The 144179-nt window shown below is 41.3% G+C and overlaps 1 protein-coding gene across 2 annotated transcripts; it reads left to right on the top strand.

Annotated features, from left to right (window-relative positions):
- Nucleotides 1-72930: 72930 nt before the first annotated feature.
- Nucleotides 72931-132244, top strand: RBPJ (recombination signal binding protein for immunoglobulin kappa J region). Of its 2 annotated transcripts, none has more exons than XM_080588873.1 (11): nucleotides 72931-73021; nucleotides 104366-104404; nucleotides 107162-107257; nucleotides 117305-117470; nucleotides 118559-118733; nucleotides 120227-120364; nucleotides 120577-120689; nucleotides 122903-123043; nucleotides 126481-126636; nucleotides 127313-127416; nucleotides 127528-132244. In XM_080588873.1, the coding sequence occupies exons 1-11, from the start codon at nucleotides 73002-73004 to the stop codon at nucleotides 127841-127843; spliced, it is 1464 nt and encodes a 487-aa protein (XP_080444999.1). In that variant the 5' UTR covers nucleotides 72931-73001; the 3' UTR covers nucleotides 127844-132244. The 2 variants fall into 2 exon arrangements, with proteins under 2 accessions (XP_080444999.1, XP_080444998.1); XM_080588872.1 differs by lacking the exon at nucleotides 72931-73021 and adding an exon at nucleotides 86666-93886.
- Nucleotides 132245-144179: the final 11935 nt, after the last annotated feature.

Genomic DNA, 144179 nt, shown 5'->3' with positions numbered 1-144179 from the left:
CATGCAGAGAAAAGCCAATGTACTGAAGAGCAGCATAGGTTTGTGGTACAAAACATGCTGCTCTGAGGGGGCAAATCTGCGGAATATAAAACTCTATGCCAAGCCACACTTGGCTAAGCTCTCACTTCCAGGTGAAAGGGGGAAACCCCTGTGCTCTTATGTCAAGACAAAAATCCATTCTTTTTGCCCTGCTTTCATTTACCCCTTTCTTACTCCGTGACTAAGGTTTTTCTCTCTATTCTGTCTCCTGCTTCCTCACACTTAGTTTCTTGCTCCCAAACATCCCACTGAGAAGAAGTGCAGTGTCTCCAAACCTTTGCCAGAAACTGCAATACTCACTGGGAGTGGATGCTGTGGGTGGAGATGGGATAGTGGAGAAAACAGCAGTCCTAAACTAGCCCTAATTTCTGTCTCTCAGGCCCGCCTGCTCTACAAGTAGCCATCTGTAAACACCATCTAACCCCGTTCCTGACTTAAATGCCTGTGCATTTGCAAAGGGCCCCATTTTCCAGAGGAGCACATCTGACTTCTGTGTCACTCGTGGGAGTTAGATGTGTGCTTACAGTCACACAGCATGGCAAGGAGACAGCCGTACTGAGAGGTGTTATTCCCAAATTAGCCTTTTACTGTTGGATCTCCAGTGGGGTGATGCCTGCTTTTCTTGTGCTGGCCCATGTGCAGCAGCCCATGGCCTCTGGGATGGCCATTTCTGACAAACCAGCTGCTCTGAAATCACTCTTGCCATCCAACCAGTTTCTAGCTAAAAGCAAAAGCTCAGCTGGCTGCAATGAAATGTACCGCTTGCATAGTAATTGCTGCACATAAGGTCATTCACATAAATAAATGAAAGCCACGCTGGTAGCTGTCGACGCTTTAGAGCAGCTCCAAGAGCTGTTCTGCTTAGCTAAAATGGTGCCAGGATGCTTTTGTTGTCTGACAGCCTGCTGGCAAGGGCCGCCCTTTTGGGTACTTTTGATGGTGGTACTGCTTAATACTGAGGGGGTGCGTGGGGACTGGCAGGCCACAGGGTCTGGGATGTGGGGGATCCCCATGGGGCAGCAGGGCATCCCACCACCCCAGCCAGGAGCAGGAACGGCCGGGGGGCAATGGGGACAGCCCCCTGGGGACAGGGACAGGACACGGCCAGGCTGGGGTGTCAGCCCACGGCTAGGCCTGGCTCAGCAGGGCCCATGGCCAGGCAGGGCTGTGGGGAGACAAAACCCAGCCCTGCTGTGGTGCTGCTGGGGCAGGGGCTGATGTCCCCAGGGGTTCTGGGCCATGGGCAGGGTGGAGACATCCGGGGGGGGTGTCAGGGACAGTTGGGGCTGGCAGGACCCTCAGGGCCCCGCCAGCAGTAGCACACATGGGCCACAGACATCCAGATGAACACACCTGCTTGCTCCATGCTGGTCCTGTTCCAAGCAGAGAACTTCCCTGAGTGCCTTCTCCAGTTCATAAACCTGAAACCTAATCAAATACCAGATTTTAATGCTTCTGCCAGAAGAAGGTGACTGCTACAGTCTGGCCTTTTTTTTTTTTTTTTTTTTCCTGGATAGCTGGAGATGCTTTACAAATGCTGATGTCTCTTGAGTGTAGCCAGACAAAATCATCATCTGGCCAGACAGTAAACAAAACCATTTGTTAAAGGTGAGCACACAACCTAAGCATCAGCTTGGTCTTTTGACTATAAACAAAGTATACATGCCTATTTGAATGAAATTCTCCCTGCAAACTGGAGTAAGTTTAAAAATCAGCAGAGTAGTTTTCAATGGAAAAGTCTGTTTCTCAGGAACATGTAAGGCAGAACCACTGGAAGTGGCTCTTGACAAGATTGCACGTGATGGCGGCCAGACTAGCTGCAGGACTCAGTGATGGTCACCCCATGTTCCTGCAGCTGGGTGGTGCCTGTAACACTGCTAGGTGAAATCAAGGAGAATTGCAAGCCCTCAGTATCTGATAAGTCAGTCCCTGACTGACATAACTCACTCCACAGAGAGGTAAACTTCTGTAAATGGGTAAAAGGATCCCAAAGTGAAGGTTAGTTTCCAACAGGTAAGTCGGAACTGAAGGTTACCTGCCATTAAGGCAAAGATGATGTGATGGGGAAAGCTTTGGTCTGATTTTTTGCCATGCTCATAGCAATATTCTTTCTTTGTGTAGCGTTTTCCACCCAAGCAACAATGCTGCTGTAGAAAAAATGATACAGTTGATGAATTATTTTGTGTTAGCTTTCCAGTCAGAAAAGTGAAAGGATATGCATTTGTCATACTTAAATGATGTCACTTTGGGAAGGGAATAATGTTTTTGGACTACAAGATAATTAACGTCTGCTGACCCTGAAGGTTTGATTAAACTATCAAATACCAAGTGACATCTTTGCCACATGACACTTCTTTGGAAACCATAAGCACCAGAACAGCATTTCAGTGTATACTTTGGCTAATGTGGAGCCACCGCTCCTCCCCAGGGCTGGATTTGTCATGACTCCTGGGCGGTGAGGAATCTTTGGTCTCTTGAAATAGATTCCTTCCTATTTTAGAGAGAAATAAGAAGACACAAGCAAGGGATTAATAAATTTTAGGTAGAATTCCTGAAGCAAGGAACTTAAATGGATATGAAAAAATGGTAGTGCTGAGACCTTTCACAATCATCACAAAGAGAGAAACTGTATTATTTTTTCTGTAGGTGTTTAAAGTGCATTAACTAATGCTGCCACCAATGAAGTTCCTTACATCAAAGGAAAGGCACTGGTAAAGAATGAGGAGTACCCATCTGAGACCAAAGGCTTGGGAGATAGTAAAGAAAGACAAAGAGAAGGGAGCAAAAGGGGAAGGAGATACAGGTGATGAAAGAAGTGACACAAATGTGGGAGAAAAGCAGACAAGGCAATTATTAGAAAATTAATTGGAAGATTATTCCAACACACTGGAAATCTGTCAGTCCCACATGAGTGTGACCTGCTCTGTCAGATAACACGATCTCATCTTCCACTACTTCACTTCTAAAAGGTCAAATCTGTCCTGATCCTCATTTGTCTTCTGCCACTGTGTCCAAGTTCTTGCAAGTGCTGTGGTTATCAATAAAAACCCAGGCATGCCAGCTTTGGCAGACCAGTGAATACAGCAGGTGAAAATATGGAAAGCTATTTAAAACTAAGTATCAGAATGTTGTTGCTGCAATTCCATCATGGGGCTTAAAGTGGAATGAATTTTAATTTAAAAATAAAGGGGGAATACTTATTTTTATATTCTAACCTTTCCCCTCCTTTAAGAGAGAGTATCACAAAATTTTATAATGTCCAGCTTTCTCTAGATACAAAGATGAGCTTTTTTCGTGCTCTGTAACTGCAAGACACCACACTCGTGATGCTTTGTTGCTCCCTAAGTGTCCCAATTGGAAGGAAGTTTGTTGAGTAAATGAAACAATAGCCATGAAAATAGTAAAGGAAGGAACATCCCCTAAACTCTACTGAACTTGTTACATTCCACAGAGGGGAGAAGAGAGGGAGAAAAACATAAGAAATTCAATTTGAAATCTTTTGTTGGATTTTGTTTTAAAATTTTCTGTGAAAAGATTCAAGTGAATTTTATTTTTTTCAGTCCTCAAACTTGTTTTGGATGAAGTTCAGTTTTTTGGATCCAGACCTTGTACTGGCAGTAATGTTTGGTTGGTGATAGAAAACTTCAGGCTTGGATTCCTCAGACTGTTCCATTCACCTGTGTTAGCTGAAATGCCAGAGAAATAATTTGGGCATGCAGGGCAGTTTCCCTAGAAGAAGTGTTTAAAATGTTGCTCCATCATTCAGAAACCGAAGATCATAATTTATTTCCTTCTTTTTCACATACTGCACCATAATTTGTCTCCAATTTCAATGATCTTGAATGAAAATCATTTTGCTGGCATGATGTGGAAAACGGAGAATATGAAATCAAAGATGTTCAGTCAAAAGCCAGTTAACTGACCGAGTTTATTACAGAATTGTCCCTAACACGCTCAACCTTCATTTAAATGTTTTATTAAATAATTATATCATTTGACATCTCTTGGTTTGTTTGTTCTAAGGATTTGTGTGTTTCTCAGTTTGCTAGCCTAGAGCATGGGATTGGAAAATACCAAGAAACCTACCATGCTTCGAGGAAGGAAGTGATTTTTTTTTCTGGAGTAAACTTCTATGCTTGATAGAAGATCTATATATTCTTTCCCTAAGTGAACTTACTTGTGTTGAAAAAGAAACATATAAACTGTTGTGGCTTGGGCTAGAGAAATGAACTCATACTGTTAGCACGAAGAACAGCAGCGAACAACAGCCATCTTTCTTCAGCTGTCCCTGTATTTTATGCCCCTGCGCCAGTCACTTTGCCACTATATTGCATTATTCTCTAGAAATCTGTTTCATATTTCTTGGAACAGCTCCCTGATGCAGCAATTTATGGCAGCTCCTGGATGACTTCAGGAAATAGGATAAAGTTCAAAGTCCCACCATTTTCTGGAGGTAAAAGGAGTATAATAACACTTCCTGAGATTTTTTTTTCCACGAAACAAAGGCTAAAACACAAGATCAGTGTTGACAGAAGAAGTTCCTCTTAAAGCTCCTGCAAGATGGCTGTGATTGACAGAAGTTTGTTTTTGCTTGGAGTGGAGACTCAGCAGCACTAGGAGGAGGTGATGACACTGCTTTGGTGGCAGTGATGCGCTATGACGTTCAAAGAACAAGGAGATACTTGTGGCACTTGTGGGAAAAGAAAACAAAAGCTCGCCTGAAGAAGCATGGCTTTTTACTTTCTCTTATGACTGATATCAGATAGGGATGAATTGTTATGGGGATTTGAAGGAGGAACTTGGATGTGAGACATCAAAAAGAGCGGGGAGGTGTTTATGTACTGGCATGGTAAGCTAGTCCTATTATTGCTGAGCCAGAAGGAGTTATCGTGGCACTTCATAAGGAAAAGAGAGCGATCATTTGTTTTTTGGAGACTGATTTCTGTTCACTGCTAAGGAGCTAAGGGGATGGCTATTTCCACCTTTGGGTATCTTGTCACAAGGAGAAACGTGTCAACGCACAAAGCTTTGCAGAAGTCTCTGTGATCATCTCCAGGCAGTGTGTCTGAGATCAATGATTCATTTAAAATTATTACAATTCTTCAAGTGTGAAGGGATTTTATGGAGTACTGATACTTCACTTTTGTACTTTCCCTACAAAATGTCTGCTTACCTTAGTAAAACTAAGTGTAAGATGTTGCCAGTATATTTAAGAGCTCAGAACTTTACCGAGTCAACCAGGTACTTGTTCTACACATATGGCAGATCCGAGGTGTATATGTATGTCTGCTTTTGCACTGTTGAAAACATTCCCAGACTTAACAAACAGAAAGAATCACCTGGTCAATAATATTCTCAGTGGAGAGCAGACAGTGGGATCTGATGCTGCACAGTCTAGTTGCTATTAACTGTTACTGCTGGCAACGGTGTATGTGGGATTTATAGGTGAATGGCCTACCCATAGCTTTGGGAATTCATTCTTCTCATGCTTTATTAATAAACGGTCTTGCTTTTGCTGAAAGAATTTATAGCAGCGTGGATTGTTATTGTTGGTACACTGAAGAGCATGCAGACATTTGAAAAGGACCTGCATCTTTTACATCTTTTATTATGTGCCAGAGAAGAGAGTGCATAGAGAGCTGGGGTGGAAGTAAGGCTACAGAGCATACCACATGTGGCTTTTTTTTTTTTTTTGAGGCTTCTTGTGCCCTTTGCTGGAACATTTCCTGCCCAACACTTGAAAGGAAGTATTCAGGTCTAAATGGATCTTGTCTCTGAGCAGACTTGGCAATTCCTATGCTAAATGTTAAGCCATTTTTAGAATATAAAAATAAAGGAGTAGATAGCAGAGTGCTATTAAAACACTATTTGTTTCTTTCCATACACCTTTAAAGGTATGGACCTGAGGATAGAGATATTCACAAAATTCATAGTTTATTTCATACTGATTGGAAAGGCAAATTACTGAGTCAGTGTTCTCCTCATTTTTTCCTTAGCTGTTGATTATTACTTGATCGTGTTGCTTTTGGAAGCTATTATTCTTTATTTTACTCTCACAATCTGGAAGTAGCTCTCAGTTTCCAAACTGGTCTGAGACTGCCTTGTTTCTGCTAACCGGTACCTTGTTTTGATTTGTTCCTCAGACTGATATGTTATGTCAAAGCTCCCCTTGCATGGCATCTCACCACTGCCCTGGTGTGCCCATATTCTTGGATCAACCACCACACTGGAATATAAGAAATGGTAGAATCATATTAAGGAAGGACTGAAGGACTTATTCTTCGCCTGTTGAAATACTAGAGAATATGCTCCAGAAAGCATTTCAGCTGCTTTTTTAAAGATCCAGGGTTCTAGTCAGCCTTGTTCCACTAGACCTAGGATCATAAGATATCATAAGACCAGATTTTCTGGGTGACTCGACGTGGTTTATGTCAGTACTTCATTTTTAAACAGTTCGGTTTAGTCTGTTTTACTTTATTGGTGTGTTGCAACAAAGTATGCTGAGTGTTCATCACAGAGCAACCAGAGACCTGGGACGGGGGGTCAGGAAGAACAGATGTGGCTTTATAGATGCAGGTTAGAAGTTCATTCAAGTGGGAGGGGAAATAGCTATGTCTGTCTCAATGGGACGCAGCAAAATAGGAACGGGGCAGCGAGTTATACATGTCTGCAGAATGCCTTGCAACTATAGGATGCCGCTTTATCTGAAGAGTGGCTTTTCTGCTCTTCTGAATTTCCAGAAGGCACAGAAAGCATTAATCTGAAACATGAAACCAGGCCCAAGGTCCTAAGCCACACTAAAATAGCAGCGTTGTTTCATTTTCCAGCTGAGTAATTACTCCTCGGAGCCAGCGAGAAGGAGGGGCTTGGAATGCCACTTGGAAATGACTTCCCCCACACACCTCCACAATTTTTTAAAGAGTTTCCACGCAATGAAGTCAGTGCTTAATTCCAAGGAGCACACAAATGGGGATTAGTGTACAGGATGCAAGAGGAGCATCTCTCCAGAACTGCTGGGGGACTGTTTTGAAGAAAATAGAAGGGAAAGGGGAGAAGCCAGTTTAGATTTCACATTGTCAAAAATATGGGCATACATACAAGGTCCACTCCAGCTGTTCTGTATTACCAGAATGGCACAAAAATGTCCCATTCAGTCTGGCCCAGATACACAATCTGTTAGTCTTGCATTTTTATTCTTAGAATGGTCCATCTTAAAAAGGATAGGGTATTATCCAATACTAGGAGACTTTAAATTTCATGATATCCACCACAAAATAGAGCAGTGTTTAGGACACTCAGCTGAGTAGCCTACATTCATAAACTTGTGCTTCACCTTTCCGTTCTGAACCATCTTCTTCCCATAAGAGTTAAAAAAAAAATAGCCTTCCTTTTCCTTCAACTTTTCAATTTTTTATCTTTCTCTTTTTTTTCCTATCACTCTGACTGCCTAGGTTCCTGTTTCTCTTCCTTCTTCCTCAACGTTGAACTCACCTACTATTTATTGTGACAGAATTTATTACTATTGCCTCTTTATGGGATTGGTATCACTGTCCATCACTACACTGTGCAAATGCTTTCTCAAAAACTTAGCTAAATGCCTATTATATTTCATGTTGTTTCTGGTACGTTGCCCATACTCATTCACACGGTGTGGGTAGAGTTCTTTGCAGGGCAGGAAGATATTTGGGGTTTATTGGAGACAAGGGCCATGATGCGGTGGAAGGCTTTGCTGCATTGTGATCGTGTTGTCCCAGAGGATAAAGCAGCTGCAGAGGCTTGTTGATCAGAATTCATTTTCATTTCTACAGTTTAGTCCATTGAATGCTTGAGAAATTAGGAGCAGATTTTCAAACCAGCTTCCGAAGCTTCTGGAAGGCCATATTCATACAGAGGTCTGAGTCGATGGGAAAGAGGACAGAGGAGGTCTGTTACCGCCTACAGGTTGTTTAGCTGCAGAAAATGAGGCTGCCTAAGGTGGGATCTGACCGAGGGGTGGGTTGATTGTCACTAAGGAGTGAAGAATAAGCTTTCCAGCAGAGCAGAGGAGGAGAGTGATGCTCTCTGGCCATCCACACCTAGCAGGGCATCAGTCAATGCCCTGATGTGCCACATGACTGTGATAGCTCAAATCTGAAGGTTTCCGCTATATTTTCAGGCAGCTCAAACCTTTTCCCCATTCTGATGAACACTGACTCAGTCTTGCCTAAGTTCAGTTTGAACCTTGCTTTATCTAAGACTTAACTTCCTGTAAATGTGCTGCCTTTTCAATAATAGTAACAGCGCTGTAGCTGTTCACACCAAGTGTCTCTTGCAGTGTTATCAGCAATACCTCTGCCACCTTGGAGCATCCACCAGTGAACCTGTGTAGCTATGAGAGAAGATGAAGGATACGCTTGGACAGAAGACACAGCCATATATCATTCTGCGCTCTGCTTCAAAGATGATATCACAGGTACCACAGTGCAGGGTCACCTCTTTCAGTATGCAGCATTTTGTGGATTATTACATCCCTGCATATGGCTGTATATGGAGTTTTCTCCATATAATCAAAGTTTTCTGCATGTTAGTGGTAGGCTGAGTGGCAGTAAAGACAGTCTCCATGCCGTGTCCTGACGTGAACCCTGACTGTGAGGCCTCCAGAAAGCTGGCAGTTGTATGCTGTTGGCACTTTCTGGTTACTGCTTTTTTTGATAGTTTTGCCCAGGAATGAGATGGCGATTGCAGAGATCTTCAGGGGATAGTGTTTCCTTCCCTAGGAGTGGAAAAACTGCTTATTTTCCAAGGAGCTCGGTAGGTGAATCTCTCTAACTGAAGTATTGGCTATTTCCACCTTTGGCAGGCAAACTTGTTCTTCACCATTACCAATACTGAAAGCCATAAAACTGTTTTGTAATTTATGGCTCTTTTTTTTCCCCACTTTTTGTGAGCTTTGCCATACATATATGGGATAGGATCATCCAGAAGTGACAAAACAGGTATCTGCTAAAAGATGGAACCACATTTCTTATGCACTTGATGTCACCAGTACCATATATTGATGGTTCTTTGCAGATTCCAGGGCCTCAGCCTACCTTCTTCATTAAAGTCCCTGGCTTGGTGAGCTGGTTTAGGTACTGAACTAACTATTGTGGTTGTAGTTGTGCTATACTTTTTAAAGAGTAATTTCTGTCTGCCTGATTTATTGGTCTTGAGCCATCTCTGAACCATGATGAACTTCCTATCAGAGTGGGCAGTTTGGCATTCACGTGTTGCTGACAACTATCATCAGATAGTTGGGCTGCTGGTTAAGGCATTAATGAAAGAGTATTTCTGTTCTTATAAGGTGAGCAAACATTCCAGATAGGAGGCTCTTTTTAGAAGTAGACCTGTTTGGTGAGAAAGCTCCGAAGCACTGAGACAGCAGTGGTGAAAAGAGGAACTTGGGCTTGATAATATCCTGATCACACCAGAAAAGTGGTATGTTGATTTCAATCCCTCAGCCACTCCTAAGTGTTCTACCCTCTGCATAAGATCTGTAGGGCACGTACCTTGTTCAATGCTTTCTGTTTGACCACTTCCAGTGCAAATCTTACAGGTATTATTTTCCCATTGGTCTCCTGTCGTTAGAAGGTTCTGGTGCCAAGTGGCTAGGCACATGCAATCCTGCCATCCTCTGTTTTCTAGTTGTTCCTTCTGTGATTTGTTCTCACAGAGAGAGTTCTGTTGACTCAAGAAACACAAGAAATTGTGTCCTGGACAAGGCTGGCTAGTCCTTACTCAACACTCAACCTGCCAACAAATCTAAGACAACTGTTAATGTAATAATAATGAATTCATCCTTGTGCTTCATATGCTACAAGTTAGCTTTAGGGTGAGGCGGGGCAGGGTGTGTGTGTGCTTTTTGTGTGTTTGTATATGTTTGTTTTTTTTTAATGTGTGTGTGTGTGTTTTGCTTTTTTTTTTATGAGAGCTGTGACTCTAGCTCTGGAATGTCTGAAACTCACTTCTGTTTCTTGTCATTCATAATCAATTCCAGTTTTATCAAATATTTTACAGACTTGTAGCTACACATTTTCTCCTACATCAGCCAATGGGACTAAAAGATAAATATGCATAATAGGGCCAGAACGTCAAGACACGTGTGACACTTTGTTATGCCTGAGAATATTGCAGTTTACAGCATCTGAAAGTTCTTGTTCTTTTCTCTTATTGTATCCTCAACTACTGTTCTATTCAAGTTTAGCCAAAACCATGTTGTTCTTGTTACAGTTCCCACTAACAAAGTACATAGCTTTTCATTTTTATTCTTATCCTCATTAATGATAATACAAAATTACAAAGCAAATACAATGAAGATTGTCAAGTTCCACAGGAGAATATATACTTCACGAGCCCCACGTAGACAGCTTATCTAACACTCAGCCAGTTCTTTTATGACCCATTTTAATCTGCTCGAAAAGGTAGTAATGAGAGGCATTTCCCAAATGATGTGAGAAAAATAATGTTTCATTCACCAAGAATCTCCAGGCACTTGTTACTCAGTACCCACAGGTAGATGAGTGCGGCCGTGCATCTGCCCCTAAAATATGTGTATCTCAGAAAGGAGTCAATGGTATTGTGGGTCAGCGAATGGTTCTGAAGACTCCGTAGGTGGGCTTTTTCGGATCTTCCAAAAGAAATTCAAGACACGCTAATTCTTAAGTCTACATCCTCTCTTCCCTTTCCTTCTTCCACCATCACCTTGTGTGTGTAAGCACGGAATGCTGATAGCACAGCTGCCAGAGACAGCTCTTGCATTACTGACGGAATGCCCAGTCCAAGCTAGTTTGCTTACCTCCAATGTAGGCTTGTAGGTGTGGGAAAAAAATATGAAAGGAAAATGCCATCCTGGCTATTACACCTGACTTTCATTGTGTTTTGGAATGTTTACGTATGGGCATTTTAAATACATAATTATTGTGAGCAATGGAGTCAGAGAGTTGTTCCTGCTTACAGCATAAATCTCTTTGTCACTACTGTGCATATTATCTTCTAAAACTTGACTTAATCTGTGGCTTGGATTTGTGGGAGCTGCTTTTTTTGGCTTTGTTATGTAACTACGCTTACAACTGTGCCAAATAGCCTGCTTGCTTCAATAGGATGATAATTTGTGAGAGCAGGAGGGAGGAGAGAGAAAGGCTGAAGTGCCACATCTGCTTGGCACCTTATATCCACAAAGCATTTGCAAACGTAAAGGTATCGGTGTAGGTGGAGGTTTTATAGAACACTTTAGAAATTATTTATTTTCAAAGACTCAGAAATCTTGTGGGATTAAAATCTTCATCAGCATACTGATGTTTAATAAGTTACCAGTTGAGATGTGGTAAATCCAGTGTGAATGCTTTTAGCCCATGGAAAATGTCAGGCAATTTGACATAGTTTTGCCTGCAGGGAAAGATGGTTAAACTAAGCCATACTACCACGTGTTTGGCCAAATTAAAAGTGTACAGCCAGGTATTTCCTGGGCCTCAGATGATTTATGACAGCTTGACCTGTGATTGTGAGTCCTTCTGCACCTTCATGTGCATCCAAATGATCCTCAGAAACTGAAATCTTGAGGGATGTCTAAATATAGCCAATTTTTAATTTGATTCAACTGCTTTGGCACCAGAAAACCTTTTAGAATTTGCTCTGGCCAGGATGCATGTAAAGATTGTTTCTCTGACTGTGTAATGTTGATTATTTTATGGATTTCCATGCTGTGGTCACTTTGGTACAGCAAGCACAAGGAAGTACTCCCTCCCTCACTGCCCCAGTCTTTCCAGTGATCTTGTGGAGAAAGGTTTTAGAGAATGACTCAAAAAAGAGGATCCATGTGTTTGCTTTTTGCTACCTACCATTGACTTCTCTCAAAAACTTGCAGGGGGGATTCCTGAGTTACGAGTGTACAGCTCATACTACACAGTGCATTACTAAGTACAGTACTGTCTTGCAGAAGGTAAGGTTTGAATATCACTCTTGTGGCTTGAATATATTATAGTGTGAAATGAACAGGAATTACCATTTAATCATGTATCAACTGACATTTCCCTTTGAAAATTCAACTTCTACTTGATTGCTGTATTTTTAAGGCTAGAAGGGACGTCATGATCACCTATGCGTGTCCTTCCACGTGACAGTTTGCAAAATTTTACAGTTCTCAGTTGAAACAAACCTAGGACCCAAGCAAGCTCAACACTAAAAGTTTGTAAAAGACCATTTTTAAGAAGAGGCAGTAGGAAACCTCAGGCTGCAGCACACTCCAACTTTAGAGGAAAGTGAATTTGATTTAGATTTGAACTTTGTGCCCTGGCCTTGACTCAATCTTTTCCAAGTAAAATTAGTATCTGGCAAAAATACCCCAAACCCCTTGCTTATTGGGTAATATACTTCATTAGTCATTTAAAGAAGTGTAAAAAGATATACTTGGGAGGCTGCGTTGCTTCGGAAGGATGTAGAGTACCTCAAAGACACAACAGCCCCTTGCTACGGTATGAAGCACAGCAGTATTATTTTGAAAAAGCAACTGATTACAAAAAGTTCTGATCAAAACCAAGATACAAATAATCCTGACCTAGTCGATCTTTGCTCAGGCAATGACCCATTTGGAAAAAAAAATAAAAGTTTGGATTTAACTTCTATTTTTTATTTAATGACTAAGTGTAGACACTAAAGAAGGGAATTGCCTGTTTTTACTAGCTGATTCCCTTTCCTTCCTCCTTGGCTCATGTGTCTCTCTGGTGAGTAATGGGGAGGTTGCTTCTCTGGAACACAAGGGGAAAGTTTCAGTAAATTGCAAAAGCATGTTTGTTACTTGGAAGTCTTTTGGCACATTTTTGAGTAAAGTTCATGGAAACCTTAAAACTATTCTGAAGAGAGACTTAGAGGCTACATTATCAAAAAATAAGCACCTACGCACAGGGACCTGCTTATGGAGAGTTCATTGCAAGATCAAGAATCTAAGCTGTTGTGCAGTCAAACAGGTGTGCATAAAATACACTGCTGCGTCTGCAGATGAGGCAGTTCCCTAACATGGAAATATACAGCTCTTGAATTTGCATGGATGTGTCTATAATTTATAAGGGTGAATTAAGTACCCAGTTTTATCTGGGAATTAAATTTGTTCCTTTCTTCTTTCCCTGACCCTTATGCTTTCCTTGTGCATAAGCTCTAAGTTCTCCCTGCAGAGCAATTTAACACTTCCAGAAGTCTTTGCTTTCAGAGACAGCACAATGTGAAGCAAGATCAGGAATACAGTCATATTGGTGACTGGTATGTTCATACAGAACTCTGATCTCAATTGGACTTCTAGGTCCTGCCACCAACAACTTGTGTTTTATTTTCTTATTTGTTAAAAAACATTAGAACTTAGGGATTTGTAGGGAAAATAAACAAATCTGCAAGATGGCAAAGGGGGTTTTGAAAGGGAGCAAAGGAGAGGATGGATGTTCTCTGGCAGGGTTTGAGATCTAGAAGAATATGCTCACACTAGTCTTTTGGCTGCCTGGATGACATCTGCAGCTGCTCATGTGCGGTTTTATATGTCTGCTTGCTGACTTTAGTAGTCATATTAAAAAAAAAAAAAAAGGAAAAAAAAGAAGAAAAATAGAAAAAAGAAAAAGGATTTTTCATTCCTTAAAATAATCTTTAAAAATGCACTTCTGAAAGGTGCTAAATAGGCATGCTGAGACACCTGAGAGATATACATAGTAAAGAAAGCTTTTTTGTGTTTCACTACTGTCTTTCCAACTCAGTCTGAAGAAAATAAATCTAATAGGAAAAGGAAGCTTCGTTTTCCATAGTCCTTTAGGTCTTGGCTTCCCCAACAAGGAAGTCATATTAACATCTTCTCTGATGATGGCTTATGTGATGCAAATGGACCTGTGCTGAGAATGGAACTGGAAAAGCACCTTAATTTCATACAACTCATATAAATAGACATGGGTTATCATTGGCAAAGTTTTAACTGGAAAAGTAGTTCATACGTCAGTACCATTTTCCCGAGCTCCTCATAGTTCTTTGAACTTGCTCATTTTTACCTGTCCTGTACCCATCTTAGAGAGGTTTGCAGTGTGTCCAACCAGCATGTGTCTGCAAATTTACAGTTGACTTAGAAATATCTTGCAGGTATGGCTCTACCTGCCTTTGTCCTTTTCTTGCACACTCACAAAACCTGCAACATTCTGGGAAGATTTGGAGGTGTGATTTAAATGTCCTTGTTGGGAGTGAATAGGAACAGAAAGCACAATCCAGCAAAACAATAAATTACATTAGCAAATGAGAGCCACAGTGAGAGCTGACATAAGCAATCTATCTGCCTAACATGTGAAACATCAATTTTCTAGAGATGCCCCATACGTGCTGACTATAACCGCCTAACCCTAAAAACATTCATACACATGATTTTAAACAACGATTCATAAGAGTAACAACTCTGACACTGGGTGTTGCCTGAGAATTAATGACCGTCTACGATTAATGGCCCTCAACTGCGTTTGAGCCATCAGCTCCTCCCAGCTAGTCATTAATCCCTACAAGCAGTTCACAAACTCCTGTTGTCCATTTGGTATCAGACAAGCTGAAAATACATTGCCTTCAAACAGTGAAAAGCTTGCAGTAATATAAACATTCAGTAACTCTACTTGCTTCAGGCTTGTGCTAGGGAAATCTCGACGTTGAGTTTGGTCCTACATTATGTCTTTTACATACCTTTTGATTCCCACAATTAATCACTGCACAGCACCATAGGGAAGGAGGACTTCCATATGCTGCAGTAATGAGAAGCCTCTAAGAAATGTGACTAATAAAGGAAATGTGCAGCTTAAGCTGTGAATTAATAATTTATGTGAATTGCAAGCAGGACTTTGCATATGGTGCATGTATGATTACAGCTGAAGCTGTACATGCAAATAAAAGGCTCTGCAAAATAGTTGCACAGCTAGGGATCCAAATCCATTCAAGGCCAGGTAATAACTCTTATGACATGGAAAATGAAGGGCTTGCTCATGCACAATATATATTTAATCTGGGGCTGTGGCTTTGTTTTTAGAGTGTGATTCTGATCTGAAGAGAGACACCTGCAAAAAATTGCATTCTTATTTCATGACATCTTCCCAGGTCTGTACTCAGAATTGTCCTTGATAAGACAACCTAATCATACCTTGGAGACATAGATCCTGAGCTGAAAGGCAGCAGTAATGTAGGAAGTGGCAGGACTGGCAATGAAGATGGGAGTGGGATGGAAGGAGTCAGACAAACACTTCCTTGCTTTAGGACAGGAATGAGTTAAAAGACAGGATTTCCATGTAATGGAAAATATTGTCACTTCACAAATTGCTCTCCTTCAGAATGAAAACAGTCTGAAACTTCCCATGGAATGGAAATTCTGTTGAAATATTCTGTAAAAAAATGTGTCACGGTACAAACAGAAGAGGTTCCAATCCATAAAATAAGAGTTTCTGCCTTCACTAACACACAGCTGTCTATATATAAAATAAAATATGAGAATCAGCTAATAGAATATTGGAGGCATTGTAAGTCATTACATGTCCTATGAGACAGAACTGCAACACAACTGCGTGAGATGTCAGTACTTTTTAAATGAGATGTCAATATTTTTTTTAAATTCCCCCAAATAAACGTATTTTCGTAACAGATTTCATTTTAAGATGCTTGTAGGCTGTCTGTTTTTGGTTTCAGGACAAGTTGAAATCTTGTCAAAATCAAGTTAATTTTGGCTTTAATTTAAAAAAGAAAGAGAAAGAAAGAAAGAAAGAAAGAAAGAAAGAAAGAAAGAAAGAAAGAAAGAAAGAAAGAAAGAAAGAAAGAAAGAAAGAAAGAAAGAAAAAAGAAAAAGAAAGAAAGAAAGAAAGAAAGAAAGAAAGAAAGAAAGAAAGAGAAAGAAAGAGAGAAAGAAAGAGAGAAAGAAAGAAAAGAAGGAGAGAGAAAGAAAGAGAGAGAGAAGGAGAGAAAGAGAGAAAGAGAGAAAGAGAGAAAGAGAGAAAGAGAGAGAGAGAGAGAGAAAGAAAGAAAGAAAAAAGAAAAAGAAAGAAAGAAAGAAAGAAAGAAAGAAAGAAAGAAAGAAAGAAAGAAAGAAAGAAAGAAAGAAAGAAAGAAAGAAAGAAAGAAAGAAAGAAAGAAAAAGAAAGAAAGAGAAAGAAAGGAAGGAAGGAAGGAAGGAAAGAAGGAAGGAAGAAAAAGAAAGAAAAACAACAACAAAAACTTTAAAAATCTCTTTAAGACCAGTGCCTTGAAAAGATAAATCCATGTCAATCTAGCTTGGAGCTGCAGTGCTAGTACCTCATCTGCACCAGGGCATCCATGCTACTGAGCACAGTACCATGTGTCTGTTTTGAATTGGCTCCCATCGTGGTGTCCATCATGGTGGTGTCTGCAAGTCTGAGAATGTAAAGCTACTTGCTCTGCGGCCAACCTCTAACTACTAATAAGGGTTAGAGAGAAAGTTTCCTTGGAGGCAGTTCATCCCCTAATTGCTTGCACAGATTTTCTAAGGCTTTTCTCAGATGAAGTTGGCATTAAGTACTGTCAGAAACAAAGGTTTAGACTACAAGGACAACAGCAGCTCCTCTGCTTCCACAACAGTGTCTGTCAGTGCCCTGGGGGCACACATTCACAGCCTGGGGGCACTGGCCAGGGCCAGAGCTGTCTGTCGAGGTGTACTTTTGGAGGGGCCAGCTGCTGGGGTAGGCAAAGCAGAGCATTAGCAGCAGCAGCAGATGTCTGGAGGTAGCAAAAAGGCTCTGCAGCCTGCTTGGCCTGTCCGAGGTCCTGCACCTTGGCTTGCCACCACGCTCCTGGGCCTGGGTGGGCTGGAGGGCAGGAGCAGGTGGGCTTGGGGCCTCTCCCAAGGGCAGGGTGGGGGGCGAGGGCTCTCCCCTCGCTCTCTGTCCTTCCTCTGCCCTTTGCCCTCCCTTCCGATGGCAGAAATAGCCTGACCTCTCATCCCCAGGGAGGAAAATGAAGTTTTGCCTGCTCTGTTGAGAATCTGTGTCCCTTCCTACACAGTAATCCGTAATGCCCTTTCCTAAAGAATGAGGCTCTGAGAACATGAGTTTCTGAACAGAGGTAGATACGGGCCTAGTACCTGTGAGAGGCAAAATTATTTCAGTGTGAGGTTTAACAGCAACCATACCTGTCTGGATTTGGGGAATGGACTGAGTATGGCCATGTATATTGGTGCTGGTGCAGACAGTAAGAGAGTCCTTGGAGCTGGCCGTGGTTACCTGTGTTGCTAATCAGATCCAGCTCCAGCTGGCTGGCTTGGAGAATGGGCGATGGGCTCCTGTGTCCTGGAGGCCAACTACAACAACAGAGCACAAGTAGAGCAGATCTTTGGGACAGCTAAACAAAAGCCCTGGGCGTGCGAGGTGGCAAGCCTGTTTTAGACTTGTTTCTAATCTTTTACCACACCTATGGTCTGGGGATTTTTTCTTTCCCTGTCACCAGGCTGTTTAGAGTTGGACCTTCTGATCTCGTAGATTCTAGATAAGAAACAATCAAACAAATGAGGCTCCTAACTTTACTCTGGGTTTTGCTAGTGTCTTTCATCCCAGAGTGTCAAGGCTTTTCACAAACATTGCAAAGAAGTTCTGCAAAGTTGTCATTGCCTGTTTCACAAAAGAAACTGAAGGACGTGAACACTTAAAGACAAGCCCAAGATAGCAGAGTGGGCACGAGTGTGAGAATACAAAAATATAGCTCTGGGGTTTGAGTCCTAACCAATGGGCCATAGGGAAATGCTGTAACTACTTCAAGCTGTGATATTAATTAATTGATGTTTGCATATCAGAAATGTTACCATCGTGATAAACACTAGGACTGGTATTAGTATTGTAATAATAACAGTAGTATTATACTTATTTAATAAAAAGGCAGAGCAGTTGAGGTCTGAATGGCAGACTTTGTACACATTTTGGTAATAGGGTGGTGGCAGTGGTTCAGAATTGGCAATGTCACGCCAAGAAAGTGACAAGGAGCTTTCAAAAAGCTGAGCGCCTGAACTGGCAGTGAGAGTACATAAGATAAACAAGAAGAAATCCCTTCACAGTGAGGGAATGTAATGATTCCCTTAAGATCTTTTTAAATACTCACTGAGAGCATAGTTAAATGAAGTATCTGGCAGCAACATTCAGCATGAAGTCATCCACTGTTTATTAACAACAGTGCTAATTAATCTAAAGTCAGCTGAATCTAAACAACAACAACAACAACAAAAAACTTGCAATCAATCTTCAGAAGTATTCTGGAGCATCTGGTAGATTCTTGCTCCCACAGTGTTCTTATCAGTCAGTCTGATCACCAGGCCAGAAGTAGTTGTGAGCTCCCCAACAAGAACAATGCTTATAAGGTGACATGTTCGATACGTGATCAATAAATCAAGGCAAATGTGAAACAGGTGCAAAAAGGGTGAAATGGGCTCTTTAAAGTCATCATGCGTGGGAAGGAGAGTGGAGGAGGTGTTGGTGGACTAGGATCGCGGTGTGAGCCGGAGGCACGACGCCATCCTGATGTAGGCTGTCCATAAGACTGAGTCAGAAGTAACTAGAAGCACTAGTGCTGGAAGCTATTTTATTCAGGTTCAACTGGCCTATGCATGGCTCTGCAATAAAGAAGCTATCTCCATGGCTGGAGAATTTCAGCCTGCAGACTGATTCCCAGTAGAGAAAGGAAGCTCTTAGCTAGGTATTGTAAAAGTGGTGGGGTGGAAAAAACTTGGACCTGAAACTACCCAACACTGATGTAGTGTCCATACACATTCCTGGCAGGCCAGTTTTAAAAAGTCATTATAAACCTTAAGTGAATGAGATTTTACATTTTTCCCAGGAGCTTATCACAGTCTTTCACATCTCTAACTGAAACCTCTGCTTAATAGCTTAGAGCCAAACGTACGAATACAGAGGAGCCACTTTGGAGATCTGAATGGAGGTGCAGCACAGGCTGCCCCACACAGGAGGGCAAATCTGGGACCTTCCTCTGCTGCTGCATGCAAGGCTGGTGCTTCATATGAAAACAAGGTCAATTTGCCAAATTAGTTTCCCAAAATCTTTGAAAGTTCAGAAAAGCTTATTTGATCACAGTGAAGTTCACTCAGCCCTGAAATAAGCTTACTTTGCCTATATGAAAGATCCCAGAGTGTGTGGAGTTGGAAGGCAAGAGACAGAGTGTTGTATGTTATAGAAAGTTATGACAGATTCTTAGACAAGACTGGTATTGGCCAATGCTTCTTTCTTGGAAAGTAAGAAATAAATACAGTCCTTCATCAACTTGGCCCATTGCAAGAGGAGATTTATTGTAAAATCTCTACTGGCAAGAGTCCAGCAAAGGGCCATGAAGATGATCAAGGGACTGAAACATATGTGGAAAAGCTGAGAGAGCTGGGGCTGTTCAGCATGGAGAAGAGAAGGTGCAGGGGAGATCTTTCCAATGTATATAAGTAGCTGAAGGGAGGGTGCGAAGATGGAGCCAGTCTCTTTTTGGTGGTGCCCAGTGCCAAGACAAGAGGCAATGAGTACACAGACGAACACAGGAGGTTCCTCTCAACATCAGGAAACATTTTCTCACTGTGAGGGTGACTGTGTGCAGGTTGCTTAGAGAGGCTGTGGAATTCCTCTCTTTGGAGATTTTCAAAAGCCACCTGGACGTGGTGCTGGGCAACATGTTCTGGGTGTTCCTGCTTGAGAGGGGATTGAACCAGTTGGCTTCCAGAGGTCCCTTCTGATCTCAACCCTTCTGTGATTCTGTGAAAATATTTTTGGTTGTTTGATGTGCTGTACTTGTTTATTCAGGCCTCCATTTACCTTAGTAATTGATCATACATACGATAAAAAACTCAAATCATTGTCATACAAGGATACATGCCATTATATCACCCTTCAGTTTAAATCAATACAAAAACAGTGGTCCTAAGGTAGTTCAGTAAGTACACTAAGAAGACCGTTCTAATAGGCGACATGGGTAGGCAATGTGCTTCTAATGTAAGGAGCAGTGCACAAAATGTTGCTACAGCTCTGTGACTATACGAAGGTGCCTTTCCTCATGCTTGTCCAGATGGAGGGGGAAAGAAAAAAAAAAAAAAGAGGCTATGCAAGCAGAAAAGACATCTCTTGTGTGGCTATTCAGAACTGAGTCAGTCTCTGCTAGATGTGGGACTGTAGCCCTGGGGAAATTGTAGAGAGGGGCTAGCATGAAGTGACATAAGGACTTTTTGGCCTGTTTTGAGATGGATCACTTTGAGGATCTCCTTTGTTTTCATTCTGTCATTTTACTGTCACCTAAAGCATTTTGTCAAATTCAAAGAGTAGCCGTGATTGTTGTAGTTCCATGTCTACTTCCCCTCCCTTTAAATAACTGGGTAGAAAGAGACCTTTAGCAAAGTTACTGCTTCTAGTTGCGTGGCTTTCTCTGTTACTTCTTTGGCACTGAAAAATCTCTCAGCCTGCCTAAATGAAATACTTTTATCATGTAGAAAGCGGAAACCCATTTTACCAGAATACTATGTTATTCCTGACAGTGACCTGTCTAGACCCATGATGCATAAGCCTACACATTTGTTTTTACTATGAATGAGGAATGAGAATGAGTCTTTTCCCTGTTTTTCTGTGCTTTCATTTTCTACAGAATCTACATTTTCTGTCACTGTACATCACTAGAGATGTTACTTCATCAGTTAGACAATAATCTACATAGAGTCTTGGATTTGGAAGCTCCTTCTTACTTAGAACAGAGAGGGGCATGAAAATTAAGGACACCGGTGTCACTAATGTATTTTTCCTTCTGTATGCTTGCTTCTTTTAAATACGTTGTATAGAAAGCTTACTGCGCTGAAAACCAACAAAAATGGTCCAGTCTATTTTTTCAGTGCTATTTTAAACATGTGGTTATGGCTGTCAGAGACACAGTTTCACCACGCACACCCTTCTCCTTTTCCCAGCTTCCTCAAACTGTTCCTCAGTGCTTGAGCAGATTCACTCCACGTGGAGCAGTTGTGCAATCTTGCATCATCCCTCACTCTTCACCTCCCTATTCCTCTTACCCTCCATGAAAAGAGTTGCTCCAATATATTCAAGACCCAACCAAAGACTTGTTTTTTAATCATAGGCCCTTCAGTAGGCATTGCTATAATCTATTTGCATGTTTTCTATCTATCAAATTAACTCCAGTTTCATTTCTAACATATATGAATTTCACATCGGAAAAATGTTCAACAATACTTTTACCACTGGCAAAAATTGTTGCAGGAAACAAAATTTTATTGTATTCTTTCCTCCCATGATTTATAATTAAGCAGAAAATTAAAAAAAAATAAATAAAATCCCATTGAAGTGTTGACATAGGCCTGCAGAATTGTAGGCTGAAGTTAGGAATAAATTATGGGTATGAATACAGAGACCTTTCACTGTTAATTTTAATTCATACTAACATTTGTCTACATGCCATTTTATATTGTTTGTGTCACAACTGTACCTGCTCATTAATACATTTGTTTTAATACACATTCCTGTGGCACATGGAAATAACTCTATTTAATGGATGAGGAGTTGAGAAACAGAGATTAAGCAATTTATACAAAGTCACACAGGAAACGTGTGGCTAAACCTACATCTCCTGAATGCCAGTGTGGTGGTGCAATTACAGCAGCAGCTCTCTGCTTGCCAGAAAAATGAGTTGTGCTAAAGCCCTATATTTGAAATTGTAAAAAAAAATATCGAGATGATTATTAATTTTAAACATTCAGAATGATGCAATGCATAGCCCTATATCTAGTAATTATTAATCCTAGTTTATTTAAGTACTACCAGTCACATTACTACAAGTGGCTGCTGCTCAGAGTGCAGGGCTTTGGAGCAAGGTCTACAACTGTTGATATACCATTATGGCAAGAAGTGAACAAATACTTCTTATTTTACTTTTCCTCTGCTGCAAGTAATAAAGATATTTCCCTCCTACTAAAGTAAAGTGCAATCCTATAGGAAACTGCTTAATTAAGAAGTTTAATAAGACAGCCTCTCCTAACTCTAGTCACCAGCTATGGCTAACATATGCTTTGCAACTGCCCACTTAAGTGCAGAGTTGAGATTACCTTACCCACAATATCTCCTGTTTCTGTAACACTGTTGAATGTTTCAGAAATATGCTGGTAGAACATAGACGGTGACTGCTGTTAAAAGTTTATTTTCATTCCTTATTTATTCTTTAGGGACAGAATGTGCTGCTAAATTCAACTGTGAATATATATAGCTGCTCACACAACTTCTTAGATGTAGCGTGTTTCTTTAATACTGTGTAAAAGTGCTCGTGTAATAAGGACATGGGCTTCTGTGCAATTCTTGTGGGTCCCTTGACTCATGTCCTCTCTGTGGCAACTGGAAGACCATGAGGCACAAGTGCATTGAGTTCACCACATGGCAGTCTCTCTTACAGCTCCTCCAAAACTTCTTGTTCAAGTTTTGGTTTCAGTTTTTCCCTTGCTTTTTTTGCTTATATGCCCCCACCCAAGATCCAGGAGGTTGTAGGAGACCTCCCCATCAGTTTCCCCTCTCACAGGCTCAGGAGGAGATACCTGAAGGGGATCCCAGGGACAGAAGCCCAAGTTCACTCTATCATCTGTCATGTCTCTCGGCAGAGTACTGCTGCACAGCAGTTACCATCTCCTTGGACCCTTAGAAGGGTTTTCTCTGTGGTGTCTCCTTCCATATTCAAATAGTGTTCTTCATTTCTAACCTGTGACCATGAACTTTATTTTTTTTCTCTCATTCGTTGCCCCCCATCACTCTTTTCTCCCCAGTTTCCTTTTCTTTTGCTCACACACTTTGCCAGGAGACTGTGGGCTAAGGGTGTTCAGCTTTCTTAGAGACTGGCTAAGGCTCATAACTTCTGGAGGAAAATCCACTAGGAAGAGCAACCAACTCCAGGCACTCTGGGAAGAGTATAAGAATAGGTCTAGAAACCAGCAATATTTCCCAGATTACTTCATGTCCCCCAATGATGTGTAGCCTTTCTGAGGTAGGTTTGGTCCTTATTCTCCTTTGAACTGGATCATTACTTAATACTACTTTCAGGTAAAGATCATTTTGAAGATATTTAGTGTGATATGGATTTGGGTATGGGTAATATTTGCAAACCTGATTCTGGACAAAATCATCAGAAAATCTCCTGGAGGGAACCTTTCTAATAGGAAATTATCACAACAATTTTTCAGAAGTTCTGGCTGTGTTAATAAACACTCAGCTGATATTCTGCATAGTCAGGTGATGGTCCACAAAAATTAGGTTTGAAGTATTTGCACAAACATCCTGGATTAGCTTTCATGCCCAAGGTGAATATTCATAGTTTTTAAAACTCCATTAATCACTCCAAATAATTTCACATCTTGGAAAAAAACGCGGAGGAACTCAGCAGTGAGGCATCCAACATGAGTGACATTAAGTGGATAGTTTCTTCCTCTGATTCATTAGCTATTTGCTTGCAGGATTCTTACTGTGGATACCTGAATATATAGGAAAAAGGGATCAGTGAAAAAAAAGGAATAAGTGCATAGAAACTTGGGAGGCTTCAAAAGTAAGGCTACCAGCAAAGAGACCTTGTGAGAGAGGCAGTCTGGAAGTATGTGGAACAAATACCAAAGGAGCAAGTAATGGTCAGTGCCTAAAGGTTTAACAGCATAATTGCATGGATGTCCAGTGTACTGGACAAGGATGGGGAAAGAGTTTTTGTCCCAGAGCAACTTTTTCATGCTGTGCTGTTGCTGAGAGGCAGTGCTGGGGGAGTCCCTGAGCCTTCCAAGCTCTGACAGAGAGCTGACTAATAAAGTGTTTGCTACACTAGCACAAGGGAAACGAAACTAGAACTTGCAAACTATCAGATTTGCATTGGAAGCTTTGGTAATAAGAAAAAAAGTGAACAATATCTCCCTGCCGCAACCTATATACTTAAGGAGGTTCTAGAAAAACATGTTGGTAAGATATGATTCAACACTGGGTAATCTGTGAGGGTGTTCCTATCAGTTGTTGATAATTAGCATCAGAAATATGTTCTTATCAGCTATCCATAAATCCCATCTTCTCTTCCTCCTCTTTTGGGTGTGGGTTCATGAGGTTTGACTAACCTTGGTAAATAATGCAAGGTAAAATCATAGTGCTTGATTTCATGACAAGAGTAGGGGAAAAGTTGTGGTTTAGCTTAGTCAGTCTGAAATAAAGTATTACCACAGCCGAAACAGTTTTCAGATGAGGTAAGTAGCCAAGCAAAGACTGATTAGCTCTTTGTGTGGAGAAAAGTTCTTTCGTCTCCGATCAGTCTACCTCTGCTTGTACAGCAATGTTCATCTTTCTGTTGTCATGTTGACAGTCCAGAATTTTTCTTCTGAGCAGCCCCATGATATCTTTTGACTTCAAGTTTTGCGTTAAGTACCTAATTTCTTATGCTGCTTGGGTACTTCCTTCATTTCTTAGACATCTCTGTTGACTCAAAGAGAAGAGAGGTTGAAGCTTGAGTTGAAGCTTGAGTTGCCTTGATGAGAGAGGACCTGACTCTAGAGTAAAACCCTTCAGCTGGATTCTGTTAGTGGCCTTGTATAGGTATATACAGATACTGAAAGAAGAGTAAATTTCTGCTAACTTCACAGGATAGATGTTCAGAGCTTCTTCTCTAGTGCAAGTGACTATATTAATGGCAGGGGGCTGGAGACCTGGGCACTGTCTCTCTGAAAAGTTCTTCTGTTGATAGTCACCTAAGGCATAAGATAGATAGAAATCAATCCTGTAGAAATGATCCTGTAGACTAAGTATGAATACTATTAGTACTATTAAAGTGGTTGGATCCATATGAAATCCCTGACTTCTCCACTGAAAATGGAAATTTGGTCGAAGCACAACCCTAGTTATTACTGAAGGACTTACAACCTGTCTTCTCAGAGTGGCTGGGTCAAACAGATTTTATATTTCATAACAGCAGCAGGACAGGACCTAATCTGGATCTGACCCATAACATTTTAAAACGTTTGCTCTAGAAGTACTGCAAGCAAGGCTGATCAACAGACCTATTAGTGGATGAATGTATGACATGATAAGTGAAGCTGAATTGTATTTACATTTTCTGCTCTAAAAAGTGAGAAAAAGAAAAAGAGGGTGGTGGTCATGGAAAACAATTCAGTATTTGCAGAAATTAGCCTTGTGAACAAAAGATGCAGCTATTATTTCAATTGGTGCTGTAATAATTGATGCTATAATAACTGATGACTTTATGTGGGGGTACATTATATTCCTCACTTCCAAATTACCTAGCTTATTCAAACAAATATTTCCAAAATATATCAATTAGATTTGCTCAGTGCATCAATCAGCAGCATTTGAGATGTGCTGACTTCAGTTTTTGTGGTGTCTTCTTTGCAGTATTTTTGCTCTTATAAAAATTGTTTCTGTGGTCCTTTCAGATTTCCAAAGTCGGCTGCATCCAAATTTTTTCTAGCAGTGGACATTTTGGGTAGTTAGGGATAACTATTTCCAAAACCACATTTAATTTATTTATTACCTCATCCCAGAACTTATTTTACCCTAGGGCACAACCAAAACATATGTAACTAATTATCTGGAGAATGTCCACAGCTCCAGTAAGTATGATTCTTTTTCCTTTTTTTTTTTTCTTTTTTTAAATTCTGCTATTTTTCATTCTTTTTGGTGTCCGTTATGTCCTACAGAAAAATTTCTGCCGGATAAATTCGGCTTTGAGTTCATTTATGTTTCAGAATATTCTGTTTCATCTTCTGCTGTTCAGATAATAACCTAGATCTCGAACCACAAACTTTCTGTCAAGCAACTCAGGGATATGAAAAAAAAAGTCACAGAATGAAGACACCAAGGCCCAGATTTAGACCGTTTAAGTTCCATTTGAGTCTCCATGCTTGGTGATTCCTCTTGGCTACAGGCAGCTAAAGGTGCAGGGCCAGCTGGGAGGAAACATTAGGCAAGAAGAAAAAAGTGGAATTTAGCCAATATAAATCACATCTTGGGTCTCTGATTTTGATTAAAAAACAAACCACAAAACCTCTGAATTCTCCAGGAAAGAAAGCTGTCTTGTGAGCCTGAAGTTTTTTTAAATGCAACTATTTTCACTGTCCTCCTTCCAAAAGAGGGAAAGAATAAATACAAAATACTTATTGAACTTCAGTGGAATCACAGGAGGAAAAAAGACAGCCCATTCTGATTAGAAATCTTTCTGCTTGAATTTGTGATGTTCGGGTAATGAAGTGAGTCCTGATTCTAGGACTGTGGTAAGAAATTTATTTATTTTTAAATAACATAATAAAGTTTGGAGAGACTTTCAAGCAGATGGATGCTAACTCTCTCTCTTAGATATACAGATTTTCTGTTCTTCAGTGCCCCAGAACAGACTCCTCTACCTTGCTCAAGGGAGTCAGGAGGGTTGCACATTTAAAGTATGCTGGCCCCACTTCAATGCAGTTAAAGAACCAAACCTGTTCAGTCTAAAAATTAGAAGCAGCTTAATTCTCATGAAGAGGAGTTCCAGATATGCTAATTTATCTTATCAAGGAAGGCTGGTAAATTAGCCTGAAGCGGCCCTCACCAGTCTAAAAATCAGATGTGCATACTGTAGAGAAGGTACTAAGCACTACAGGTCTCATTTACATTCCTGAAGACCTGGGAGCTCAACACATTTCATATTCAGGCTCTTGACTAAAGGTAAAATTCTAGCATCAGGGAAACCAATGGCAAAGCTCTCCTGAACTGCAGTAGGGCAAGATTGGCCTGATCAGGCCAATAAAGGACAGGACAAGTACTTCTTCAACACAGGAGCAGTTTCACTGCAGCATTCAGCCTACCTGCCAATACAATGTGATTCTACAGCTGAAACCTATGCAGATCCTGGTAGCATTGCTGCATGGGAGTAAGTTCTCATTGGAAGTGTTTGTTTTTAATGAGGGAATTTAATATCTGCCACTCTACATTTATAAACTCCCCTCATATTTTTTCCATGAGTATGAAAAGGAATAATTTACATTCCTGTTTTTATATTTATTTTTTTATATATATATATTTTAATTAGTCAAATGGCAACATGATGTTTTGTTCCATAAAAGACTTGTAAGTCAGTGTGCCCCAAGAAATATTAATCTTTCAGGCACACATTAAAAGCAGGTTTAATGGAAGACATAGAATAAGGATCTGCTCCAGATTTTTAGCCAACTTTCAGGCTGAGTTTCCTATGCTTTGTTACTGTGTTGGTTGGACTTTTTGGGGACAACTGTCTTTGGGAATGTGAACTACACTTGAGAAATTTTATAAAGAAACTTACCCCGCATGCTTTTGCTCTGTATGTGCGTGTCATTTGTTTTACTTGTTGTCCACTGAAGCTAATGAGTCTATCCACAAGAGTAAACATAAGATAATAAAAATTTCCCTGTTCAGACCCTATTCACTTCTCAAGATGTGTGACCAAATGTCGGACATTCCATTCAGAAGTCCAGATGAGCTCATCTAAGATAACTCACTGTGTTTCCATCTGTTTCAGATTTGAAGAAAACTATTTCGTTGGAAGAAGAAAAATACATTTTGTATCATTTTAATGCTGAACAGATTTAGTGACATACTTGCTTATTTAATCTACAGTATTGGAGAGCCTAATGAACTGAGCAAGATACATATCTTGGCTCCAATTCTGTTCTAAGATACACCAGAGAAGCTCAATTTGACTTAAATGGAATAGCATCTTTGTTAGAGTGCAAAATGTATTCTGGTGAAAAAAGTGTACAAGAATGGTATGAGCATGTACATTTCAAACCATTGGAAATTACTTAACAGTTTATCTGCATTTACATCTTGTGTGTGTGTTTTTTACAGGAACAATACTATTTTAGTCAATAAATTAGTCTGTTTTTCTCAAGCGAGGAGTTGAAGCCTGTAACTCCCACTCACAATAGCTGGAGAAATAATAGGTACGCGAGTCTTCTCAGCTCCGATGGGAGAGTGGAATCCAGCATTGTGCTGCAGCTCACACACTGCTGTTGTGTGTGCCAGACAGGTTACCCTTGACATAACACAGCCCGGGCCTGTGGGATGCCAAGCACCTCTTACAGAGTTCATGGCCATCTGCTACATTTCAGGAAAATGGGTTTTCTCAGGATGGTCCCAATATGCTTTATTTCTGTTGTACTGAAAGCACAGAGGGATAATTGATATTAAAAAGTAGGTTTCCCCATAGCCCAACTCTTCTAGAGAAATGTGCAGCTTCTGGTGACCTTGACTGGATAAACTACCAGGTTTCTCGCTCCTTTCCCAGTTCTGCCCCATTCTTTATTCCTGTCACATGTACTTGGGAGGCCTCCCAGTGAACAGTATCAAGAATCATATCCAGCTAAAGCTATCCTGTGGTTTGTCTGCAGGGGAAAGGATCATACAGACAAGGCACAAAGGTGGGAAAGAAAAGTGTTAACTGCACCAGGGGTGAGATCCAAATTTTTAGTGGCAGTCCCATTTTACCTGGTTTAAAGTAGGTCCAAGTGCACTTCAGGGCACGTTTTCAGCTGTCAGAAGTGGTCAGGCTGCTTTGCCAGTTCAGCGACAATAAGACCTCATTTTATCATCTCTGGCTCAAGGTCCATCTATAGCTCAGTTGTTTGCATTTTTATTTTTTTTTCTTTTTCATGCCAAGTAATGCATATGAGACCCTGCAAGTAATACTGCAGAAAAATACAAAAGTTCAGAAAAAAGTTAGTCTGATTTTCATTTATGTGTTCCTTTTGTCATACAGTTCTGGTTTCTTAAATCTTGTGCTTTCAAGTAGTTGTCCTCCAGTTGTTTTGTCTTCAAAGTTGTAGGATAAGACTTGATTCTTAAGCACGGAGACTGGAGTGCTGTCTTAAGTGAGACTGATGAGAGACAAAAATTAGAGGGCTGCTTCTTTTCAAAAAAACTACACAAGGTTGAATTGTGCACAGAACATCATTTGGGCACTCTACTATAAAATATAAGGAGTCTTTTGACAAATGTTGTTGTCAGAAAGTGTCATTTTATTGTAGCAATCAAACTTTGAAGTGTCAGTTCACCAAAACTTGACAAAATAGCTTCTCAAGATGAAGAATGGAAGGAAAGAGAGATCAAGCTAAGAGAAGAGCCTTGGCTTTCTCCCAGGTGTGGAAAACCAACTTTCAAGCCCACAGCGATTACTGGAAGCTCTGTACAGCCCATCTCACCATTTCCTTGGGAAGGAGAGAAAGAATTTTTTTTTCTTTCTTTCTAAAGAAAGAAAAACAGAGCTGAAAGTCTTATCAGCCACTCTGAGACCTGGCAATTTTACACTAGTGTTGGGCTGTCAAAGCCAGTGCTCATTTATCTTTCTGGTTGCCGGCTTGCAGCAGTGTTGCAAAAGAAAGTCTAGGACAGCACTAACTAAACAGATGGCAGAAATCGAGAAAGATTGACTAAACTGGAGAAGGAAGAAAAGATACAAGGGAGAGGCTGAGAACAGGAACCTGAGCCTCACATGCTGGATATCCATCAGAAGTCAACAGAAGCTAGTAAAAATGGGGTTATCTTTTGGATCCTTCCCATTGACTCTGTCTGCCCACGTCATCTTTTAGGATTAGGAGAACTGAAGTCCTGCAGTGTCATAAAGGATCCTCAAGTAGCAGCAGTCTCACACAGCACTTCATTCAGTAAGCCTGTTTTCTCTGAACATCTTTAGCCTTCTTGTCTATAACCTTTATAGACTTTATATAGTCTTCTAGATAACAGGCAGAGGGAACATTTGCTCTCTGGACAGCGATGTGTCTTTGCAGTACATCTTGTTTTGGATTAGTTGTTTTGGTCCAGTGACTAACCATAATTAGTTTCCTTTAAAAAAAATTATTATTATTTTACAAAGATTTCTTCATCGTCTTTTACAAAATCTGATATTGCCTACCATCAGAGAGGGCCACTGAACGTTGATATGCCAGCAGTCTTAGGGCTTCTGGTATAGTGGATGGCAAGTTTCTAAAGGTGTATTTCTCTCACAAATGTGCCTTGCAAATTAGCTTGAGATCATCTGATAGATATCACTGTGGAAGTGTTACTCTGCTATGTGCCTGTCTCCATAAAGATTCATAATAATCAGAAGTAAGTTAAGGATATATTCCCACAGCAGTCTCAGCACGGTCAGTTATAAGATGCTCTCCAGTGTTCACAAAAGTGATCATGAGGTAGCACTGGGTTCAGCCTGGGCACTGGGAACCTCCCGGGACCTTTGCTAAAAGTCTTGCAACTGACTCCTCAGCCTTCACTTGGTGCCTGGCTAAAAGCAAGCATGGGCACACCAAGTCTTGTAGCAATCACTTCTTCCTACTGACATCTACAAATGGAATAAGAAGCAAGAACATTATGCAAAGAACACTGCAGGGAACACTAAGCTAAAATTGTTCTGCAGTTAGAAAAATGTCATCATCAGATTTCCTCTTTTTGCTTCTGTAAATTGCAATGCTAGCAGAAGGAGGAATGGAGAAGGAGGGAAGCAGGCTTACGGCCTAATTTTTATTAGCCATTACGTGGTAGGTGGAACATAGACTAGAAAGTCTTTTGTTCAGAAGTGATACTTGTCAAAGTTGACTCAAGTTCTTCAAAGTTTAATGCTGTGTTTTATTACACTCCCTCAGTAACACTCTGAAATGGAATCAGTCACCCTCTAGTGTGTATGACCTCTTCATGGTGCAAAGGATCACCCTGTGGCAAACGGCACTTCATTATGAAAGGCAGAAAACCAGTGTTTTGCAAGCCACACTTTTTTTTTTTTTTCCCATAAATTCGTCTGGTATTCCCTGTAGTTGATGGAAAAACTACCATAAACAGTGTCCTAAAGAAAGACAAAATAAGGAGATGGATGGAAGAGCCAATAGTCTTTCATATTTAGTTTTACATACTAGAACTTTGAGCGTTTGTGGTCCTGTGACTCTGAGTCATGTCTGTGTTCTCCGAAATATGTTGGCTTCCCTTCTAGCTCCACTTCTCTGCAACATCCTCTGGTGCAGTTACTCATCTTAAATCACATTTCAAAAATCATCTCTCCTCTTTTACTGAGTGCTGCCATGCGTACCATGAATAAGACCTGATGAGTGTGGCTGCAGTGCCATGAGGGGGGCCCTGCGGCTGGAGCTGGAGTGTCTGTGGGGCAGCAGGCAGGTCGGGGCAGGGTGCAGGGTGAGAAGGTGCTGTGCACCATGCTGAAGAGGACTAGCGAGCCCAAGCCTCCCCTACGCACGCAGCCTCTATTTGAAAGAGGAACTAGTGTCTACCTTTTAGCGACTGCCCCGTTTTTTATGCAACTGGCTGGGATGCCTGTTTGGTAGCACTAAGAAGAAAAAAAATCATCTTGCGTGCCTTCAGCTTGCTTTTTCTGGGTGCCTAATGCAGAACTCTTTTAAAAGAGATTCTAAAAATAAGAACCAACTTTTAATACAGAAAGTCTTGCACCCACAAGAGGATGACTTAAAATAGGAGCTCCACCTAACAGAGGAAGAGTGCTCTATGATTTTGTTACCTTATGCAGTCAGAAGGCGGCATGAAAAAATGATTAAAGAAAAACAACGAGCCAATTCTTTAAAGCCAAAAGCAGTTTGAGGCATAGTTAATTAGGAACAGAAATTTAACATGAGAATTGTTAATTTAAATTGGGAAGTATTCAAGGACCTACTGCTGCTTTGTCCATGTACAGCATAAAGGAAAAGTAAATGGAAACAAGACTAAGTTCCAAGTCAACGTGTAGAGGTGATGAAGGGAAGTCAAAAGAATAGATGGACTGTCACTGCAAGGTGCCTGCCTGTGTATCTCACTGGCTAGATCGCTCACTGCCATAACTCAGCCAGGTGAACTTGTGCCTGGATCGTTTTGCCACCCACTTCTCATTTTAACCCAATACAGGCACAAGCCAGGGGAACAGCAAACTGGTGCAGTGAGGAAAGGACCCTTGTTTGAGGGGAGGGGAGGGATCTCTTAAATTAGGTTAATTGCTGATCTCCCCCCACAGTCCCCCCCATTCAGTTTAACCTAACTGTACGGTTCAGATAACTCGATAGTAAGGGGCCGCTCATTCATGTGCAGATGGGGTAGGTGTTAGCAAGTGAGAAGTGAGAGGTTGTCACCCTGTGTGATAGAAAAAGAAACAGGCCACTAAGAACTGGTGACAAAAGCGGAGTCAGGAAGTAGTGGGGCAGGAGGAAGAACGGGTCAAAAGATCTTTTAGGTGCATCATTTTGGTAAACATTTGACAAGTGCTGGAAAATTGGGAAATTTCCAGGGTGTCATGGGATTGCCAGTGTCATCCACTATTTCCGAAGCTTAAAGCAGGTGACCCAAGGGAGTTCATTGTTCATTTGAAATAGATTTGAAATGAATTCTTGATAAAGATAATTCAAATTTCCATCAATTAAAATTGTAAGGATAACGTTATATTTACTTCCAGTTGATGTAGTTTTGTAGTTTCCTTGAGAAAAAAAAAAAGAAATATCTATTGTGGGTTTTCTTACATGATTACATGTGTGCCAAATTGTGTTACAATGTGCTCCCATTCTGATATTTGTGCTGAGGGTATAATAAGTTTGCAAACAGAGCTAAAAAAATGACATCTGAATGGTTTAGAAGTCTTCTCACCAATTTAAGTATCTTGAGGACTCCCATGAAATACAGAATGAAATGAAGTTGTTTCCCACAGTTAGTTCGGATTTTTCAAAGATTCATTTCTCAACAGTTTCCCAGAGTTGCCTTTTAGAAACAATACCTCATTAAAATTGATTTTATGTGAACGTTTAGATAAAGACTTGGGAATATTAGTGAAGGGAAGGTGGCCAAAGGTTGTCCTGCCTAGGACTCTTCTCTGGTAGGACTCGGACACAGGAATTTGTCTCATCTGAAAGTACCAAGCCCAGCAGACAGAGAAGGAGACCTTGGAGTTTGTCATCCAAGGAAAACTTAAACCAAGTCAGAACATAAGGCCGAGGGGTTGTTAACTAGCAATATATCGATCAGACTCTGTTGACAGTGAAGTCATATTCAGTGCCACATCAGTAGCCATGAATGCAGATGTGGCCAGAACTGATGGGTATTATTCATGGAGAACTATTTTTCCAGTAGGATAACATCCTAGAGTATATCTTTTGGAAAAAGAAATAATCATTCATTAGATTTTCTTTTTAAAAGTGGAAAAGTTTCTTCCTTTCTGTTCTTTCACCAGTGAAGGTGAAATGGAAGGAGAACACAGGAAAAGAAAGCAAACCAGGAAAACGGAACCCAAAAACCAAGGCAGAAGGGACATTATTTTGACATGTTTTCTAAGAAAATATTAACATTTTTTCCCTGGCTTCAGTGAGTGCATGAAACAGACTTGCTATATTCTGGTGCTTTCTACACCATTCAGATGGCAGCCAAGCGGAAGTATGGGTGGGGTGCTTTTTTTTTTTTTTTGCGTGTGGCTTTTTGACAGGTTTGTTCAGTCTTCATCTTCTTACTTCCATTAGAACTTAACATAAAGCAAACCTTAGTATTTCCGAGCATTTCCTTAGTAACTAACACTTAAAATAGAAAAATCTCAACATTGGCCTCACCGCTTGCTCTCTGCCCTCCAAGACTCCCCATGATATGGAGGACTCTAAGAAAAGGAAGTGGGATGTGCAGGCATGGTCCAAGTGAGGGATTAGCTCTGTAAAGACCTGAATCCAGGAAAGAGGCTGAGTGAAGGGAAGATCGAGCAGAGAAGCTGTCTGTCAGCTGCTGCTGTATCCGTGCTGTTGCGAACACCACTTTTGCTCTTGTCGCAACAAAGCTCTAATAACAGTACTATCTAACTTCCACTTTTTGTGTTTTCTTTGGAGAGAAAAACTGCCAAAAGGAAATTCTTTTGCCTATGGCCAAGTAGTGTTGTTCAAAATTCCTGTGTTGGAAGGGGGTTGCTAAAATCCCATTGGAATCTCCCTTGTGCGATGTTTCTGTACAAACACGGCATGGCACTATGTTAAATCACCACAGCTGAATGATCTCTGCAATCCACGACATAAAGAAAATACATTGATCGTATGGCTTGAATCACAATAGATACAAAAGACTAATAAAGGATATATCTTCTTTAATTGGGAAATCTTTCTGTCCTAGGTACTCAAAAAGTGAAGCTAATTGATGTAAGCGTTTTACATCTGGGCAGACTTAAAAATGCATCAGCGCAGAATATCCTGAAGTTGCAGCTTCCTAGGGGAAATTCAATAATTTTTTAGGGCCAAACACTGAAGCCAATAGGATTTTCTTCTGTAGAATCAAAATAAAACAAAACAGCCCCCAACTCTCCCCTTGACTATTGACGACAGGCACCAGAGCTCTGCAAAGGAAAACAGAAAAGGAACACTAATGAATTTTGAAGTGATGTTGCCAAGTTACAATACTGTCTTAATTTAAGTCTCTTCTAAGAATTTTTCCAAGGTATTCACAGGAAATAAATAGCTTATGAAAACAGCAATATAATTTCAGTGGAACCATTGACATACCCAAGAGCCCAAGTCAAAGCTTTTTCATGTAGGCGAAAGTCTCCGTGGCCATCGGCAGAGCAACACGCAGTTCAACAGTTTGGGGCCAGTTTGACAAACAGATGTGGGTACAGTTGCTTTTTGCGTCCCTTTATGTTAAGAGAGCTGCCCCATCATGACCTCTGGGTCCCAGTTCTTTGGGTGTGCAGTGAGAGCAGTGATAGCCTCCTCCTGCCTTGCACACATGTAAAGGGGAAAACGTTAGAAGACAGAAAAGCACGTGGGTGTTTCTTGTAAAGGATACTAGACCTGCCTAGCATCTCAGGACTGCATCTCTGACAGCTTTGTGAATTATGTCAAGTGGCCATGTGATTTCGTAATTTTATCCATAGCCTTGCTTTTATCCTCTCTCCCTCCTGTCATTCACATCTATGTCTGGAGCATGCAGCAGTCCAGAGGAGTGGTGAGGAAGGGGAAAGACAGAGTTGTGCAGCTGATGCTGGGGCTGTGTGAGTTACAGAAGGCTTAAAAAGCAGCAGAAAGCTGGCTGGGTCAGAGGCTTTCCAGCCTCTTCCCTTTTCTGCTGCTGCCATAGCAGGATGTGCGATGGGAGGCACCCTATGTCAGGATCTGCCCTGAAACTTAGATGATTCTCTCTTGGCCACTGAAGTTTCTATCAGTAGGTCACATTGGCAAAGCCCCTTAAGTGCTCATACAAGACGGAAGGATGTTGTTGAGTCAATCAGAAGTTAGGATAGGCATAATGACTGCTTTTGTATATAAATAAAGAAATATACTGCAAGGTAAAGAGAAAAAATCTTTCAGATGTTGTTAAAATTGCAGAAAAAACTCCTCTCTGTATTCCCTCTCCCCTTTTGTGGGTAGGATGTCTCACACGTGATATATGTTCCACATGACTCATTTTCCTTCTCTTACTAAGATCACTTTTAAAGCAAAATTTGAGCACTAAAAGCAAGTCCCTGGCATTTTGTATTTAGTAAAAGTAAGTTACTTCTCTAAAATCTGTCTGAATTTCTCTGCAGTGGGTTTGTGAAGGTTATATCACAGATCTGACAGTCATAGTGAAAGAGGAATATAACCTGCTCCATATTCGAACCAGGAAGTCTGCTCTTTTACATAGAGTTAGTGAATTTCAGATGAAAGATCTGAAAAACTTCCCTTTTCCACTTCAAGCTAAAAACAACACAGCCCAACCAGGAGCCCTCTCTACTTGGGAGTTACAGAGGGATGGGGATAAAGCCGTAAGACCGTCAGTCCCGTGCCTCAGGACGTCGAAGCACTGCATGGACATCGCATGCTGACACTATACACTGGGCAAAATAGATGTCTTGCAAGTGCTTATTGTGTATTTAAATGTACTCTTAAACATTTCTGCGCTGTTACTCTGCCCCTGTCTTACTTTGTAGTAGCTCTTTTTTTGTATTCCTTTTCCAGAAAGGAGGACTTAATGCAAAACCTGAATTATTAATTAAATTATCTGTGCCTGGTGCTATAAAGAGGCATAACTATGTCAGTTTTCATGGAAGTCAGTTACATTTTGCCTGCCCTTCATGCCTAGCTTTGAGAGATCTCATATTGGAAGATGAGGAGACTTCTGAATCCGTATTTCAAGCTATTTTCTCTCTGAGAGCCATACGGCTGGTTTTAAGCCTTTGAGCAAAGTTTGAATGTCTCCCTGGATATACTTAAATTGTAGGGCATGTATGTGCTGTGGTTGTCTGATTTAAGCACCTGGCTGAAGTGTGTGCTGGCTCCTCCCTGCCCATGAGTCCATCCCCAGAGCTGGTGGTGAGACAGCGGGCATCTGAATCTCACCGAACTGGGACCTGGGATGTGGCTGCACGGGCTGACAGAGCCTTTGCACAGCTGGGGGACTGATGTATCATACTTGCTGGCTTTTGATAAGGATCTCAAAGATCGCTGATAATCTCGTTGACTACTCTCTGCCTCCCAGCAGGAGGGCAGAGCTAAGTGCTGGAGTCAGTAGACACAACATCAACCCAAGGAGACAAGCCAGTGAGATGGCCAAGAGCTTCTGCACTGAGCTGTTGCTTCAACAGCTTCTAGAATACCACAGCTCTTGTTTTTACCATTCAAGAGTGATCTAAATAAAAAATGGAGAGTACCCAAAGATGATCCACAACAATCGTTAAAGAACAGGAAAATGCACAGAGACAGACTGAAGGCGCTCAAGCTATGCATTAGGATGATAAATTTGGGGAAGAGAGTGCAAATCATGCTCTTTGAGGAAGAGAAAAAATTGTGATGATAAATGGCTTTCCAATCTAATGAAAAAATGTACAAAACCGAGTAAACGAGACCTGCAGCCTCCCCTGAAAGCCCAGCAGAAAATAAAGTCTTTCCCCACAAAGTCCAACAGCTCCACTTGGTCCAACTGAGATGGTAGAGGAGGGAGCTGCTATAATGGCTGTATCATTGACAGGCTGCCTGGGAGTTGTCAAGAGCTTCTCAAGAAGTGCGGATTGATTTTGGTATTACGGGTAAAGCAACCTTTTTAACATACATTAAGATTGAGCAAACAGTGGCAAAAGAAATGAGGACCAAAAAGGGAAACAAATCTCTTTTTGGCCCTTGGAGAAAGAACTTTTAAAAAATTTTTGGGGGGTTCAAATGATTGAATTTGACAACCTAGGGTTATAGGCAGAGACACTGAAATTCCATTATACAGCTTGCTCCCACAGATGTCTGACAAATTCTGGCAATAAGGAAATTATTTCTGCTCTCATCATAATTCAGAATCAGCATTTGAGGTAAAAGAGGATTAGAGCATTTCAGATCTCTATCCAAACTTACTGTAAAATGCTAAGTATTTTCTGTCACAATATACTTCAAACTGATGACAGATCCTGCCATCAGAAGTAGAATTGATCAAAACTCAGCCATCAGACTCCCAATGACTGCAGGAAGTGCTGGGCTTACAAAAGTGGCTGAAAATTTTCTTGTAAAGGAAAGGAAAAGGGCCACCTAGCTTTTAGAAGATGTTTTCTCCTTTTCTGGAAATTATTAGATTTGGTGATGAAAAACTTACATTTAACTGAGTCTAAACTGGAAAAGTTTTCTGGAATAATGAAAGAATGGAGAATGGAAAAAGCCGTCACAACATCTTCAAAGAAACTCTACTGTGGGCACTAGTAAGCCCGTGAGCAGCCCTATTCATAAATCACTGTACAGTTCTTGTGCTAATGGAGGCTAAAGCAGACTTTCAAAATTACATTCTCCGTATCAAGGAAAACTAAGCAAAGCCAATTGCAGAATCTCTACTACCATTGAATTTTCTCTATTTTTTTTTTGGCAGAGTAATATTTAACCGACCAAATTCCAGTGCATAATTAAATTCCACCTGAATTCCACCATTTGTCTAAACTGACATACGCTATCAAACTGCTTCATACCCTAGTGCTACCTGCGTTCCTTTATTGAATAGAATAATTCCAATGTACAGCTGGAATATTTTTTGTAAAGTAGTTTTGAACTCTTTAAGGAAGAAGTTGCTCAATTAAAATTACAAAGGCAGCTACCCATACAGTACACAAATTCCTCTGATTTAGTTTGACACAAAGCAATTAATAAAGTAATCACATAGAACTATTGTATCATCATGATAGCAGGGAAAAAGATCTATGGAATGAATATGTTGCTTCATAGGTTATTAGAATTGCATTAGTTTAACTGCAAGACACTTAAATTATGATGGATAAACAGCTTTAACATAAACTTAAGTTTTATGTCATTCATGACTCAGTTTTCATTAACAATAATTTACAACAATAAAGCACTTGAAACAGCACATTTTTTCCTAAAACAAAAACTTGACACTAAAGTGAAAGTGAAGCCATTTAATAAAGGAGAGTACAATGGAAAAAAAAAGGTATACATAGTCAAATGTTCATGTTACTTTGCATATCATTGGATGGGACTGTTTTGTCTCCTTTATATTGTGTTAAGAAATAATCATTTTGCATGTCCAAAATTAATAAAATATCCTTGGTCTGAATAGGATGAAGTAAAGGAGGATTCCAAAGCAATAAAGTATATTAATTATATATATTTTTTCTATTTCTATATATAAGATCAAGTGCTAAAAGTAAGGACAGAGAGGACGACAATCAATCCATTTAGCCATAATTAGAGGAAAATGTAAAATAATGTAGAAAATCCAGAAATGTTTGGTAGGTGGTTTTGATCTTTTCAGGGGAGGGGAAATAAAATACTTTATTCATTTAACCTGTTGATGAAATACTTTAGTTTTGATAACTACAGCTGTTATCAAAAGACATCTATATTTAACATGTAAAGATGGAAGCTTTTTGCTGCTCATTCATCCTACCTGTCCGGGATTCCTTTCTCAGGACGGACTAAATTACTTTCTGAAAGTGCCTGAAAGTACTTCATTACTTTCTAAAAAGAGATGAATACCATACTCTGGGTCAAACAACACGAATTTCTGTTGTTAAGTGGCCTTCCTCATCAGGGCACAACAAAAAAAGCGGAAAAGGCTCTTGTCAGGCAGAGGAACGAAGTGACCCAAATGCAAAAAGGGATAAGTAAATTCAGAATGAATCCGATGAAGGAGTTTATTTTTTTAAATAGGAAAATACTAATGTTATTCACCAAGACTATTGGTAAGATGTTATGTGGAAACTTGTTCAGTCATTTTCAAGAATTCAGACTTAAACATGGGTTATCCAGCAGGCTCCTGGATGACATGTGAAAACCTCTTCCAGAGCAGGCATGAAGGAGCTTGTCTTGTTTATCACAGCAAAAGAAAGGCTGGGATGTAATGAGATTGCTTTCTGGAAACACATCACAGGGCTAAGCACCATGAAAGGAGAAAGATGGGTGAACTAGAACGTATACAGGAGATGGAAGAGATTAGATAGATAGATAGATAGATAGATAGATAGATAGATAGATAGATAGATAGATAGATAGATAGATAAGTAGAGGGCCACTATCAAGTTTACACTGATCATTAGGGAGTCATTTAAAATCACCAGAGGTGATTTTCATGAGGAAGACCTGGGAGAAAGAGAAAAGCATGAGAGATTATTTAATGCTGGTACCTTTGTACCAGTTGCAGGACTATTTTGTCTGGCTCTGGAGTTCAGCCAGCTCAACCTTCAACCAGCATGCTGAAAAACAGAGAATACCAAGAGAGGAACCATCAACATCAGCTCAGGGGACAGACATTTTAATTCAAAGTGACTCTTTCCTGTAGCAGCCATATCACGGGCTGAAAAGGTTGGAAGCTGAAACGAGAGAAGTTCAAATCAAAACAAGATGAAAATTTTAATTCTGAAGGTAATTGTAGCAATTTGTCAGTTTGCGTTTCCTCTCAATGGAAACTTTGAAATCAAAATGGCACATTTTCCCTCAAAGATATATTTTTGTTCATTCATAGCACTGGCCTTGAATCAGGAACTGATTCATGGAAACCACGTGGCTTGTATTTTGCTGTGTGTCGTCTAGGTTATTCCCATAGTGCCTAAAATCTTGTTGCTATCATTCTACTTATTTACTTCCAAGCTCCTTTTAAATTGCATAGCGTAATTTAAGAATGGTGTAAATCAGACTTAATGGAAATGAAAATTGTGTCCTATGGTTTAGTACTTCTGTGAAACAGAAATACGTTGTTTTATGATATGTCTTTAGTCTTTCTTCTTTAATTGTTTTACTTCACACACGGTGATAGCTCACAATAATAGACTATATTGCAGTATTTTTTGTGTAGCTTCCTTTGCTGAGGAGGCCAGCCTCTAGGTTAACTTCTGGAAGTAACTTTGGAAACTAATTTTCAGGCAGTGCTCCAAGAAAAAGAGGCACATGTTAAGGAACTGACATAACTTTTTAACACCACAACCAGCATATTTCTTCAGGCAAACAGAGCCAAAACAAGTTGCCAAAACCAATATTGATCTAGTCTTTCATCCAATCAACAAATGCCATTGTTTATAAGATATAACTTTTCTTAGTAAAAGTTCAAAGCTAAACGCCAAGGATTTTAAAAACTATTAAAATGAGAGGATTTAGGTTTCCAGAAACTCTGGCTTGTTTTCAGCCTCAGCGGGTATTCTAAGCCATTAGAAAACCAGCCAAAAAAACTCCTTTATTTTTACATAGAACTTAATGGTGAAATGACAGCAAAGGGAACATGGGTGCAGGCACACAGGTATGTGTGTATGATATATGTGTACATAAAAAGTACTTTACAAATCTTGTATCCAAAAATGGCACTTCAGATTTTCTGAATCACTGAAATTCAGATTGAAATTAGGAAAAGAGAATTATGCAGTATGATCAAATGAAATTTGCAGGATCTCCTGTGTGTTGATAAACTGTCTGCTCTTCTAATCCAGCAAAATAAAAACTGTGTTGGGTTCAAAATTCCATGAGCTTGGGTTTTATAATCATAAATCCATTGTATCACTGCATAGGCATGAGATTTGGTTAACCTTTTCCTTCTTCTGTAACAGAATCAGTCAAATGTTCCTGAATTTTCCATGGTAGTAATATATCCAGAACTATGCAAGCCCAGAAGAAGAAATGCAAATGCTTATCTCCCTTAGAAAGAGATTTTTCACAATTCCAGTCAAGGATAAGTCTGGGCTTTGTTTATGAAAGGCACTATAGGAGCTTTAAATAACATGTATTCAGGTAGGCTGTATGGCAAGAAGCCAAGTTTTCAACTTATCTTCAGAAACCTCAATAAATGGCAGCTTTCCTTTTAGAAGGTTTGAGTAGCAATCTCAAGTTCCAAGTAGCATCATCAGGGTGTTCTTGAAATATTAGAATTGCTTCTAGCTTTGGCAGGACATTTAGGTAATGATGAAGCCTCCTGTTTACACGTTGAATGGTAACGGGTTTATTTTCATAGCCTTTAAATTCCTGGAGCCATAGTGTGGCTCTCTGATGGTCAAAAGGCTTATATGGTACTCTGAGGATCCTTTTTCCTGAGATTTAGGATTTTTGCTTTCCTAGCTTGAGGGTAAAGTGGTTGGAAGTGATTATGATTTTCGATGTTAGCTCCTAAGATAACCCCCTACATGCCTATTTGCTAAGAATCCTGTTTATTTATTGCACTGAGCACTGATAGTACTTCCTTCTCCTCACTTTTACTATTTCAGTAGCCCACAACAGCCTCCTGAGAGTTGTAGCACATCCTCTTTGTGCCTCTGCATGGACAGGTCTTAAAGTTCCTGCCCTGTGACACAACAGACAGTGGTTTGAATTCTCCCCTACTGAATGTGTTACATGGCAGTCCTGTATACGACAGGGGACTGTGCCATTTTCTTGATGTCTTCTTAAAATTCAGGGGTATTTTTCTGTAAACAGGAGTGCCTCCAATTATGGCAAAACAAGTGCAAATCGCTTTAGGTTAACTTAGCTTTTAGATGTCTTCTCCCTCAAAAATGTGACAGATTATGTAGTCCAGTAGATCAGGCTGAATACCAGGAAAAGGTTCTGCACCCAGAGGGCGGTCGGGCACTGGGACAGGCTCCCCAGGGCACTGGTCACAGCACCGAGCCTGCCGGAGTTCAAGAAGCATTTGGACAGTGCTCTCAGACACATGGTCTGATTTTGGGTGTTCCTTTGGGGACACAGGAGGTGGACTCAATGATCCTTGTGGGTCCCTTCCAACTCAGGATATTCTATGATTCTATGATCATGAGAATGTAAAATGAAAATCCTACCATATGGCAGGGCGGGAATTTGGTACAAAAATGGGTATTGTATTTTTAGTTATTCTGAGAGCCCTTCGGGTTTATTTGGGTCTTCTTCTATGCCAAAAAAATAAGAGTCTGTGCTGTTTACTGATGAACACTCACAGAAGATGGTTCTAGTTTTTCCAGAAATTTTGCGTTATTGGGGTCTTAAACTATGCCATGATTTAAATTTTGGGTTTAATAGTCTAGGCATAGACTCTGTGGTAATACATACATTTTGTGCAGCTAGTTTCACAGTTTATAAAAAATAATTAAAAAAAAATTCTCAAAGAAAGCCCCTTGTCTCTAGGTCCTGAGTTATTAAACTCCATCACTCTAACTTTTAAGTGTAGCTTGAAAACTAGCATCCCTCTCAGATGTTAGTAGTCAGAGAAATATTTACCCACCCCTTTACCTGCAGGTGAAACATATTTTCTGTATTAGGAATAACTTGCTTTGGTTTTACGGCTAGCAAAGATAAGGACACTGTTGTCAGTGTCACCCCTTCCTCCATCCTACCAAAGTCAGCTCTCCATCCAAGAACGTAGTAGGCCCTTTTTATCAGTCTCGTGCCAGAACTCTAACCAGTCCCACAAAATGAATAAATACTTGCCAGAAGTGGGAGTATAAGCTCCTACCCTGGGCTGGTCAGAAGGGATATTTCGCAGCAGGTGAGGGGCTTCTTGACCGGACTTGTTGACAGGGGGCAACCCGGTCTTCTGCTAGGGTGAACTACGCCGCCTTGTAGATGGAATGGCTTGCATTGTGGTGGGCTCTCCTCAGAGTTTCACATGACCTGGTCTGGGTTTCGCCTACCTGTTCTGATTGATTCAGCGTTTTTTAATGGGCTCTTACATAACTGCTTCACTGTGATGAACAATGACTGCATAGGGTTCAGTTATTTGGCATTTTAGGACCAACTGCATCTCTACAGCAAGACCTGAAAAACCCACCCTCTTTGGTCTTTGTATTATTTGAAAATCTTCCTGAATCTTGCTCAAAAGTAGGTGTTCATTTTTTTTCTCCTCTCAGATACAAAAAGCCATTCTGGAGTGGACATTCAATGACATATTTTGTTTTCAGGGAGATGTTTAAAAATATTTGAAATCTATTGCCAGTAAATATTCATAATATTCCCTGTGGAAAATCTTGTTCCCAGAAATTGCCATAGGTGACATGGAAGTTCAGGAATGATAAATGTTTCTTTTTGCTGACGATTTCACATTTGCTTCTCGCTGCTGACATTTAGACAAAGTTTTCTGCTGACATTAGAAAAAAAGTTATTTTCCCTGTCCAGACGTTCCTGGCCAAAGCATCACTTTTGTGCTTGCTTTTACATTCTTAAGTTCCCAGTTGTCCTAAACGAATTCTTTTTTATTGATCTAATGATTACTAGGTTCAAATTCTCCCTGATTATTCTTTCATTTTATGCCTTATTTCTGTAGCTGTAGTAAGAAAGCTCAGCTGTTTCATTTGAATGCTTTCAGTAATCTTCCCTTCTGTCTGTCGGGCCACACAATAACTTTCACTTGACTTTAGGTTAGTTAATGGCAGGTGGCTACACAGGTTCAAATGGAGTTTTTCCCATCTCGTTTGCAATCTGAATTAGTGATACTTTCATTCACACACATTCTCAAAAGTGCACCTACGCCACATGCTTGGCGCCTTTGTTTATGCATTGTTTAGAGGAATATGGTTGTGATTTCTTCAGTGATCTTACATTAACAGGAGCCTCTACTTCTCTGATCCCATCTAGCATTGTCTGTTCTCTTGAGTTATGGTCCTGGTTTCTCTCTTAACGTCATACATAATTTTCCTTAGTTCTGTACACAGTCAACTCAGGTCAAAACTTAATGCCAATATTGCAGTGGCCACAAATTAATATCTTTTGAAATGCCCTTTCTTTTTAGAACTAATATTCAGTGCAAGCTTGATTAGTTCCAGACATGCAGAGATTTTTAAATGCTGCTAATTCAAAACTCTTGAATTTACTTTTGTAACACTCAGACAATTAAAAGCAGGCTGGAAAACAATGAAGAAATCTGGGACTTGTTATGACACCATTGTTGTTATAACGGTTCCGGTTGTTTGTATTTTAAAGTGAGAAAATTGAAAGTGATTTTGAACAAAACCAATGCTTGTGAATGCAAGGCTTTTAAACTTAATTTCAATGCCTTTTTCTACCATGAAAAAAAAATCTTAAAAAAAAAAAAAGAAGACAAAAATAAGTTCTTGAGTATCATTATCTGGCTGCCCATCAATAAGTATGCAAGAAGGGCACAAGTCTGCAATAACACAGGAAAGGGAAAGCCAGACACACAGGCCAAATCCTAGCAGATCTGAAAAATTAAACCAGTCTTGCTGCAAAAGCCAAAACACTGGGGAGAGGCAATGAAAACAACCTGCAGAGAAGCCTACTGCACCTTTGTAAGTGGGAAAGATTTGTTCCATCTGTCGGTGCCAAGGGAGAGGGAAGAGATGACAGAGAGGGTTTTGCAGGAAATACTTGCTTGTGCAGGGCCTTTCGATGCTCTTCTTGTTGTTTATTACTTAAAATGATAGGAACCTGTACACGGCTGTTGACAGAAGCTAACCTCTTATGGTGGTAAGAGCAAGAAAAATACTTTGCTTGGTGTTAGGACCTTCATTCCCTAAAGAAAAGCCCCCACACAGACATCTGCTGGTTAGTGATTCCGGGGTTTTGGATCCTTGGATCAGCACCTGTAAAGCAGCACTTTGCCCGTGGTGCCAGGTCCCCATTTCCATGCTTCCACTTCTGGAAATTCAGTTGCAGCCTGTAGCAGTGGACTAACTTTGCAGTAGGAGGACCACATTATATTTCCTGTCCTGTTGTTACAAACACTCCCTAATAGCCTTTAATCTATGATAGAAGGGTTAGAAGGTGTAATACATAAAGAGAACACACTTGCTAAGAAAATTAAAATATTAAAGAAGCAGGGAAAATAACACAGTCTCCTGATTTTTAGCCACATAGTCTCAAAGTGCCACATACCATTCTGTTATAACACACTCTTCTGTTCTACCTTAACACACGCAAAAGAAATCATGTTCTACTCTATCTTGTTTGTAGCCTTGAAACTTCAAATATCTGCAGGGTTAAAGACCCTGTTCATGTTGGAGGTTCAGTTGGAGGCAAAATAGAGCTGAAAGCATATACAGGATGTTGTGGGTAAATTACAGAAGAGACTCTTTTCACCACTCACAGAATTCCTTTTAATATAAAAATAATGAGAACTTCTAGCAGCAAAATAGTCATCCAGAAACTTCCTCATTTTGCTTTTCTGTTCATGCCACTCCCAGCAGTGCCCATAAGAATGAAGCAGTGGAAATTAGAATTGGCTCAGCTTCTTGGAAGTACAAAACTTGATGCATTGCATTTCAGTTATAAACTTGACACCTTGCATTAGGTGACAGAGAGGACTACATGAATAACAGGAAGTTTCCTGCTAAAGCAGGAAGCTGTTTTTATTTATTTATTTTTCAGAATCACCACACAGAGATATGGTAGTTTACAAAGCACTGATGCTTTGCTCTTTTTCTTCTACTCATCTGACCCAGCACAATGGCCACAAGGGCTTCCTGGTTTCAAAACACTAGTACCCAAGAATCTAAGCTTCTAAAAATACATATATTTTAGTTGCAGAAGGCAGATAAAAGGATGTAGTAATGCCATACTACATGTTCAGGCAAATGGCAGCGTTGGAGCCTTCTAAAACTACATTTAGGCACATCCTTAAGTGACAGCGTAATCCCAAACTCAGACAGGTACCACTGGGAATGTGCTTTCCTTCTCAACACAATTCTATATTGTTCAGCTGCAGGAGCACAGGAAGTTTAAGAATTAGGAGGCCGTGGACTTTTCCTTATGCATCAGCAGTAAGTTTTTTTCATGAGCAATTAGGCACTTGTCTGACAGCCTTAAAAGGAGATATTTTACAAAACAACCTGCAAAGAAGAGCATTAAAAAGTACAGCTCCTGCCTTCCCAAAGTTATTGATGATTCTACAGCTGGGCAGAGACATTACCACAGTTGTGGAGAGAGCAAAAATGGCTTTTGTGAATTTCCATATCTTGTTCAGCATTGTCCAGTGTCTTTGTTCAGCTTAAAGAAAATGGGGGAAAAAAGTGGCTACAATCCCTTCATGGGATGAACTTTCTCAAATTTTAGTATAAAGAAGGTGGACCATGTCAGCAGAACTCTATCTTTTCATCTCCTAGGGTAACCCTGTGCAATCTGCTACATTCTGGGAGAGTCTCTCCATTTGAAACTATTATATTTTTTTTGGAATTTAAATATGAACATTTAGACTGGAAATGGACATACCCCAGAATATCTGAAGCGATGACATTTCGGCATTTTGAAATTGGTTTATGTGAAAATTAAAGTGGGGAGGGAAAGTCTGTGAAATTTCCTGCTAAGCAGGCAAAGTGAAAATAAAATTGGAAATCCAAGTATACAAAATTTCCAAACAGGAAGGTGCTCTGCGAGGAGCAGAGCAGCAGTTTTGAGAAAGTCACTGCCAGTCGGGGGTAAGCGGTAGTTCAGTCAGCAGGAATCACACCAGCATCTGCCATGGCTTCTAGACTCCAGGCGGACTTGGGGAGCCTGGTGAGCCAGCTGGACAGGGAGCCTGGAAACCCTGGGACCCTCAGCCCACGTCAGCCTGAATCAGCAGCGAACCTCCGCAGCCTCCTCCGTGGCAGGACGCCTGGCAAGCAGGCATGTTTTGGCTTCAGCTGGGGTTGCAAGCTGACTGCTGTAGAGATGGAGGCCAAAATAAAGTTAAAGCCAAGGCTTCCAAGGCTTCCTTGCTTCTGGCTCTAGTAAGATCCCAAAAAACCCCCAGCCCCAGGACTGTTCGTGTAGGAGGGCTGTTCTGGAGCTGTGGGCTCCCGGACAGAAACCTTACAGCAACGTGGCTGCAGTCCATCAGGACCGGGAGGGAGCACTTCAGGTTTGACAAATGTGTAGAAAAAAACCTGTTTATTTATTTATTTATTTATTTATTTGGAAATAAATGCTAACTGACTAGCTGACCTCCTCTTTCCATCCTGGCTGCAGGGATGTGAAGTATAAGAGGAAAGTAGAAATGACTCAGACTGAACAAAGACTGTATCACAATTTCACAGAGGTGGTAAACATATCTCTGTAATGCCAGAAGAGGCATTTGTTTTCATGCCATCAATCCTATGTCTTTTAACTCTACAAAATAGGGTTTTTCTATTGGTCTTAATTATCTCACTAAGGCCAAGACTGGGATTTTCTGTCCAATAACTGGGTCAGAGCTAACTATACATCCTGTGTCACCTGGAAGTGAATTAGTAGAAGGACAACAGCGTAAGAACTTGCCTGAAACAGAAATATCACTGGGTCATTTTGCCACTGATGTTACTACCACTATAATTCATTTTTTCAATGTCATTGCTCAAAGGATGCAATGACAGCACGTCTGCACTTTGACCCGGGAGCGGAATATAACCCGCAGTATGACTGTTCTCCTGAATCTAAACTGCAGAGTAAGGTGGCACGCCACACACCTTTACCCTTACCTGCAAAGGGTAAAAGCTGTATATCGAAAACATTAAGAAACATCACACTGAAATAAAAGGATTCAGTTTAAGACCCAGATCCGTAAATCAGTATAAATAGAAAACAGGTGCCAAAACTGCACTCGTGTGGGGCTTGGTTGAAGGTTAACCCAATACTCTTATCTCTGAAAGCAACCAATATCAGTTTCTCTTAAGATACAATACTTGGGAACTTCTAACTTCATACTTCTGTAAGAGGGAGAAATGTTGTCTTCAGCAAACTATTTGATCAGCCTGTGAAGCAGGACTGATGCTTCTGGAGGCTCTCCCTAGCTGGTAGTGTAGCAGTGGAGGCAGATGCAAAGAAATTCCTGAATGAGGCCTCCATACGTTTATTGACTCATCTTTATTCCTGGTTTTTTTTTATTATTTTTTTATTCCATGTTCTGCATATGAACAAATACGAAACACTGCCCTTACTGCTTAGCAGAACAACTAACTGGTAGGCAACAGGAAGTTCACATGCCATCACAGTTCCTTTTTTGTTCCCTTTCCACAAGATACATCACTTAAACACAGACTTATCTCACTATTTGATGCAGTGCTCTTTATTGACATGAACACCACGCTCTCTCCCTGTCTCCCCATGTGCCTACAAAACACAATCGGTGGGAAAAATACTGCGGCTGCTTCTTACTGATTGCTGTACATTTTTGTGATAAAGTGGTTTGAGAGAGTATCGCGATGAACTCCAGCTGACTGCTTTCAACCCAGCAACGTTCCACATAGCCAGGCACTAACCCTTGAAGCATTTCCTTCTTTCCTTCAGCTCTGCAGTGAGGAACGCTGACTGGTTATCTGTACATCCTGAGTGCTTCTCTGTACTTCTTTAAAGCAAGACAAAGAGGCATTCAATAGGAATTCACTTGCATTATATAGCTTCTACTCCTGTTTTTGCCATTATCACATATCAGCTCTGGTTTTGTTCCCCCGCCAAGTTCTTCTCATATTTTCCAGATCATTCAAGTGCCTGCATCCAGTGCCCCGACAAGGTTTAATGAACAAGTCACTATTACTCTGTAAGCAAGCAATTATTTTTGATTCATCTCTTTTTAGGTCTGTAAGGGAAACAGTGAAATAAAGAAACTAATGGAAACAAGTTTTTGCTGCCACTGCCATGCGCTGGCTATGAGCCAAACTGTGCCTAACATCTGCAGGAGTCATGAGCATGAAATGAAGGTGGGCAAAGGCTTTTCTGTAAAATGATTAACTGTGTTGGTCCACTTTTACTCTTCTCATGGAAAGAAGTCAGACAGTTCTTGCAGAAGAGCTAAACTCAAAAATATTCCTACTCAGCCTGCAATGGGGAACCAAGATTTCCTCAGCCAGACTTAACTCATCCAACGTTTCCCCCCTTCTCCCAAACACATAAAAAGTTCATTGACAAAGGTATGTTTGGGAGTCTGGCACAGACGATTGTTGCCATCTGAAGTAGCTCAGATCAGGATTAGGTCTTGACGAAGATTGGGGAACCTATGTCTATTCATTTCAATTTCTTTTACACTTTCATTGGCCTGGAGTACCTCCAGGTATGAAACTGCTGCATGCCGATGTCCTACCATTGTCAGCCTTCAGGAGAAAACGTTTTTGTCCTTTTGGCAAGAAAAAAAACAGCAGAAACTGGTAGTTTCCCAACAAGTTCCGAATGAATAACATCTTTTCTTTTTTCTTTTTTTTGGTTCCCTTCTCAGATAAAGCTTTTGTCATCTCTCTGACATCTCAGCCTACAAGCATTGCTTTGTTTTCCCTGTATCAACAGCTCTTGGTATTGCACTGGTGTATTGAAGCACGTGATCTAACAGCCAGTATCTCCGAAATGAAATACCCCAGTTGCCTTGGAGAGCAGAGGGAAGTAACATAGACTGTAACCTGTAGGCAGCTCCAGTATCTAATAGGTGCTCTTTGGTCTTCTCTTATCTAGGGATGACAGAGTAAAACTGGGATCCCAAGTCTCCTGAGTGTGTCTCAGTTAAATGCGAAAAGCAAATAGCATATCTTCCTCCATGTCAACAACTTCTGAAAAGACTAACATTGTTTGTTTCTTCATTTTTCTTTTTTGGTTAGAAAATTGCCTTAAAATAGTCTTTTCAAAAGGGAAATTTTTTGTTTGTTCTGTTTTCATTTCAGTAAAATATCTGTACTTGATGGGAGTGAGTAGAATTTAACAGAAACCCTGCAGTGCTCCTGTCTTTAATGGTTTTATAACTGAAAGTGGAATAAAAGTCACTTTTTTACATGCTTATGATGCCAGGAGATAATCCTTATGTTTTGGATCTGGAATCCGACACCATAATAGAACACGAAGTGAATTTATCACTGTCCTGCTTCTACAGTATTACAACCACCACTTCTACAGCATTACAACCACCATCCTTGTGCTCCTGATGACTAAGACGTCAAAAGAAATGCTGATGCATCTTCTCACACGGTATTCCTGTTAGAGCTCCTTGCCACTGTGATTACTTGCATTTGAGTTTCTTTTCCTTCTTTTTTTTTTCTTTTATTTTTTTTCCTCTCTGGCTGATGCTAACACGAATGTCTAATATTTATGCTGATGCTGAAGTTTAAATCCGAGTTTTGCTTATGTGGCATTTCTTCAGGCAAGTTTTTATTAGAAAATGAGTCAGCATTTTCAAAAATTACAGTCTTGATCCTCATATGCTTAACTTTACGGGAATAGTTTTATATCTAAAGCCAAAGACTTCTGAAGCTTGAGCCTGGATTAGCAGGGATTAGAGCACCTGAGATACCGATGTGAGTTTGCAACTTTGATTTCACCCTAACAAAGTCTCCTGTATTGTCTGTACATGTGAATGTGCTGATAACAGACAGGCTGATACAACACAAATTTAAACACATTTCTGTTGTCTGACACAATCTGAGTTGGACTTTCATTAGAACTGCATTAGTATATTCTCTCCAACATTTTAGTTTCAGAAGAGTACTGTGAGGGCTGGCTGAGCTGGTCAAAGAAATGTTCCCTCTGCTACAGGCAAATCTGAAATGCAGGCAGCTGGATTCTTAGTCCTCCAGCATGCGTCTTTTCTAGCCCTGTTGCAGAGCCTGACCTGAAGATGAGAAACATGCCTAGGTCCTAAGCTTTATCGCATTCTTCCTTCTTATTTTGGCATTGATTTCTGTTTGCATTACAAGTCTGTGATTTCATTATCATTAAGAGGCCTTTATCGCACAGAACTGTGATCACAGCTCCAAGCAGCATTGCTTGTGTTGAGCTTGTATAAACCACCGTATCTTACCGCACCTATTGGCAAGCCATGCCTTCCACTTTCTGCCTGGAAGTATCTCACGGTATCGCCTGCTTCGGGTCTGAGGACAGGAGTCAGTGCAAGTATTCCTCTGTATTGACTGTAATGGAGAAAAAATAACAGTGCAGCAACTTTCTAGGAAGGGTTTTGTGTTGTTTTTTTGTATTTTTGTTTTTTAAATGAAAACAGAGCCTATTGACTGGAAATGATCTGAATGTGATTCTAGACACTGCCAGGTCTCTTGGCAGTGTCAGCTGCCAGCTTTCCTTTCCTGTTTTCTTTTTTTTTCCCCCCTCTGATAACCTATGTAAACAATCAGTAGTACACATCAGAAGGTTTGTCTTAGGCTTACGTAGGACCTGCAGCATAAAGCACACACACGAGACGGGATGGCGAAATCTATTCCATCAAGAGATATGACTTGTTCTGTCATAGGGTAAATTCACATTTGTATGATGGTAAAACAGCATGATGGTAATGGAATGATTTGCAATTCGGGGAAAGAGATGCTGAGGACAGGGTCAGATTACAGCAAGCCTCTGCCCAAGGCACAGCGTGACATGAAGCTTGCGTGGTTCTGGCTTCTCACGGCCATCCTACAGTTCATTCCCATTTCCTCTCACAGGCTGATGGAGGCAAAGAGGCCTTGGCAATTATTCCAAAAGGCAAGGCTTTAGTGGGTTCAGTTTAATAGGGTCTTCACATTTCTCTTGTCTTGGCACACAGAGTCACTTCATAAGGTTGTCAGTGAGCCCTGAGCTACTGAACGTCTCTCTTTGAACCTCGTGATGCAGATCAGCGGTACTCACAGCTATTGTTCCAGACTGCACACTCAGGCATCAGTATTGGCATAAATATTTCTTCAGGGGGACTTATTTTGAAATGAAAACTGAGACCATGGTAAAATCAAACCTCAGGATGTTTTGGTCCAAAACTATTCAGATAACTTAAACATATACTGCCAGGTAGTTCTTTTCCACCTTCTCATCCTAAATCCTCCATCACTTCTACACACACTCTTAACTTGGTTGTAGTACTTCAATGTCTTTGTGCTTGCCAGACTATCTATTTGGAGCAGGGGAGGAATACGATATGAAATGACAGAATTGACTGCAGAACCTAACAGTGAAAAACAGAAAACAAAAAGATAAAAAGGTAAAAATACAGGCAAGAGGAGACTCCAAATCCTTTCCCTCTAAAATGAAATCTCAGGAGTTGGAGGACAGTGAAACTTAGGGGCATGAGTTGGCTATTTAGGTCTTCCACACTGGAAGCTCTGGTCTGACAGGGTCCACGACAATCCTGGATCTTTCTGGGTTTGATCACTGAACGATGTCACGGACTTTGGAGAGTATGAAAAAAAAAATACATTGTATTGCATTTTTGGTTTTCTCAACCAATGTCAATAACTGAATTATGTCTATCAGAGTAATTTGTTTAATTGCCATTCTTTCTGTCACTGAAAGTAGCACCTTTAGCACTCTCAGACTGTGAGTGTAGCATGTGCTGGCTGTGGAGCACATACCACAGCACAATAATACATGAACCAGTAGATTGTAAGATAGATAGATAAACTTAGGAACATATAAGGGATAAAATAAAAGTTTAGAGGTTTTTTTTGTTTGTTTGGTTGGTTTTTTTTTGCACTGGTACAGTTTTGGACACCGCAATATAAGAAGGACATAAAACTAGCAGAGTGTGTCCAAAGGAGGGCTACAAAGATGGTGAAGGGCCTAGAGGGGAAGACGTATGAGGAGTGGCTGAGGTCCCTTGGTTTGTTCAGCCCAGAGCAGAGCAGGCCGAGGGGAGGCCTCATGGCGGCCTGCAGCTCCCTCACGAGGGGAGCGGAGGGGCAGGCGCTGAGCTCTGCTCTCTGGGGACAGCGACAGGACCCGAGGGAACGGCATGGAGCTGGGACAGGGGAGGGTCAGGCTGGGGGTTAGGGAAAGGTTCTGCACCCAGAGGGTGATCGGGCACTGGGAGATCCCCAGGGAAGTGGTCACAGCATCAAGCCTGTTGGAGTTCAAGAAGCGTTTGAACAATGCTCTCAGACACACGGTCTGATTTTGGGATGGTCCTCTGGGGACCCAGGAGTTGGACTTGATGGTCCTTGTGAGTCCCTTTCAACTCAGGATATTCTATGATTCACATCAAAAATAAAAAGGTCATACATGTACCTAGTTTCTTAGACACACTGACCTTGTGAATATCCTTGATATTAAAGGAATTACAAATTATACTCTCAAATGAACCCCTGTCTCAAGCAGCTAATCCTTCATTATCTTGGGCATTTTTACACAGAAGTGAACAATAGCATTTTGACCCAGTCGGAAGTTCATTAGTATCCAGATAATTCTCACTTGCTGAATTATTAAGCAGAAAAATAGGTTGCATTATTGAATGTCATTTGCCAGCATACTTGACACTGTGAGGTCAGTCAGACAGCAAGGTGAGGAAATGGCAAAGTGATAAGTCACAAGACACAGACAAAATGTACTTTCCCTAGACCAAGAAAGCAGTGTGTAAGTCCTCCGCTACTTCATCCTCCCTACAGCTCTGTATTATAGACTGGAAAGCAGAGGCTTGAGCACCTAAAAGGACGTGGAAGGTGTTCTTCTATCTGAGGAGCTTTGAAAACACTTCACCCACCAGCTGCAGAGCACACCTACTTTGCAGCTGACAGTAGGCAGCAGGTCCTCATGTAAAGGTTTTGCCCACAAGGCCGTGCTGCCCCATATTCAAGTCCACATTTTCCTGTCCACTCTATCTTTGTAAGGAATTGTAAGGCCAAACTATCCACGTGCACACCTTCACTCCTATTTTAAAACCTAGCAAGTGGTAGGACTTGTACTGTTTGTTCTCGATGGCCTGCTCTGCTCGATAAGGTAAGCACAAGGAAAAGTCACTAAAAGCTGGGCTGTTTTCATTTCATTTCTTCAGACTGACTCATACTCTCCAATCCCTTGTCCTCAGGGAAGATACAAGGAAATGATGTAATTCTTTTTTTTTTTCTTTTTTTTTTTTTTTTTTCATGCTTTGGACTTTTTCTTTTGGCATCAACTGCGCTGGGCCTGTTTTCTAATGAATCTGTACAGACTGACTATGCTTCAGTAAAAGCCTGCCCCGTCTGTCTCTCTGTACTCACCTGTAGTAGGGTGCATAATGGTTGAGGATAAGAAGTACTGATTTCAGTGACTTATCAGGGCACCCATGAACAGTTGCTCAGGGGTTCTGCAAGCTTTCTTTAGAGAAAAAATTTAGAACGACTGACATTTGTTTGAGACATGGAGTTGTCATAAGTCCTGCAACTCGAAATGCGTTCCAGACCAGAGGTGGAAGGGAAGATATTTTACATTTTTGTGCTACATTGAGAGAAGAAAATCAGAAACCCCTAGGGGATGTTCAAAATCCGGATGCAGTTTTTACAAACAGGTCCTGATCTTTCATCGGACTAAACTGAGGTCTCCTATCTGGACACCCCTGTGGACCACCTCCAGTTCAGATTAAAAAAATAAATAAAAAAACTTAAAAACTAAATTTGAGGCTATCTGTAATGTCTGACTATGAGGAAAGTCCTAGCTGGTAAAAAAATGAGGTGGCATGCTTTACAACAGTGTCTTCTGATCAGGAAACAAATTCACTTTTGTTGTTCTAGGACAAGAATGAGAAATAGAGAGGAGATGTGCTGAGGTAGAGAAAGTCCAGGAGGCTGAAAATGTAGTTTTGAGTCCTCAAACTCAGAAAGGAGCTGAGTATGGGTGTCTCTGTAAGTTTCCTAAACGAGAATGACATTTCGAGGCAGAAGTGCAAAACGACATTCCAGAAGCAGGTTTTAATTAGCGTGTGGCCTGCCAGGAGTTTGGAGCCACAACTGCCTGACAACATCTTAGCTCCCCAGGAAGCAGCATCTCAGAGCTCTCTGGGTAAATTCCGCTTCTGGTCTGGGGATAGGAAAATTCCAGTTTGGGACACTATTCTCCAAATTTTATTTGCAGGAAACTGGACCAAATTGGACATTTCACAAAAATGGATGGCAGCGATTCCTACTTCTACCTTTTACAAGGGAAAAATCTTCCCTGCTGCTGTCGCTCCTACAAAAGTCGGCCCTTCTGCGAGCCCTGGTGTGGTTGCACTGGAGTTGGTGTTATCAGCTGGGCCTCGATGGCAGTGAGCAGCAAGTTAACAAATGCAGCTCTGAACGTGTGCAAATGCAAACCCACAGGTTCCAAAAGAGCCTCTGGGTTAAAATAACATAGCTGTAATTGAGATCAGACACCTCCATGGCAGCTGAGCATTTTTGCCTGGATTTACCGCAGTGCCCATGGTTTTAGGAGCCATCATTCCCTTTTGCAGCCAGCAAAGCGACCTTGAAGGCAGGAAGGCAGCCTGGGAGTATAATCAGCAGTGTAAATGTGGGTGCCCTCTATTAACAGAAGCTGAGGTGCAGCTCTAACAACACCTACATCAAACATTAGGACAGAATTGCTATTTTAAGTGGCCAAATCCCTTTATGGATCAGAACCCAGTGGAAGAAATTCAAGAGTATTAGAGCTGAGCCGATAGAGCACAATACTTGAGGAATTGTCTTTTTTTAGCAGTCAAATGCTTTTATACCATTCACTTTCTATTGGCTTTCCGGAAATGTGCTCCTGAAAATGTGCCTGATCATTACTTGAGAGCAAATGCAAATGCAAAAATCATATACACAATAATTAAGAGAAACTAGATTTTGTGCCTGTACAAGCAACCACACTAGAAATTTGCCTGAGTTACAGCAACCCAAAAAGGGAACAGAAATTACACAGATGAATGACTGCTCAAAATCAAAACAGTCAGTGCAAAAAGACAGCAGTAGTAAACAAAATTTGCATCAACGTTTTAAGAGTAAAGTAATAATGATTCCTTTAAATAAACTAGAGATTGGAAAGGCAAATTACTGTGTTAAACTCTTGCTTGTGCTTTTTGAAGCATTAGTATTCCTTTTCTTGGGTGGGAAACCTAGAATAGTAACAACCTGAGAGACATGAAAATCATTGACAAAGTCAGAATTAGCATTTGGGAGTTCTGACTTCCGATCTCATGAGCAATATGTTGATGTAGTAGATTGTGTCTGCATTTCTAATGTTACTTTTAATAACCTCTGGTAGAGAGGATTAAGAACAAATGAAAGTTAACTACTTTTTTTTCAGACTTCAGATCTGATACATTTCAGATTTTGACTGATACTTTGGGATAACTTTTTCCTTGACAAGTTTAGAAAGAGAAGACTTTGCCTTTCATGGAGCTCTAGAATGCACAGCTTGCTTTTCAAGATTAAGTATCAAAATAAATGAGTTGGAAAGCAAATGTTCTTTTTTGTTGAGACCCTGAAATATATTTATGTGCTGTACTCATTGCCCAAAATATAAGCAAAAACAGAAGTCCATGATAAAAGCAAAGATGAAACAGAAAGGTTGATCTTGGCAGAAAAATCAAGTTTTTAATGTGGGTGAGTTTTAAATACCAGGTACTTAACTATCCCAAGTACCATCATTTTAAGTTACTAGATCTGTGTCCTTTTTCATGCAGACTGCCTGAACTACAGCAACAGGGAAAGGTGGTTAGCTACGGGAAGTGATCAGTACTATTGTCTTTTTTTTTTCTACTTTTTTTTTTTCCAGTTGAGAAGACAAAAGGGACTTACTCATTTATTTTAATATCCAGTATTTGAGTGAATGAATTTTCAAGTACATTGCTCTAAATGAAACTTGCATGATTCCAGACCTTTTTTTTTTTCTTCACCCTTTCTGTGTTCTCATGAAGTTCTGTGTAGAGCAGTGCTGCCTTTGATCACAGACAGTAAGTCTCTTCTCCAGGTTTGGCAAACACATCACTTTCTCTTTTTTGGAGGTTTGGAGTAACACTTCCTCAATTTACATTGCAGTTATTTCATCACAGCTTGGAAAACAGTTTTTCATATTGCTTATGTGGGGACCACAACTATTATCACTTGATAAAATAAAATCTGCTCTTCTGAGTTGCATGTAAAGTATACATGTAAGAATTTATCTGCTTGCACAGTGATTCAGTGTAGTTGGCTTTTGTCTTGCACCATTAAACATAGAGAACTTACTAGAGGTTGCTGGCTAGAAATGTATACAAGAAGGTATACCACCATTATCATGCAAAATTATTGGGTTTATATACAGCAGAAAAATACGCAGTATCTTCCCCAAACCGCAAACTATATATATAGTTATATATACAATGGCATTTTGGTTCAGAGCAGTAGTGCAGTTTTGAAAGAAATCCCTCATCACACCCCTTTATTGCTCATTGGTTCAGTTCACAGAGCAGCTCAGGTTCCCTTCAGAGGAAGCCAACCCCGCAGCTCTGCCCAGTGCGTGGGAAATGTACTCCAAACTCCAGTGGGGATGCAAGAGTCCAAACCAGCCAGTGGGCCTTTGGACAGCTTTAAACTGCTTGTATGGTGAGAACAGCCAGTCCGAGGGATCGAGTCAAAGGTAGCCTGAAGTTCAAATCCGCAAAGGGCTTGTAACAAACATGCTGATTCTCAGCATTAACTACATCAGTATGGTGATCTGTTATGATGAATTACTCATTGATACAGACAAAGCCAGCCTATGAGACATAATCAAAAAAAAGAAAATAAGTCCTGAGAATCATAACGTAGGTTTTAGCACAATATTATAAAACTTACCTCAATATGTTTATTTTTCTGCAGCCCTTGCCATCACCTCCTCCTACAACATAAGAGGTGCAGCTAAAATTTTACAGCTGAAGCAAGATACCTTTATTTTAAATAAACTTACAGTTCAGATGGGAAACTCCTGAAATGCTAAATTCAAAAATATGATATTAATTTTGTTCTATTACGCATGAACTGAGCAGATGACATAATAAAGTAAACACTATCCCATTCTTAAACTACTACCCAATGCAGGATATCTGATGATGGACACAGGATGATGGTCTAATATTACAACTGCTAAAGCATCTGCAAGTTCTTTCAAAATTATGACACGCTAACTTGCTAGCAAAAATTTCACAGAAAAAGTCAGTTTCATTCCACACTACGTACCATTCCTACAGAGAAAGACAGCTTCATCACTGACCTAAAAATTGGGGATTGTATAGATGCCATGGGTCATGCTCAAATTAAATTTGCTTTGGAGAAACAACTATTTTTTTGACCTACTTTAGAGAGTAATTTCCCAAGACTGAAAGTAAATGCCAACTTAATAGAGCAAAAGGACGCAGTTTATTTTGAACCTGAATGATAATGGAGAAAATTTTTTAAATGTTTTGTTAACTTCAAAATCCTGTCTTCAGGGCAGGAGCCTTCCTTTGCTGAAAAAAAATAAAAAAATAAAAAAAAAACAACACTCATCTAAAATGATCACAACAGGGTGCTCACAGGCAAATGCAGGCAAATTGAGCGTACCCACTTCCAGTGTGGGCAATCAAGGATTTATCCTCTTCTCATTTCATGGCTGACATACCTTTTGAAATTTGCTATCGTCGTTTGTATTACTTGATCTCAATCTTTATGGCGCACTTCTCTGACCCTTCAGAAATTACCAGGAATTCCCAGAAAATCTGTAGACGTTAGTGCTCTCTCCCAAGCAATATTCTCTTTTGCACGTCTACCAAGTTATTCCTAACTTATTGCAGATACTTAGGGTGGAACTGTTGGTGCTGAAGACCCTGTGTTCACTCTTGTATGTGTTTCATGGATTTTACTTTAAAGCAGCTAGAGCTGGACCCGTGGACTGAAAGGCCATGAGCAATGTGGGGCATCCAGGAAGATCCTTCCAGTTTAGTTGCTTCGCAACAAAATTCAGTTCTGGTGCTCCCAGCCTACTCTTCCTTCTGGATAAGCATGGCAAATAGGGTCAGCTGGGAGATAACCAAAACACTACGACACATGCTTCCTCTGAGCTCTTGGATGCCCCTCTTAGGTGTCCCACGACAGAGCCAGGCACACCGTGATAAAACTCCAGCCACACTGCTTTGATTTGAGCTATCAGCAACACCCCGGTTTGTACACTGCCATATATTCTCTCTGCGGATTTAATGAACTACAAAGGAAAGGAGAAATGGCTTTGTTTGGGGTGGCTTTTTTTTTTTTTCTCTCCCAGTTATTCTGAGCAACTGAGAGACACGCCAGCCTCCTGACTTGCAGAGCTCTTACCTACTTCTCTCTGAAACTAAGGATGAGGATGTGAACCCCTGTTTGCAGTGCCTCTATAAGTCTGTTAGGGGACCTGATGCCTTCCAGCTTGTCTGTATTTCATAAGAACATCTGTAAAAATGGGGGACTAAAATAAGCTTGTTTCTGTCTCAGAGGGGTGGTGAGATTAACATTAGTAAAGTAATCATTTGTTTTCTCAATTCTTGCCGTCTCAGCTATATTCTTTGATAAAGCATTTTAAGAAGTGTCAAATGTGACAATTATGATCTATTTTTGCCACCACTTTTGCAGATTAGCATATTTTTCTTTTGATTTTGTCCCCCCTCCCTTTAGCCTGCTCCCCCAGTCCCATTTAATTCTCCCTCCTCCCTCTTTTCCCCCCTCTTTCTTGCTTTGTCTCTCTCAGGTTCTTTCATTGTCACATTGTGCTCCTTCAAATGCAGCACACATTTTGTCAATGGAGCCTCTGTAGTGGCTGGAAACCGAGAAGACCCTGTCCTGCAGACTGCCAGGCAGCAGGGGACCAGAGTTTTCTCAGTTTCCAGCTGCTTTTGAAGCAGCACTGATTGGTTTCTCTCGCTGCTGCAGAAAAGGCTGGCACACGGGAGCAACAAATTCAGCATGTCCTTCTGGCCTATTTTCAACAGACCCGCAAGTGCCAGAACAGAGACTGGGAGCAATCTGATGCTGCCTGCTCAGCCATCCCTCTCTACTTACTGAAGCAACAGCCTCTCCCTTTGCCTTTCCACCCCCTTTTCCCATTTTTTTTTTTCCTCCTCTCCATCTACAGTTTCGCCCTGCCACATCTCCTTGCAGTTCACTTCCCCAGCTACAGAGTTTCTATAGGGCCTTGCAGACAACGTTTTTCTCTGGTGCTACTCTTGCAGCAGCGTTTAAGCAGCTGATGGGCCGGCCGGGTTCTGCGGCTCCGTGAGGTTGTGCGCGGCCATTAACACAGCGCAGTGGCTTAAAAGGTGCAAGTGGAATGGAGTAATGTCAGCTTCTTTTGTAATCGACATAAAGGACAAAACAAAAGTTTACTAAGTTGATTAAAGCAAGACAACCCTTTCAATAGTCCTTTTCAGAAGATTTCTATAACTACGAAAAGTAAAACTATAAACAATGGGGGGAAATATATTTAAATATTAAAAGCTTTGAATATATTTTTCTCCCTCCTGAAGTTTTAAGAATCTCCAATATGCTGGGGAACTCCCTGTATTATAAGCTTTGGAAATACTGCTGCAAAGACTTATTCAATCCGTCAAATTCAAGAGGCTAAAATACAATGCTCTAAGTGGGTAGAGCAAGCAGTGAGAAGGGATGGAGGACAAAAGCACCAGAAGTCCACAGTAATCGTATGTATGCCTTAGGCCTGCTGCAAAGCACTAAAATATTGCTTTGTAAAGCTACATAATTATATTTCATGAATCCATTATTTCCTAATGGTCACTTATCTAGCCATTAGGCATTAGAAGTTTCTTGCAGACAGTATTGCAGAGGCAATCCAGAGACAAGGTTTGGAAGAAGATAGGTTAGCAGAGTTGTAAATGAGTTCAAGGCAGATATATAAGAAACACTATCTAAATCATTTGGGAGCAAAAATCAGGCCAAGGCTCCACCAGGCAGTAAATCCAAAGTTACAGGAGTTAATCCCAGATCAAAAATGTCAGCACCTCTTGGTGCAATGTACTCAACTGGTACAGCTTGCAGCACTGGATTAAATTTGTTCAAAAAGGCAAAAACTTGCCCCTGTGCAATTCAGGTTTAATCAAGCACCGCCTTTTCTCCCATAGCTGTCACTGAGGCTGCATAAAGAATAAAGCTGGCATAAACACTGCATTATGTGCCCTGGCTAACTCAGCAGACACCTCGTTGTGGCTGATCTGGATTGGGTTTACACTACCCTGCGATCTGGTAACTCACAGAACTGGTCTTTATAAAAACACTACCTGCAGCCTCGAAGATAATGGATTATGTTGATGAAATAAAGAGGCAACATAAAAAATATATATATATTTATATATATTTAAAAAATGTTATTTTGGCCTAGGTATTCCCAATAGCTTGTTTCCTAGTTAGTTATCTAAACAAAAATTTGCAACCTCTGGATGCTGTGTGGTTTCAGCATTTGACACGTAAGCTGTAGCACCTAACTGAGTACCCACCAGATCAGGCACTCTATAAATTCATTTTGTCTAGGCAATTAAGAATACACTGAACCCTCTTGTTCACACACTGACAGTTTTACAAAATAGAAGTTAAGAATATGGCTCATGCAGGGCACCATGTCTTTTGCATATGCCACAGTACGGTGGAGGAGGAAGGAGTATTTCACCAGCATCCTCATCAAAGAGCACAGTTCAGCAGGAACATGCCATAAATAAGAGTACGAATGTGATCATTCAATTGTTTGTTTGGTAAAAGCTTGATTTTTTTTTTAATATTAAAAGTTATTTCACTAGGTCAGAAGGCATCTATTCTTGTGGTTTTTCAATCTCAGTGCTGTGATTTAAAAAATCCTTCTTTTCATTCTGATCCCACCCCAAGGACTGCCTCGCTGCAGTACGAACTAGCGCGGTTTAGCTCAGTGCTGAACAGCTCGGGGTAAGTGCCCTCAAATTGCAAACACACAGCCGAGTCCCGTGACGTTTTCCAAGGGAGCACAGCAAACGCTGCTCCACGTTCCCCCGCGGGCTCCAGAACCAGCTCTGCTGCTCTGGCAGCGGGGCGTCCTGGTGCCAGGCAGGCCGAGGAGGTGGGGTTTGGAAGGCGTGTGGGTGCAGCTACCTGGAGGTCTCCGGCCCCGTGTTACGTTTCAGGCAAAGTGAGTGCATCCAAGAATGCTTTCAAATGTTACACGCACTCAAGAGGCTTAACGAAATAATGCCCAGAGTGGAGCTTACTAAAATATGAAAACAACTGAGGAGAGGACCTAACGAGATCGGGTTTGCTTGTGCCAAAACCACTAATTATCAGATGAAATGTCAAAGATTATGTATGTGGTAGCGCTGTGACAGATACTGCAGCTATGTGAGGCAGAGAGTACAGCAGTCCTTAGTGAGTTCTCGCTAGTACAGCATGGTTTCTAGTTATTTGGCAATAAGCCTCACTTAACAAATATTCTGGGTCTAGCTCCACCTGCCCTCTTCACTGCTTTCCAGGGCTGCTGCCCATGCCTCTTACCCCATGCTGGCACTGTTGCCTGCTTTAATAATACTGATGCTGAGACCAAAATCGGATGAATACTGCCGAGTTTGTCACGAGCAATGCAGACGTCTTTGCTCCGAGCTCCGTTGCTCCACCGCCTCCATTTTGATCCAGTGCAGGGACATCGGACTTAACCCTGCAGCAAACCAGCCCAGGTTGAGGAGAGAAGCTGGGCTTTGCTTCTGTGCCTCCGCACTGCGCCTCGGCGTGCAGCAAGGAGCCCCACGTCCCCTTCCAGGAACCACAGGCGTCCTGTCCCTGCTCAGCCATGGGGCCAGGAGAGCACTGAGAGAAGGGCCGGCCGCACCCCACAGTCCTTCCTGGGCAGCGTGTCGCGCTGGTGTTACTGAAGCGGCCCTTTTTAGCAGAAGAAATGAGTTACTCACTAGCTGTTGCTTGGGCTGAAGAGATGCTAAAACTCCTCGTTTGGTTTCAGCATCACAGTGGTACCGGCCCTGTTTCGAGGAGCTGCTCAGTTTCCGTCAGCTCAGGGCTCTCCGCACCTTGCCCCAGCGCGTGGCAGAACCCTGGTAAAAGGTGTGGGCAGGGGCAAGCTGGGGAAGGTGGGAGCGATCCTCTGGCCGCTGTTACAGAATAATATATCAAAGTGCTTAACGTTTACTGTCAAAGCTTTCCCCATTCAGCTATCTTTTACATAGGACTTTGTAAAAAGGGAAAGGGGAAACGTGGAGAGCCAGGCACCCTTTTAGAGCTGCTACGTCAATTACAAACACAATGATCCCTAGGTCTGAGCTTATTGGTGACAGTTTTTCTTCACTTCAATTTGTGTTACGGCCTGAAATCACAAAGCTGTGATCCCCGAGAACCCCCTTTGTAATGCATATCAACTTTCGTTGTGCCCCTTTGTTCCGAATGTGACGGAGCATTGTGGTGCCTGTGTCCGGGGAGCAGGTTCGCTTTATTGTTCTTGTAAATATGTACTGCTGGGCGCAGCGCCGGGGAAGGCATTGAGTTTGTGCATGACTGACGCCGACCCGGACAACTGCTCTGACCCCCAGCAGATGGTGGTGCAGGGACTGCAATGATCTGGAAGTAATAGCATGTGCCATTTCTTTTTGTTTGGAACAGACAGCCAGACCCGGCGTTTCCCTCCCCTGTGCAGCAACAGCTGTATATACAGTACAAACTGGCAAAACCCTAACTGTCACTCGGGTGTTCCTCCTCTGCCATTAATCGCAAAACCTTGGGTGCTGGGACTTCATCAAGGTTAAGCACTGCATGAGCACCACGTGGCTCTCCCCAGCGTTCATAAAATTGTGTGCATCGGGGCATAATTCAGCGGCTAGCCTAGGGAGAAAAAAAAAAAAAAAAAAAGGAATAATAGTTATAAACATCCACCACCCCCAGTATTGGACTTGGTAGTGGTGGATTTCCTGTTTTTTTAACCTCTACCCGGAAAAAGCCAGGGGACCGGAGTCAGTATGCACTAAGATTTTTGACTGTCAGACTACACTACTGTAGCTTTATTCAGTTTTCATTGTTGTTTGTATTTATCAGGAATCAAAATAAGTGTTTGTTTTGAAAAAAAAAAGGTATAAAATGGGTGAAAGTCCACAAGTGATGTTTTTTTCCAGGGCCAGGGGAGATTTATTGCCTCAGAATGATAGCAGGGCAGTTGGCATTTGTTTTTCTAAGTGAAAGGCCAGATTTTTTATAATTTATTGTATATGGGACATCCCACCAGAGGTCAAAAATGACAAATAAGAATAACAGCTTGTTCAAAATCGGAGTTAATAATCACTCACTGTATGTTTGGTCTGTTGTTCCGATGGCCATAAAATTGTCCCGGCAATCCGGTAGGGAATTTCCTTGGGGTAGAAAACAGACAGAATAACTGCTCCCTGCCACTCCTCTCTCAGCCCAAGCCAAGACGGCTATCAGAGAAAGGGGCTGGAACACAGCTGCTCTCTAAATATTGTATTTCTGGCTGCGCTAATGCTTCTGCGAGGCTTTCAGCAGGCAGGTCACAGACAGGCAGACTCGCAGTGCTCGAAATGAGGTACAAAAGTACGACAGAAGTACTGGGAAAGAAATGGATTTCTTTTTCCAGAAAACGTCCTCACAGTCTATTCCCCATTCTGTACCAAAATAAACATCTCTTGAAGGTTTCACACAAAAGACCCTAAACCTACAAGCCCGTGTCCTAGCTGTCAGGCCAGTCCTCTGAGATAACAGACACTTTTATGCTGTTTAATTCAAGGCAATCTCCCTCATTCTGTGTGAGCAAAACCTGTTCTGGGTTCTCCTGGTTTGCAGCATCGTGACATAGCTGTCGGGTTACAGTCAGCCTCTGCCGCTGGGCTCTTGGCCGGGACGTATATTTCTCATTACCTCTCAGTAGAAATTTCATCCTAGACTTGAGGAAAGACCTGGTAAAGTTTGCTGAAACCAGCTTCGGTTTGGACAAAACACCCTTTTCTGAAGAGAAACCAATGTTAGAAAACTTCTGTTCACCTCCAATGCAAAACCACCTTTGCATAAATTGATGAATTGTGCTGTGTCTGACAAAATAAGTATAAAAAAACTTTTTTGCAGGTCAAAACTGGGAAAGGGGAATACATAGTTGAAAGGCAGAAAAGGTAAAGAAAATTCAGAAGTGAAAACTTTTCTGTGGCAATCTGTAGCTCTGACCTTGAAGGCTAAGTACCTGGAAAGCTGCTTGAGAACAGCGGCATCTCTTGTTCATCACCTACCAGGCTTGGGTTAAGGAAAAATTGTTTGAATTTCCCTTTCTGTGACTTTTAAGGAAAAATATCGTTTGGTCTGAATTCTCTCCAGTTTCCTGATCTTGTTCCTAGTTGATCTGCCCCAAACGACAAACACTTAGGCAGAAGTAGCTTTACTTTCTTGACTAATCCCATTAGCTTTAATGAGTCTAATCGCGTGAGTAAAATTATGCATGTGCATAGCTCTTGGCAAGGTCAGTGCCAGTAATGAGCAGAAAAACAAACTGATAATGAAGCCATGAGTAATAAGAATGGCCGTCTATCTGGATTTCTAGAAACTTATGTAGCTACAACAGTAAAAACAAAATACCGTTGGTTATGATCAAAGAAGTGATAGTGACTTCTGAACCAAGACTGCCAATAAATAGCATACAGAAATCCTTTAAATAGCATCAGTGGCATGGCTGCAGTTACCTCCGTAACAGCCGTAAGCTCATTACCTTAGTTCTGACTTATGTGTTCATCCATTCATTTATACAAAGCTTATCAATATGATATCCAAGCACTAATGAACTTTAGCATTAAAAAGTCACTTTTAATCCACTAAAAGGAAAAAATAAATTCAAAAGGTTATCTTATTCACAGGTGTCAGCCACCCTGGATCTGAGCAATGAAATATCCTCAGGCAATTTGTATGGACTTTATTTTCATCACTCACTGTCAGAAATAGACTGGGGAGGAGAGGGGATTACAGAGAAAGGGCTACAGAACAGCAGAGGATCAAAACCATGTTCTGGGGGAGACTGGCATGGAAGTTAGACTACGTTCACAACAGCTAAAATTTGTGTGACTGTTCTTGACAAAAGAAATCGTCTAAATAGATCCAAGATAGCAGTATGACAAGAGAATTATTTTTTTAGGATTACATGTTCTTTGACCACATGTTTAGAATACTTTAAAGAATCTTCTGTTTCAGGAATGTCTAACTTCCTCAATGTTTTAAATAAAGAAATAGACCAAAACCAAGTATTATCTTCATAGCCCGAGGCCATAGGCATTCTCCATAAGCCACCAAACATGCAAAATTAATTTAACTTCTTCATACGGGACTCGCATAAGGCTTAGCTGCTGCTAAATTCTCAAAATAGCATGTATGTGGTACCTAGCTTTGCACTCTGTAAAGCAATTTCCTAACTCTTCTCTAGCCATTGCAAGGAAAATTCCTGTGTGCACGTTTGTATGGAGGATTACAGGTTAAGGATTTCTGCCTATGCTTCCTCCCATTCTACATAGCATGTGGTTATGACGGGGACCCAGACTTTCCTAGTACATAGTAAAACGCGCTGGATTATAATGTTAAATAGGTTTCCAGTAGTAGTTTTATCAAGGCGTTACGCGCAGTTTGTGGTTTTATTTCAGAGTAGGCTGCCGAGCTCTTATTTTAATACCTTTTTATGGTCAGTCTGAAATTCCCTTTAGCACTAAATACAGGATAAAAATGTGTGTAATCAAGAGTTTGTGTTTGTTTTTTCGCTTTTTGCCAAACCAATGAGTTTTCACTCTTTAGGGGCTTTTCCACAAACACATTTTACTTGCAGGTAAAGGTGAGGCATGTCAGAATACACTTTCTCAGAGAGCCTCATGAATGGGAGAGCGGACTATCTGAAAAAATCCTCTCTCGGTCACCGAACTGCAGGCTTGGGTGCGAGCGTGCCTCCGTCAGCGTAGCCAGTACACTAAAATATACATCACGAAAACATCAGAACTGAGACAGTGCCTCTGGTTAAGTACTTTTTCTGCACAGACATCTGTTTCCACATCGGTTCAGAACTGTAACATTGCAAACTCAATTTGTATTTATATATGAATAAAATTGATAAAACATCTGGAGCTGTGTCATAACCTTTAAATCTTCCTTTTTGTTTTGTTTGTAATAATTCATAGTCTAACTGACTAGTTCAGGCTTTCCTGTCCTCTTGATTTCAGTGGGATGCAATTAATTTACCTTTGTTGCGCTCCACTGAAACGTCAAAGGGCCGTACACAAAAGGAACAATATGTTCCCCAGCGTGTTTTGGAAGTGCGGAAGAGATTTTTGATACAGTTTATCCTGCCGTGCTCCTTTGCGGTAATCACTTGGTAATCCCGAGCGCTGCGGTTGAATCCGAGAACTGGTTGGGTGGGTACATGTGCTTACCGGCAGCACCAGGTCGCAGCAGCCCAAAGGTGGGGCCCTACGGACCTCACCTCGGCCAGCCCTTGTGGTCGTGAACGCCTGAGTGCGGGAGCCGAAGGGAATGCTGCCGGGCAGCGGGCAGGCACTGCCAGCCTCCAGGGTGCCATCGGATTCAGACTCACCTGCAGCAGGTATCTGCAGGGCAGCCTGAAGAGCAGGAGGCTGAGGGCAGCACAGAAGGAGCTGTGGCCCAGGGCGATAACCAGGTGCCACAAAATCTGTCGGACGGGCGCCCCGCACGCGCACGAGTGGAGAGGAGCGCTGCGCACGGGAGGCTCGCACATGGGCAGCTGTTTCTTTGAAAGGAGTACAGATACCCAGGGTGGTTTACAGGCAATTGGAGAAAAACTTCACCCAATGGAAAATAACTGCAGTGGGGTGAGACGCAAAATTTAATTCAATACAAAACGTGTCTTCAGAGGGTGTTTTAGAAAAATATTTAAAAATAAAAGGTTTCAGAAGTCAGTCATCAAACCCTTCACACTGTTAACCTACATAACCACATGATGTTATTACTGTTAACCTCATCTTCCCTCCCCCTCTTCCTTCCTATTGTTTGTTATACTCACTTTTTGCATCTTGCCTTTAGATTCTAGAAGTGCTCGGTGGAGGGACTGTACTTGCTTGCAAGGCACTCTCGAGAGGCACAAGCCTGACCGTAGCTTTCAGGAGCTACTGTGCTAAGGGCACGCTTATGCCCTAGCTGGCATTAAGATGCAGGTCACGACTTTTCCTTGCGCTGCTGAGATTATGACACACAAGTGAGAACTATTTAACAATGCTCCAGTTTAAGATTGCTAACTACCCTCCTCTTCATCCTTACCATCCTCAGGACAGTGTCGCAAATCCTCTGAGCTACACTGAACAATAGCTTCCATTTCGAACAGCAGAGGCACTTCTGACATCTAGTTGTCCAGCTAGCGGTTAAGGCGATCACTTGAGCTGGCATATGCACAGAAGTTCAGATGTAAGATATGCTCTGTGGGCAACTGCCTGTTTATTTTCTTTCCTAGACACGCGGTTAAACCACACTGTACATCCTGTGCTTATAAAATTCCAGAAGGGTTATATCATAGCATGCACTACTCGAATGTGTGATTTACATTACCAGATACAAACTGCAGCATCTACAGATAAACCTGTTACTTACAATGAACTGCAGATTCAGATAGCTGCGTGAATCTACTGCCTATGATGTTTTTAAGGTCAGTGTGCTTTATAAATAGCTAGGATTTTACAGGATATGCTATGAGTTATTTTTTCTGAGAAGTGAGACTCGACTGGGAAGGGGACTCACTGCTAAGCACGTAACAGACACGGGGTGCTTCTACAGAAGTGGGGGCAGTCCCTAAGAGATCTGCAGTCCCCTGAGCTGCCTCCAGGTCATCTGGATGTGGGGCAGTGGCCGAGCAGGAGGGCAGGCAGCAGTACTAGCTGTGCCGTGACCGAAGGAAAGAGCTTCAGGGCAGGACAGAGTCAGGGCTGAGTCGGAGAAAGTTTGCTCCGGACCGGTCGAGCAGGCTGTTGAAATCTTGAGGCCTCTTACTACAGCTTGCACCCAGTGCTCCCCGATCCCGCCTGCCCTCCGCTCCAGAGCTGGGCTGTTTGTGCAAGGCAACTCCTTAAATGCCACCTGACAGCCAAAACGAAGTGCCAAAAGACCACAGAGAGGGCCTGATCCCTAACAGCTTTGCTGGCTGTTGATCCCTGTCATTTCTCTTCTTTCCACCCTGAGTCCTGAGAGGATGAGGGGCCATATGAATTCCCAGGTGAAGCTGTAGGTGTCTGCACAGAGCACAGACCTGGGACAGACCACTGACAGACAGACCTATGGACCTGGCCCTGTCCACACCTGTACGTGTCAGTGAACCGAAAAAAGTAGGAGGCGGCCCTGTCCCAGGGTTTACAAAACAAGAGTAACAGCCATTTCCTTCTTTAACCTTCCCCTTCCAAAGGCAGCTAACGACTGCGGGTACCCCACTGGGCAAAGCCCCCTCCTGAAAGGAGAGGCCCCGTGCCCACTGGGAGCCCCTGTGTCCACGGTGCCTCCGAGCCAGGCGTCCCCACATCCTCCTGGAAGCCAGGGGCTCCATGCAGAGCTGTGCCACTGAATTCGGCACGGCTTGAGTCACCTTCTATTGGAAAGGCTGACTGCCGATTTACATGGCAAATAAATACAAAAATTTAAATCTTGCAAGCTTTGTAGTTATATTTGTTCCCCTACCTCAGCTCCGGAGGTGTTTACCTTCAATACAGATCAGAAAGGGGGGTCTAGTTCACTGAGGCATGAGATGCTTTCAGTTTCCACTAAAGGCAACTGAAATTGCACACACTGTACCATGTGAAATAAGAACTTTTAGCAACGAGGAGAAAATCCAATGCATGAACAATAGTAAGAAAAGAAAGAAAGAAAGAAAGAAAGAAAGAAAGAAAGAAAGAAAGAAAGAAAGAAAGAAAGAAAGAAAGAAAGAAAGAAAGAAAGAGAGAGAAAGAAGGAAGGAAGGAAGGAAGGAAGGAAGGAAGGAAGGAAGGAAGGAAGGAAGGAAGGAAAGAGAAAGAGAGAGAGAGAGAAAGAGAAAAAGAAAGAAAGAAAAAGAAAGAAAGAGAAAAAGAAAGAAAGAGAGAAAAAAAGAAAGAGAAAGGAAGGAAGGAAGGAAGGAAGGAAGGAAGGAAGGAAGGAAGGAAAGAGAAAGAGAGAGAGAGAGAAAGAGAAAAAGAAAGAAAGAAAAAGAAAGAAAGAAAAAGAAAAAGAGAAAAAGAAAGAAAGAGAGAAAAAAAGAAAGAGAAAGGAAAGAAGGAAGGAAGAAAAAGAAAGAAGGAAGGAAAGAAAGAAAGAAAGAAAGAAAGAAAGAAGGAAAGAAAGAAAGAAAGAAAGAAGGAAAGAAAGAAAGAAAGAAAGAAAGAAAGAAAGAAAGAAAGAAAGAAAGAAAGAAAGAAAGAAAGAAAGAAAGAAAGAAAGAAAGAAAGAAAAAAAGAAAGAAAGAAAGAAAGAAAGAAAGAAAGAAAGAAAGAAAGAAAGAAAGAAAGAAAGAAAGAAAGAAACTAAACACACCACTGTGGTTTTATTGTCTTTCCTTCCACCTCAAGATATTCACATAATTTCAGGCTATTGTTTTTGATGTGAACAGTATTCCTGCCCTTTTGCACTACAGATTGTTTATGACTGAAAAGAAAGGAAAAAAATCAATGTTTGTTTGTTTTATAATGTACCTCTGTCAGTGATGGAAAGGACTACAGTCATTTCTGTTATTATTCTTCAAAATAATATACCTGCTCCAGTATCCAATTAATTTGATTATTAGTCAAAATGACTTCTTTGTAAAATATTAAGAGTCTAGACATGGCATATTATTGTGTGCTGTATTTTTAGATCTTCCAGTTCAATTCAAAACACAGTAAAAGAGGGGCCCCAGAAAATGACCATCTAGAGACAGGCCATGGCAAATATCCAGGAACCATTCTTAACGGAACGGAGCTAGCATGAGCTGAGATCATTCTTTAGCCTTGGAGGGAAAAAAAAAAAAAAAGACAAGATGTTTTTAGGAAGAGATTTCCAAAGGGATTATGAGTTGCTCTTCACAAACAATACAGAGAATTTCCAGTATGCATCGTGCTTTTGACAAGAGCTGCGCCTTCATGGCTCCTTCGTGGAGCCAATCAACGTCATTTCGTAACTCCTTTCAGAAGGGGAAATCATGATGGGGAAAAGTGCCTTTGATAATAGCAAACAATAGCTGTTTGTACAGTGAGCAGAATTACAGTAAACCTGGTGGCCAAACGATCTCTTAGAGCATGCCTTTATACATCTGACACATTCATTGAATTAGTATGAGTGTACTTAGGAAAGACATCAAACTAATGGTGTTACTGAAAATGTTCTCGCTTTTCCTACCTTGGGAAACAGCAGAGGTATGGAGGTGAAGTAATAAAAATGATGCACTTTTTGGAGTCTCAGGGGATCTTTAAATCTATGTTGAATATGTATTTGAAGTTAAATTGATATGCTATACTAAAGGCATGAAGAGGTTGAATGGATAGGATAGAATCCAAGTCAGAAAGGGATTAATTTTCAGACAGTCCTCTAATGGACTTGAAATGGTCATGTTGTTAAGTGGATCCAAGATCAGGCTCCTCTCATTTTGTTATGTCAAGATGTTGGAGCACGCCCAGGTCCTTTCTTTTTGCGGATACCTTCTTGTTACATCATCCACACTGAGACTTCTGAGAGGTCAGTACAAGAGTCACTTTATTGGTCTGGGTCTTAGCAGACTCCAAAATTACCTGCTGAACAAATATATCTTGCCCGGAGAGGTTGTGGATGCCCCATCCCTGGAGGTGTTTTGAGGCCAGGTTAGATGAGACCCTGGGCAACCTGATCTGGTGGGTGGTGTCCCTGCCTATGGCACAGGGGTTGGAACTGGGTGATCTCTGAGGTCCCTTCCAACCCAGGCCATCCTATGATTTTATATTCTTATAGCTTTTTGGTTGTAGAAAACACCAAAATTAAGAAAATAGGCTTTTTATTAAAATTTATTTTTCAAAAATGTGATGATTTTATGTAAGAAATGGGAGCAGTCCTTGGAGTACCCACACCTCTGAAGCCTGATCTCCAACCCCTGGTTTGTAAAAGAATTTATTTTCTGGCTGGTTTCTGGGCTCTGTGTGAGGAGACTTTTGAACTGAAGAGTTAGGAACGAAGGAACGTTTGGTGTGCACTCCCACGGGGAGCTACGGAGGGCGAGGATACGGCCTTTTAGGCTTTGGGCGGCAGCCCGCACCGCTGAGGTGACGGACCCGGTCAGGCCCGTGGCGGACAAGCCCCGGGGGCTCCACACAGCCCCCCCGGCCGAGCCCAGCCCCTCACCACCCCCAGGGCCGGCCGAGCCCCAACATGGCGGCGGGACCCCACCGGACCCTGCCGCGGGCTCGAGGCGCGGCGCGCGCCGCCGGCCCTCACCCGGCACACGGCGGGCGGGCCCACCGCGCCTCCCGCGGGGGGGGAGCTCGGGGTAAGGGGGTGGTGAGGAGGAGGCAGCCGCCAGCCCCCCGCCTGCCGCCGCTACCGGGAGGCTCTGCTAGGCGTGCTGGCAGCCACCCGCCTGCTGCTGCCCCGCGTGGTTTGCGGGCAGTGCCGCTGTCCTCCCCCCCGCTGTCCCCGCGTTGGTTCGGCCCGCCCCGCCCCGCCCGCCGGGCAGCCAGACGCACGAGCGGGCAGAGGGAATCCCCACCACCCAGCTCTCGCGAGACTCCCCTCACTGCCCTCTACCCAGCGCAGCGCGCTCTCGCGAGACCTCGCCGGTTCCCACGCCGGGGCTGTTGTGTCTGAGGGGAGAGCCCGGGCGCTGAGTGGGCGGCGCGCGCGCGCGCGCGCGCGCGTGTGTGTGTGTCTCCCGGCCTCGGCGCATGCGCGCTGCCATCCCGGGGAGGGGAGGCGTAAGGGGAGCGGGGAAGGGGGGGGGAGGAGGCAGCTCTCGCGAGAGTAGGAGTTTTGGCGAGAGTTTGTGGAAGATGGCGCCTGTTGTGACAGGGTAAGTGCGGGGGGACGGCGGCGCCGCGCCGGGAGCGCCGCGCTCCGGGGGGCCCCCGCCCGCCGCCCGCCCGGCCCCTGCCCGCCGCCGGCCCCGCCGCCGCCTCGGGGAGCCCGGGGGCGGCCTCCGGGGGCTGTGCGGGCGGGCCCCGGCCAGCCGAGCCCCCGCCGTCGGGGTCCCCCCCGGGTGGGCGCAAAGCTCTGAGGGGCGCGGGGCGCGGGGCAGGGCCTGCGGGGCTGCCCCCGGGCTCCCTGAGGCGGCCCGGCCGCGTTCCGCCCCCCCCCCCCTCCCCGGGCTGCGCCGCCTGAGGGGCTCCGGGCTCGGGGCTCGTCCTCACGGGTCCCCGAGGGGTGGCGTGGGCCCGGCTGTGCCCCCCCGAGATGCCGCAGCCCGGCTCCGCTCGCACCCAGGCTGCTGCCCCGGCCGCAGGGTGGGAGCCGCGGTCCTGCCCTGCCTCAGCCCCCGGCCGGGCTCAGCGCCCCCGGGCCCCCGCACGGCTGCTGGGGTGCGGGCAGGCTGCGGGTCCTGCCGGCCAGGCAGCCCCTCTGTCGGGGCGCGGGGCGAAACTGCCCTTCCTCGCCTCCCCTTCGTCCCCCTTCCCCGCTCCCTGGGCTTTGCTGGGCTTTCTCAGCTCCTGATGTTGCATGGCCGAGGGGAGCAGGCTCCCCGCCCCACTAAGCCACCGTGGATCGCAATGAATGATAGCTGCCGACCCTTTCAGCCACGCTGGGTAATAGCTAATCGTGGCTAGCCCGCTGCAGTGTGTGTCACTGTAACCAGCGACACCCTCGTAGCCACCTACAGCCCGTGGATAATAACAGACACGCTGCTGGCGCACAGCGTCCGATCTCACCTGCAGTGTTACACTGAGTATTGCCACCCTTGCCACATCTTGAGTGCTCCTGCTTATTGTAAAGGCCGTGCCTGTAATTTTGGACCGTGCTGGACATGTGTAACCTCCTATATGCCGAGGGAAGGGACAGCAGGAGAAGAGCAGGCCATGTCTGCGCTCCACCTGTTTGTTCCAAATGACATTGTGAGCGGTGAAAGCACCGCCGAGCCTTTCTAAAAAGTGGACCTTATTTTGTGATTTCACAGCGTGCCTGTGACCTTCTGTCTTCCCCGTGGGATTACATTGTCTCCAGCATGGGCTATGTGGTTAGAGAGCGCAACAGCCTGCTTGGGGGTGGGGTGGAGTTGGTGGTTGATGCTTTTGTTCTCGTGGAGAAGGTAGCATTATGGTATTTTGTTGTTTTGTTTGGCTGCAGCAGTGTTTCCAATTCCTCGCTTTTGTCTGTCGAAAACTATATCGAAGCTCTTGCTTGATTTCTCTCCTGATAAAGGCATCTTGCGGCTCGTACACATTTTCCCAATTAAATGTTCTTTGGTGAAGCTGGTCTTATTTGTTATGGTTCCTGGGGTGTGCTATTTTAGAGGTTAGAGTTGAAAGAAGGAAAGAAATGCTTTTAAAGTTTGCTGCAAGTAGTAGTCTGTGTCCTAGTTAGCAATTAAGCTTTTCCATGTTTCTGTTAGTTTACTCATCTGAATATTTGGGCTCCATTTCCTTTTGTTTATTGATTATTACAGGTTTGTCAGAAATGTTCTCGTGCTTATGACGTTACAGTTAGCCTTTGTGGAAATACGTTAAAATATTGAGAATAACAGACGCTGTATTTCTTTTTTAAATGGGCGATCAAATTAAAAAAGCGTTTTAACAAGAATGCAAAAAACTGTTCTGGATTTTAACCCTGAAGTTACTGTTCAAAACCTGTAAGTTGAGTAATTCTCTGAAAAAGTTGTCTCATTTTCTTGTTGTTTATTACTTTTAACATTGATAAAAAGAAGTATGTTAAGATCGGTCAACGTTGTAGCTAGATTGCATCGAGGAGCCTGGGGTTTTTATGTATGAGTGTTTTTGGGTTACAGCTGTGATGCTGAGCTGTTTGTGTACATTAGCACACCCGACACGATTTGACGATACTCCAGTAACTGACTTTTTTCCAAGTAAGTCAGTAAAAATGGTTTTTCTTTCTCGGCTGTTCTGCAAAAGCTGGGTATTAAGCAGGAAAAAAAAAGTGCTTGAAATTAAAAAGCTGTAACTGAAGTCTGTAGTGCCCAAATAGTGCCTGGTATTTGACTGAGCAGCGTGCCTTTCTTATGGGTGCTCGAACGTTGAGATAAAGCGCATGGTTTTTCCGTAGCCAGTGCAGGCTGCGTGTGAAAACGCAGCTTTTCCTGCGAAAGCTGCACGCCTGAGCCTAAAGTGTGGTTTGTGCAGTGCTGGGTGGGATAGTGTGAATTTACTAGAGTAATTCTGGGGGGAGTCAGGGTACGATAGCAGTTTATTACCTGCAGCACGTTGCACGCTTCTCGCATCGTGAGGAACGGTGCGATCAAAACTGCTGGCGTGTACAGGATGGCTGAAAGCCCACGGTGTCAGAACTGCGGCTAATAAGGTACGCAGAAACTGGGGGCCGGTTACTGAAAATGAACTGTTTGTAAGGCGATTTTAAACAAAGTGGGTAATTTAGGGCTGCAATGGTAGGATAGTGTTTGGGGATTCTGTGGAGCATTTTTGGCTTGTGAGCAGTTTAGGGAAACTCGATGTTTTAAGATGGCAAAATTAATGAAAATGTTAGTTAACTGGAGTTGCACGTTTTGGGTGCAAAGTGCTTTGTTTAAATAGTTACTGATACTACAAAAATACCTTTAGGTCTTGATTAGCTCGAAAATTGCTGTGCTAGGCCTATTGCAACAATGTGACAGAATCTCTGCTCTTAAAAACTTATTTTTAAGTCATTTTAAAATGGCTTAAAAAGTGGAGTGGTGTCTTCTGTGGCTTGCTCTCTAGTCTGGGACAACCCCGTCTGTAAAATATCAGGAAAAAAAAGCAAGAAGCCGTTGCCAAAAACCTTTGCAAAGATTTCTGTACCAGCGAGCGAGTAAAAAAAATTGTAGAGAGTAGATAAAAATGGTAAATGCTAGCCATAAGTTTGAGTACTCAATTACCAGTGAAAACCGTTGTAATAGCAGTAAACAAGACAGTATTTGGGTTATTTTTCGAGCAGCTTTCAGATAAACCCTGAAAAAAAGACGGTAACAACCGCACAGGCTTCTCCCGGGTACAGGGTTTTCCAGAGGCTCTGTAGACAAGTGTTTTAGTAACACATTTCTAAATACCAGGCTGCTAGGTGCCTGAATTAGTCACCCCGAAGTTGGGTGGCGAAGAGGTGTTTCCTGAACACCAGGCGACTTCAGGGTGAGGGAAGACGCCGCAGATCTGTGGTGGCACAGGAGGGTGCTTGGCACCAGGTGGAAACGTGAGAGGGCGCTCGCTGAAAGCTGCCCCTTCTGCGTCCTGGTCAGCCGTGTGAGGAGGGGTTCACCAGCAAGGGTCTGGAAGTAGAGGGTGAAGCGGGTGCTGCTGGAGAGGTGGGAGGGGAGGAGGACTTGTGTGACCCGACGTCGGTCTGAAAAAGCTGCCTGGAGAGGGATGTTCAGAGTAAACAGAGCAGGGTCAGCTCTGCGTTTTGGAAGGGTGCTTTGGTAGTTGGGATGTGAGCTGTTGTGGTCACAGGATAAAATTTAACCTACTAAAGGCAGATCTTAGCGACATGGGTCTCAAAACCTGTAGGTCTGAGGACGTATAGAGAGGCACGGTTTGAGGGCTGATGCTTTAGGAATCCCGAAAGGCAGCGACTTGCCACGGTGGAAAGGAGGCTGGAGCAGGGACAGAGCCCGTCAGGCCCGTGTTTTGTCTGGGCTGGGGCTGAGCTGATAGCGAGGCATCTGGACGGAGAGACTGGTGGCGCCAGCCAAGGTGCTCGCTCGGTCAAACACTGCAGATACGGCGTAGAAAGTGCGTTTCTGATTTGTTGGCAAGCAGGCAGTAGCTTCATGTGGTGCTAGGTGAGGTGGAGGGGAATGGAAGGAAAGGGATGTGAGACAGGCTGCTAAGTAGTTCGTAAAAGAGTAAAGGTGAACGGGGATGCTCCTCCAGAAGGATGTGCTGAAAGGAAAATGAGAACGATAAGGGCTGAGTCACGAGAGGAACGGGGCCAAGGGAGTCAGGGAGAATATTTCCGGCGAAGAAGCGCTGCTGATAGTCCGGGTGATTGGCAGGGCTGGCGAGATAAGAGCTGTACCTGGATCCGGAGCCGCGTCGCAGCGGTGGCTGCAAGAGGTCTTCCTGAGAACGGTGTCCGTGGAGCTCAGGGGCTGGAGAATGGATTATGTGGACTGCAGGAGTAGGATCCAAGGAATGGGATCTTCGGGCTACACTTTTTACTGTTGCTGGAGGTTTAAACATAGCGCTTATTAAGATTTGAGTAATAGCATAACCGTGGCTATTGTGTTGTGTGCGCACACATCATGAGTGCTAAAGGTTGTTGGGAGAAACTCATTTACAATCAAATGAGTAGATGGTTTTGTGTGACTAACATTTAAATCATTATCAAGGGGCATGTCAGCGTCTTCGTTCTGGCTATTGGGAAATCTCTGTGAGCACTGTGTTCCTGAGAGAGTCTTCTGAGATGCCTACAAATGCTCTTCTCACCGCTTGTAGGCTCGGCAGGAGCGATTTTATGACGTTAAGCTCTCGATTAGGATTTTGCTCCCATTGTTTATTCGTTGTTTTAAGTAGCTCTTAGTCATTTTGGACTTATTGTAGTTGATGTATGGCACAAGGAAGCTTTGAAAGTCATCTTTTTATAGCTTGATTTCTCTAGAAATAGGCTGTAGTCTGTTTTAATAGGCATAAAATGCGTTGGCTTTTTAAACTGCTACTTAAAAGGCAGAATCCTTTACCAGTATCTCTGTGCAGAGAGAGCTCTGATTCTCTACTATGAATTACACAAACGATTTGTGAGTGGGAGAGAACACTCTTTCTTTCCTCTGACTTGCTACATTCTACTTTGCAGTAGTAATTCATTCGAGTTTTTTTTATCATTATTAGGAACTCAAACGATTTCTACATTTAAAAAGAGCGCACAAAGAAGCTAAAGTAGCCTGCAGCAGCAGTGGCTTGTGAAGGCTTTCTGCAAGACCTGCTGCACCTTCATGTGCACGGGCTTGGAAAAAAGCTTTTAGGAACTCATTCTTTGAGTTACTTAAAAGAGTACAGTTACATTATAAAGAGTATAGTTAAGGTGGGTGCACTACATAGCTATTCTGTGTTTTTTGGTAAAATTGAGCAGAGAAATTGTAGTTTTAGATGTGTAAAGTACGTGCTTAACACAAGTATTGTGTCTTACGCAATGCATGTCAACGTCTGTTGGGAATGGAGAACGTAGTTGATCCCACATACTAGCTTCACATGTGGAGAGCAAATCATGTCAGCAGAATTTTAAAGTTTGGGGCCATCCTTTCTCTGTTGGCAGTGCTGATCACCCTGAATGCTTTGGCTGTTAATTGCAAGCACATTATTAACTGACCTGAGTGGCGCTGGGATGTGCTGAATCGCTGCCTCCCAAGAGCATTTCCCAGGGAAGGCGTACTTCTAAGTGCTTTTTGTTTTATTTTTAGTTTACATTATTGCGCTATTAAAAGAAAAAAAAAAGCAACTGTAGCATCTGCCTGCATTTAAAGGGTTGCTTATTTTTTCCTGTATGCTTAGATAAAGAGGGGAAAAAGATAAACATCACTAGCTGCATTGTTGGATGAAATTAATTCTGTTAGCACAACTGCGTATGCCTTTTAAGTCTGTTATTTCAAGGCAAATTTACAGTTACAGATGCAAAATCGTATTTCTGAACTTACTGAGGTTTCATTTTTATGTAAAATGCTTATGATCTAATATTGTACAGCTGTCATATTTGTCTTGAACGTAATTGCAGAAAGAACTAAGTAAGATCATACGAGGCAAGGAAGTAATATGGTGTTATGGTCATTCCTTTCCAGCATACAAGCTCAGAAGAGGAAACAACTGATAAATTTCAAGAGAAAATTATTAATAGAAAGTAGCAATTTCCATATCATTATATCCTTACCGAGTCGTGGAAAAGTAAACGCGAAGCTCGGAGTTTGACATTATCTCATTTCCTGGGGTTCTGCTTGTGTTGTGGTGCTTTTTACTCATAATTCGCGCGCGTGCGAGTGTGTGTGTGTGTGTTTTGTGGTTGCTACCTTTTTTTTTTTTTTTTAAATGTGAAGTACCCTTCCCAACCTGAAGAAACTCTTTCATCGCCTGTTTGTGTGTGACATCACAGGCCGCTTTGCAGAGCCAGGATATAGTAAGCAATTTAAAATAATCTCATTTTCTGAAAAAATACTCGGTACTCTTCTGCTGCGGTGGTTAACCAGATAGTGATACACATCTTCATGCTTGTAAATGCGTAAACTACGTGTTTGTGGCGGTAAACTCTGTTACCAAGAAGAGAGAGAAGATAGGGGTTTCAGTATGCACCATGTGAGAAATCCCTTGATTAAGACTGAATTTCTACATCTTTACAACACGCGGAGGCTGTAGCTTTGCAAGGATAACCGTTTTCGTTTCCCGTCTCATTTTTTTCTAATTTTTGAAAAGTTTGATTTGTCTATAACATTTTACCACTAGTTATACCAGTGTTTTACTATTCCAGTTACTCAGGTGGTTCAGTGAATGACATGATGCTGCAACATGATTTATTCTTTCTAAAGCGATCTGAAAATTTCGGTCTGCAGCATGTATCTACAGTAAGTTTGTCGAGCTCTTTTTTGAACGCGTCTTTGTATGTGAGTAAGTCTTGAAAACTTTCTTGCTGAATTTGTGTATTTCTGTAATGAGTGATTTAAAGTTATTGTCGTTGCTTTACTTGGAAAACGTGAAGGCATTGAGATGGTTGTATGGGAGTATAGTTTTCCTCCTTTTTGTTGCAACTGGACGACTGACTTGTATGAAGAGGCATTTAATCAGCACGTCCAAAATCCAGAGCACGTGTGGTAAAAGGCAACGAGCTGTGTTGGCAGGTGGTCCTTTCTGACTGCTCCATGTGAGATTACACCTGTTACTTCATTTAATTGTTCTACGTCTGGTAGCGAGAGGCAAGAGTACGTATTGCAACGGGTCCTAGTCGGCGTTAATCTCGTTATTTATAGTTACTTGAATAGCAACACAAATATTTAATTTTATTTAATTTTCCATTAGGAGCACAGAAAAATGTGGGCATCTTTCAGTATGTGCCAGACAACGGTCTTTCTGCTGCTGTTCTTGATAAGATTGCTCGGTCTGTAGAACATTTATTTCATCTGCGCTTTTTTATAACTTGTACTTGTGGCATATTTCCAGTGCTTTGGGAGATTACCAGGAAGCCTGGTATCAGAAGGAAACTTGATCAGGCAGCCGTGAAATTCAGAATTCTCTAAGCCTGACAGAGAGAACTGAATTGTGTAAAATACTGGTCCCTAATTTTTGCCAGGCCATAGTAACAGCGCAGAGTAAAAAATACTCTCTAGGTAATATCCTGCTTTTCTTTTCCTGGCAGCTCTTATTTTAACTCTGTAATTCAATTTTGGCTGGGAGCAGTGGCAGAGGGTCTCGCAGGCAGTGTTGCTTTCGCAAGCTGTAGATTAGGAACTGCCTGTGTACAAAATAAGGTTAAACTTGTTTGCTCAGCAGCACAATTTGTGAAACAAAGCTTTTATCAGGTTTTGGTACAGCAGGGGGGAGTCTGCTGATGGGCTGCTGCTGTCCCCGGTGTTTTGACGGGAGGGGACCTTCACACTGGAGGTCTGGGCAATCCGAGGTGCTTGTGCTCGTTCTTGGCTCGTGCCGTTGCAGAAGGGATCTAAGGCCTGGCACAGCAGAATAAATAATAATTTAACTTACTCGGTTATCTTGTCGTTGTTGTTCCAGCCGTCTGCGTAAAAGCCCTTCGTGTCCTGAACATCAGAAAGCAAGTGCAAAAAGCCAGTGACTTGCCAAGGTCAGACGCAGGGTCGGTGGAGAGGTGGAAGCTCAGTTAGTGTCTCCCGGCCCCGTTCTCGTTGCCCCGTGTGCCTGGGGGCCCTGCCCTGGTGGGTTTGCTGCGTTTCGGCAGGTGGCATCGTGCCTTCCTCCCTGCTGCAGCTGGGTCACAGAGTGAAAGGTGCGTGGAAGGCATCGCACTTCCTTAGGTGTTCAACCTGCCTAACAAACAGATGTGGTAAAGAAGATGAAGTGTGACCGTGTCCGTAATAAATGTGTCTTGGTAGGAGTGGGGGATACTGGAACAGAGAGGTGCTGCTCTGGTGTAACTGCACCACAAGGAAGGGATGGGGCATGACCAGCGGATAAAGGCGAAGAAAGACAGAGTGGTGCTGTGGTGGGCTGGAGCCATGCCTTCATGCTCCAGAAGAAATTATTCTGTATAGGTATTTATTTTTAAAATTCAAAATCCTTTCCTGCTTTCCAATTCAGCCAGCCAACGCTGGCTTCAGTAGCGAGCGTAAGAATTCAGAAAAGAAGTTGTATTGAAAGCCTGGTATTATGCTGCGTGTGTGTTTCTTTTCACGCTCTTTTAGTTTTGTAGTAGATATACAGTGATGACTAGTAAAATCCTTAATAATGTAATATCTTCCAGAAGTGAGGGGGATATAGCAAAACTATTCTGGATGTGTCTTTTCTGTCCAAGTATTTTTCTGGCCAACCTTTTTTCTTTTGCTGTTCAGTGCTTCTTTGCCAGCACTGAGTCCTGGGGTGTTTTTATTTTCCTTTTTGCATTCCATTTTTTTTTTTTTTAAGATTGCCTGGTTGGTGTTGGTTTTGTTTTGTTTACATGTGCATTACAAATCTTTTGTCAATAAACTGTGCTGAGCAGTCAATCAAAATAAGCATTTGGGCTTAGGCTTCCTCTTTAGAAGAGGCTTGTGGCACATGGCACACTGTGACAAGCTGTGTCAGTCAGCACAGGTGATGCTGAATGAATCCTACTGATGATGTAAAAGCTAGGTTTTGAGAGATCTTTGGATAAGCACTGAACGCACAAGGGTGGCTCTTAGTTCCAGTATTAAGTGTTTTGCTGCTGGGTGTGGAGGTGAATGTGATGGTTTATGGGTAAGTGTGACAGGTGAATATTGTATAAAGAAAAAAGGGAGTTCTCCAGCTCTGAAGTGTATTTTGATTGTAAAGGTCATCAGAAATAGGAAAACTAAAGCATAAAGACTTACTTTCCTATGTTTTAATTATACCAGTGTTGGCCAAGTTAGTGTTCAGTTTTGATAACACAGTAAATAAAACCTGTGTTTGCAGTGCTTATGTTTTGGTAGTAACGCTCTCAAAATACGGAGAACTGCGTTAAAACAAACATGAGAACTGCACTAAAACAAACGTCACAACTTTCCGTATTTTTATTTGCAATGGGCAAAATACCTGTGTTTCACAATAGCTAACAGACAAAACAAAGGAATGGTTACGAAATGATGCTTAAAAAAAGGTCTTGTTGGGAAGTTTTACAGCGAGCTTGCTGAAGGGATAAGTCATACTTCGGATGATAGCAAAGGGAAGATGGATCAGGAGCTTACAGCCATGTCCAAGTGCTACAGGCTACTAGAAAGTAGAAGACAACTCGTTTTGTTGGATCCCTTGAGCTGGAAGGAAAATTGTTCTTCCTTCTGACTGGCTGCAGCATCGACATGAAGCTTTTGAGACAGCAGGAGGTGAAAGCTGACCTCGGAAGATGTGCTGAAGGTGCCTGTCGAGGCAGAGTTTGAAGCCAATGTGAGTGTGCATTGAATCTAGGCTGAATTTTCATATGGGAATAAAATGTACAAGAAGACTCTCTGGACATGCCCTGAGGATTTCCCGTGTTCATATGGATACTTTTTGGATGAATTATTTTTTTTAATACCACGCAGTACTGTACAAACGATCAAAAAAAGAAGTCTTTCTCTGCTGTTTCACCTTACTGCTGTACGGCACTTCAAGTTAGCAGGAGACTTGTTTGACTCATCAGTTTGCATAGTCATGAAGGTCAGATTGCATCAGTTCAAATTTGGAAGTTTATCTTTTTCAGTTAGAACAGTTCTCAAAAAAAAACACAACCAAAAACAAAAACCAGACCAACATTTTCCAGAAGTCATTAGGCAGTGATGAGTATTACGTCTGGAGAGATAAGAGACTTCTTCACTTACTAGAAGTCTGGTGCGTAGGGTTCAAGTTGTGGATATTGTTTCATGTACTTTCTCAATACAGATTTTACTGGTTACACCTGTGATAACATTTGTTGTCTTCAGTATTTTCCCATGTATTGTCCTGATTTCAGGTGTTTTCCTTCAGTAATGGCAGCCTTTTCCCTAAGATGAAAGTTACTATCCTAGCAGCGTCCAAATTGCTGTCCCAGCTAATACCTTCTCCTGTTTGTTTTGAAATTAGTTGAAGAATGTTTATAGGCACTGCTTGATGTTCCCTTCCTCTAATTTGAATTCAGACTTAGTCAATGTTTCCTCTTGTTTTATATACGGGATATTGAGATATCTTTTATTATTTTTACCTAGCGACTTTCAGTCTTGTTCTCTCCTGAGTTTTGTGACCAGTTCTCAATTCGTTTTGCTCCTACATACCCTTTTTTATGGATCATCACACCAGAATATTTTATCTCCCCATTTTTTTTTCTGTGAAGTTTCTGTGTAAGCCCTGTTCTCTCTGTTCCTGGGCAGTTTGTGTCCAGTTGCCTTTGTTCAGAGCAGAACTTCCAGAGGACTTCCCAACTGGACTGTTCCCTACTCTGGATCCATCATGGTCTTTATTTCCCCCCAGGTCTGTTATTACTGGCCCTATAAGACTTAGGGTGTGCTTAGAGCATCACCACCATTATCTATGCAGTGGAAAAGTCACTGTTACTACGCAACCAATATAATATGCTAACAACTGTCTGCTTTAAGTCAAGTCCAAACCCTGTTCCTTGCTTTTGGGAACGTGGAGCTTGCCCAGATTGGTGTCCTCCATCACGAGAAAAGGCGTCTCTAATGAGTGCTTGTATGCTGCTCGCCTCCCAGCTGAAGTGCCCATTGCCATCATTCACAGAACTTGGGAGGACTGGGGAGAAGACAGGTTCAAGAACCTGAAATTATCTTTTGTAGCAAGAGACAAAATATGGATATGGAGCAACGAGGAAAATTAAGTTGTAAAGGAAAAGCAATAAAAAAATGTAATGATGTGAAGGCGGGGGTAGAAATAGTGGAGGAGCACTTTATTTCAGAGTTCTTTCTTTTCACTTACCTCCTGTCTTTTGGCATATTGCAGTCCTCTTCACCACGTTCGAAGTGTTTGGGAAGCTATTACTACTACATTTTTCTGCTCCTCCAAGGATGGATAAAATATAACTGAATGAATTGAGAGTTGCTGCAATCAGTTGCTAGTGGCTTTGTAGGAAATACATTGAAAGTTGGGAAGGAATGGGACACCTTGTTCTTACTAATATGATGCATTTCTAAAGCCACAGAGCTGGGAGAAAGGATTGCTTTTGAAATGCTGAAAGTAAACAAAGTGAAGCTGAGATCAGGTTTTGAAAGCTAAATTCTGTAGCTAAGCAGTGCCCTAAATGTGGGTGCGTGCATGCGGATAAGCTTCAGTTCAGGTCGTTTGTTATACAGCTTTGTTATAAATCTTGAATTAATATTTACTGTACACAACATCTCTCCTAATTTAGGATGGCTTAAAAGAGCACGTGTAACTTTCTCAATAAAATTGCATCTTTCTTTTTGCCTGGTTCACTGGTTCAGTACATTAGTTTTGCTTTTCCTAATACCTTTTCAGAACCTTACAGAAACTGTATTAATGCAGAGTGTTCTGATACAGATTAAAAACCAACAGTTCAATTGAAATATTTCTCTTCAGCATTTGTTCTCATCAGAGAAGGAATCTTCTGTAGCTTGTAGATTTTGTGATGCACTTGTCATGAACTTGCCTACTGCTGCTGCATCACAAAATCCTCTCATTTTAGAGGCTAACATCAAGATGTCACTGAAGGTGGGGTGCAGCAATGGTCCCTGATTTTTCAGCAATGAACTTGCTGCCTGTTTACTCTCTGGTTAAGCAGCTCACGTAGCCCTTTGGCTTAAAGCATTCCTCCATTCCACTATTCATTTGGCAAGAAAATTCAAACAGGGATGTCCTGCGGACATCAGAACGGAATAATGGTTCTGACCAGCGAGCCTCGATGTGTGCAACCTTTCTCCTTCAATAAAAGGAACCTTTGAAAATTCAGTCTTGCAACACTGGATCATAATTGTAGAAACAGGAAGCAAGCGCTTAAGCTTTGTCCCAGATCTCCATTGCTCCTTGTGACTGTGGCCTCTTCCTTTTTTCAGCTGCCTTCTTAATTTCTGTCTTGGAAGCCAAAAGTAACTTCACGCTGCTCTCTGAAGAGTTGAGTCATTTATCAGGTTCTCCTTTGCCAAATATCTGTAATGGAATCCACTAAACTTTCTTCTTCCTGAGGCCGTTCAGCGCATTGTCCACTTGCTTTTTGCCTTTCCGTCTCATTCCTCTTGAATCTGTGCTATACAGCGCCTGCAGTTAGTGGTAGCTGTTAAAAACATCTTGAGGACTTTGAGTTCAAAGTGCCCCGGGTCTTGGCATGGCCTCATTCCTGTGATGAGCCTGTACTTATCTCTAGCTTCTGCACACTCCATCTGGAGGGTGGTATACGGGTTCGGCACACTTCCAGCAGTGGCCATAGTTTACTTGAAATGCTGGACTGTGTTAGTTTTTCATCCCCAAAACAACTGGGGTAACTGGAGCTCACAGGCTCTGTGTTCCTTGCGAAGAGTGGTGCGCAGGCAACGTGTCTTACTGTGTTCCCAAAGCTTAGAAGCACCTGGGGCTGTATTGCATGGGGCCAAAGCACAACTACTGGCACTCTCAGAAGCTCTCTTTTCTTACGTAATTAAATGAGCTTTCTGAAAAGCAGCTACACGGCCCGTGGAGCTTCCTTGTGCTTTCCCTTTTGGTTGCGGAGGGGTTCGTGTTACCACGTGGCACTGGCCGGCTGGCTGAGCCGTGGCATCCCAGCGCAGCGGGCAGGTCAGGAGGGAGTATCTGTGGCTCCCGAGCCGTGCAGTTTGCAGGCTTTGCAAGCGTCACTCCGATGTGACACTGGCTCTCCTGGCGTGTCAGAACTGAATTTTAGATCTGGGGTGGGGTGACCTTTCAGGGCTGATCAGGCTGATAATGCCCTGGTGCCTTGGGATTCTCCTGCACATCCCGCATAGCCCTGCGTTATAGCAGAAATCTCCCTCGGTCTCTTCTCTGCCCCACTGGTCTCCAAACACATCCTTTGCTGGCTACAGCGTGCTTGGACCATGTGAGGACACAGTTATTAATAAAGGCTGCGTTCATTCCTGGCATCAGCATTGGGTCCAGAAATCCCCTGAACTGAAAATAGTCATAGACAGGGAGAACATTTGGGGTACATACCCGTCAGGCTTGTCTGGCTCTTACTTTCCTTCAGCTGTCCGTTAAGCCTGCTGTTGGAGACCAGCACGTGGCTTGCTGGACCCTGGGCTGTACCGAATCGGTGTAACCCGTACATCCCACAGCAGTGGGAGCAGAAGGCTCTCAACGTCAGTGTCAGCTCTGCCCATCTTCCTCCTCACTGCCTCTCCTGCTTTGCAGCAGCAAAAGGGGGACCGAGGGAAACGGGGGGACAGTGGTCAGGGCTGGGGAAGGGGCTGAGCTGTGCAAGGGCGAGGTGGGTGGTGATGCACGTGTGTCTGTGGAGGCTTTCTGCTCTTTTCTCTCCTGCTTCTCTTGGATTTCCTACTACTTCCCACATGGGTTGTCTGAAGTCATTTTGGAGGTGGGAAATTAGACTTTGCTATCTCAGTTTTTGAAATTTTTGCCTCGTTCTTTTTCATTAAGGTATGGAAACATTGAAGACTTGCGACTTGACTGTTTTACATATGTTCTTGTGTTTAGCTGTAGGGAAGTTGGTCTTTCTCCTCCCCCCAAGGGAGTTTCCTGTGTATATGGAAAAAATACAAAACAGAAGTGAAAGATACCTCAGGCTTCCAAACCTGCAGCTCACATTTCACTTCTCCCACTGCCCTCCTCGTCACAGAAGCAGTCCTGTAGTTCTTCCTCTGTCTCCACAGCACTACCATCTATTTAAAGAATCAGGCACCATCCTAGCTGACATGGTAGGTGACTTGGCACACAATTGCAACAACCTGTGAACCACTGGGGAAATAAAAAATTTAAATAAGGCAGTGAAATACTTTACTGGTGTTTGTCTTCAAATTACCAGGATTTAGGCTTTCTTCAGGCTAGTAAACATAACAATTTCATACCTGTTCCAAGAGGTTTATAGTCATAAATCTAACATTCAACCCAGGGTTCTTGTTTAAAAATCTACTTAGGGCAGCGTCCCTAAAATCGTGTGCAACTCAACAGTGAAGTTACATTTCATAACTTATTGCTGCTGTTAGCATTCTGGAGACCCTCTTATAATCCGACTTTATAGCTAACTGTTGCTTTTTATATTTCTTATGCCTGACTGAACAGCACGTAGATAACAAATTTAAGACTTCTACGATGAAACACTGATAGAGTATTCTGTATGCACGAATGCTATGCTGACAATATTCAAAGTTTCCCATAACTCTATAAGACAATTAAAGCACTTCAAAATTGACGTTCTCAATGTTCTTCGTTTGTTTCGACTATATTTGCATATGCTATTGTCAAGGAACAGGGTGGGGTTTTTTGTCCTCAAGTTGTTCTGCAAACAGCAGGACTAATGAACTTACGCTTCCTCTTGTATGGTGAGGAAAGTTTACAGGCTGATACCGTGAGCTCCTTCATCCCTGATGGGCAGAGCGCGGCTTGTGGCACAGCGAAGGCATGCGCTTGTGCTCTGTCCAAAGGGCACATGCACGGTGACCAGCTGTGAAGCAGTTCGTGATTTCCAAGCTCTGGGTGTCTTTTCCAGTGACATCATTATTTTGGAAATGTCTCTCCAGCCTCCAGTTTTTGTAAAACTCATAGCAGCTTAATTCTTCTCCACTCTTTAAACTTGGTCAGAACTGAATTAGGGCTTCCGAAGTTACTGCAAGGATGGATAATCAGATTCATACATGAGGTTTATTTTTTTAGTAAGCTGGGAAACAAAAGCAACGAAGGACTATTAGCGGTTAGTAGACTAATAAGCCTGCTCTGTGGACGTGTTAGCATGGCCCTGTTTTCCAGCATGCATTAGTGGCTTGGAAGAAGGCACTGTCCTGTTACACTGCTGAATTCTGAGCCCTAACTCCCAATATAGGTCACCCTGTGATTTTGCTGAAGAGTGAGACTTCTCTGTTCATTTATCTTGGCTGCACAAGCATCTGCATTCTGGAATTCAGGAATTCGGCTTCTCTATCTGATTTCTGACCCTTAATTATTGCATTTGTCCATGATTAGCATTTTTCTTGGCGAGCCCAGTCGGCCCCGTTTGAAGCAGCAGTAGGCAGAATTGCCGAAAGGAAACCTCGCCATCGATGAGCGCGGTCCATGCTCTTCGCAATTGGCAATTCCTTGTTGGCTATCATCATTAAACCAGTCAAGATACAAGCGAGACCCTGGTAGCTGCTAAACTAAAATGTCTTCTTAAACCTGGTTGTTTAGCACTTGCACGCAGTTTTGACAATTTACTTTCCCTTCTGGCCTGAACGTACTTGAAAGGATGAGACAATGTTTTGAAAAGAGGTTGGGTTCAGAGCTCAGCAGTTGGGAGTCTTCGCAACGCTGCTTAGGCACGCTTATCATGCAGTCAAATCCTCGCACAGAAATTTGTGCCAGCACAAGCATTATTCTGGGAAACCAGGCTTGGAGCAGGCACAGGCTCGGGATCAGGCAGAATCCAAGTGCTGCTGGTACAGCTTCCTCCTGCCCTCCGAGTCCTTTAACCGCTTAGAATACCTAGCTCGAGTAAAACCGCCGTCAAAAATGCTCTTGTTTTCGAGTTGGCTTCATAGTTTATAATGTACCTCATTAAGATGCAGGGAGAAGTTTTAGCAGTAATTTGCATCTGTGTGGAGTTTAAACTTGACAAACCTGAAAGGCAAGCCTACTTGAATTAAGTATGATTCACACAATTTCCATTTAAAAAAATGGACAATAATAACTGCTTTGCATTTTGTGCTCTGCAGATTCTTTTTCTTATGAAAAATACCCCGTGAAAGCTATTTTGGCACGAGAGGAACACGTATAATTGTGTACGAGAACTGTAATGCCATAATACCAGAAGAAAGGATAATAAGGTGTTAGCCTGCTGACATCCCGGCCACACAATCTAAACTTTTCAGATGATTATTGTAAATGTACTGCGATAAGGAGTAAAACCGTGGTTCTGGAGTGTCAGTTTAATTGTCCTCTTCAGGGATCACTGATCTGTTTGCAATAACGGTTATAAAAAGTATTATTGTAGTTGATGATAAGGCATTGCAGAGATTATGTTTCTCTAGCAGTTCGGCTTTAAAAATGAATTATGAAATCAACAATAGCAGTAAGTGAAAGGCCTTTCTGGCTTGTATTATTTAAACAAATAACGTTTTTTGTTACACGTGCCCTATTTTCTCTTTTTCTTTCAAAACCCAACGATTTGTTAAATGGGAATCTGAATTTGTGTCTTTCCTTTGTGGGAACGCGTAATTAGTGCAGGGGCTGTAGCTGAAGTATAAATGAAGGACTAGTTATGTGACTTTAAAGGCGTAAGAACGCTCTGCTCATATAAAACGCTCCCTGCTTGCAGAGCGCTACCACAACCACAGGGAGAGGTTGCTGATGAAGGATGGCCTCCGAGTGATTTAGCTGTCCTCGACAGTGACAGAGAGCCTCTAATTCTCCCTCTTCTCTGGGATGTGTTTATTGCTGCTGCTGTTATATTCATGGGGCGATGTATTCACAAGCTTAATTACAAAACAATATACTTGAGATCGATTAATTCTAGGATAGTGACAGCTCCTTGTGCAACTGCACCCAGCTAATGTTGATGTAACCACATAATTCCTGGGTGATGCACCAAGAAAACGTCTGAAATCTAGGAAAACCTGTAATTTTGTAAAACAGGTTGGTGCCAAATAGGGTTTTGTTAAAAAGTGCGTGTATTCCCGGGTTTTGTGTCATCGCTTGCATCTACTGGGGAGACAAATTTTAGTTGACCATTTGGAGAACGCCACGTGCATGAAAACCTGCTTGTGAGCTGATACCTGTGCTCTGATTAAAGGCTGATAGTTGTTTTACAGATCTTGAAGCAGGGGATGAGACACAGTTGCAGAGAAGTAAGCTTACATAACTGTAGTAATTTTCTTCTAATTAATAGGAGGAGCTGCTTCCATGTTGCTTTCTGAAGGATTGCTGCAGTGGGGAAGTTGGAGGGGGGAAGGGAATGAAGGGAGAGGATACAAAAAGTAAGAATAGTATTTAAAATAAATAAAAGATTTTAAAATATAAGAAGTTGACTCAACTGATAGAGCTGCTGGAGGAAGGAGATGCTGGGGTATGGTCCCTGTTTCCCCCAAGTGTTGTTTAGAAGTATGAAAATACGGTAAACATTTTTATAAATGGCTCTTGAAACTTATCCTTTGGTGGGCTGAGCATTGCATATTTTATCCCAGTCAGAGCTTACAGGTCCTGAAACAAGATAAATTCAGCAAATGGAACGTACTAATCATATTTTATTACATAATTTAAAACACCATAAAAACGGGTCTGAAGGGAAGACGCACCAGCTTTCTAACAGCACACTGTCGACCTCTCGGCGCTCCCGTTGGCCGCATCGCGTGGTGGTTGGCACTACCCCAGTACGATTTACCTTCCTGCTGCCCCTCCGTCCCCCTCCTGCCCAGAGGTGTTTGGGCAGGGCCACTGGTTTTAGCCAGCTTGTGGGGCGGTGTGACGGGCGCTGGGTTGGGTGAGGAAGGGTAGGGGGCTGTGGCCGCGAGGAAGCCCCGGGTTGGTGTGGTGGCAGCGGGGCCTTCGGCTGCTGTGAAGCCGCAGCCCAGCTGTGAGGTGGCGTGGCTGGGACACAGCCCTGCGTCTGCTCACTCTGGCCTGGCGCCGAGGTGGGAGAGGCCTTTTGGGTGTCAGTGACTTGCGCTGTCACAGCAAGGCTTTGTCAGAGTTGGCCCTCTTAAACCTTAGAGATAGATGTAGCACACGTAGCTGGCATTTTGCATGAAGTTCTGACTGCAGCTGGGGCAACAGGCCTCTGCTTTTCTAAGGTAACCTTTACTGAGAGCGTTAGTCTACCAGTAAGATCTCTGAAGTATAATAAAGACATTTTTGCAAGTCATTTTCCTTATGCAAGAGGATTAATTTTCTTTCCTGATTTTTTTAACGAGTGATTTGAGTCACTAAAAAATATATATATAGCATATATATTTTTTTAACTTTATAGGTAACAGAATTCTCTTGTGCTTTTTCTTCCGCACAATTCTTTTCTCTGAGAGTTACAGGCTTGCTAGAATGCAAGGGAACACAAGCGTAGCTGCTGCTTCTGTGTGATCTCTTTTGGTTTCTGTTAGAGCTTGTGGAGGTGGCTGACCAGCTGTCTGCAACCAAAGGGCGCTGTGTCCCCGTCTCTCTCCCGCTTCCCAGCGTGTTGGTGGTGGGGCAGACTGGGCTGAACTGGCGCTCAGAGCAGCTCTGGGCGCTGCAGGTGGTGCAGCTGAGAGGCTGGAGTGGGGCTGCCCCTGGGGACACAGCCCCTGGGAGCCAGCTAGGTGTGCTCTTGTGGTTATGCCTAGGAAGCAGTCACTGAAGTAACGAAGCTCCGTTGCTCGTGTGGCTATAGGGTAAGGAAAGGCACACCGAAGACTTACTGCCTGTTACCCTCATAGAACAGCAGTCGGAGATTTGGGGCTGACCAGTGACTGTCCCTGTCAGGAACCTGTTGTGTCCTTACGAGCTGTTCAGAAGAAATACGGACTTGCCTTTATGGTTAGTGAGGTTAGGCTGGCTTTTTGAGGATCTTCCTCCTTTGTAAGTTCAATATGGCTCTTTACCACTTCCTTGCAAATCATTCACAATTTCTGCTTCTACTGTGTATTTTTGGCATTACAGCGAACAGTGGCGATTCAGAGAAAACCAGGAACCTTTAGGTTTTGTGCTTTTTTCACTACTATTTTTTGCAAGGTGCCCTCTGCACAGAAGATGAATGCTTATCTCCCAGCTAAGGACGGAAGGTCTGAAGAGGGGAAACTGTTCTCTGAACACAGCAGGCATTCAAACATTGAAACCAAGGTCGTGCAAAGCCTCAGGTACTGTAGTGCAGAGGAGGGCTCCTATGTTGGCAGAAACAGTCTAAAAAGTATCGTGACCTTTGTCAAGTAATGAGGCATCCGAAGCAACATTCAGTACATTTAGTAAACTTGATTCCTTATGTAATAGAAAAAAATCTTGCTTTAGACTAAATCATAATTGCAGTTATGGGCAGATAGTGGCCATAAAAAGCATTGCTTTACTACTCAATAGCTGTGTTTTTACAATATTTAGAAAGCTAGTATCTTAAAGGACAAGGGAGTCACTTGTTTTGTTGTTTGTTTTTTTAAAGGCCAGGTGATAACTTGAATTACAGTTTAGTAGGGGAGATAGAATCACTTTCTTAAGAAATAAAAACCAAGTTCATTGGTGAAATATCTATTCACAGGTGATGCGCAAGGTCAAGTCCGGGGGAAATTTATAGGGCTAGAGGGAGAAGAAGAATCCTTGTAAGTGTACACTCAGCAAAGGAGCTGTCACTGAAAGCTGTGAATGTGGGACCACGCGTCAGACTATTTTCATGCCTTAGCAGTTTACCATTATTTTAGTGGCTAATTTTGTGAACTATGTGCATTTATTTTCCTTTTTCTCAACAGTCACTTTTTTTTGAGTGAATGAAGATAACATTAATGAGTCTTATAGTGCACATTCCCCATGCAGTTACAATAGCTGAGCCAAATTATATTGTTTTAGGGACGGAGATTCTGTTGGCGTACTGATTTTTCAAGCTGATAACCCTTGCAGCTGCTAAGGTGTGTGCTGATCTCCAGTTTCCAGTGAACTTCTGAGCCAACATTTTTATGGATTCAGTCAAAAAGAATTAGTAGCATGTGAATTTAAAGGAATCTTTATAAATATAGTCATTTTTGATGATGATTCTTACATTCTGCACCATCCTACCATTTTATTTGCATGCTTTAAGTCGATTATTATCAACTATCAATTTGAGAAGTTACTTAGTGTACTTGAGATTTTTGAGTTATTGTAGCTTCTTGCAACAGGTACCTAAAGCAAAAATCAAAGCAGGGAAGATACATCTACAGAAAAAGTTTCAGTCACGTTCTTGTTCTTAAATAGGCTGCGATTACTGATTTGCTTGCCTTACTGTTGTGGCACAGTTGTGTGGGTCCTGTCTGGAGTAAAATGATGTCCATTTTGGACCAGACCTTTGATTTTTAGAAGCTATAGTAATTTACTGGATGGAGTTTTTTCTCCAAATGTGTATGACTAGTATAAACTAGGGACTTTGTTTACTTCTGTAAGCTGTTTAAAAGTCAGCGTGTTTGCTGATAGCAGTGCAAGCTGTCGACTGCAGTCGTAGCTCTGTGATTTCCTTTATCTGGGGGTTGGAAAAGAGCGAGGACAATAACGAAAGCAACGTGGGAGGATGAAAGCAGGTCAGAAGAGGGAGAGGGAGTTCCTAATTGAACCAGGGACTTCCAGTGAGAGGGCGTGACTAACCGAAGCGGAGCCTTTTCTATTGTATTTATGTCAGTATTATTTGATATGGTGCCAGAAGTGTACATAGCGCTGTACAGTACAAGGCTTGCTTCAAACACGGAACATGTTCCCGGTGCTGGAGGGCTCCGTGAGCGCAGGCCGGAGCAGCGCAGGATCATGCAGTACAGAGATGTGGTAGTGCGTGGCTGCTGGCATTCACCCTGGAGCAGGTGGGTCTTTTTTTTTGTCTTTTCCTTGAAGAGAGGGAACATTTTGTGTGTTGATCAACAGAGCGTCCTGGTTTTGTGACTTCAGGGCTGCTCCCTACTGCCAAAGGGCCAGAGTGCAGTTGGACTGCCCATCGTCCACTCGTTCCGGGGAGGAAAGGACTTTGGGAGCAGCAGGAGTGCTAGCATTGTTCACATCCCTTAAACGTCCTCAGTTGGTGGGGCTTTAATTTTATCTCCTTTTGCAGGATGGATAGGAAAGAGAGGGTACGTTGGGTCAGTAGTATTTCAAAGCAGGTTATCTGAGGTTGGCTGTTTGTACGTTATGTGTGGATGTGAAAGCCATGGTTTATTTTAAAAGTAGGTTAAACTCCTAATCTTCAGGACAAAGTCTTTATAGCAACATTTGTAATGGCAGACAGCTGATCAGGATTGGGGCCTAAGTGCTGCGGGCAGGCAAAAGCGAGAGCGAGCCGAGGGCCGGGTGCGATTCTGCGGCTGCGTGTGCTCCTCCTGAGTTGCACCTGGAGGGAGACAGATGTCACTTCAGCAGCTGCCATACCTCACGTGTGTGGTGCTATCGAAGGAGCAAGAGCTCCTGACATGCATCATTTATCTGCAGCTTAGTTAGATGTGTCTTACTACACGAGTCCAAGTACGTTCATTGCAAGAAAGAACAAGATGCACACTGCTGCGAAGTAATGGATCTGCATAACCTTCAGCGCCTGATGCACCTTGCACAGGACTGAATACCAGCCATGGCAGTATTTTTATTGAAGAAGTAGCACAGCAACAACAACTGTGGTTCTGCGAAGTCAGAGGAAATATTAGAAGACCATAAAATGTTTAGGGCGCGAGTAGCCTGAGGATTTAAAAACTCCTTTCTCGGAGATGCTGCACAGATAAAGAAGCCACAGTAGTTAGGAACGCTCCCGGTGCGGGTTGGGTCGTATTCGGCTGCATGGCTTTGAGTTGTGGCAAACTGTAAAGATCAGGGGAGGGCAAAGAAGAGACACGTGTGGGATGTTGGGGTGGGTGAGCCTGGGGAAGGGAACTCTGCTCCGAATTTGTGAATGGTTCAGGATGTGTGGAGTCATGGGCTGAAGAGGGGCTGCGAGAAGAATTTTCATCTTTTTACAATATAATTTTGTTTATTTTGATTCTTTCTTGTTAGTTTGTGCCTCTGATGTGTTGGTTGTTTAGCACTGGGTGTTACTGGTAGTACAACCTTCTCTGTTTCCCTTAGTGATCTCACCTGTGTGTAGTGAACCCATTTGTGTTTTGGAGAAGATAAAATTCTCCTTCCGGAGGTCTTTGTTGAGCCACTTGTATTTTCATTCATTCACTACCCTCATCCATGTGAAAGTTAAGTGTGAAATGTTCTATTTGAGCACGAATGTGTGTGTGTGAAACCTCCAGAGCATTCTTTTTTCAGTTGTATTTGCCACTGGCAATTCATAACAATACCCTGTTTCCAGCCTCATTACAAATAATCAGAGGGGGATGAGGTGGAGTTACAGAAATCAAATACATACGCAAATATATTAAAAATGGTGTGAATCAACAGATATATTTAATATGTATTTCACAGACCAATGATAGAAAAAACTACTGTATGAAGTTTGGTAGTCAAGCTTGTGCAGGATCACAAATGGCCGTTTTTCAATACACAGGCATTTTGTGTGTGTGAACCACCAGATGGGACGTTGTTTCCTAGACGATCTTTTCTCGGGGGAGTTGTGTTCCAACATGCTTGTGAGAAAATATGGTTGTGTAGGTGAATGTGCAGAAATATTTTCAGTATTTGCATCTTGTCTTCACAGAGGTACATGCGCCAGAAAATACATTTACATTAAGAAAAAAATCCTGTGTATTTTTCTTATAACGTATTTGCAATTTAACTTTAGTAGAGAACGTGGAAATCTGCAAATGCAGAAATCTGTAAAAAACAAGATGAGGCTGATCTAGAACAGTTGTCTTGCCATGTAGATTGCAGTGTACTGCTTAACTCGTATGAAGTGTTTTTAACCAACAGGCAACGAAGGGATGGCTCCTGAGATCTGTTCAGTATGTCCTAGACATGGACGCTGTTGTGTCTGGTGGCTCTGATAATTTTAAGCATGTTTGAAGTCTGAGTATGAACTTTCCTCTGTGCTTCTTCAGTACCTCCCTAATTTCTCTGTAAGTAAATTGAATCAAATTAGGAAGAAATTTTTTGCTAGGAAGAAATTCTTCATTGTAAGGGTGGTGAGGCACTTGCACAGGCTCCCCAGAGCAGCTGTGGATGCCCCATCCCTGGAGGTGCTCAAGGCCAGGCTGGATGGGGCCTTGGGCAGCCTGGGCTGGTGGGAGGTGTCCCTGCCCACGGCAGGGGTAGGAACTGGGTGGTTTTCAAGGTCCCTCCCAACCCAAACTGTTCCAGGATCCTCTGAAGTTGGAAATGGTCAGCAGCTGAAGGGGGGTTAAAGAAAAAGAAACAACTAATGTGTCAGTTAACTGCTGAAAATTGATACTTCTGTATTAATCCTCTATACAGACTTTAAACATAAAACTGACTGAAAACTCAGCATTTCACTTCCCCAGCTCTTAGGTAACCTCAGCAAGCTCAGTAAGCCTCGAAATAGCACCGCGAAGTGAACGATCCTGGCGAACTCTGTACACAACTTTTAATAGGCTCGTGATAACTGACCACACAGCGACTCGAAAAGAATTCTGTGAAGATTATTTTTGTTTGTTAGGGTAGAAACGGTAGGCCCTGTTGTGACTAGCTGTCCTGTGCTGAAGGCTGAACTTACATTTCAAAGATTTTCTGCCTTTCCAGATATGTTGGAGTTGTTGATTTTAAGTTGAGGGAAAACAATAAAAAAAAGCCTGCAAATTACTTGTCTTCTTTCTTCTTTCTTTCTTTAAAAGGCTTTTGTCTCGTTGTCCAGCCCCAGACTCCTCACATTCCTTCACAGATGTACGTGGCTGTACTGCAGGAGCCGGTTGCATCTGACAGCAGACTGCTTTTAGAACAGGGATCAGGGGAAGGACAGAAGTTTCCGTTTAGCACACTCCCAACTACAGCGTACCTGTAGTGGCTGAAATGTTAGTATTTCTTCACTCCCCACCCCGTCACAATGAGTGGCTTTTGGGATACCACCTATTCCCCAGAAATCGGAGATGTAGAGCTGTTGGCACGTAACTTCAACCTCTCATCAGACTTCACTGTCACTTCATGTTGTTGGAGAGCAGAGGTTGGAATTTGTTCTTTCTTTCTGACTTGGGCAGTGTATTCTGAAACGTCTCTGGAGATGCTATAAAAATCTGAAGATCTTTTCATTAGATTCCTCCTATTTCAAGCATTGTTTCCCTCAGACCTCCTCTGAGGAAATAAAACTTTCTTTAGTCACTCTATTCTGTATTTAATTTAGTGTTCTTAATCATCTCTATCCCCTAATAAGTACACTGTGCGTGTCTCAAAGCCCATTCATTTGACAGCTTTGTTTAAGGCAAGTGGGACTTGCCACTCCATCAGGCTCCGGGCCTTATGCTGTCCTGGATTAGTGATTGCCATATTTTGTGGCTGACAACATCGGGAGGTTTCTGCTTCAGGAGAAGGAGCCGGAACTGTTGCATTAAACAGCTATGGGATAACATTTTTTTTCCAGGAAAGTTCCCTTCTGAGCAGTCTTCCTTTCCCGTGCAGAAAGCACACGATTTCCCTTCAGTTATCCTATTTACTGCGGCTGGCTGGGGTGAGGTTAACATGCTTCCTAGCAGCTGTTCTGGTGCTGTGTTTTGGGTTTGTGACCAAAGCACTGCTGCTAACACCCCCCTGTTTTAGGTGTTGCTGACCAGGGTCTGCCCGGCATCGAGGCCTTTCTGCCTTGCAGTGAGTGCACTGGGGGCTTGTGAGAGGCCAGGAGGGAGCACGAGCAGGCAGATGACCTGGGCTAACCTGAGAGATGTTCCCTACCATAAAGTGTCATCCTCAGCAATAAATGGGAGAGGGGGCTTAGGGAGGTTAGCTGTCTTTTGGGGGGGAACTGGCCGAGCTTGATCCACCCGTGGGAGTTGGCGAGTGATTGCCTTGCATTGCTTGTTTTCTTTCTGTCTTCTTCCACTTCTTCATTTATTAAACATCTTTTTTTTTAATCTGAAGCCACAAGTTTTCTTGCTTTTTATTCTTCCTTTCCTCTTCCCCCATCCCACTGGGAGTGGGGGGAGATGAGCCAGCAGCTGTGTGGTGCCTAGCTGCCTACCGGGGCTAACCCCACAACACCATGAAGATCCCTTCCTGCTTGTGTAAGGCAAAAAGAGGTGCTTACTCAGATATCAACACGTGGATATCTGCTCTATGTTTTGGGATTCTTCAGGGTAGGTCAAGTATTTCACTTTTATTTTTAATCCAGCTTTTCTGGTGCCTCACTTCCCATAATGTGCTTCTCCAGCCCATTCTTCTCAGCTAGCCAGCCTTAGTCTGCCACTCATGTCTTCCAACTCTTGCTCTTCCTGGTATTCCCTGCCTGCTGGCCTCATCAGCGTACTCTTTCCACTCAGCTGTTAACTCCTACTGTCCTCAAATTCGACAGCTCCCCTTTGCTTTTTGCCTCTCAGGAGACCATTATTTACAGTAAGATCCATGATACTCATGCTATACGCCAAAAGGCCAAGGGAAGACAGAATTCTTAAGGCAAATTGCTGAAGTTTGCCTCTATTTGATTGCTGTGGATTGATTTTTTTTAAGGCTAATGAGCTCAGCAAATAAAGGTGAATGGACTTTCTCAGGGACTGTGAAAGGGTTGTTCCTGGCTAAAGGCCAGTGCCGGAAGAATGTGAAGTTCATATTCCAGGCATGAGGATGCTACAGCAGTTTAGCGACCACCAATTTTCAGTTGAAGCTGAGGATGGGACAGCCTGGGATTTCTTTTTTATAGTTCTTGCAAATGCAAAACTGCCTTGGTTTTAATTTATTTTTTCCTTCCAAAGTTGACTTGAAACACAGAGTCATTGGGGAAAAAAAATGTTCAGCCAGAACAGTTAAGTTTAGCAACAGAAAATAAGATTGTATTACAGAAAGAAGTTGGGTACTGCTAGTAGATGGTTACAGTAACTGATCAATTTTCTTTGTGCTCTTACGCAGATGTTGGCAATGATGGAACTTCCCACTCTCACAGTGATAGGAGGCTGTGGTATAATGTGTATTGTATCTGAGTGAGGCATTCCGAATAGGATTTGGCATTGTGATGTTGTCTGAAAACATTTGAGAATTACCATTGGTGTTGTCATGTTTACCTAACCTGAGAATGTTAAAAAATTGAGCAGGAGTAGTTAGTGTTCGTACAAGGTTCATGGTAGCGCATTGTTCGTGTCCAGGGTTACTTGAGAGGCAGGCAGGTACAGCATGCGAAGAGGCAGAAGCAGTACGTTTTCTTCCCATTCCGTGAACGGAGAAAAGTTTGAATAAAAGTTTGAATGGCAAACTGGGGCTTGCTAAATGAAAAGGATGGATTTGAAAAGAAGAGTGATTTGGGACATGATGTGCGAGCAGAGCTATTCCTACAGTGTGGAACGTGCAAGTGAAATTAATTTATGCAAAGTATCAGAGGAGAAGTAAAATACATAAAGTAATAGGATACAGAGCAGTGGTTGGAGAAAATATAGGACTGGGAAAAGAATTATTGGAACCGGCACAACTAGCTGCAACAGCAAGTGGTCCTGGTGAGCCTCGCGCTCGCACTGCTGTTTGCAGTGCAGTGTGTTAGTGAAATGCAGTTTGCACTGAATCAGTTTTGTGAATTGACATGGCAGCTTGGCTGTGTGTCTGGCATTGCAGTACAGTACACCTGAAGCAGTGCTTAGTCTTGGATAGTTTTTAAAAAACAAGGAAATGAGAGGGCATTCAGATACAATTATATACGACTTCTTATTAGGACTTCAAATTATATATATTTAGCTTATTTTATAACCACTAGAGGAAATGGTCTGTGATACATTTTGTTTCCTGTATATTTTTAATGCATCAATTTACATATTTTCAAGATGTATACAAAGAGGAGTAAGGGAAATGCCGAACACAAAAAGAAATCCCAGAACAGAGAAAATCCAGGAAAAGCCTACACGAGAAAAATATTGCAAGCTCTGTCAGGTAATGCTGACAAAACTGAACTGGCTTATATTTCAACATGTCAAATAGCTTGAAATAACTGCAATCATAGCTTATACACTGTCTGTCATTTAGCACAAAACTGTAAATGTTTCTTGCACTTCCAGAGTGTCTGTCTTGGCCTCACAAACATTAAAGAGCCTTCTGCATGGCAGTTACTGGTGGTCCTTGTACGCCGCGTTGGTGATACAGGTATCGACAGCAAATTGAAAACATACGGAAAGAGCAAACCAAATGAACCATTAAATGTAATACATGTGCTACTTTTAGTTTTCCTGTCTTTTTTGTGTATCTTGAGTTTTGCAATGCGACTGAAAGTGTGGTTCCCTGGATGCAACAGCTGCTGCGGAATAGTCGGGCTCGCAGGGGCGTAGATACTGGACCATGCCTGCCGGCCGTCAGCTGCAGATGACCAAGGAAAGAATCAAAGACAGCTCCAAATGTTGACTGGTTTTTATTGCTGGTGATGTCTTTGCTGCTGCTAGACCATGGTTTAGGGTTTCCTGAGAACAAGGTTGTGAAAAAAAATAGGTCGTTATGTTTAATAGAAACTAACAGAGTACTGTACCAGACTTTTGTATAAGCTTTTTTTAAGTCCTTTTTTCAGCCTCCACAGCATCCTCTAGCAGTAAATATGTTTCACAGCTTAGTCTAAAAAAACAAGTGTTGGTAGAGCAACAAAAAATCATTTTTTAGAATGAAATTGGGAGACATTAGATATAATTCCTAATTCCTGTTTGTGAGAAATAGAGAATAACCATCTTCTTTTCACATCCTGCATACCTTTTCTTTTTCTTGCAGGTTGTTGCATCCGTTTGTCACTTTTCTCTCAGGGTTTCTCTCTCACTAAAGCCTAAAGAGTTTGAGCCTATTGAGAACTATTGATCGTGCTTATTAATTTTCTTGGTATCTTTTTGTGCTCTGAGATTCCTTCTTTTCACAGTGGTTCTCAGTGGACGGCAGGCAGCATTCAATCTTTTGGGTGCGTGGCAGAACAGTGTCACGGCATAATCACGTCTGAGTTGTTAATTCTTGAATTATGACCTCTTTGACCAGTGCTGTCATTGGGCTAGAGAGGTTCTTTACTGGATGTCTAAGAATGCAGTGGTAATCAACATTATTCATGTACACATTATTTAAATAATTTATAATTGTAGCGCTTCCGTACAAGAATAACACTAACTTTTCCTAAAATATCATAGCTATCCTTGTCAAAGTTTCTATTAATTGGAGTCGTTTGTAGGTTAGATCGTAAGAGTTGTAAGTTCTGAGTAACATTCATGGGATTCTTGAAAAGATGCTGAGGTGGTGCAGGGAGGTGCTGATCGCTGATGTCAAGGATGAGGCGTGCGACCACCGGTCTTTGGTCAAGTTCTCTGCTCTCTGGGGACAGCGACAGGACCCGAGGGAACGGCACGGAGCTGGGACAGGGGAGGGTCAGGCTGGGGGTTAGGGAAAGGTTCTTCACCCAGAGGGTGGTCGGGCACTGGGACGGGCTGCCCAGGGCACTGGTCACAGCACCGAGCCTGCTGGAGCTCAGTGCTCTCAGACACATGGTCTGATTTTGGGGTGGTCCTGTACAGAGCCAGGAGTTGGACTCCATGATCCTCCTGGGTCCCTTCCAACTGGGGAGATTCTGTGATTCTGTAAGATGACGTTATTAAAGAAGCAATAGCTGTATTTAATTAGCGTGTCAAAAATTGGACTTCAGTAAATGTGAGTCTGTAACTTCCTCCTGTTTTACCTTGCCTTGTATGTGTATGTAACATCATCTCTGCAGAAGGTTCGTGTTGCTACAGGTAGCATTTGTGTGTGTTCCCAAGCCGACTCCAGCGAAGCCATGAGCTTCCTTGTGGATGGCAGAGGCTGGGGAAAGCTGCCAGGTGATTTAGGAAGGTGCTGCGCCCAGCATCAAGTCATCCGAGTTCAACTTCTGACTCAGTCAGGGGCCTGCAAGGGGACACTGCACATCTCCAGAGTGGCTCCAGGCTTTCGCTCTGCCTCTGAAGTGGCCCTGTTGGTACAGGGCCAAGAGGATGGGTTTTGTTTCCTGGAGTAATTGCACCTGTTCCGTGTAGATGCCGTGCTCGCACAGCTTTACTAGGCAGCGGTAAGCCCACCTGCAAGGGGACGGTACCTGCTGCGCCCAGAGGTAGCACCAGCACATGCTGCCTTGGAGAACGGCTGGGTTGGTCCAGGGACGTTGTGGGCTGCGTGGTTTCTGCTGTGCTTGTGGCCTCTTCTTGGGCTGGATCTGTTGGCCAAGCAGGTGTCGTGTGATGCTTCCTTCGCTCCAAGCTGGCACCTCTTCATTTTTCTCTTTGTGAATTAAAAGGTGCGGAGGGTTTGAAACAAAGAATATGGTTCTGGCAGCTAACCTTCAGGGTTTTGTTCGAATCAGAGGGCATGCCTGGGAGGTGGAGTGCCTGGGAGGCAGATCCTGAAAAGACGGGGTAGAAGAGGAAAGGTTTGGGAATATAACTTCGTCTTGGTAGGAGTGTCGGCTTGTGCAGGTGTAGACAGCCGGTACTGCTGCCCAGGTGCAAAGCTGGCGGGTTTTGTACTTACTTTCTGCCCTACGACTGTGACAACACAGCCACGTGTACCACAGAGAAAAATCCAAATAAAGTACATGTCCGATAGAGCTTGAAACTCAAAACACACAAAAACAAATCTCGCAGCCAGAATTTTATCAGGTTGCATTTTAACTTAAAATAAGGCAAAACACGAGCGATACACTAACACCACCAAAGTAAAATGGGAAAGGAACTTAAGCGTGTTCAGAAAAATAAATGTATATTTCATTGTTGAAACTGGAAGAAGACCAACCTCATTTGGCTTAATCCTCTTTATTTGATTCCTCTGTCTGGAGTGGACCACCAGCACTTCACAAGGCAAATTTCTCCAAAGTGGAATAATAACAAAACCTTGCTGAGCGATCTTGTCACTGCCCTTTCAGCAAAGTGCTGTTTTGCTCAACGCTATAAACGACATGAGCTGCGTATTTACACTTTGCACATCTGGAGCAGTACCGAAATGAAATCGAAACGCAGCGAGTAATTCCCCAAGCTGTGGTGGAGGAGCTGCGGGCAGCCTGGCTGCACAAATGGTTAAATGACGCCACCAGGAATTCCCCCGGCGGGTCCTCATTGTCCTAGGGAGCCTCCGCTGCTGCTGTAGGGAAATATTAGAGGTGGGTTTTTCCCTTATCCAGGAAGCGTGAAGGGAAAGATATGCCTGCTTATCGAAGGGCTTGGCAAGGCGCAGCGATAGTTATGAGCACTGACAGCAGCAGCGCTCTCTCTTCTGCCTCGGTTTATTTTTAGATAGAAAAGTGTTAAGCTAAGCCTGTTAGATGTTTGTCTTCGAGCCGATAAGTGCCTTTTTTCCCCCTTTTCTTTGTCCTCATTTTATTTTGTGGTTATACTTCCGTACCAGGTTGAGCAGATGTATATTGCTGTGTACAGCCGTCCTTTTTTGCTCAGGTCTTTTACTTGGCGATTTTGGTTTAATCTGAGGATGTTTTCTCTTAGTAAAAGTGTTACTGCCTTGTGTAGACTCATTTTCTGGTGTTAGTTAAGGCTTGTCTAAAGAGCGTACTGTCTCTCAAGAGCAAGCGAAAGCACTGGAGGAAATACAGCTGTCTCAAAACACTTCGACTAAACAACATTCGGTGTATACCAGGGTATTTCTGGCTTGTGCTTTGCTACAACTCACAAGAGATTTTTCGTATACTTCTGTACCAGCACACATGAAGTATGTTGTCATCCTTTTTACGCCGTAAAGAGAAACAGATTTTTGAGAAATAAGCCCAATGGGGAGAATTTGCTGTGATTTGTTAGCGCAGAGCTAAGGCTGTTAATTTCTGTTGGTAATAACTGCTTTTTTTGGCACTTCTGGTCAATGCAAAGAGCTTCTGGTTATCTGCGTAGCTGTGATATCGTAAATCTTCCAACGTAATTTGGGGGAAAAGTAGACGTGGCCCTAACAGAAAAGACAATGAAAAAGAGTGAGTTGCTGGAGGCATTTTTTATAAGCGTAAAGTAAATGAAAGACTTGTTTAGTATTAAAGTAACTAGTGTAAATGAAATACTTCGTAGATATTCAGCAAAGAAAGCTATCTAGTCTTCTGAATAAAAAATGCCTCTGCTATTGCGGGAGGAGCTGTTGCAAGATGAATGGCATTGTAATAATAATCAAGCTAGGAAACGACAAAGAAATTATCCCATCTTCCAGTACATTTTCAGAAATTGTAAAATTGGGATAGTGTTTCATTTTGAAATTATGACTAGACGTTTTTGTTTTAAATTAGCAACTTCTTCTTTTTTCAGGAAATTTGGAGAGCGACCTCAACCGAAACGGCTTACCAGGTAAGCATTAAAGAAATTCTATTTGTAGGAATATTCAGAAGTTTCCTTTTTCATCACCAGAAGGATTTCCACGTTTAAAAAGCGTGAATTGCTAATCCTAGGATTTTAAACATCAAAGCTTTTTAAAAAAATGTGATTATTGTATGCAGTTAGCATTCAGAAGAAAACTCTGAACAGCCAGTGGCTTGTTTGTTTTTAGTATGATATTCAAAATGCCTTTTAATAAATTGTATTGACTTCAGTAGGATGTGAATCTGCTTAGTTTTAGATAACCACAGGTAAGCCAGATGTCTTTTATTGCCTGAAAGTGACTGGTGAAGTCATATAAAACAGCATTCTGTACTGGCAAAATGCAGCTGTTCCGTTAGTGCTGTCACGCTGCAGGTAAGAGCAGAATTAACGTGGTGCTGTCCAGGAGTGGTCTTAACCAATTTTTGGTGAAGCCTAAGCAGTCAGTGATGACATGAAATAGTACCATCGAGTCAATTCGTTCTGGAAAATGTTTCATGTGACTGTGCAGTGCTGTGCCTCAACTGGTTCTGGGCTCTCTAGGAAAGAATTTATGCTAGAAGCTGTCAACATTTTTCAAACTGTAGTAACACAGTCAGTGCAAATATTTATTTTTCTCTGCCACAAACTGTCCCCATCAAAAGCAGCTACTGTGTTAAAATCCTCTTAAGTATACAAGATATGCAATTTTTTACAGTTTTGTGTGATGTTATTGCTGTATAAAGACATGGAAACACAGTGTTACTGAGGCCTGCTTCTGTCTTGAATTAAACTGTGTAAAGCACGGTGGGAAAAATGTCTGCATTTTGTGTTGGGGATATATCTGTCTTGTTGCATTTCTGGTTAGTTTGTCTTAAACTTCATTTCAATGCAAAATTGATCTGAAATGACTTAAGTTTTAATTGGACAGACACTGCTGTTTCCTGTTGACCTACCTCTTTTCAGGGATATTTAAAGATACTGTTTGAAGTCATGAACTGCTCTCCATCTTGAGCAGTAACACCTGTTAGTATCCCCTTGAAGTTCGTGATAGAGTTTACCTTCTGTGATTCGAAAACAACAAACTTAATGACTATTTATTCACGTATTTTAACTATGTTGTCGTTTATATAGCGACTCTAAATTTCATGTGCAGGATTTAGCTATTAGATGTGTCAGGTACTTCTTACTTTGATTATAGAGTAGGCATCTGGGAGCTGCTAGCCATCCTTCAAAGCAGGAGCTTGTAAACCTCGTCTATATGAGGGGCTAGAAGCAAGCAACCTAACTGATAGAATATTTTGATAGAATATTTCAAATTGTCAGATAAGGTTTTGAACCTACTTAAATGCAGCTAGTCTATTAAAAGGTGTAAGCATCTTATGGCTTAAAATATATTTGTAAACAAAGATTGCAAATAAAGTGTTCATGCAGTTTGAGACAGTTCTTACAATTTGTGTTGTCATGGATAAACATCAGTTTTACCAGTGTCAAATGTAAATAGATTGAGTTAATTCAAATTAAAACAGTAATTTGTCTTTTCTCTGCTCTTACATGCTGCTGTTCTCATAGAAAATCTAGCACACTGATCACTGTCTTACACAGGCATGGCAAATGCAAGAATTTAAAACACGTCATTAGCAAAGCTGGATTGTTGTCATTTCCCCCTGCCTCCACACCATCAACTTGCTTTCCTTTATGAAACTGTATGTGGGGGATTTCTTTTGGAAAAAGTGTCAACAAAATTTTGCCTTTGTCTTCCGTATTTTTTCACTGGAAATGTTTTTACAGAGAAGCCAAGATGTCAGTTTATTTTGGTGTTACAGGTCTGTCTAAAGGGAGTTCAACAGCAGTTATAAAAAATCCCTCTTCTGTAAGGTTTCGTCTCTTTATATAACTTCCTGTTAAATTCATAATTTGTTTGTATGGTCGATGACTTTGAAGATGAGTGCATTGGTGGGCATTCAACCTGCAAAAGCTCCTCCAGGGACTTCAAAATGTTCTGTCAGCACTTTGACACAGCTAAACCCTAGGGTGTTGAATTTGGCGTGCTGCTTAATGAGCAGTTAGATTATTATACAGAGGAATGATAGGGTGTATTGTTCTCTTATTTCTCTCAAGGAATGGCTGTTGGTGTGTCTGAGGTAATTACAGCTTTTATGACTTCTGTCATTACTGTGATGATGAACGATAGAAAAATCTATTTTTTTTGCCTGACTGTATGCAGGAAATAAAGATTTCTCTAGAAAACTAGATCAAACAATAAAGAGTTTAAGTTTTTTCTTATCTTCTTAGCCAAAAGAAAACTAACATAAACATGACAAAAGTATTGATTCAGTTAATAGCTTAAACAAAATTGCAGAAGAATTTGTTGCTATCATCAGAAACTGTATTGGTTAAAGAGACAATATTGAATGGTGTTCTAATCAAATATTTGGATTGAATTTTACAAAGTCAGATTTTGAATGTGTTATAGTGATGGGCACTGAGATGATTTCATATCACAAACATCCTTTTTTGTGGACAATGCAGTAGTAGCTGTAAATGACCACAAACCAATGCTGCACTGCTAGCTTGATACAAGATAGTTTGTTGTTTTTGATGTGCAATTGTCAGAGAAAACAAAACAACTTATCTTGACCCAATTAATATAATAACAGTTGTTTTCAATTTCATTTGTATTTTTTTTTGTCCTAAAGCTGCCTTTGGATTATTGTAATTATAACCAAAACCAAAAGAATTTTCAAAATTTATTCTTTTAATTTTTAGGGAAGCAATGCGAAATTACCTAAAGGAGCGAGGTGATCAAACAGTGCTAATACTCCATGCAAAAGTTGCGCAGAAGTCATATGGAAATGAAAAAAGGTAAGTCTCTTTTCCTTCCTGACTTCCTTCCACAGTTCCCAGCTAGGGAAGCTGTAGTGTGTGGTCTGGTGTGTAATGCATTGTAGAATCCCTCAGATTGTTCTATAATCCGAAGAAGCTTAAATAAAATCAAGTGTCCATATAAATCATACAAATATGTAACATGCTGCAAACCTGTGGCATTCGACATAGTGATGCCTGTTCCTGCCAACAGGTTCTCTCTCTGTGGGTGGAATTTTTCTTCCATTGAGTTGAAATGGCTCCATTGATAATGTGATGTTCAAGGAGGTTCTTCCTTGTACCTTTTGTACCTTTTGCTTTCTAAAAGGGAGAACTGAAGACTGGGTGAAAGGCTGGATGCTTTTTTTTATGTCCCGTCCCATCCTATCCCAACATAAAGAACACCTCATAATGATCAGAGGCGTAATTTAACTTTTTTTTTTCAGATTAGCTTAATGATGACCTCAGTTTATTGACTAACTCTCAACCAAATATGTAAAAAAAAAAAAGTCTAAATGTTTTCACCATTATTAATAGTTCAGTGTTTTATAGTGAATTAAAACATCTAATATGTCTAACTGTAAACTTTGCATTTTAAGCCCGGAGTAAAGAAGGTGATTATTGGTGACTATTTGTGGAGAAGTTTTGTCCCGAGTAATTTCAAATCGGTATAAGAGAAATTGTTCACCTCATGGTTGTGATAAACATTCTGTTACAAAAATCAGTACAGTACAATTTACAATAATAGGTAGGGGACAGACCCTACAGGAAGATGTGAGGATGAATGCTTTTTATGCACAGGTGTATTTCCTGTAGTCTTCTCTGTGTGATGCTTTTATTGCATGAGTGGTAGAAGCAAGTAGGGTGATTCTTGATATAGTGATTCTAGTCCTCTTAGGATGAAATATTATATTATTAGCCTTTAATTATAAATGTTAACTTTCTTACCTTGAATTTCACTAAAATAAACAGTGCAGTGTTCAATTAGGAGTTTTCAGATACTTGGATTTTTAATGTTTCTTCACCACAGAGGAGCACGTTCTGCAAGTTAATGGGTTTGAAGTTTCAACCTTTTTCTCCCATTGTTGTGTAACTACTGTTTCATCACTGATTTTTACAGCTTTCTGAGATTGGAGATTTTAACTCGTTTTCCTAGGAAAGTGTTAGTAAATAGGAATATAGTAGAATTAAGCCTATGAAGTTCTCTGTTCAATACTACCAATCTAAAACACATTTCCTGATGTTTGTGGGTCATGGAGGTGCAAACTGTTCTTTAATATTCTGTGCCTGGGTAATTCTGTTCCAAGATGTGTCCTCTTCCCTGATAGGCAGTGTCTCAAATCTTTTCTTTTGGGCAGTTCTGCAGTTTCTGGTTCAGCGGCTCCATTTGCTTACTCATTCTGAGTGCTTTTTAGATCTTTCTGAGATTCTTGATGAGAATCAAATGGGAAGTCAGGGCAGGAGGAAGGGCACAAAAGCAGGCAAGTGTGCTGTGGCTCTGCTGTGTATTATCTACACAGCCCTCTGTTGCTCACTGCCCTGCAAAAGAGTTGTAATGCAAGGCCTTACCAGCAGTAAATAACTTCAACCCTTTGCAGCAAATTTAACAGCCAAAAAGATTAACCATGGCAATATAGATACCTCAGTCTGTTTTCCTCTCAGATTTTATTGTCATTCAAGAGTTGCGTAGTTAAGGCTCATTGCAGAGGAATTAAGCGCATTAGTCCCAGAAAAATGAGGTGCGTGCCAGCAGATATGAAAGCAAATCTCGAAACAGCTTGCTTGTAACTTCAGTCAGTTTCTTCTCCTGGGGCTGGAGCAGTTCTCGTGAAAGCAGGAACATTCTGCAAACCTGCCCTGTGTCTCATTAGGTTGGAGAACAAATTGCATCAGAAGAAGGGAGAAAAATAAGAAGATAAAGTACATTGTTTTGATTATTAAATGTTCCATTACTGTTTGGAAAACTTGAAGAAGTGTTATGAAGAACACAGGGCAGAGCTTCAAATCGTCTGCTAACAGTTTCTGTTGCCTTGAATATGTGTGTATGCTTCGTTTGATGCTGTGAAAGTCACTTTGGCACATGCATTGCCTAAACTCTCGAGTACTGGTAACACTCTGTAAATTAGTAATTGGTTTCTCGCTGCTTTGAAATGATTGCAAAGCAACATTAGGCATTCTTCTACCACCTGGATTTTGTGAGGTGCAGTTTAGTTGCCTAACTCAGCACTGCCGTAGTCGTTCCTGAAAGGTATCTCAGTTTCACTGCTTAAAAATGGGAGCGTGTCAGTTGTGTGTGCAGGATTTCAGAGCTCTGCAAAAGAAGGCTGGGAATGAAAACAGTTGGATGCTTGTTATAAAATAATATGATGGTGACAGGACGAGGGGGAATGGGCTGAAGTTGCGCCAGGGGAGGTTTAGGTTGGATATTAGGAAGAACTTCTTACAAGAACAACCGAAAGGGTTTGTTAGGCATTGGAATGGGCTGCCCAGGGAAGTGGTTGAGTCACCATCCCTGGAGGTCTTTAAAAGACGTTTAGACGTAGAGCTTAGTGATATGGTTTAGTGGAGGACTTGTCGGTGTTAGGTCAGAGGTTGGACTGGGTGATTGTGGAGGTCTCTTCCAACCTGGATGATTCGGTGATCTGATTGCCATTCTGGTGCAGGGATGAAATAGGTGTTTGGAATACATGCTAATAATTCGTTTTTCAGTTAAAACCTCTTTTATGTTACTAACCCACATTTTAGACTATTTCTGGTACTGTTCTGCTAGCTCCCAGGCTGTAAGCACCAGCAATGATGTCCTGTTGTTATCTAGATTGTCAGCATAAACAAAAATTCTAGTTATTAAATCGTTGTATCCTTGTGTGCCCCCAAGGTACCTTGTGCAACGGAATGATTAATTAGCTTCTTTATTTTATTTTATTTTTTTGAATTTTTAAATTGCTTCTGGTTTATTCATAGCAGAAAGTGCCCTTTCATCTTTTGTATTGTTGGACTGAGGAAAAATTAGTGAAGTTTTAAGGCTGCTTCATGCAACTAGTTAATCAAGTTTTCATCCCTTTTAATAGTAAATACCATTTCTAAAGAGAGTTGTTTTCTGTACATCTTTATAGACATATCTCATACCTGTTTTTACTGACAAATGCCAGATTTTCCACAGGACTTCAGTACGGCATTAGTATGACTGGTTAGGTTTTGATCCATAAAGAATAAGGTATATTGCACTATGTTCAGAAATAAAAAAAGTTACAAAATGATTTCTTAAATGACATGTCTCTCAAGGAAATATAGAAATATAGAGCCAAAAAACAAACAAACAAAAAAAACCACCCTTCCAGCTTCTGTTCCACTCCTTAAGCTTTGTTTGTTGTGAAGTGTTGGAAGATATTTATCATTATTAAACTTTGCATGGCATAATTAGAAGTCTGGTGCAATAACTGCCTTTCACTGTTTTGATGAGGTTTAGTAGATGGTGAAATGCTCTGTTGAAAGCTGGTTGTAGACTGCACAGATCTCTCGTGATATGGTCTGGTTTAAGTGTCCTCACAGAAAGACAGCTCCAGGTTGCTACCACGTAGGTGGAGACTTTCTGCATCAGTTTGAGGGTGTTCCTGATACTCGTCCCGATATAATAGCGTGCTAATGAAGGGAGGCTTCTTTCTTCTTTGAGTGGACCTTTCTTAGTAGCCTTGCCCTTTCTGGAGTTCCTGTTGTTTTATTTAACGAAGAAGTTGGGCAGCTATAAGCCTGGTGCTGGACTTGAGCTGAATTAAAGACTTCTTGCCTAATGTTTCCTGCTGGATGGCTGCCATCTGTCAGGGCATTCAGCTGACAGAGGCTCAGATGATGTTGAGTCCTAACGAGTGTGGGTGTTTGGCTTGTGCTTGTCGTGTCCCTTCCCTCCTCCCCATACTTCTATTCACTGAGGTTTCTCTCTTCAGAGTCGGTCCTTCTTAGCACAAGGGACGCAGTTTGAACAGTGTGAACATTCAACACGTTGAAGGACTCAAGTGTTTTGGATTCCAAGATGATGTTTGTCAGAGGCTGAGGGCCAGGCTGGTACTTGTGGGCTACATGCTGTTCCAGTTTAAACATTATCACTGCTGATTAGCCTGCAAATGTTCTAGCTGCATCTTGTTTTACGGCTGTTGGTGAAGGACCTTCTGTAATTCCTGCTCAAACACTCCCCTTCACTGCGCTGTGTTTGTTGTTGAGAGCGTAGCCTTTTCTAGGGCTTACCTCATGGCTCCACTTCTTTATCCTCAGCACTCTAGCACCCAATTATTTTTAGTTTGTTTCTTGTTGTGTTGTGTTCTTCAGTGGATGTTGTCAGTCCATCCAGCTCCGAAGGAGAGAAGACTGCTCGGTGTTTGCACGCTCAGAGCAGGGTGGGTAATTGACAGCCTCCTGCCCTGGCCCAACTGACCAACGGGTACAAAGGAAAAACTTCCCTGCTAATGGCACCCCGGAGTTAAAGAAAATGTGGTAGACACCTCTAAATCCTCCTTAAGGCACTGACTTTGAAAAGATGAACAGAGGGATGGATGACTTGGGTATTTGAAAAGAGCAAACCTTAGGGAACAGAACCCTGTGGTTTTAAAAGAGCATCGAGTGCATCACAGCTAGGTAGCAATGTCATAACCTGATCTGCTTTTACTTTATGCCCTTTCCTCTCTTGGCAGGTTCAGTAAGGGTAGCTTCTCTACCGTGTTTCTCTGTATTGATCGGCTTTAGTTGGCTGAAGGGGCTGAGGGAATATTGCCCTCTCCTTGGGTGACTGTCTGATTAAAAACAATATTGCAGGTTCTGCCAAAGGCTCCTCCTATTCCTCTTTTGATTGTTGCAGTCAAGACTCAGAAACTAATAGAAATTATCTTGTTCCTCCCTTGAAGTCGTCTGGAATGAAGGGGAGCTCCCTTAGACACCTCAGCTTGGTGTTCTTGCCGTGAAAAAACATTCGGTTTCCAGTCTGGTGGGCTGGATGTGTCAGAAGAAATGAGTAACAGCTTGCTTCTGTTTCCTGTACCGCGTTTCTGCGCTTGTAGCCTTAATATAGTTGGTAGTACTGTGTCCGTTCCTTGGTTGAAACGAAATTATACTGAAAGAAGGCAAGTGGTGGAGGCCTTTTGATTTTAGGAGACTGATCCTCTCTCTGATCTTTCCTGGCTAACATCAGTGCCACTGTTAGTTCAATCTAAAACTGCCAGTCATTTTGGTTACACCAGTCACAAATCCTTGGAAGGTGCAAAGCTGGGGCATCACAGGGAAGGCAGCCTCTGCTTGAGAAATAAGGTGTCCACAAGAACTCTGTTCTCAACTGCATGTTGTGGGGTTAGGTTGCTGAAAGTACTTCGTATATTTAACCTGGTATCCCAAAATATTTTCCTGGTTCAGCCAGTCACTGTGCCTTAAATCAGCAAATAGGAGGTACTGAATCTGCACCTTGCCATGAGGCTTTAGCAAGCGTGGAGTGGGTTTTGTCCGATGAAGCTGTTCCTGGTTGCTACACTCCAGTAATGAACAAGCTTAAAGAGCTGATCAGATCTCGTGCGGTTTCCAGATCAAGTTGTTAGGTGTTTACCTCGTGGAGGAATGCCCTTTTTTGTTTTACTGCTCATTCAGCAAGGAATTACCAGTCCATTCGTGGCACAGAGAAGAGGTATTAAGAGAAAATGTCATAAATCCAAAGAGGAAATCACATCCTCTGTGATTTTCCACTTCTGTACTGAAAATTCTGACCAAGCTCAGAAGAACCAGAGGCAGCTGCCTTTCCCCCCAACACCTATCATTTTCTTTTTGCTATAGGTCAGATTAATACTTCAGAATAATTTCTGCCTCCCACTCACTCTTACTTTAGCTTGTGGTTAAAGAAAAAAGAGGTAGGCCCTGTAAATCAAAGGTTGTTGAAGGAGGAGCAGTTTCATTTGTTCCACCAAGCATTGTCCTGCCATTTTCCCCATCAGCAACACTGGAAATTACCTAAATTAACTATTCTGGGGAGGCGATTTGCCTTCTTGTTTTTTTCCATTTCACAGTTATCTGAAAGCCAGCCTCTCATCATAAATGTTTACATTCCTATTTACATGGGAAATAGTTTGTTAAGGAGAAACGCTTCCTAGCAGTTAGTTTATACGTATCAGACACATTTTTTAATGCTCTGTGAAAATTAGAAACAGGGGGATACTTGTGCCTTTTATTCACACTTCTGCATAGAAAATTGTTAGTTAACCTTTTCTATACGTGGGTTGCTGGGGTTTTGAAGAAGTGAAAAGCCCCCGTGCTGTACTTGTCTGTATCTGAAGGCTGACACGTAAGAAAACCCACTGAAATCATGGTCACTCACTCTTTCCTCTCATTTTCTAGTTGAAACTTAACTTAAAATGGTCTAAGTTAAGGGTCTATTTCTTTGTTCAGTGATCCAAAGTTTCCCAATGTTTTTCTCAGTTTCAATTTAGAAAGAGCTGTAATTGTTGTGGCTTGTTTTCTCTTCAGCAGTGGGTTAAAGCTTCTTTCTTACAGGTCTTTATTGCCACCTAGCGGCCGTAGTCATGTAAAGGACTTGGTTTAGAGTAAAGCTGAAATGCAAATAGATACGAAAAAAGTTTGGGATTTTTTTCAGGTGTTTTGACCAGTAATATAGACAAAAAGACTACATGAGGAAGAAAAGCAAATGTGTGATGCTTTCTTCATGGTGTTATACCTGTTTGTAATACAGAGCTTGAGGAATTTGGTTTCGTTTTTTGCTAAGTATTGTTCTGTTAAATGCTGATATCAATTTTTAGTCTGTATATAATTTCTTAATTGGATATAGCTTACAACTGTTGATCACAAAGTTGGGGGAATGCTTCTGTTAACACTGTTCTGCTCAGAAGGGGTCTTGGATTGGCATTGGAGTTTGACAGTTCAGAAGCTGACTATGTGATGTGTTTTTTCTGCCAATCCAGGTGTGTTTCCGAAATATCAGCTCTTGTATAGATGCATCTGTTACTTCCAGTTTCCCAAAAACAAACAAAACCCCATGACATTTCCTAACCTTGGAGCTGGTTCGTAGCCCCCATTTGAAAAGCATTGTTTGCTGGGGAAACAAGACGGTGGTGGTCCGTCTGGGATGCTGAGGTAGAGTAGGCTTCCTAAACACCACTTGGGCATAATCACTGCCCTGCTTGGCCCCATGCTGGTCTATCAGAAACGGGACTCTTCTCCGCCTTTCCTTCCCACCCACATACATGTCTGTGTATATCGATACATTTCTTTAAATATGATCACACGGCTGCAGACAGAATTCTCTCAGTGTAATGCTAAAGGTATTATTTCTTGCTTTGTTTTCTTTTTTGTGTGTTTTCCTACAACGTGCCAGAAATTACAGCAACCAATTAGGTAATCCTCAGAATAGATTTTTAACAACGACTGTTGTATTCACATCTAGAGCTGGGAATATAAGGAATATAAATAAGGTTGTTCTGCAGAAAGTAAACGCCCTGCACTTTAATACCTTTCTGTGACTTTAACCATTATCGTTGAACGTAGTTGACGTAATGACATATTGAACATAATTGTCATTACAATCATAAGGTTATTAAGGTCATCTTTCCTTTAAGGTAAAGAAGCGTTTGAGGGAAATGAGGTCATGTAATCTGCGCTGATCTAATTTTTTTGAATAAATGCAATTGAAAAGTAGAAAATGCATTAGTGGTTTTGAGGAGAAAACTTTGTAGTAGGAAGGGAAGAGGATTAGAGTCTGAGATACTCATGGTGATCTTAAATACTCCCTGCTGCGTCATTCAGCATCTTCACAAAGAAAGCTGGAACAGATGTCAGGTAGCAAAAGATAGTAAAGATATAATAAGCCAAAAGGTGGTACAGATGGTGTATGCTGTCACATAAGAGTTATTTATTACCACTTGCTCTTTCTGTTTGAAGTGATCTTCAAAATTCAGAACTTCTCTGCTTACAGCAGTAAAGTGTGAATAATGCATTCTAATGTCGGATAACAGTAAATTTCAGCTTTTTCATTAAAGGCTGGGCTAGTGGAAGTATTCTCTTGTGTCACTACTGTGAAGCTGTTAATTTTTTTTTTTGAGGCAGTTTATTGTGTAGTTTTTCAAGTTGACAATTCATCAGGAAACATCTGCTTTGCAAATTGGCAAGTTTTTACCTGCTGTTTTAATGTTCTGCATGTTTGACTGGAAGAAAAAAAAAAATCCCTGTATTCATCTGACCCATAATTACCCCCAAAAATGAAATGCAAATAGTTAATACTGATGCAATAAGCACAAAAAAAATGTTAGTTGTTAAACTTTGAATACTTCACTTCTACAAGTGGCTTTCCATTAGCTCCCAATTCCATATTTATCAAAATTTCTATCCTTCACAACAGTGTGAAGGCAATAAAAGGAGCAAAAAATTGTTATGCTATGTCTCTGCTGAAGTGGATTATCATAATGGAGGGAATAGATCATTTAGTTCTGTTGGTTTTGAATTAGTAAGTTTAAAAAGCAATCTGTATGAGCAGTTCCACAAATTAATTTCATGGGTTTTTCAAACATGCAAATCTTTTGACCTTCTATATGAATCTACCTTCTACAAATTCCCTTTTGTAGGCAGTCTTTTTTTTCAAAGCAGAGTTTGTGTTGTACTTCGAAAGATTTTCCTACATATTTAAGCTGTATGGTATATTGGTATATCATCAGTTTTGATGTGTTTCTGAAAGAGCGAGAAGTTTAAGTGAAAATTTGTGACTGTGAGTTTATTTGGCAAGATAAGCTTTTAAAAGCTGGCTTTTTTATGTGTATTCTTTTTTTTGTTTGTTTTTGTTTCTCTAATAAGCAATATAAGTTAATTGCATGCCTTAACTGAAATAGTTACAAATCTTTACGTTTAGTTGTATGGGTCCTTACTATTTACATTTTTATTATATTGTTATTAATGAAGGATTTTGGTTTCTTCTATTTAGAAGTCTATTACTTAAAATAATTTTATCGCTGTTAAAGGTAATAGAGCTGAATAGTTGAAGTGATGAAGTATATTAAGCTTGATTTCATACTAAATCTGATTTACACTAATTAAGGTTATTGTAGTATTTAAGAAAAATTGTCCATGAGCTTAGTTGTTCCAGACCAAATTTTCAAAAAATTGTACCTACCTACAGGGATAAGGTAGGAGTCCTCGTTGGATTTCAAAAGTGCCAAATTAAGTACTGTATTCCAATTTGAATTAGAATAATTAGAAACTTTTTCAGTTATCCTTTCCCTTCATGCCTCTTTAGCTTCCTCCATAACTAGCATATACTAGTAGTTCTTTTGCTTTTTCAACTTTGATGATAAAGTGATGATAAGTGATGATAAAAACACTGCAGCTGTTGGCTAAACTCAACACAAAAGCAAATAGGATTTGCCTTTCATCATTTTGCAGAAACTTCAAGACTAATACATGGTATTGTAATAGTGCAATTATTTTTGAACTTGATGCTTTAAATAGCATTTAGACTGACTTCACTCAGTGCTGCCAAATAGTAAATCTTGTTTTTTATGATTACTGATGAAGATGTAAAATCACCTAAAAGAGATTTATGCTTGGATAAAATAAACTCCCTCCTTTACTAATGATGAAACCCAAGATGTTTAGGGATTGTAATCACCAGTTGTTCATTAAATTAGTTTCTAGAACAGTCCTGCATGTCTTAATCCTGTTAATCACCTACAAAAGCAAAACAGTGTAATCACTTTTAAGGCCTTTCTACTTTCTTTAAGAGTATTTCCCCTTTGTAAAGGTAAAAAGTGTTTTCATTTATAGAGATACTGGTAGCTGTCATTGAACTGGAAAGATGCTTAGTGACAGTGCATCTAATGCTAATTTTCCTTGCTTTTTCTCTTTTTTTGATTTGCATTTTAGGAAATATTCAATGCAAATGAAGTGCATGCATGTATAAACTGTAATGCAAAGTGTAAATTGATTGAGAAAGCTTTGGGCCTACAACAGTTTGTGTCTCAGTGTTTGGTTTTTTTCCTTAAAAATTGGGTGTAATGTCATAATTCACTTCATTTTTAGGTTCTTTTGTCCCCCTCCATGTGTGTATCTTATGGGCAGTGGATGGAAGAAAAAAAAAGAGCAAATGGAACGGGATGGTTGTACTGAGCAAGAGTCACAACCCTGCGCCTTCATTGGGATAGGAAACAGCGACCAAGAAATGCAGCAGCTGAACTTGGAAGGAAAGGTAGAAGTGTAATAAAACATTCAGATTACCACAAAGGATGTCATAACTACGTGGTGCATCCTTCAAGGAATGCACTGGCTTATTGTAACTTTCATTAAACTCTAGCAGATACTGCGTAAGTGGTTTTAAAAATACCTCCAAAAATATAGGACAATTCAGTCAGTGGACTTGGTTCATGGGATCATAGCAAGATACTAACTTTTCATTTGTAGGTTGTTGATTCAGAGTTCTTTTATTTGCTGCCACGGAAGCCATTGACTAGGTCACCACAATTAGATGGATGATTTGGGTCTGAACAGATTCTTTAAACGGTTCAGAAATCTGGTTAGTTGCTTCCACGAGCAATTACTAACTCAAGGAGTTTTTGCAAAATGCATACCATATGTACATTGTAGCTTAAACACATGATTTCACAGAATCCCACTGAAGATGTTACAGCTTTAAAGTTTATAGTATAATTTCTCAGAAACGTGTTTGTTATGCCAAGACAGACACTGTTTTTGTGTGGGTTCTGAGTACTCACTTCTTAAAATGAAGGATAATAAAAGTTCTTGAGATTTTTAAGCTCTTGCTGTCACCTAGTTCAGCCGCTTAGCTATTAGTAACTTTCCATTGGCTTCAAAACCCAATCCTCTCTTATCTTTTCAAGAAAAGCTTGTTTCAATGCATTTTTTTGCCCAAGCAGCTTCTTGTGCACGTCTGCTGTACTGCCTTTATAGCTCTACTTGAACGTAATTTTTAGTAGTGCTTTCACCCATTCAGATGTGGCTTTGATACAGCTAGTCTCTAATCATCTGCTTTCTAGCCTTAGCAAGGGTATTTAGAAAGAAATTAAAGAAATTAAACTCAGGTGCTAAACTTCACAAAGCTAAGCAGTAGTTCATAAGAAAATGTCCATATGGAAGTGTTCCATATGAATTGGGAAAAAAAATCAGGCGTTGTCAGTAGGGGGAAGAGGTGGAAAAAGCAATTTCTGATCTGCTTTAGAAAATAATTTGTCAGTTTCCAGTTTTGTTCACAATGATGTGTATAGCTTCTTGAACTGGGCTAATCTGAAAAAAGAAACAATAGTATGTTTTTACCTACAGAATTATTGCACTGCCAAAACGTTATACATATCAGATTCAGACAAGAGAAAGCACTTCATGTTATCAGTAAAAATGTTCTATGGCAATAGTGATGACATCGGTGTGTTCCTCAGTAAACGAATCAAAGTCATCTCCAAGCCTTCTAAAAAGAAACAGTCACTGAAAAATGCAGACTGTAAGTATTCTACAGTTCTTTTCTTTATGTAGCAGTTCATTTTGCCTCCTACTCATTTTTGATGTGTTCTGAGATTTTGACTACAACATAAAATACAACAAAATTTTCAATTCGTTTTTTCTAATTTACTTTAGAACTGTACACGAGTATATTTTAAAGTGTTCCAATGTAGATTATACTGTTGGGTTTTATGCAGTCACAATTACTTAGTAAATATAAAAGGTCCACCAAAAAACTTTATTCTGAGGAGGAAATCCTTGTCAGCAAATGCATAAAGAATGCTCTATCTCAGCTTTCTAAGCTGTTGAATCCCTTAAGCTGCCTTGATCTGGTGCTTAGGATATTTTGACCAGTAGTAAAGAGGTAACTTTCATATTGTAGTAAGAGTAACACACGTTACCCACACCGTGCCTTTTCACGTCACAGCCACCTTCTTACTGTCTCATGCCATTTCATATTGGTTTTACTTTTAATATATTTTGCATGATCACTAATAAATAATTAGTTAAGAAATCTGTGTGGTGATGTTTCACCCAGATTTACTTGCTTACCATGTTTTTTAACTAAAGATATCTCTGGTGCTAATGTACAATTGGGAGCATTTTTACTTTTTCTCCAAAGTTTTTTGCCTGCATACCACTGGAGCACCTCAAGAGATGCCGTGTTTTTTTTTGTTTGTTTTTCTCTCTCTTCACTAGTGCTTTAAAAGGCTCTTCCATCTGTGTTGGGCTGGAACCCATTCACCTATGGAATGTGGATCTCGGGGCGCTAGCTTGCCACATGACTAAAGGCGGTCTGGTGCTGTGCAGTTCACACCCGTGGGCTCAGAGTATGCACTGCTGACTTTGTATTCAGACAGATAGTGTTGATGGACAGTGAATATGAACCAAGCATCCTTCGGTAGTAAATGTGAACCAAGTAAAAGAGACGTGCCTGTTTTCATGACAAAATGATAGTTGCTGAATTTTTTTTAGGGGAGCAGACTTATCCTTTCTCCCTTTTGAGCAATAAGTAAGTTCAGATCTGAGAATTCCAGGTTGCATGGTTACAATTTTATATACTTGTGTCTGTCTTCCTTTGAATTGATTGTCATTTGTAAGAATAATTTTTTTTATACTTCAAATGTGATGATCACTGAAAGTAATTTAAGTACTTCTCAAGGGTAAGCTAAAGCTTCTGCTCAAATAATCAATTGTTTGAAAGCTGTGAACAGAAGAAAAAAATCAGCTGGCAAGCACTGGCCAATTTGGCCAAGTGGCATAATTCTGTGAACTAGCATGCCTTTGGAGAACAGCCCCTATATGTTTCCCACTTGTAATTCTGTGACTATTTTTGGTCTGTCACAAATATTTTGTAATCTAAGTAGTAAGTGAGAATTATTTCTTGATTTCCGCTATTTATTAGTTTATTTATTGTATTTGTGACTTTTTCTTACTTTTCTGTGTACTAGCAAAGTAATTTTATAATCTGAAGTCTGTATGTATTCCTTGCAGTATGTATTGCATCAGGGACAAAAGTGGCACTATTTAATAGACTTCGATCCCAAACAGTTAGCACCAGATATTTGCACGTAGAAGGCGGTAATTTCCATGCCAGTTCACAACAGTGGGGAGCATTTTACATTCACCTCTGTAAGTAAAAATGAAGGAATATATATTTTTAACTTCCCCTCCCTCCATCCCCACAAAAAAGTCCTGCATTTTTCTTTCTTACTAATTGCCCAAGCTCAGATTTGTTTTGTTACTGAGTGTATATTTGATGTAATAGTGTGATATTAAATTTTCCTCTTATCAAGAAAAACTTTTATTAAAACAAATAATGTGGAACTTCCTGTTTCGTGCAGTGGATGATGATGAATCAGAAGGAGAAGAATTCACAGTGAGAGACGGCTACATTCATTATGGGCAGACTGTCAAACTTGTATGCTCAGTTACTGGCATGGCACTCCCAAGACTGGTACAGTTTAATTTCTCCAGTGCTATAATTAATTTGTAGATGGTTAGTTAGTGTAATCGCATAGTTGGTTTTGCATTGTTTACAATTCTGGCTTTATATGTTTCCTTTTAGTAATATGTGTTTTATATGGAAAATGGCATTCATTTTAATAAAAGCATATTTTTATCTTTGTATCTGCATATTAATTCTATAAGTAAAGAACAGCTTGTAAATTAAGCACAGGGAATTATTTTTTTCAAAATTCAAACCTACCAAAGTAGGTTAATCTGCAAGCTGTCCTTAAGAAAATACAAGTCTATTTTAAAAACAGTAATGTAGGTCACAGTCTAGCAAAATACTTTCAATATTGAATAGATGAGTAAAGACTTTACAACCTGTAGGACAATGCATTTGTTGAGTTCAGCGCAGATTTTAAAATATTCTACTGATTTGAAACTAAAAGCAAACCAAAACCAAGTATGTACTTCTAAGGCTACATCATTATACCAACATCTTGCAAAAACATTTTGTTCATTTACTAATGCTGTATTAAATATATAAAATTGCAACTACATTTAGAATGATTAAAAAAAATTAGGAACTTTCAACCATTTGTCACAGATATAAAATTGGTTATAAGAACTTAAGATTTGTGAACTAAGAAATCTTCTATTGATGGATACACAGTAATGTTGTTTATAAATAAATTTAAATAGAATTACATTTTTTTTCTCTTGTTTTCTGCACCTAATGCCATCCTAAGTGGAATTTTTTGACTAATAATAAACCATGCTTCCTATGAGATCTTCTGTGAAATTGTGGTTTGTCAGACCATTATGAATTTCATACAAGATTTTGCTAATTCCACTTTTAATTAGAAGTGTTTTTTTTAAACATGCCAATATAAAACCAACCTTCTATGCAGGAAGGTTTTTCTTCCCCTTCCCAGAGGTATCTTACTCTGACTGTAATGAGAAGTTTTTTCCTAATATCAAACTCAGCTGAAAAATAAGATAGACTGCTTGCATTAAATGGTATAAAAAGATAATATAAATAAATCTCAAAAAAAAAATCATCCTGTTACCTGACAAAAAAAAATCCAGACCCAGTTACTACTGATCTGGTTCAGCGCATGTGAAATTCAGTAAGAGGGATCTCATTTTATTTGTGGGCATCAAATTAACATTTTCTTACTGCCTAAAGTAGATGTCATCATTTGATTCCAGAAACCTTATTTGTAGGTAGAAATAGATTTGCAGGTTAAAGCAAATCAGGCTGAAGGTTTCTGTTATGTTTGCTATTGAAAACATTTAAAATGTTGCCTTAAAAGAGTGATTTGAAGGTGATGCAATTTCAAGGTAACTTGCAGACATTGCGTAAGTTGATGTGAGGAACTTTGAAGAAACAAGTTAACCTTGAAAATTGTGTTGCAAATAATGCCATTTATTACCATTAGAAATCCCAGAGGACATGGCTGGCTTTCTAATTGTTGGTTTAGAAATTTTCAAGCACCGTGGCTGCTGCTTCTGCTGATGTTGCATGACATGAAGTATTGCTCTTTTTTGTAGAAGTTAAAATTCCAAGCTACATAATTCCACTGTCTGTAAGGGAATAACTTAATTTTTATAAATGTAACAGCTCTGAATTAAATTAGCATATATTTTTGCACAGAACTGTCAGCTTGTAAGGAATAATTGGTCTTTGCAGTTTCCTTTAAGTGATATTTAATGACCAGCTGTTAAGATATACTATGATAGTTGTGTTTCCAAAACTGTACTTAAGGACATCTCAATACCTTTAAAGTAAATCCTTATTTTCAGCTGTTTTGGTTCGTTAGCCAGTCTGCCATAACGTTCGTGATGCTATTGGTGGTGGAAGCATGTGCTTCTGCAGACAGAAGCCTGTTACTACTTGACCTATTGTTTCTTTGTATCAAGAAATGGAACAAAAGTAGATTTTGCTCAAGCCTGCACTTGTTTTTTGCTGTAAGAGTGGGGAAAAATGTAAAATATATATGCATGCAACACATTGAAGCAGTAGTACTGAGTATCACTTCAATATTGTATCCTACAAAAGTATTAGGAATTATGAATCTTATGTTGGTATTAAAACAGACGGCATGGAAACTTGAAAAATACCACCTTTCACTTCTTTTACTAATAGTACGTGTGTAATTGTCAACGTAATGAAGTACAGAAATTGTCCTAAACATATATGTACAATTTCATTCACAGATAATTCGAAAAGTAGATAAACAAACAGCGTTATTGGATGCAGATGATCCAGTATCGCAGCTCCATAAGTGTGCGTTTTACCTTAAAGACACTGAGAGAATGTATTTGTGCCTTTCCCAGGAGAGAATAATCCAGTTTCAAGTGAGTTGTTTAAACCTGTTTGAATAGATGAGAAGCATGGTTGCAGACTTTTCCCAAATATTCCCAAAATGTGTATGAGTGCCAGTTTTGCAGTTGGTTTTGAATGAGCCTAATATTTTGTTTTGAAAAGACAGAGGATGGAAAGAAACACATTTTATCTTTCTTTTTCCAAAATACGTTTTTTCTTTCACCATAACCTTTTCCATGCCTGTCTAGACAATGAATTTCTGTTTTCTTCAGTGGAAGAAATGGAAACATAGAGTACTGTGACTTAACAAGTTGACGTGCTAGTGGAGTTGTGCCATTTATTTGTCTGCCCACTTCTAGCTTACAGCAAATAGGACATAATAGAGTTCATCGTAGTCATATCTCATGATATACTCAGCAGTGTTGCACTGTCTTGCTCTTGGCTAAGAGCATAAACATATAGACAGTTAAGGCAATTGACCATGGTAATTTGTAAAGCCACAGAAATCTGATTTGTCCCTAAAGAATGTAGCCATCTCTGTCTTCAATAATATTTCTCCAGCAGGTGGAAAAAAAATATACCTAATGAGCTACTTTAACAGGAATAAACCCTAAGGAATAGCTGTAAAAAGAAAAAAAAGTGTGCAATTGTTCTGACAGCTCATATAATATGCCAACAAACTGGGTTTAGTCTCATGTATGTTAGCATGCTTTTAGCAGACTTCCAGCGTGGCAATTACCATTAGAATAACAAGAATAACATCACGTTTAAGCCCATCTGAGTATTGCAACGTATTCTCTTTAAAAATCCAGGGCAGCTCAAATAGCAAAGGGGAATTGAGAGATAATGTGCCCCAGGAAGATCGCCACACTCAGGAAAGACTCAGGAATTTGTTAGTAGAAGAGCTCTGGCATCCAGGGTAAGAAAGGTAGAAGCAGGGAAGTGGAAAGCAAACTTCTTAAAGATTTCCCTTAATTTAAGGGAAGGGACCAGAGAGATTGGTAAAGGCTCAATTGAATTCTATCCTATCCTACACCAGGACAGTGGAAAGAATGAGATGCTTTGTTCATGTTTTCAGGAAACATTCATGACCTAGAGATCACAAGTGGCCACGTCTGGTGGTTCTTCCCCCAGTGGATAGCAGAGATAATATGTCTATTAAAGTACCTTCTCGTAAAGCAGAATGGGTCTTTGTCAGGAAGAAGAGAAAGCAATGAAACAGGAATTGCAGTGACTTGGAATCAGCCTTGCTGTTTGATCTTTCTCAAACTACCCTGAGGGAAGGGCTGAATGAAGAAGCAACTCCAGCTTCTGTGACAGCTGCCTTACTTCAATATCCTGGAAATGCCCGGGGGACTGCAGGGACAGCCTAACACTCTACAGTTTATGCAACACTTGCAGAGCCCAGTCTGATAAGAGTTCTGAATTTTCCATGAGAGTAGAGCTGAGGTAAAAGGACAACCCACTCTTATGATTTTTTTTAGAGGAGTAGGTACCTGCTTTTTTTGTTTAATAACATCTGTTAAGTTGCACATCAGGATGTTATCACTCTTTGGTAACTGAAATCAAGACAGAAGATAAACTCTTCCTGCCAGTGGCAGGAGAGACTATTTTATCCTTTTTTATCTCTTTCTTCCTTTGAACCAGAAGACCAAGACCAGTAGAAAAGGCATGTGTGGCATCTTTCACCTGCTGAGCATTGACTGCTGAATATAGTTCCTATAGCAGGAGTCTAGACAGTCTGTGGTCACTGGGGAAAAAACCAAAAACTGTCACTTTAGGGTGACAGTTGTCATGGATGAATGAAAATAGCCCAGTATAGAGAAACTAAAGGCTTAAAGCAGGAGGGCTATAGAAAGCTAGCAGTACACCATGAACCTACAAAAAAAGGATTAAGGGCTACATCTCTGCCTTTTGGTAACATTTTGTAGCCGTTTAGTCCATCACTTTGATTCCTTTTGACTTGCCTTTACCAGTCCTTGGGGAATTTTCTCCTTTATTAATGTTGTGCAGTTTGTTTCCCATCCTGTCTCCATGTGAATCTAGACAATTCGTGAGGTACTAAGCATGGCCTTAGAGCATTTCGACCTTCTGGTGCTGCCTGTTGAAAAGGTTAGGAAAATCTAGGGGAAAAACAAAAAAAAGAGCCTGAAGGTAAATTGCCACGCTTGGAAATGACAAAGACAAATGTTTCTCTTGTCGAGTAGTCTTCTGAGGATTTCTGTGACAGGAGGAGTAACACGTTCCTGAAATGATTCTTCAACATAGCAGGGTTGTCAGAACAAATTCTGTGGCATTTTTCTCCCGTTTTTGAGTCAGGTCTGAAGGGACAAGACAAGGATGCTGTACAGGTTCATTCAGTTTTGATATCCTTGGTTTTATTTGTTACAGGTTGAAGCATGTTAGTCCATTCATGCCAACAGGAGTTGTAGTCTACCTGCAAGGAAATTGCCCTTTGTCAAAACAGTATACAATAGTTTCTCTTTCGAAGTTGGGCTAGTAATTTAGAAGCATCATATATTTCTAATAAAAAGATCATTTGAATCTTGAGCCGGGGAAGATCTGTATTTCTACCCTCACTGCAGGCTTTTCTTGAAAGCTATTTTCAGTGTTTTTTAACCTGATCGTATCAGAATGAAGAGTCCACCCAAATTCGGCTTTGATCTTGACTTCCGCTCATCTGAACTAGGCAATTTGTGCTAGTTTATCTAATCTGTGAAGTTTATCTGCCAGTTCTGAAGAGTAAAGTCTATGGTTATATACCTAGATGCACTTAAAGCTTTATGGAAGCAAACAGAATTTAGGTATTAAACTTAAAATTTTTCAGTCCATCTTTTTTTCTGTGTTTAACCTATGCACTATTGGTTGCTAGATAATGGAATTGTTCGGAGAGGCTTCTGCTGCCATAACAAAGTAGCATAACATAACCATTTGCAAGGTTGTCATTTCAGCTTCTCCCACGTCTTTCTACAAACACTGAAATATGAGCTTATTTTTTCCATCATTTTATAGGTGAACAACTTTTTTAAAAAAAAAAAAAAGTCTTGGCAATTGGCCATTCATGCAATGAAAAGTATTCCATGTCAGTCTGTGGCTGTTTTGGTCACTTTGTCATTAACACAAGGTCCTACTAAAATACCTACTTTTAGTTGCTGTAGGTTTTGTTAATGGCTATTGAATAACGTTAAAACTTGGGAAGCTGAACTAAAATGAACCCTATTAAATAAATCCAACTCAAGAAGGTTGGAGAGGTGGCTATATCATAGGTGAGAATTAAAATGTTCTCAGAAGTTTGCATTTCTGCTAGGTTTGTTGAATTGTATGCGACTATTTCCATAGTGTATTTTGTTAGAGGAAAAACAGGAAAGCGTGTTATTGAACTAATAGACACTGTTACTGACTGAGATGCTTTTTAGCTCTGTGATTGTCAAACAATTTTACAGATCAGTTTTCAAACTTTCTTTCTAAGGCCACTCCATGCCCAAAAGAACCAAATAAAGAAATGATTAATGACGGAGCTTCTTGGACAATCATTAGCACAGATAAAGCAGAGTACACATTTTATGAGGGGATGGGACCGGTCCATGCTCCAGTGACACCTGTGCCTGTTGTAGAAAGTCTTCAGGTAAGTGATTTATGTATTTACTTATTTTTATAAGCTCTTTCATGTGAGATTATTTTTGTCATGCTGATTTCACCTTCAAAGCACCTTTGGAGGCTACTGTAGGAGAACATTCACGCTAGCTTTATAAATGGTAAAATTGCTTTATGTTGCAGTAATTTTTCTCAGCTACATTTCAGAATACGTGAGTATATCCATCACAGGAATAATATTAATACTATTTTGTACATTAAAAGTTTTATTTTTTAAAATACTATGATGGTGATATCCTTAGGACTTTTGTTTATTTAGAAATTGATTTTGACTCTTAAAACAGTTATTTATGCATCAAATAGAGGCAGACTGAAACCTTATTAAGAAATGAGCCACCCACTGTTGAAAAACTCGGTCTCCTAACATATTCTGAGAAAGATTCTTTTTTCTTCATTTTCAAAGCCTTTTTCACTTTTTTTATTTCAAACAGTCATTATCCCTTCAGGATATCAAATTATTTGGCAGTATCTTTTAGATGAGTTTACTTTACAATCCAGTTGTGTAGGTCTGTTTATTTCAGTTTCATCCAGCTAATAGAAACAGCATTGTTCATAGTTCTTGTATATACTGTGAGGTTTTTTTGAGGGTCTTCTTGTCTTTATTAATTTTTTGTGGGTTTTCTCTTTTCTGCTCACCCCCACTCCAGTTGAATGGTGGCGGGGATGTAGCAATGTTGGAACTTACAGGACAGAACTTCACTCCAAATTTACGTGTCTGGTTTGGGGATGTGGAAGCTGAAACCATGTACAGGTATTGTATTTCCTGCTGCTTTTATAGTGGCTACATTTTACTGGATACTTTCCGTAGTGTATACTCATTCTTTAAGTGTTGTTATACTCAGTTGACTCTCCTGTTTTTCAGATGTGCAGAGAGCATGCTATGCGTTGTTCCAGATATTTCTGCATTTCGAGAGGGTTGGAGGTGGGTCCGTCAACCAGTCCAAGTTCCAGTAACTTTGGTCCGTAACGATGGCATAATTTACTCCACCAGCCTTACCTTTACATACACACCGGAACCAGGGCCACGACCGCACTGCAGTGCTGCTGGAGCAATCCTCAGAGCCAACTCTAGCCTCATGGCTTCCAGTGAAACAACTGCAAACAGCGAGGGAAGTTACACGAATGTCAGCACAAATCCAACCAACGTCACATCATCTACAGCAACTGTAGTTTCCTAACTACCGTTGTTTGTTTGGACTTTAACTGACTTTTAAGTGCTACATTCAAGAGAACTGAACAATTTTTGTGGTTTCATGGGAAAACACCTTTCCATTTTAGGTGGTATTATTTTGAACCTTGTTACCTGCAAGTGCTGATCTTAAATATAGAAGCCACAATAAAAAAAATAGATCCGAAACATAAGAACTTTATTGAAAATCTATTTTTCAGCTGTTTTTTTTTTAATGGGCAAGAAATAAAAATGTGGCTGGGATACATGTTGAGCAAACTAGAAAACATGAACACAACATAGTTTTTATGGACCAAGGAACTTGTATAAGCTTTAGTATAAAAGGTACATTTTCACCATACCTTTTTTGTATCACAACATATAGTACACTTTTGTTACCAAATAGTTTATATTTTTTTTCCTCTGAGCTTTTGCTCTGAAGTATATTCAGGTTCCAAGCCTGACCATGCTTGTATAATCTAATTACCATACTCTTCCAGTTTTAAAAAAATATATATATTTTTGGTCTGTGGCTGGAACTGTTCCTTTTTTTAAACTGAAGTCTTGTGACTTTTTATGAACTGAAATTGTTTTTATTTCAGCAAGTAGAACCTTGTAAAGGCCAGCATATTTTTTTTAAGATTATATGAAGTCTGTGCAAAAGCTTTAAAAAATGCCTCTGCCTTGCCTGCAATACATGCAATGTATGTTAACTTTAGTGCTCTGTTTTCAGTCATTGTTAATAGTTATTTCTGTTTTCCTTTTTTAAAATATGTATTTATAGTGATAATTCTTGAGGTTCTAACATTACGTGAGGTTTTTTTTAGTGGCATCTGAAGCAGTCATGTTAATGATTGTTCATGTCACAGGCATACGTTGGTGTTTTTGAAGGGTTGTTACTGGGTTACTCCCCCTCTCCTTTCACAGTCATTGCATCCGAAAATGTTTCAGGATCTGTTCAGGTTTTTCTAATCTTGTACATAATTTGTATTAAGTGTAAGTTAAATGTTTTATTTCAAAAGTGGAATGTTCCCAATAACTTCATTTGGCAGCATGTCTTCTGTCTTGTTGGCATGTAACTAAAATATCACGAGAAGTGTGTACTGCAAATGGGATTGGTAGGTGATGCCCTTCATCACTGAGAATCGCAAAAAGCATGTTTTTCATCATACTGTTCGGTAAATTAGGCCAGACTTCAGTGTAACACTTGTATCGAGAACGTGCTTTCATTGTGAAGTGATCATACCATAATAACTAGAAGTAAATTTTATTACTTGGAAATGGGCAAATAGAAAATCGCAAAAGCACTATGAAGATGTCAACTCCTCCCATCCTTGTTTCCTGTGGGTTTCTCTTTCCCTGCCAACAGCTTGTGCAACGTTCAAGTCTTCTCTCCATCATAAATTTAAGGCTCATTTGCACTTTGACTTTGTTGGTTGTTGTGTTTGTTTTTCATTTTGACTTTGCCATGTTTTATCCCTCCTTGTAGACCTGCCTGTTTCATTTGTATTTGAAAATATATTCCAGTAGTTCATTTGTAGTCACAGAACTAGGCATAGACTCATAGGACAAGTTTTGATAGTGTGATCTTCCTCTTTAAAAGCCAAAATACAAATGTTATGGTGTGTTCAGCCTTTTCTGTACCCTGAAGCATGAGCCACAACTACTGTGTAAATGTGAACCTGTGGCTTCCTACAGTGCATTGCTTTCAAGCTTACCTGTTGACCATTTTCACAGAGTTTGTGTGTCTGACCACTTAACTCCAGTTCCAACACCCACACCATTTTAAAGCATCATCTGCACCGTGTGTGTGTACTCCGACGCTCCATTCTACTTGTTTGCTTTAGTGCTCTGTTGTACATGTGAAAACGACGTGGTTAAAGGAAGAAATCCGTTGTAAAACATATTTAGCTAAGTAGTTTAAATCAGTGCCACTGTCCTTTCAAAATGTGCTTGTATTCTACCACAGGCCTTCATATTTGCTCTTCTGTGTTATGAAACTTATTCCCACGACATAGTCACAATGCTGGTTCTTAGCACTAGTGAATACTGCCTCACCTCATCTCTGTTCAGTGACCAAGGGCAGAATTCATTGTGGCCTTATCTCTGTTTTAAACTGTTTACTGGCATTTACTTGCAAACCTGTTTACTTGTGTATGTGCTGTAAAACTTCATGTTAATTGTTTTGTGGCAGGAATCATTTCAGCATTTTTGTTCAAAGCACATAAGTATCGTACAGTACTGCTTAAATCAAGAGCCACAGATTTTCATCAGTAATCAGAATTAAAATACATGATACATGTATCGGATTTAGAAGGCTATTCAAGAACAAACCATGATATACACACAGTAGGCAAACCATAACAAGCCTTTTAACCTTCAGAGAATATTTTAGATAGCTTTTCAGAACTTGACACCTGCTTTTATACTCATTATTTAAAAATTTTTACATATAAATGCAATACTTTTTTATATTCAGTTTCTTTATTTGCAATAATTTCGCCCAATAGATATATTATAATACTCCTTGACTTGTAAAGAACCTGATGTCTTAGCCTAATTTCTGCTGTTCTACACACTACAGCCTAGTGGGTGAAAAACAGATTATTAAGTTGTGCTTACAAGACTATTTTATACCCCATTTTTCCCTTGGGCTTGTGGCTCCGTTGTTGCCAGTAGTTATTTTGTAGTACAGAAATGGTCTTCCAAGTCCTTACTGTTGTTCAGATGTCCAGTTGTTCAGATACGTTATCTTCCTGAACCTTTTCCTGTGGGGTGTTATTGTTACATTTATTGGCCTTGTGAGCTGTTAACCAATTTTCATGATATTAACAATATCTCAGCATTTTGATAAAACTACTTTTAGAGTGTTTCAATATGAAACAGTTATAACTGTTCAAGTCTAGCTGTTAAGTCTGCTGTTAATTCTGTATACATAGAAACTGAGTCTGTGTTCAGAATGTTGTTATAGTTCCAACTGTAGGATGCAAAAGCAAATTAAGTGCTCAAACTTAGCTCTGCCTTTTCTTGTTTTCTTTTGTTTGGAACTGCATTTCAGAATTCAACACTAGCATAGTCTTTAATAACCTGCTGCTGATGTTTTTCCTAATTATGTGCCCTGAGGGCATCCCACAACTGTGTTAATAATGATATTCTGTACTTCTTTTCATTGCACAGACTTGTAAGATCAGAATGGTTACCTGAAAAGACGCGAACTCAAGGCATAAATCTGTGAATTCCCCGTATAAAAAACATTAATGCCAAGTGAAACAAAGTGTCTATTAAAAGTAAGCTACCCACTTGTAGATTAAAAGACTCCGTAGAGGTGTCCATCTTGAAACTAGATGCTCTTCAATTATTAACCATATTATTTACTTTCTTTCAAAAGCAGCTGTGTTTATGAGTACTGAACAAATGTGTATACTTTCCTGTGCCAGACTTTTGACTTTGTTTTCAAGCACTGTACTGTGGGATTGAGTGGCAGCTTTGTTAGAAAAAGAAGTATCTTAGGGTTTCTACTTAACCCTTTTAGGACTGAACAATTTCTTCCCTTTAGAAGCTGTAAAATAAACGAACAGTTCTGACTGTGTAAGCATTCTGTCTGTGTTCAACACTGCATTTGCCCCATACGGAGGTGCTACGCTAATGTCATTTTTTTTTAAATCCTGTAGCATGTGTATGCATTCAGTCTTAAAAGGGTTATTTTTACAAACTGTGCACCTGTAAAGTTTCTTAGCAATAAGGTAGAAAAATGAGCAAGTTTTTACCATAATTTTGTAGAATTAATTGCTCAGTTCCATATTTCATCAAGAAAAACCCTGCAATATGGGCAGTTTTGAGGATTAAATAAAAGTGAAATGTAAACCACATAAAAGTGTTTTTTTGTCAAGTGTACTGTGTGTGTGTATATGTGCATATAATATCAGGCTTCATTTTTTTTCTACAAGGCTAAAGATAAAATGCCATGTTTCTGTTGATGTGACAAACATAACTGAACATCTGTACGATGATATATCATAAAAGTAGTTATGACTTGATCAGGTGTTGAACCTTGCCACGTTTTTGTGGGCTCTTTTCAATGTTAACCAAGGAATATGTTTGTTTCGGATTTTTTTTTTGTTTGGTTGGTTTTTTTGCGCATGAACAGTGAGGTCACCCGTGAAACCAGAACAACACAAAAGAAGACCAAGCCCAGGAGTGGAAAAGTCATCACTAGTTGTGAGGCCATGCACGCTGGACTCCACTTACACGGGATATGGAATGTGCACCCAAAAAGCTGGTTTTCCAAACTAAATCTGTTTCATTATGGCTTGTACAATTGCTGGAGTTAGATAAGAAACTGTTTTTTTTCCAATAATGTAACAAAAAAGGTTCACTTTTTGATATTATTTATTAAATAAGAAAAAATGAACTGTGTTTGTTTACCTTTAGCAGCTTTATTATTGCAACTAGTGTTCACCTGATCTGTTTTCACCCTTTTCTTACTTGCAGACTGCCAGATATTTATTTGTTAATAAGACCTGTGGAAATTCAGCAAGCTGGTTTGTTTTTTGTTTTGAGAGGATACTCTAGAAGGGTTACAAGGAATAACTAGAAATTACACCTTCCTTTTAGCTTCCAAGCCCGTGATGGTTTAACAAAGTTTCTGAAACTTAGAAGGGAAATGCGCACAACACTTAGAGGATTTGGAATGGCAGAAACTTACCATAGTACTAGTAAACTAGTAGAAAAACTACTAGTTTAGTTGTTAGACTGCAAAGGGGCCAAACATGGTGGTTAAGATGTGGAGAGAACAAGAAAAATGCGTTTGATAACGTAAGTAGATCGTTTTCACTAAAACATTACAGATGCTTTTCTGAAACATCTGCAAGGGTAAATGCAATTCTTTAAGACACAAAATGGGCAGAAATTTGGTCTGTTTGAAACAGGGACAGTATGGGCAGATTACATTTCAAAATTATTTTAAAACCCTTGCAGTTCAATGCTGGAATGATAAACTGACTTTTCTGTGAGACAAGAGAAATTAGATCTTTTCTGAGGTTTTGGTAAAAAGAACAGTAACTTGCTAAACTTCAATGTTGGCATAATTGGAAGAAATGGTGTGGGATGGTGCTCATTTTAGATTAACAAGTACAGATTTAAAAATGTCTTCATCTGAACCTTGGCAATTAGCTGTGTAGGTAGTGTCAACAATACATCTTGTTAAAATCCAGATTAGAAGTTTAAAAGGAGAATAGCATGAAATTATTTGGCTAGAGGCAAGGATTCATTTAGGGGTTTACATGGAATATGTCATTCCAAAATTACAGGACCGGGACAGGTAGGATTAGCAAGTTGGGAGGGGTAGTTTACCTCTCACAGTGCCCTATTTGGATTGGCGTTTTGCCCTTCTGAGGAGGGTTAAAAACAAACAAATAAACAAACAAAAAAACTTTATATGCTCAATTAGTGTGCAGGTAAAGAATATTTGTTTCTGATATCCAGTAACGCGTGTTTAGCGTGAGGCCAGAAGCTTGAGAAGGTACATCTCATTTATTGTAAAATATTTTTGGTTTTAATATTAATTATGTATGATGAAAATTAGTTGAAGTCTTGCTTCTGTGTAGAAGAAAAATCGTGAGCTGCCTGCGCCCAATGAGATAGAGGTGATAGTGTTCTGAATTTGACATCTTTCAGGTTCTGCTTTTCTTGTTCAAGTATGGAAAAGGATGGTTAAAAGTTTGCTGTATTCTTTTCCGTTCACTATTTATTGCCTTTGCATTTTAGTCTCAGTTCTCTTGTGTTCCCTGTGTACTTTTCCAGCTCCTTAATTAGTTTGCAGTTCTTCTCAGAAGGTGCAAATTTTGCTGCATAATTTAGGAGAAATGAGTCAGTGATGAAAGTAAGGTGAACTATGGCTTCGGAGATTACGTCTGCCATCTCTCTGCTGTTTCTACTCCTGTGCTATAGGGGAGGAAGAAATGTTAATTTGTTTTTTAAGCTGCTTATAGGTATATCGAATGAAAATGAGAGGTGCCCTTAATGATCTGCAGGATCTGAAGGTGATGCGTGAGTTGGATCCGTACAAGGGTGCCTGTGAATCTTGCCGTGAATTTAAAAATTCTTTGCTTATCATTCTCCATCTTTTAGTTGCATTTGCTGTCATAGTGCCCTCTCATCTATGTTCATTAAATCCTTACGTTTTCTCTGCTTTTAACTAAAATACTTCTGTTCCGTTGCGTGATTTGTCCACTGGGAAATTGCTGCTTTCTGCCTCTACGAATCCCCCCTGCTGTGTTCCACAGGAAGGGTGGGACTTTGTGTCATTCAAGTGCCTTCCCCACCTTCCTCCCTCTCTTAATTTATAGTGTAGCTTCTCATGAGTCACTTGGCATGAGGCCCTCATCATGTAAACGATGGCAGCTGCATTCATTCGTGCATCGCTGTGTCGGTGCATTAAGACTTTCACAATAAGCTGTAATCCACTGGCCATGCTGAAAGAAGGAAGGGTTTTGTTAAACCCAGCCATGCAGACCCTATCATCAGGGTCTCAAGAACTTCATAATTTCAACAACTGTATTAGGGATGGACGCACAGACCTATACATAGCACGTTTTCTGCCAGGGGATTGTCTGTTTTAACAGCCAAGTGGCCGCAAACAATTGGATCTATTGGATATTGAAATCTGTGTTCAATTCTGTTTGGAGCCCAGTGACTTTTTGTTTTAGTGAGTTGATGTGTTTGAGTGTTTCTTCTTAATTTTGATATAATTGTATATAATCTGCTCAGAGCTAATCCAGCCAAGGTAGCTGTGCTCTGAAATGGCAAGTGCTAAAAAGATGCTGAGATCCACATGGGTGTATTCACAGCACGTGGCAAATATGACAGCAGTGGCTTCAAACCTTTGTTGTTGTTGTATTCCAAATAACTTTGCATGATACTTCAGTGTGCATGTGGTTGCACAGTTTAGTTCAGCATGAACTCTATTTCTTTACTTGCATAAATGTGTCCCGTGCAACACATAAAAATCCCCCAAAACATAAATGGTTCGTTTGTTAGCTTGCTAGCTTCCCCTGTCACCTGTCATCCCCAGTAACTTGTAACTATAACATCTTAAATGTTGTCTTTTTCCATAGTTGTACTTTTTCTATTTGTTCTCAGCTAGGTGTGCTTCAAATCCCATTTTGGCTCCCATTGCCAGCAATTTGTATTTGTAGAAACTGGAAGAGAGTAGGTAGAGGGTTCATGGTGACCGAATTTGCTGCCTTAAAGAACGTAAATGGGAAATGTCAAAAATGTGTGAGACTCAGGTGTGTATATATATATATATATTTTTTTTTTTTCATGAAAGAAATCCTTAGGCTAGAAAAATGTCTGAATTTTTTTAAAATGTGTTCATCTTGGTTCTGATAAATTGTTTCTGTGTTTTGCTTTTGAAAGCAAGTATTTTCAAGAAGGATTTCTAACATTTTAACGTAATTCTATGGATTCTTTTTTGCAAGATTGAGAATAAGAATTGTGGTTAAGCACAGGTGCTACAGTCTAAACAGTATGCTGTAATACAGAGCAGAATACCATACAAAACCATTTTTTTTTAAATCTAGAAAAAGAATTAAATCTTGTATTGACAAAGGAGGCAACTTGATCGAGTAGGAGTTTGGTTTATCCTTTTTCCAAATGAATGCCTTGTTTCTGTGCTGTGCAGCTGAGCAATAACAAATTTTTGAATAGTGTTCCAGGCTGATTAAATAATTTCTGAGGGGCCTGACGTGGGCTAACCTTCGTGTGGCCATGTATCTGCTCCGACCATCACTCTTTTGCCACTCATACTGCTTTTACTGCGTGCCTGGCTTTGAGGAGCCATCTGGAGTTTGGGCTCTGCCTGAAGTGATGAGCTCAGTGCGTGAGGCTGGTGTTGGGGTCGACTTGCCAATTTTGCACATTCAGAAGTTTTAGACTTCTAAATCATTTTTTGGGCGAGCAGTTTTACCTTAGAGATGTAATAGATCTGTAAATCAAACAGCATGGTCCAAAAAAATGGTTTATTCTTTATTTAACATAAAGGTAAGTGTGATAAGGATAGTTTGTTTCCTTATTTGGGGAGGAAAAATCCAAGAGGTGACTGTTTAAGCTTTCAAATATATGTGCACTTTCTGACAAATGGCTCAGTTTTCAAGATAAGAACAATTTTGTGCTGTTCAGAGCAAAAATGTGGTGGGACTTTGTGTTGTTTTGTATTTCTGCCTTCAGATACTTTGATCTTTATCCAAGCTGTCCTGAACAAAATGGGTTTAATCTTAAAAGTTATGAACTGGTTGTCTTTATGTCCTGGACTTCTTTGAAATATTGAGCTTGTGATGATAATTTTTGATAAAATGATCCTTTTGCACAACTTTTTACTGTCAGCTTATAGGTAAATGGATCAGCTATCAATATAAATGTGTTAAATTAGAAAACAAAAATATCCTCTCACAGAAAGTTATGATGGCAAAGCAGTACATTAGACTGACTTAGTACCTGTATGTGATTATTTTCACAGCAAAAAGAAAATGTAAGTATTTCAGCAGTCATAGCTTTTAAAAATTGTATGTCAATATTATCTCTTTGCAGCTGGTTCCTCCAGCTATCTTGAGGAAAGTTAGGAAATATGGGTAGTGTTGTGCCTTTCATCTGCTGGGACCTGAGAACAGTTTATGAATCTGTTCCATCTTATATTACAATCTAACTTTCTTTCACTTGCCCTTTCATCCTGTTTTAACAAGCAATTTCTTTGCAGCTAGTCGTATTCAAGTGAACACCAACAACGTTGATGTTTATCCTGTTTTTTCAATTAATACATCATTTATGTATCTGTGAAAGTGTTCCTCTCCTTTTAGAATGTCTAAATGCTAGTGAGCTTGTGAAATGAGCTCTGTAAAAGTATGACAAGTTCAATCCAAATCATTTTCCATGAGTCTGGTGCAGAAAATTCACGGTCCCAATGCAATTATTGTTGTCCTGACGCAAAGGACTTACGGACATTCGGCCAGGCCCCACATGTGGGCTGAAGCAATGAGTTTAGACCTCAGTGAAACGTAAGTGGTGGCGAGTTGTTACGTAAAAAGGAAGGAGAGAGGTAGAAGCAGATGGGAACACAAGTTTTTAAACCAGATTGCTGGAAATTTCAGGGCTGATAGGAGTTACGTGAGTCATAAGGGACCGAGTGTAGTGGATGCAGCCAGTAAAGTCTGAGAGTTACCTCTCCTATAGGCAAGGGCAGTACTTTGGCTTTTTTTTTTTCCCCCACTGGCCAGCAATGGTGTTGGTTCAAACAGATGAATGATGACAAATGAAACCCCTCTGCCGGTATCAGCTAAGGTGTCATCTGGATGCTCAGAATTTACAAAACACTTTATTTTAAAGACAAATAGTGAAAAATATGGGAAAATAAAATAATTTAACAGATAGTAGTAAGAATTGATAATAACAATGTAATAAGCTGTTGGACACTAGCAGAACTGAAAATCTGTTGTTCTCTAGCAATTCATTAATTGCCATGTGTAAAGAGTCGAGAAGCTCAGGTATAAAGCACCAAGTGATGTACCAGGTGTCTACTGGGAAAACTCAGGCATGTGCCCTCCAAATTGAGATCATCTTCAGTTTACCTAATCTTAACCAATTTGATGTGCTTTACTGGGCCCCATAGGGCAAGTAGTATCTGAAACTGGGTTGAAAAAGAAGCAGGTCTGCTCTGCATACTTTGTATGGAAAGTTGGGATGCAAGTCCAGCTCTTGTATCCCGCTGAAGTACAATAATTGTTGCTGTGGGGATTTATCATCTAAAAAAAAAAATCCCTGCTTTTTTTTTTTTTTTTTTTCCAAATTAAGAACAGTTCATAGGCATTGATTAAAACCTCAGACCAGCAAGGTTGTAAAGTCTGTGTTCCAGGTGACCCTTTAGTGGGTCCATCTCTGGAACGGAGCAAACTGAGTTTTAAGTCCTTTTTCTGAAGCGGGATCAGGAAGAACCTGATTCTCCCTCCTCTTAAACCACAAATTCTGTTTCGGACTAGAGAAGGTTTTTCCCTTGGGAGAAAAAGAAAATCTCCATCAAAAAGTTTTTGATTAGGTGGTTAAATAGGAAACTTCCTGATGAACTCTCATTTCACCTGATTTCCCAGCTGAAGTTGACTTGTAAAGTGCTCCTGCACTTCAAACTCTAGCTGCTGCCCAGAACCCCCCTGGCTGCTGTTTGATCAGGAATATGTCGATAACGTGCTGGTTTTCTACCTGCTATCTTTGTAAGACCAACTGAGATGGTCTTACTTGAATGGAGAGATGCAGGATTCTCAGCGTAGAGGCAGAGCTAAAATTTAAATGAATTAGGAAACTGAGGGAAGAAGTGTTTTCTTAGATAATACAAACCCTCCAGCACCTTACTACAACACAAAAGCTGTTCTACCTGCTGTAAATAACCTGAAAAAATAGAGTCCTGCATCTCTCCATTCAAAGCTCAGCTCAAGGCTAAGGCCACTCTCAGCTTCAGTGCCCTCCCGGTCCTTTCATCAATGGGTGTTTGGGCTCAGAATTAGAAGTCCCACGGGACACGCCTGAGTAGGGCTCTGGACTGATGCATTTATGACCAGTGGGAACAAATGCTTGAAAGTTAATACACAATCTCCTCTCAGATACCCAGAGAGGAGACAAAATTTGCTTTATTGTGATGTCCTTACCCAGACAAAGCTCTCGCTGACGACAACAGAACCTGCAGATGTCAGCCCCAGATCGCTTGCAGCAGCTGCTGTTTGGGCACAAGCAGGACTGGATGGGACTGATCCCAGGCAGGACTTGAAGCAGAACTAGCTCTTGAAGCATGCAGGGTTTCCAAGTCAGCAGCACCCCCTCAAGTATACTGCATTTTTATTTAGAACATTTCTTGCAAGATTTATCCATTTCTGAAGATTTCTGTTGCAGGCACAAACTATCTCATCTACTCGCCAGGCCAAATGACAGTTACATGTCTGCATTTTCAACTAATTCCCTCTTATTTAAGTGCAGATACAATTTATTTACTAGTTCAGTGATCTGAAAGTGCTGCTTCTACTACATCAGATGCCAAAAATTTTAATCCGGTCTTGCCCTGCTGGCTATAAACCTCTGCCTCCCTTTCATATATAAATATATATGCTATCATATATATCAAACATGCTATCAAATGTGTTGTGGTGGGTGAAAGTAAATCTGTCTGCTGTTATTTGTAGTGTTGTTGGTAGGTGACTGCAGAAGAGGTAGATGAGTTTTCACGTCTCGCTTCACACCATGGAGAGAACTGAAAGGCCAAAATGCAAGGAAACAAATGTGCAAAATGTTCCAATGTTTCAGAAAGGTAGCCTGTTAGAGAAGGCATGGAAATCCTGAAATGTTAGCAAAATGGGTCTTAGAGTTTTGTGAGGTTCACCAAAATGCATCAGGAGCAATTGCTTTAATTTTCTGGAAATATCCAGGCAAAATTGCTGGGAGCAGCTTTGTGAGAGAGCTGTGGGTGAGAGCATTAGATCCGATGCGCTGCACATGGAGAAAAAAAATAAATCCAAAAGTAGAGGTTGGTTATAAAAGGGCAAAGAGTTCGTGTTAAAGCTTTGAAACAAAGCCAAGGGACCTCAAGCCAGATATGAAACTTTGCGGTTAAAAAAAAAAAAAGTGTTTCTAAGTAAGCAAAAATGTATCCTTTACAGGTCCAGTCCCTTTTTCAAAGCCCTTCTGCCTGCTATCTAAGATAGCTGATCACACAGGTGGAGAGATCCCACAGACACAGGAAAGCACTCAAAAGCACTTGCACAAATATGTTCCTTCAGAGAGGACCAAGGACAAATGTAAGTAAATAATAATTCTTGGCTCTGCAGCAGAGTCTGAAGTTGCGCAGATGGCTGCATTTGAGTCCAGAGGCATATGGAAATAATATCAAAGTCCCTCAGTTTGTTTTGTGTAGTAGTAGATTAGAAAACATTATTCAAACTAAATTTGGAGGAAGTGCAGACGCAACATGAATCAGTTATAAAATTGCATTTTGGTAAGTTTATATTAATTTAAAAACATGCTGCTCTTGGTGGAGTTAGCAGAGTAATTGAATGTACACGGCACTGTAGTCTATAAGCAAACAAGTGGATTTGGAAATTATTATCTAGCGAAGCCAACTGGTAGCAAGGAGACGTACAACAGACTGTCAGTCGTCAGCACGGGGGCACGGCAGCACTGCAGAGAAAGGGAGCTCCAGCAAAACGCTGGAGGTCGGGCAGGAGGAGGAATACCTAGCCTCTCCTCGCGGAGAGCTGTTCTTTTTGAGCTCATTTACAGGGTGCCAGTGACTAGTAGCCTGCTTCAGTTACTGCTGGCCAATAAATGTGAGCACCACAGGGTTCTTCTGAGTGTTTCTTTGGTGGTTTTTCTATTTTTTTTTTTTGGGGGGGGGGGGTTCTTTTTGGTAGCAGGAGTGAGGTCTGCATTGGCTGGTGCATGAGATGGGATGTGCAGTATGGATGCACAGTGTTTTTTTAGCTATAGGTGTTTCAGGCAGAGTACCACAGCACTTTATTTTCTAAGACCATCAGCTAGACTAGAACACAGCAAAGCTGAGACAATATTACTTAAATTGCTTAAATGAGAGGTGCCTGACTGGTACAGGAGCAATAAGTCACGCTGTGCTTGCTGGTGGTGCTGTGCCTGTCCCCTGGCCTGGGGCGTCTGGCTTGCTGCTCTCTCCTTCTGTCGGCCAGTTGCTGTCTTCTCAAATCTCCCTTTTTATCCTTGCTGCAAATGAGTGCTTTCAGCCCCGGCATGCACTTTGCAGCCCCTGGGGTTGGAGCCTTGTGTACCTCGGCTCCAGCACACAGCAGAGAAAGTCTGTCCAGGTTTCAATAAATATTTGACAAACCGGTGCAGCAGAGAAGTTATGGGGCATGTCAGCAAACACTGGGTGTCTCGTGAAGAACCCTGCCTTTCAATAAATGGTCTTTGAATTTCCACCAGCTTTTACTTTCCACTGCTTGCAAAAAGCAAAGAAATAAATACAAAAAGGGAAAAAAAAGGCTTGAAAAATACCAGGGAACACAGAGTTCTGCCTGACAGTCTCCCCTGGCCTGTATTGTTTTGCTTCAGCTGGTTGACACTATTTAAACAGGTTTCTTTTCTGAATAAACACAAGGGCACCGGGTCTGTTTTCTGGATCCTTTTCCTAGATCTGCAACCCCAGCAAGGGCTTTGATATTAGACGAGCTTTCTTCTTGCTAAAAACCCAGTGTGAAAACCCCTTTTAATAGCCGAAAACTCGCTATTTTTTTCCTGCAGCTCCCTTCCAGCCCTGACCCTCCACGAGCCCAGAGCCCTGTCTGCAGGGGGGCAGCGGGTTCCTCAGCCCCCTCGGTGGGCAATCAGCAGCGTGTTACAGTGGACCTAGCACACGTGGAGTGTGAAAGGGAAGGGGGGGGAAGGCTGCTGTCCTTGTGCCCTGTCATAAAGACAGCAAGTCAGTCGTGGTAAATGCGAGCACAGGGCTGTGGGCTGAATTTTGAGCCAGGTTCAGAGAAAGGAAGCAGCTCTGGTTACTCCCCACCTGCCTTCGGCTTAGCAGTGACATGCTGAAGAGGTCAGGTGTGGGAAGTCCCACGGCAGGTTTGTAAGCTCCTAAGAAGGCTAACAGTATTTTTGGCTGTATTAGGCAAAGTATCGCCAGCAGGTCAGGAGAGGTGATCCTTCCCCTCTACTCAGCACTGCTGAGGCCGCACCTGGAGTGCTGGGTCCAGCTCTGGGCCCCCAGTACAAGGGGGACATGGAAAGCATCCAGCAGAGGGCCACTGAGTTGATCAAGGGACAGGAGCACCTCTCCTGTGAGGAAAGGCTGAGAGAGCTGGGACTGTTCAGCCTGGAGAATAGGAAGCTCAGGGGGATCTCATCAAAGTGTATTGATACACCTGAAGGGAGGGTGCAAAGAGGACAGAGCCAGGCTCCTTCCAGTGGTACCCAGTGATGGCACAAGGGGCGATGGTCACAAACTGTCAGACAGGAGGCTCCATCTGATCACCGGGCAGCACTTCTGTGCCGTGCGGGTGACGGAGCCCTGGCACAGGCTGCCCAGAGGCCGTGGGGCCTCCTCCTTGGAGACCTTCGGAGGCCGCCTGGACGTGGGCCTGGGCAGCCTGCGCTGGGTGGCCCTGCGTGAGCAGGGGCTGGGGCGGGTGGACCCTGAGGGCCCTGCCAGCCTCAACCATCCTGCGAGTCCACCTTTCTGTACAAGCAAACACAGCGTTCCCAGCTGGCGGAGGAGTTTTCCCCTGGGTATTGTCATTTCCCTGGGTGATGTTCATTGCAATGTCCCTGTGGGCTCAGCTCAGTGTGTCATCCTTTGCTTGGCCGTGAGCTAGGCCCCTCAGCAGTCGCTAAATAGTCTCAGAACAAGGACTGGAGACACTGTGCGTTTTTAAAAAACTCCTGGCTCTGAAAGCGAGCTAGCAGCATGAGCAGCCCCTCACCTTTCCTATGGTTTGGGGTTCCTGGCTGCCCATCACGCTTGTTTTGTGACCCCAGTGTTTGGAGGACGTTCACAGGAGCTATGCTGGGCTCCATTCACCATTTCAAATCAAACAGCATAAGTAGCATTTCTTCATTCTAGCAGGAGATTTTTAAAAACAATTAGTAACTGCCAAAATAGCAGGAAATCAATTAAATAGCGTTTGCCCCGTAGGTGATGATTCCTACTTGATGTTTGCTACCTGCTGATGATAATGAAGATGATTTCTTCTCGTCTCTCAGTACAGTGGACAACTGGCACCTCACCAGCTCAAAATTGGTGCTTTTCTTACACAACTGGGGGCATGAGACAAAGAAAACTCTTTGTGCCATAATTATCTCTAGAGATCCAGATAAATAACTCCAAGCAGGGATGATTTGCCATTAGGCAAGCAAAGTAAGAACTTTACAATTCAAGAACATTTCCTTTGCATTTTTCTCCTTTGGTAGGTACCTAAGGTAGCCTAATGAGCACTGCAGGAGGAAAAATAAAAACGTAGTGCTAGAAATGGGCCTTCTAATAAACCACTTTAAGGCACACGTTGCTATGATGTGGAGGCTGCTGGGGTCAGGGATGGATTGTGCATAAAAAGCTTGAGCTGTTTAACAGAAATGAATAACACATACAGAAAAATGGAGAGGAAAACCGTGGTCAGAGGGTGAGCAAATTGCTGACCTGTATGTCAGAAATGTGACATTAGGAGTTACACTGCTGACACAGCAGGGGAGTGATTTCATTGTTCTGTGTCATATTTTAAAGGAGAGAAATAGATACTTTGTTAAAAAAAAAAAAAAAAGAGAGAGAGAGAGCTTTTTAAATACTCTCTACTACCCTGTCTGTGATGCTGAAATCAAAAGGTGCTGTAATAAAAAGGCTCTCTTTTCATATAATCCCTAGTCAAAGCCATTCATTTTGATCTTTCTTTCTCCTCTAGAGAACAGGCATGTTTTGCCGTCAGGAACCATAAGTTTAGCTCACCATCCATTCAATTTAGACTGAGGAAAAAAAAAAAGTCATATTTACTAAAGTCCTGAGAAGTGGAAGAGGAAGTAAGTCTAGTCCTGAAGGCTGATGAAATTCTGTGCACCTCGATTTGTACAAAAAAGCATCAGCTGTGGAAAAATGGGCATCTGAGAAAATAAAGGGGATGAGTAGCTATTAAAATTATCTCAGCACCTAAACAAATACTTGCAAGAGGAACGCTTCCTGAGGAAAAGCATTAAAAACTGTATTCACCATAGCAGTCATGAGGTTGCAAGAGGGCTTGATCACAGCCAGCACATGTCCACCACATTCTTCTCTGCATACACATAGCAAGGTTTGATAGCAGAGTACCTTGAATTCAGAACACTGACACACGGTTGTTCATCCACATTTTCCTGGCATCCTCTAACCAAGAGGTCCCGTGAAAGGCAGCGATCTGCAGGTCTGCCTTCTGCCCAAGTGCATTTGTGAGTGTGGGCTGTGCAAGCTCCTGCTTTTAAGGGAAATAGTGTCAAATGCTGCTAAAATCCATGTGAACATTTGTCTATTTCTCTGGTCCTGCCTGAAATAACCTATTCCAAGCTGTAAAAGGGCCATGATAAACCGTGGTGCATGACTGTGGGCTGTGCTCTCCCAGGCTCTGGGGCAGCAGGGATGGAGGAGCAGGAGGCACCGCGATGCCCAAAAGCAGCAACATCAGAAAAGGGGCCACAACTCGTGTGACAGGGATGTTAACCTCCAGTAGCTGCAGCTCGATACCTGCGTATTGGTTTTAATTCAGAGCATACAGACCTCTATTTGGCCTGAGCAACAGTGAAATACACTCGTAATTTGCCCCCCA

The sequence above is a fragment of the Anser brachyrhynchus genome (genome assembly GCF_964034855.1).
Source record: "Anser brachyrhynchus genome assembly, chromosome: 4".
Taxonomy (NCBI): Eukaryota; Metazoa; Chordata; class Aves; order Anseriformes; family Anatidae; genus Anser; species Anser brachyrhynchus.
Note: the sequence above shows the minus strand (reverse complement) of the source record. Positions and strands in the feature narration are given on the sequence as shown.

Excerpts from the sequence above, each read along its gene's own strand:
- RBPJ (XM_080588872.1), top strand. The coding sequence starts at position 93,705 with ATGTCAGTATTATTTGATATGGTGCCAGAAGTGTACATAGCGCTGTAC. Across the intron at positions 118,734-120,226 it reads GTCACTGAAAAATGCAGACT|TATGTATTGCATCAGGGACA; the intron begins GTAAGTATTCTA and ends TATTCCTTGCAG. Across the intron at positions 120,690-122,902 it reads GCATGGCACTCCCAAGACTG|ATAATTCGAAAAGTAGATAA; the intron begins GTACAGTTTAAT and ends TTTCATTCACAG.